Source organism: Jaculus jaculus, chromosome X (genome assembly GCF_020740685.1).
Source record: "Jaculus jaculus isolate mJacJac1 chromosome X, mJacJac1.mat.Y.cur, whole genome shotgun sequence".
Classification (NCBI taxonomy): domain Eukaryota; kingdom Metazoa; phylum Chordata; class Mammalia; order Rodentia; family Dipodidae; genus Jaculus; species Jaculus jaculus.
This window is the reverse complement of record NC_059125.1, coordinates 55836348-55943784: the sequence shown is the minus strand read 5'-3', so window position 1 is coordinate 55943784 and position 107437 is coordinate 55836348. Positions and strand designations below refer to the sequence as shown.

General features: G+C 44.2%; 3 protein-coding genes and 1 pseudogene across 3 annotated transcripts; 2 read left to right on the top strand and 2 right to left on the bottom strand.

Annotated features, from left to right (window-relative positions):
* Positions 1 to 18989: 18989 nt before the first annotated feature.
* On the bottom strand, positions 18990 to 79684 carry Smc1a (structural maintenance of chromosomes 1A). Its single transcript, XM_045140242.1, has 25 exons — positions 79495 to 79684; positions 65412 to 65600; positions 65191 to 65303; positions 63012 to 63215; positions 62679 to 62917; positions 59209 to 59467; positions 58975 to 59115; positions 57585 to 57667; positions 57229 to 57436; positions 53429 to 53614; positions 53167 to 53346; positions 52930 to 53076; positions 52703 to 52840; positions 52225 to 52341; positions 52029 to 52135; positions 44596 to 44737; positions 34190 to 34335; positions 33946 to 34099; positions 32742 to 32852; positions 22407 to 22563; positions 21759 to 21913; positions 21524 to 21675; positions 20185 to 20254; positions 19812 to 19922; positions 18990 to 19434 (listed from the first exon to the last, which is right to left on the bottom strand). The coding sequence occupies exons 1-25, from the start codon at positions 79601 to 79603 to the stop codon at positions 19351 to 19353; spliced, it is 3702 nt and encodes a 1233-aa protein (XP_044996177.1). The 5' UTR covers positions 79604 to 79684; the 3' UTR covers positions 18990 to 19350.
* Positions 35166 to 36986, top strand: LOC101609583 (annotated as a pseudogene).
* Ribc1 (RIB43A domain with coiled-coils 1) lies at positions 79506 to 104025 on the top strand. The gene is made up of 7 exons (XM_004670016.2): positions 79506 to 79622; positions 96714 to 96830; positions 99209 to 99290; positions 99465 to 99812; positions 102547 to 102665; positions 103307 to 103701; positions 103817 to 104025. The coding sequence occupies exons 2-7, from the start codon at positions 96714 to 96716 to the stop codon at positions 103896 to 103898; spliced, it is 1143 nt and encodes a 380-aa protein (XP_004670073.2). The 5' UTR covers positions 79506 to 79622; the 3' UTR covers positions 103899 to 104025.
* Positions 104026 to 104200: 175 nt separating this feature from the next.
* On the bottom strand, positions 104201 to 106985 carry Hsd17b10 (hydroxysteroid 17-beta dehydrogenase 10). Its single transcript, XM_004670031.3, has 6 exons — positions 106890 to 106985; positions 106356 to 106520; positions 105172 to 105336; positions 104911 to 105039; positions 104726 to 104834; positions 104201 to 104529 (listed from the first exon to the last, which is right to left on the bottom strand). Exons 1-6 carry the CDS (start codon positions 106914 to 106916, stop codon positions 104339 to 104341), a joined length of 786 nt encoding a protein of 261 aa, XP_004670088.1. The 5' UTR covers positions 106917 to 106985; the 3' UTR covers positions 104201 to 104338.
* Positions 106986 to 107437: the final 452 nt, after the last annotated feature.

The window sequence follows — 107437 nt, the reverse complement described above, 5'->3', positions numbered from 1 at the left end:
CTTACGTGGGTTCTGGAGAATCAAACCTGGGTCCTTTGGCTTTGCAGGCAATCACCTTAACCACTAAACCATCTTTCCAGCCCTAGGTTTTAACTTTTATTCAAGACGGTGGAATGAATGCAAACCAGTTATGGTGGCTCATGCCTTTAATCCCAACACTTCACAGGTTGAAGTAGGAGGATCCCCATGAGTTTAAAGCTAGCCTGGGCTACAGAGTGAATTCCAGGTCAGCCTGGGCTAGAGACCCTGCCTCAAAAAAAAATGGATGTGGCCTGGAAAAATGGCTTAGCAGTTAAAACGCTTGCCTGTAAAACCTAATGACCCAGGTTTGATACTCCAGTGTCTATATAAGCCAGATGCACAAAGTGGCAAATGTGTCTGGAGTTCATTTGCAGTGGCTGGAGGCTCTAGCACAGCATTTCTCTCTATCTGCCTCCCTCTCTCTCTAACTAAACAAATAAAAATATTTTTTAAAATGGACGATCTGGGGCTGGAGAGATGGCTTAGCGGTTAAGCGCTTGCCTGTGAAGCCTAAGGACCCCGGGTCAAGGCTCGGTTCCCCAGGTCCCACGTTAGCCAGATGCACAAGGGGGCACACGCATCTGGAGTTCGTTTGCAGAGGCTGGAAGCCCTGGCGCGCCCATTCTCTCTCTCTCCCTCTATCTGTCTTTCTCTCTATGTCTGTCACTCTCAAATAAATAAATAAAAATTTAAAAAAAGGACGATCTGGAAAAAATCATATGACATGAAATGACTCAAACTTAGAAAGACCAAAATTACATGTTCCCTCTGATATGTGGGTCTCAGCTTGTAATGTCAATAAGTATGTGTATATGGGGGGGAAATATGGATAAAACCTATAAACATAGACCTGTAACCAAAAATGAATATAGGGTTGGAGAGATAGCCCAGCAGTTAAAGGTACTTGCTTTTAAAGCCTGAAGACCCAGGTTCAATTCCTCAGAGCCCATGTAAAGCCAGATGCACAAAGTGGCACATGTATCTGCAATTCATTTGCAGTGGCAATAGGCCCTGGAATATATCTCTCTCTCCTTGCAAATAAGTAACAAATGCAAAAAAACATTAAGTCAATATAATAAGACAAGCTGGGAGGACAGGCAAAAGGAGATTTGTATCATGTAAACAGAAGGAAGAAATATACAGGGGGGCAGGGAATTGGGGAAGAGAGGGGGAGGGGGAGGAGGAAGGATGGGAATCAACAAAAACAAATTGTATTTGAAAATGCCATTAAATGAAAGAAGGAGGGAGGGCTGGAGAGATGGCTTAGCTGTTAAGGCACTTGCCTGCAAAAGTACCAAAGTACCTAGGTTCAATTTCCCAGGACCCATGTAATCCAGATGCACAAGGGGGCACACACATCTGGAGTTTGTTTGCAGTGGCTGGAGGTCCTTGGGCACCCATTCTCTTTCTCTCTCTCTCTCTCTCTCTCTCTCTCTCTCTCTCTCTCTCTCTCTCAAATTACTAAATAAAATATTTTTTTAAAAAACATGGAGTGCAGCCAGGCATGGTGGCGCACACCTTTAATCCCAGAACTAGGGAGGCAGAGGTAGGTGGATCCCCGTGAGTTCAAGGCCACCCTGAGACTACATAGTGAGTTCCAGGTCAGCCTGGACTAGAGTGAGACCCTACCTCGAAAAACAAAACAAAACATAACATGGAGTGCATTTTTTTCTTTAATTTCTGAGACTCCATAAAGTAAGAATAAAAGAATTAAAAATAGACCACAAGCTGAATGTGGTGGTGCACATCTTTAATCCCAGCACTTTTGAGGAAGAGGTAGGAGAACTGCTATGACTTCGAGGCCAACCTGGAACTACAGAGTGAGTTCCAGATCATCCTAGGCTAGAGTGGAACCCTACTTTGAAAAAGCTGAAAAAATTAAATTAAATTTAAAAAATAGACCATTTCTCAGAGTTTTGGCTTAGATCAAGTGTAGAAATCAAGGATAGAAACCCACAGCTCCAAAGAGTTTCCATCAATGGAAGAGAAAATTAAACAAATTCTGGCAAGGAAATGGGGCTGGAGAGGTGGTAACTGAGAACCAGGGAAGAGAAAAACATAAATTTTATCTACACCTGGGCAGGGCAGGGATCCACCAGGGGAGAGCTACCTGTAAAATCCTGAAGAAGGGAAAAAAGTCTCCTCATGTTGGGAGCTGGACACAGATCCCTAAATGGGATTGACTATTTATTGGTTTTTCTTTAAAATTTTCATACACACACACACACACACACACACACACACACACACACACACACATATATATATAGAGAGAGATTGAGCATATGGCCCCTTGCCCATCCCCCACTACTTTCCTTTTCTTGTTCCTTCTCCTTCCTGTTAATCCCTTTGTTTCCCTAGACAATTTCACTTCTACTTTCATTTAATATGTACATACATGATTGTTTGTACTATAGAAAACCCAGGAGCCACAAATAAGTAAAAAAAACAAAACAAAACCATGATATATGTCTTTCTGAGACTGGCTTAATTCACTTAATACAATCATCTCCAGTTTCATCCATTTTCATACAAATAACATAACTTCATTTATTTATTTATTTACATGTGAACATGAGAGAGAGACTGAAAAGAAAGACAGAAAGAGAAACACACACATATGCATGTACCTTTTGCTCTGACTTTTCATGGGAATTGGGAAATTCAATCTGGGCCCACAGTCTTTGCAAGCAAGCACCTTTAACTGCTGAGACATCTCCCCAGACCCATGCTTCTTTATAGATGAAAAATACCTTTTTGTATACAAACCACATTTTTCTTATCCCTTCTGTTGTTGGTCATAGGTTGGCTCCATAACTTAGCTATTATGACTAGTGATGCAGTAAATATTGATGTTGACTTGAAGTCCTTTGCAGAAACAGCCAGGAGTACACTAGCTGGGTCACACAGTAGATCTATGTGTTGGTTTGATTCGGGTTTCTCCATAAACTTAGGTGTTCTGAATGCTAGGTTCCCAGCTGATGGAGTTTTGGGAATTAACACCTCCTAGAGGCAGGGTATTGTTGGGTGTGAGCTTATGGATATTATAGCCAATTTTCCCTTGCCAGTGTTTGACACACTCTCCTGTTGCTGTTGTCCACCTGATGTGGGCCGGAGGGTGATGTCCACCCTCTGCTCATGCCATCGTTTTCCCCTGCCATCATGGAGCTTCTCCTCGAGCCTGTAAGCCAAAATAAACCCTTTTTCCCCACAAGCTGCTCTTGGTCAGGAGATTTCTGCCAGCAATGTGAACCTGACTGCAACAATCAATGTGCATTTTTAAGATTTTTTTGTTTTTTTGAGGTAGGGTCTCACTCTAGCCCAGGCTGACCTGGAATTCACTATGTAGTCTCAGGTTGGCCTTGAACTCATGGAGATCATCCGACCTCCGCCTCCCGAGTGCTGAGATTAAAGGCATGTACCACCATGCCCAGCTTGTTTTCTTTTTCTTTTTTCATTGACAACTTCTATAATTATAGACAATAAACTGTGTTAGTTCACTCCCCACCCCCACCCATTTTCCTCTTCGCAACTCCACTCTCCATCCCCTATACCCCTATGTGCAAAATTTTGAGAACCCTCTATACTGATTTCCATAGAAGTTAGACTAGTTTACATACTCACCAGCATGTCAAAGGGATCCTTTATTATTATTATTTTAGAGACAGAGAGAGAAAGATAGAGAATTGGCGCATCAGGGCCTCAGCGGCTGAAATCAAACTCCAGACTCTTGCACCCCCTAGTGGTCACGTGCGACCTTGCACTTGCCTCACCTTTATGCGTCTGGCTAACATAGAATCTGGAGAGTAGATCATGGGTCCTTAGGCTTCACAGGCACCTTAATCTAAGCAATCTCTCCAGCCCCATATGGTTCCTTTTTGTCCACATCCACATCATTTGTTGCTGTTTGTTTTCTTTCTTAGGTTTATTGTATTTTTTACTTTGAATAGCTTGATATTGCCTTAGAGGAGCCCAGTTCACTAGATCTGTTTTAACTTTTATAAGCCCATTTTACCATATATGTAAAATGGAAATAATAATGCCTACCTAGAATGTTAGTTGAAAGCATTTAATAAAATAATGCTTTGAGAAAGTTTTTCCTTAGGTTAGGATGCATAAAGATTCAGTTTTGGGCTGGAGAGATGGCTTAGCGGTTAAGTGCTTGCCTGTGAAGCCTAAGGACCCCAGTTCGAGGCTCGGTTCCCCAGGTCCCACGTTAGCCAGATGCACAAGGGGGCGCACGCGTCTGGGGTTCGTTTGCAGAGGCTGGAAGCCCTGGCGCGCCCATTCTCTCTCTCCCCCTCTATCTGTCTTTCTCTCTGTGTCTGTCGCTCTCAAATAAATAAATAAAATAAAATAAATAAAATTTAAAAATTTTTTTAAAAAGATTCAGTTTTATCAGCATGGTACTGGCATAAAGACAGACACGTAGATCAATGGAAAAGAATAGAGGACCCAGATATTAATCCAGGCAGCTACAGCCATCTGATTTTTAACAAAAATGCCAAAAATATTCATTGGAGAAAAGACAGCCTCTTCAACAAGTGGTGCTGGGAAAACGGGATATCTATATGTAGAAGGACAAAAATAGATCCTTATCATCCTCCATGCAGAAGAATCAAGTTCCAATGGATTAGATATCTTAATATCAGACCTGAAACTCTGAAACTGCTAGAGAAAAAGTAGGGGAAACCCGTCAACATATTGGAATAGGCAATGACTTTCTGAATATAGTCCCAATTGCTCAGGAAATAAAACCACTAATCAATCACTGGGCTCTCAGGAAATTACAAAGCTTTTGCACAGCAAAGGACACTGTGAACAGAGCAAAGAGACAACCTACAGAATGAGAGAAAATCTTTGCCAGCTATACATCTCACAGAGGATTAATATCCAGAATATACAAAGAACTCAAAAAAACAAAACAATAAGAAATCAAACAACCCAATCAAAAAATGGGCTATGGAACTAAATAGAATTCTCAAAAGAAGAATTATAGGGCTGGAAAGATGGCTTAGCAGTTGAGTCATTTGTCTGGAAAGCCAAAGGACCCATGTTTGATTTCCCAGGACCCACGTTCACATGCACAAGGGGGGACACGTGGCTGGAGTTCGTTTGCAGTAGTGGGCCCTGGTGCACCCATTCTCTCTCTCTCGCTTGTTCGCTTGCTCTCCCATTCGCTCTTGCTATCTCTCCCACTCTTTCTCTATTAAATAAATAAATAAATAAAAATAAAATATTTTTAAAAAGAAGAAGAAATAGATGGCATATAAACATCTAAAAAGGTGTTCTACATATTTAGCCACCAGGGAAATGCAAATTAAAACTACTTTGAGAGTCCATCTCACTCCTGTCTGAATGGCTATCATCAAGAAAACAAATGACAGTAAATGTTGTCGAGGATGCAGAAAAAGCAGAACCCTTCTACACTGTTGATGGGAACATAGTCTGGTACAGTCATTGTGGAAATCAGTGTGGAGGTCCTTGAGACAGCTAAAAATAGATTTACCATATGATCCAGCTATAGCACTCCTAGGCATATATCCTAATGACTGTTCTCACTACCTTAGAGATACTTGCACAACCATGTTTATTTCTTCTCTATTCACAATAGCTAGGAAATGGAACCAGCCTAGATGTCCCCCAACAGATGATTGGATAAGAAAGATGTGGTACATTTACACAATGGAGTTCTACTCAGTGGTAATGAATAATGAAATTTGCAGGGAAATGGGTAGATCTGGAAAGATTATACTAAGTGAGGTAACCCAGACTCAGAAAGCCAAATGCCACATGTTCTCTCTCATATGTGGATCCTAGCTACAAATATTTAGACTTGTGTGCAAACTGGAACCAAAAATTGGTAGCAGAGGCCAGTAAGCCAGAAAAAGGCTATAAGGGAGGGAGGAGAGGGAAGGACTGAAGGGGATGGTATTGTATATATGTAAGTAGAAGAACAGATTACAGGGAGTGGAATGGCCAAAGTGAGGTCAGGGAAAGAGATTGAGTAAAAGAAGGGTGGGGGGGAGGGTCAATCAAAATTCAAGATATTCTAAATAAGAAAATCTTTGTCAGCTATACATCTGATAGAGGATTAATATTTAGGATATACAAAGAACTGAAAAAAGTTAAATAGTAAGAAATCAAATATCCCAATTAAAAATGGGCTATGGAACTAAATAGAGAGTTCTCAAAAGAAGAAATACAGATGGCATATATACATCTAAAAAAATGTTCTACATCCCTAGTCATCAGGGAAATGTAGATTAAAACTATGTTGAGATTCCATCTCACTCCTGTCAGATTGGTTACCATCATGAAAACAAATGATTATAAATGTTGGCGGGGATGTGGAAAAAGAAGAACCCCTTTGGGCTGGAGAGATGGCTTAGCGGTTAAGCGCTTGCCTGTGAAGCCTAAGGACCTCAGTTCGAGGCTCGGTTCTCCAGGTCCCACGTTAGCCAGATGCACAAGGGGGCGCACGCGTCTGGGGTTCGTTTGCAGAGGCTAGAAGCCCTGGCGCACCCATTCTCTCTCTCTCGCTCTATCTGTCTTTCTCTCTGTGTCTGTCGCTCTCAAATAAATAAAAAGTTAAAAAAAAAAAAACAAATAAGAACCCTTCTACACTGCTGGTGGGAATGCAATCTGGTCCAGCCATTGTGGAGACTAGTGTGGAGGTTCCTGAAACAGCTAAAGATTGATCTACCATGTGACCCAGCTATAGCACTCCTAGGCATATATCCTAAGGTCTCGTCTCACTACCTTAGAGATACTTGCTCAAGCATGTTTATTGCCACTCAATTCACAATAGGTAGGAAATGGAACCAGCCTAGATGTCCCTCAACTGATGAATGGATAATGAAGATGTGGCACATTTACGCAATGGAGTTCTACTCTGTGGTAAAGAAAAATGAAGTTATGAAATTTGCAGGAAAATTAATGGATCTGGGAAGTATTATACTTTGTGGGGTGACCCAGGCCCAGAAAGCCAAACGTCATATGTTCTCTCTCACATGTGGATCTTAGATACTTCTATGTGAGCAGGAATAAAACTCAGTAGCAGAGGCCAGTAAGCTAGAAAGGAGATATAAAAGGACTAGAAATGGAGGGAGGGGGACCTAATAGGATGGTATTGTATATATGTAAGTAGAAGAATAGATTAAGGGGGTAAAAAAGCCTAAGTGAGGTCAGGGGAAGAGGTTAAGCAAAGGAAAGGTGGACGTAGGGCTAATAAAAATCTAAGAGGATATAAAATAAGTCATATGGAAACCTACTTATTTTGACAATAGAACACTCAGGAACCATAGATAGTTACTAGAAAATTTTCAGTGCCAGGGATGAGATACCTTCCAGTGAGCTGTTGGCCAGAGAGGTCCCTGATGCCCCCAAAACATTATAGGCCATTGCCGAGGCCCTTGGAATAGATGGTAAGACCCTATTGCTGAAGTCTTCACATACTTTCCACATACTTGGGCTGCAAGGTCACTGAGAAATCTTTCTGGAGCTGAGCTGAAAACCTCCTCCATGTAGACCAGCTGACAGAAAGCTGGAAAAAGCCATTCTGCATGCAGCTCAATGGGGGAGAGAGAAGTTACCAGTGAAGATAAACAACAGTGGACACTGTAAGCCTTAAGTTTGGTCAGCCAGGTGAAATGAGCCAAAGGGTGCAATAGTGGCAAGTCTGTTATGGAGGAAACCAACTGCTCTCCAGTTGGACTGGAGGCCTACTCCATGGGAGGAAACACATCCCTGATACTGAAAGCCTACAACACGGGTAGTCATGAGCCCTAGGGGGGTAACGTCTGCTGGTGTTTGGCTAAACGTATATATTATGGTCATCAAACTGCCAAGTAAGCACTTCTCTTAATGTTCATACCCATATATTAATGCTGTCACTTTTGGTTAGAGAAGCTTCTCTTTTCAGATGGCAGTGACCTTGGGATGACTCAGAAGGCACCATGATGCTGAGAAGTAACAGAGGAGTGCTCAGCACTGAAATATCTCTATCACACCTTCCAAGGCTCAGGGTCCATTGCAGAAGAGGTGGCAGAAAGAATGTAAGAGCCAAAGGAAGGGTAGGACTGCCTACAATGTGCTTCTCCAGACACAAAATGGCCTGGATATCCATGATCTCACAATGCCTAACACTACCTACACAAGACCATCATAATAGGAGGAAAAGATCATGACATCAAAATAAAAGAGAGACTGGGCTGGAGAAATGGCTTAGTATGTAAGGCATTTGCCTTTGAAGCCTAATGACCCAGCTTTGATTCCCCAGTACCCATGTAAGCCAGATGCACAAGGGGGCACATGCATCTGGAGTTTGTTTGCAGTGGCTGGAGGCCCTGGCATGCCCATTCTCTTTCTGTCTCTCTCTATCTTTCTTTCTGCTTGCAAACGAATAATTTTTAATAAAAAATAAAATAAGATAAAAGAGAGACTGATTGAGAGGGGGAGGGGATATGATGGAGAGTGGAGTTTCAAAGAGGAAAATGGGGAGAGGGATGGAATTACCATGGGATGGAGTATATAATTATATAAGTTGCCAATAAAAAAATAAAGTTGCCGGGCGTGGTGGCGCACGCCTTTAATCCCAGCACTCGGGAGGCAGAGGTAGGAGGACTGCCATGAGTTCGAGGCTAACCTGAGACTCCAAAGTGAATTCCAGGTCATTCTGGGCTAGAGTGAGACCCTACCTCGAAAAAAACCAAAAAAATAAAAAATAAAGTTATTCGTGGGCTGGATAGATGACTTAGTTGTTAAAGTGCTTGCCTGTGAAGCCTAAGGACCCATATTTGATTCCCTAGTACCACATAAACCAGATGCACATGGTGGGCATGTGTCTGGAATTCATTTGCAGTGGCTAGAGGCTCTGGTATACCCATTCTCTCTCTCTGCCTATCTGCCTTTCTCCACCCCCCCTCCAATAAATAAAAAATATATATATATTTAAAAATCATTTTTTAGCTGGGCGTGATGGTGCACACCTTTAATCCCAGCACTCAGGAGGCAGACGTAGGAGGATCGCCGTGAGTTCAAGGCCACCCTGAGACTACATAGTGAATTCCAGGTGAGCCTGGGCTCGAGTGAGACCCTACCTCAAAAGAAAAAAATCATTTTTTTTAAAGTTATTCAGGGCTGGAGACAGCTTAGCAGTTAAAGCACTTGACTGCAAAGCCAAAGGACCCAGGTTTGATTCCTCGGGACCCACGTAAACCAGATGCACACACAAAGTGGCACAGCTGAAGGCCCTGACATGCTCATTCTCTCCCCCTCCCTTAAATAATGGGCATGGTAGTGCACGCCTTTAATCCCAGCACTTGGGAGGCCTAGGTAGGAGGACTGCCATGAGTCTGAGGCCTCCCTGAGACTACAGAGTGAATTCCAGGTCAACCTGGGCTCGAGTGAGACCCTACCTCGAAAAACCAAATATCTATTCCTCTGTGTTTGTACATGTATTTTATACATTTTATCCTGTATGTAATCTTACATGTGTGTATGTAACATGAATATTAACCATACTGGAGAGAATAATAAAGGATATTCACCTCTATACAGTTTTCCCTGAATAATTCCTACAGCCTACCTTAGCCTGGGAGAACCATCCAATACTTCGTACATGCTCACTCTGCTTCATCTAGACTGCTAATATGTCACCTGCCATATTCAGGGCACTTATCTGCTTACTTATTTGACTCTCTAATTGGGGATCCAAACTGTGAATTACTAGAGGCCAGAGAGGATATGTTAGACTCAGAATTTAGTACAGGGTCTGACATATAGAAAAGAATTTAACATATGCTTGTTGAGCAAATGAATGGCGCACTGATGTGAACTGGGCTTGGTGGCACATACCTATAATCCCACACTTGGGAGGCTGACATAAGAGGATCACTTGTGAGTTCAAGGCCAGCATGGACTACATAGTTCCAGGTCAGTCTGTGCTAGAGTGAGAACTTATCTCAAAGAAACATCCACAAAAGCCAGGGGTGGTGGTGCACGCACTCAGGAGGCAGAGGTAGGCGGATCGCCATGAGTTCGAGGCCACCCTGAGACTACATAGTTAGTTCCAGGTCAGCCTGGATCAGAGTGAGACCCTACCTCAACACCCCCCCCAAAAAATGCACAAAAGACAAACAAAAGCTGATATGGCAGCGCGTGATGGTGCACGCCTTTAATCCCAGCACTTGAGAGGCCTAGCTCACAGGACTGCTATGAGTTTGAGGCCTCCCTGAGACTACATAGTGAATTCCAGGTCAGCCTGGGCCAGAGTGAGACCCTACTTTGAAAAAAACAAAAAGCGGGGGGGATCTGATATGAGTGAACACAGGAAAAAAAGCAAATGAGTAAATGCTTATATTAATGTATAAATTATGGGCTGGAGAGATGGCTTAGTGGTTAAGCACTTGCCTGTGAAGCCTGAGGACCCTGGTTCAAAGCTCAATTCCCTAGGACCCACGTTAGCCAGATGCACAAGGGGGAGCACGCATCTGAAGTTCATTTGCAGTGGCTGGAGGCCCTGGTGCACCCATTCTCTCTCTCTCTCTGCCTCTATTTCTCTCTGTCTGTCTGTGGCTCTCAAGTAAATAAATAAAAAATAAACAAAAAAGTATGTTAACGTATAAATGAATAAGTGAATCATTGTGTTAGATGAATGAGAAAAATAAACCAATAAGTAAATGGATGAAAAGTACATGTGCTATGCAGGTGTGAGAGAAAGAACCAATTCCCACCTTTATGTTTTGCTTCAAATCCAGCAGGAAGAACTCGCCTGTTCTTCACACATCTAAATTGCACACTAGTACTAACCTCTTTCAGATTACAGGGAACAAAGACACACTCGGGTTAGTGACAAGGATTTTTGAAAGCATTCACGGGGAAATAAGGAATAGAGAACAGCAACCAGGCAGCCTTAGAACAGAAACTTGAAAGCGGCTCAGGATCCAAAGCAGCTCTAGGGCCTGACTTATCTTGTCACCCCCTCAGCTGCAGGCATCTGTTGCTCCCTTCTCTAGCACTTCCTAAAATGGTGACTCAAATACTTTCTGGCTGTATTTATACTCCTCCTACTGCTACTGACTAACTTCTTTCTGTTCCTCTCGTTACAGACATTGGCTTTTGCTACCTCTAAGCTTCTAGGACTTTCAACTGCTGCAGCTTTGTGGCTCTTGAGGCTTCAGCTCCTATTATCCATGATGTCTCTTTGCAACTTCTGCTTGTCTTATAGTTCTTACCTCTTCCATTACTGTTGCTTTGTGCCACATGGTTCAAGCTACTTTATGGCTCTTGCAATTTCATCACTTCTGCTGTCTCATGGGTCTTGTCTATTCAAGCCTTTTGCTTCATGGCTCTTACATAATCAGTTTTGTCTCAATAGTTTATGTTCCTCAAGGCTCCAAGTGCTTTATACCTTCTGCATCTTTTGGCCCATTGATGCCTTGCTGGTTCACGGCTTCTGCTATCTTGTGGCCCCATGATCTCAGGATACAAATACCTCCTGACTTACAACTTCTACAGCTTTTCCTCTGCTATTTGGCCACCCCCATTTTAGCCTCACTAAATTCTATTCTTCTGAATACCTCACATTCACCATTGGTGAAAGATCCATTTCATCCACTTGCCATTAGACACACACCACCTCCACAAAGTAGAATCCTTATACTAGTCCATCTAATAGGCTGCTACCCAGCTTAGAGATGGGCTGCCTTGAGTCCAATACTTTCCCAATACAGTGGTCAGGATTGTGAGGTCACATGGTACACAGCATGACAAATTATGCTAAAGAAACCCATTAGAAGGAACTGTGGGCATGGCAAGTTTGCTGACAGATTTTTGTGGTTATTGTTTGAGGTAGGGTCTCACTCTAGCCCAGGCTGACCTGGACTGTGTGGTCTCAAGGCTGGTCTCAAACTCATGGCAGTCCTCCTACCTCTGCCACCCAAGTGCTGGGATTAAAGACGTGCGCCACCATGCCCAGCCTTGCTGACAGTTTTCAGGAGACAGTGTAACTGGCAGGCATCTTGTTTGGCCTGTCCAGCACATTGACCTTCTGGGGTCAAGCTAAGTCCTATCTTCTCCCTTACCGCTTCTGCCAGTCCTGATCTACACACAAGACCAAGGCTATAGAGGTGATGTGGGAAAAGAACTTGGGTTCTAGTTCTGCCTCCAACACTTCCTAGCAGTGGGATCTTTGGGAAGTTAATTCCACTCCAAAGGCCTTAGGAGGGTGTGGGCAGTTTTTAAGTTTCCTTACAGGTTTGACATACTGGGCAACTCCCTACATGTTACAAGATAAGAGTATGCTGTAGCTAGGAAAGCATTCAAATGATATCTCCTGGTAGGACTGAGGAGATGGTTTACTGGTTAAAGGTGCTTGCTTGCAAAGCCTTCCAGCCAGGGTTCAATTTTCCAGCACCCACATAAAGCCAGACACAAGAAAGTGGCACATGTTTCTGGCAATTGTTCAGAGAGGCAGGTATGCACATGCACACACACAATTTATTTTTTGTTTTTACTTGAGATAGACAGAGAGGCAGATAGAGAATGGGTGCGCCAGGGCCTCTGGCCACTGCAAACTCCAGATTCATGCACCACTTTGTGCATGTGGTTTTACATGGATACTGGGGAATCAGACCTGGGTTGTTAGGTTTTACAAGCAAGCACCTTAACTGCTGAGCCATCTTTCCAGTCCTAAATAATTTTTTTAAAAATATTTTTTGTTCATTTTTATTTACTCATTTGAGAGTGTCAGAGAGAGAGGGAGAGAGAGACAGATAGAGAGTGGGAGCGCCAGGGTTTCCAGCCACTGCAAACGAACTCCAGACGCATGTGCCCCCTGGTGCATCTGGCTAACGTGGGTCTTGGGGAATCGAGCCTCAAACTGGGGTCCTTAGGCTTCACAGGCAAGCGCTTAACCGCTAAGCCATCTCTCCAGCCCCGAAATAATTTTTAAATTTTTTATTTATTTACTTTTACTTGAGAGAGAGAGAATGGGCACACCAGGGCCTCTAGCCACTGCAGACGAACTCCAGACACATGTACCACCTTGTGCACCTGGCTTACATGGGACCTGGAGAATCGAACCTGGGTCCTTAGGTTTCTCAGGCAAGCACCTTAACCATTAAGCCATCTCTCCAGCCCCTAAATATTTTATTTTTAAATCTCGCCTGGTGTGGTAGTGCACACCTTTAATCCCAGCACTCAGGAGGCTGAGGTAGGAAGATTGCTGTGAGTTCAAGGCCAGCCTGGGACGTACCAGGTGAGTCTGGTTAGAATTACACCTTACCTAAGGAAAGAAAGAATGAATGAATCTCGGCTGGGCATGGTGCACACCTTTAATCCCAGCACTCAGGAGGCAGAGGTAAGAGGGTCACCGTATGAGGCCACCCTGAGACTACATAGTGAATTCCAGATCAGCTTGGGCTAGAGCGAAACCCTACCTCAAAAAATATATATATATATAATCTCAAGGTAGGAAGAAGGGAGTTAGAGTCTTGGTTTAGAAGAGCCTCACCCACACAGGAGGTACAGCCAAGATTTAAACTGGGTGGATGAACCAATGAGTGGGGTGTGTGTAGGGAAAACTGTACAGTACACATAACACTTAGCTGGACAGAAGAGCTCCCATCCAGGTGCTCAGGAGGCTGGAAAAGGAGTCTGACTCAGATGGATCAGGAAAGAGACTGGGATAGAATAGGAATCTTGGCTATCCATGGATGCTCAGTGCATCCCCAGTCACCTTCCACAGCCAAAGTCAAGTCACCAAGTCCAGTTCATCATCTTAGCAGCTCACACCCCATCACTTACAATCCATTCTTACTGTCCTTGTTCCAGAGCAGTTTAGTCTTTTCAAGTGTTTTGGGTCTATCCTCTTTTCTTTTCTTTCTTTTTTTTTTGAGAGGGGCTTCAAGGTAGGGTCTTGCTCGAGTCCAGGCTGACCTAGAATTCACTATGTAGTTTCAGGCTGGCCTCGAACTCATGGGAGAACCTCCTACTTCTGCCTCTGGGATTAAAGGTGTCATGCACCACCATGGCCGGCCAAGTTTTTTAATTGCTGTTTCCATTCTCTTCCTCATAAATGTGTTCATTTACTCAAAAATGTTATTGGGTTGCCTGATTTGTATAGGCATCATGATTTTTTTTTTTTTTTTGCAGCTGATATATATATACTAGCAAGCAAGATTATCCACAGGTCTATCTCGGTGCTTACATCACATTTCTTGTGTAAAGCCAGTCTGGTTCCCGATTACCTCTACCCTTGCTTGCTGCTCTTGCCCTATCCCGGGGATCTTTATGATTCAGTGTTCCTTAATTGCTGTTTCTTGCCTCCAGGTCTTCATGTTTACCATTACCACTGTCTGGAGTTTCTTTCGACTAGTGAATTCCTACCAGTCTCTCGGGTTCAGGTATCAACCCCCCCCCCCCCCAGTCTGGAGAATGCCCTCCCTGAATCTCTGCCTAAGCTTCCTATGCTTCTGGCAGAGAGCTGGCTTTTGAATTGGCTCCCAACTATACAGTGAGCGCCTCAAAGGCAAGATAAAAACATGACTCATCTTTGTGTTCTTAATGTGGAACATTAAGATTTCCGGAGTGACATGCCCAATTAAAGGAAGATACTATTGTGGAATACTCTTCAATTCCCTACGCCAAAGGCAACTGGGTCAAGTATAAGGGAGTCAGCCTAGTTCCTTCCAGAAGAGATATGGATCCACTTGGATTCAGCTTGCTTAGAAACACACCATGGGGGTCCATCTCCAAACACAGCCTTCACTGACATGTGTCGCTTTCCAATGACAGTAGGGCATCCAAGTGGAAGTCTAGATTCCATCACTAAACCACTGGAATCTCACCTCCCCTGATCCTAAGTCACTAAAGCTTTGTAGCATTTGTGTTCTGACATGCCAGAGCTTTTTTCTTCTTTCTTTCTTTCTTTTTTTTTTTTTTTTGTTTGTTTTATGAGGTAGGGTTTCACTGTAGCCCAGGCTGAGCTGGAATTCACTCTGTAGTCTAAGGGTGGCCTCGAACCCATGGCGAGCCTCCTACCTCTGCCTCCCTAGTGCTGGGATTAAGGGCATGTGCCACCACACCCAACATGCCAGAGCTTTTGCCCAAGACATCTCATGTAATCCTTTCCATCCCATGAGGTGAGGTGGAGGTCGTTTTCTGGGTCATTATCCACACCTTCTGAATCATATTTCCAGAGGCAGGACCAGAACAATTTACTTTTAAAGAGCTCTACATCCTTTGCATGTGTGGGTACAGCAGAGAACTGCTGCTTTTCATAAGCCCTTCTGCACTATTTTAATTTTCACCTATGTATATATTACTTTGGTCTTTAAAAAGGAGAAAGAAAAAGCTTCCCAAATAATTCTGATACATAGCCAAAGTTGTTTGCCACCTTTAAAATGGAAAACGCACTACAATACATGAAATCGGTGGCCTCACTTTTCTCATCTTTAAAGCAGAAAATAGCAGTTGCTACCTTTAAAAAGCTAGGATGATATCGATATGCCCCAAATTTTTTAAAAGAATATTTTATTTATTTGCAAGCAAGAGTGAGACAGAGAGAGAGAGAGAGAATAGGTGTGCCAGGGCCTCCAGCCATGGAAAACGAGCTTCAAATATATGTGCCACTCTGTGCATCTGGCTTTACATGGGTACTGAAAAATCAAATCCATATCATTAGGCTTTGCAGGCAAAGACCTTAACCACTGAGCCATCCATCTCTCCAGCCCCCAAACTACTTTAAGTGCATTTAGCAGTATCTTTCTGTCACTGCTGCCACACTGTTTTGTAAAATAAGGAAACTGAGGGTTATAAATGAAGTCCAAGTTTCTATGACTAAGCTTAGAACCAAGTTTGACCCCCCCCCAACTGTTCCAGCATCTATCAACTGATGGTAAATCTGACATTGTGGCTATGTCTTCTTTCATTGAACACAGACAAATTTCCCAGGTTAGTCATGCCTTTTAATACATATTAGAAAAACATATAATCAGCACAGCAAACTCATGATTTCATAGATATCACTAATTAGGATAAAACATGTAGACAGCTGAATCTCCTATCGTCTGAAGAAAAATACTGAGTAAGTAGTGGTGGAAAGCCATTTCAAAATATCTATTAGAAACAAATATATAAATATCCTATGCCTGCAATTCCACTCCAAGAAATCAACACAAAGTAAACTTTAACATACAAAACTTCCACACATGGGGATATACCTATGTACTATTTTGTAATAATAAAAACTGAAAACAAGCCGGGTATGGTGGCGCACGTCCTTAATCCCAGCACTTGGGAGGATCACCATGAGTTCAAGGCTACCCTGAGACTACATCGTGAATTCATGGGTAATATGCAATTGTCATATGATGGCAATCTATACAGCAATTAAGCATGAACTGATCTATACTTAACAACATGCACAACACTGAAAAGCACTGTTAAAGAAAGAAAGCAAATTGGAAAATTCCAAAGCACTACTTGCATCAGACAAAATTCTTTCAGTGAACACATGTGTATCAAATATGAAAACGAAGGCTAGGTGGAAGTCCAATACACATAATAGCAGTTAAAAGGGGAAGGAGCAGGAGAGGTAAGTGGTTTGTAGTCAAATGAGATGAACTTTTCAACAATCTAATTTCTTAAAAAGAAAATGGATCCATGCATGACTTGTGAAATTAGAACTTTAGGGGTTACACTAGGAATAAAATTCATGGTGTTCCACATGATTGATCACTAAGCAACATCTCTTTTCCTTTTTCTTCTTTGGCTTTTTCAGGTAAGGTTTCACTCTAGCTCAGGCTGACCTGGATTTCAGTACGGAGTCTCAGGGTGGCCTCGAACTAACAGTGATCCTCCTACCTCTGCCTGGGATGTGCTGGGATGAAAGGCGTGAGCCATCATGTCTGGCCTAAGCAACATCTCTGGACCTGACTTTACTTTCTTTGAGACAGTTTCAGTATGTATCCCAGACCAACCTTCTTCTGTCTCAACCTCCCCAGTTCTGGAATTACAGGTATGCACCGAGCCCAACCTAATTTCTTTTGAGGCAGGCTCTCACTGTAGTTCAAGCTGACCTGGAGGTCACTCTGTAGCCTAGGCTGGCCTTAAACTCAGTGATCTTCCTACCTCAGCCTCCTGAGGGATAGGATTAAAGACGTGAGCCACTATACCTGGCCTGATTTAACTTTTATTTGTTTTTAAATATTTTTATTCTTATCTATTTATTTGAGAGAGGGAAAGAGAGAGAGAGAATGGGCATGCCAGAGCTGCCAGCCACTGCAAACAAACTCCAGATGCATGAACCACCTTGTGCATCTGGCTTATGTGGGTCCTGGGGAACCAAACCGAGGTCCTTTGGCTTTGCAAGCAAGCACCCTAACTGCTAAGCCATCTCTCCAGGCTGATTTAATTATTTTTAATTTATTTGAGAGCGACAGACAGAGAAAAAGGCAGAGAGAGAGAGAATGTCAGGGCCTCCAGCCAGTACAAATGAACTACACATGCATGTGCCACCTTGTGCATCTGGCTTACGTGGGGGTTCTGGGGAATCAAGCCTCGAACCACAGTCCTTAGGCTTCACAGGCAAGTGCTTAACAACTAAGCCACCTCTCCAGCCCCCTGATTTAATTTGAAAAAACAAAACAGCAATATACAGATGAAGAAAGTCCTATGTGAATGAAAAAAGGCTGATCCCATATACCAGGCTTTATGGCCTCTGAACAGTTCTTCAAGCTAATAACAATTTTATTCCCAAGAGGAACCTCATATTAGGTTGAGATGTGGCCCAGGCTACCAACCTCTCTAGTTCCTGACAACCCAGATCAGGGCCCAGGAATAGTTATTATCATACATGATTGAAAATATAGGCTTCCTCAGGCCCTCCATCTAACAAATAAGCCCTATTCATGTCCTAGAACTCTCCCAGCTACCAGGGCATTTAGCACCTCCCAGGTTTGGAGGTTCCTTCTGTCTCTTACAGCAAGGGTCAGTAGTTCTCATGGGTCCAGACACAATAAGACTTATATTTGGAGGGGCTGGCACTTCGTGATACCCCACACATGGATAAGGTTTCCAGTGAGGAGCTTGACATCATTAAATCCCATGAGGTAGGTAATATTTTAGCCCCATTTTACAGATAAGGGAACTGAGACACAGAAGGGTCAAATGATTTGCCCAGCAACAAACTAATGAGCATTTTTTAAAAGTAGGATCAGAACTTTTAACCCCAGAGCCCATGTTCTGCTCCTACGTACCTAAGCTTGCTACCTTGTTAAGGTCTGGCTCAAATGTGACTTCCAGGAAGCCTGGAGGTGACAGCCCTCTTTTCAAAGTACTTATTACATTTGGCTAACCACAGTTAATTATGAACCCACCACATCTCCTTGTCAGGAAACAACTGGTATTTGATTCAATTCAGTATTTTAAGCATGGAGCCAGACAAACAAAAAGGTGTTCGGTACGTGTCTGATGAATGCACAAAAGAATGGCCACATAAATAGATTGAGGCAATTTAGTGACTGTCTAAATAAAACTCCCATGAGGGCCTGGGTACTTTTGCTCATACTTGGGGCACTGTCATCATATGCTGTCATGGAATCAAATTCAGTCTAGGCTCCTTCTAAAACAGGTCTCCAGTATTTTTTTGTTTGTTTTTCGAGATAGGGTCATGCTCTAGCAGCCCAGACTGACCTGGAATTCACTATGTAGTCTCAGGCTGGCCTCACAGCGATCCTCCTACTTCTGCTGCCCGAATGCTGAGATGCAAGGTGTCTGCCACCACACCCAGCAGAGAAAGAGGGGGAAAGAGAGAGAGGGAGAGAGAGAGAGGGAACAACATCAGAGTCTCTAGCTGCTGCAAACAAATTTCAGATGCATGCACCACTTTGTGCATCTGGCTTGGACATGAGTACTAGGGAATTGAACTCGGGTTGCTAGGCTTTATGGGCAAGTGCCTTAACTGATGAGCCATCTCTCCAGTATCTTTTATTTGCCAACATACCCACATACACACAGGTGAACATATATACATACATATGAAACCACACACATGGGGGCAAAGACCCATGATTATCAGTGATGAGAGATCCAGGAGGGGGTACAGACAGATGACCCTATTCAGCTCAGATCAGCATCTCCTTCCAGAGGCCTGGAGGAATTTTTGCTTCAGATCTAACATCTCTTCTGTTCTTCATGTTTGATAGCAGTGTCTAAATTTCATGACTACATCAAACAGGGCCAGGAGGCAGAGGAAGGATGGGAGCCAAATATCCGGGAGGAGGAGAGGGGCATTTTAGGGATGCAGACAGGGCAGAACTACTGCTACTGTTCATTGGGGTTGGGGTTGGCATCTGGGTACTTCGTGAGATCGAAGGTCAGTACTTTGCTGATCACACAGTCCCCTTGCTGAAGGAGGGAGAAAAAGAAAAATAAAGTGTAAGGAGGGAATCAAAAGGGGTCTCACATCTCAGGGGCTACAAACCCCCCTCCCTGCACACCTGCCCAAAGCCCAGGCAACAGTTCTTTCTAAATGTGAGGATGTGATATCCTATGTGCTTTCTCTCCCTGCCTACCTCTGCACTTTTCCTTTCTCTACTGTCTGGCCACCTCTGCTCAAATGGGCTGGCCAAGTCTTTGGGGCAAGGCTCCAACAAGCCCAGATGGCAGCTCAGGACCTGATTCCTTATACTTTCCTGCCCCCTGCCTCTCCACTGCTGCCTTCCCTTCCTGCCCTGGAGAGTCAGGCAGGGAAAGAACTGGCTCCTAAGCCAGGGCCACCCTACCTCGGGATAGACTCCAATAAGGCTCTCAGCCTTGGTGTAGAATTCCTCCTTGAGAGAGATGACGATGGCTTGGAAGTTGCAAGTGGACTGCTCTTTGATGTAATTTGCCACCTGTAGGAAAGGCCACCAGGCACTTAGCAGGGCTCAGGGCCTAACACTCACCGTGTTTTCCAGTTTCATCCAGCAGGCAAAGGGGGATGGGGCAAGAGACAAAGAGCCTGGCAGAAGGCTACTGACTTACCCCAGCACGAATGACCCTGGGCCCACCGCCTGGGCCCAGAGAATAAGGACCCAGAATGGTTAGGGTGCAATCAGAAACTGTCCCCTGAAACCCAGTTCTGACCTCCCTCCTGGGCCCCACTTCTGCACTGACCTTGCCAATGTTGGTGTTATCCAAGGCAGCATCAATCTCATCCAGGACGAAGAAGGGTGCTGGCTTGTAGCTGGGAGGGAACCAGTAGCTGAGTTGATACCGAGAGTAGGAGGGGTGGCAGGGCAAGGCGGGAAAGCCCCAGGACCCACCAAACAGGCCAGTTTCCCCCTCCAATTCATCAGAGAATGAAAACCTCAGGTCTTAAAATTGCCTGGGACCCTCAAAGTCAAAGCGCCAATCAAGCCTCCTCTTTACTGGCTCTGTGGTCTAGTGTCCTGCAGAACCATGAAAAACATGGTCTTTGCAGGCACTTCCAGGTTGGCTGGGAAAACAGCTGTCCTCAGTTCTCGCCTTACCGAGTAAGCTATCCCGAAGTCTACCCCATCCCACATACCACACCCTGTCACACCTCTACAAATGCAGCCTGCCGAGAATGCTGCCGGGCCTCCTGGTAGACTTCTTTCTACTCATGCTTTATCTTCCTGCCATTCACTTGCCCATAAAGGCCTTCCTCAGGGCTGGAGAGATGGCTTAGCGGTTAAGCGCTCGCCTGTGAAGCCTAAGGACCCCGGTTCGAGGCTCGGTTCCCCAGGTCCCACGTTAGACAGATGCACAAGGGGGCGCACGTGTCTGGAGTTCGTTTGCAGAGGCTGGAAGCCCTGGCACACCCATTCTCTCTCTCTTCTTCTATCTGTCTTTCTCTCTGTCTCTGTCACTCTCAAATAAATAAATAAATAATATTAAAAAAAAAAGCCTTCCTCAGACCACCCACACCATCCCCAAGCCTGGGTTAAATGACCCTCCTCTGTGCATCCACATCAACCAAGTTGACTCAGTTATAATACTTAGCACAGTATCTGTTTATGTGGCTACCTTCCACTAGTCTGTAGGCTCTTTTAGGCCAGGGACCATGTCTGACTCATTTGTCCCCAGTCAGGGTCTGGTACAGAGAAGCACTCAAGAAATGGTCATGAGAGCTGGGCGTGGTGGCACATGTCTTTAACCCTAATATTCAGAAGGCAGAGGTAGGAGGGTCACTGTGAGTCCGAGGCCAGCCTGAGACTACATAGTGAATTCCAGGTCAGCCTGGGCTAGAGCAAGGCCTTACCTCGACAAACAATAAATACATGCAGCAAGGACATACTGAGTGGATGAGGTGGGTGGTCAGAGAACATAAGTCCAGGAAAACCAAGGTTTAAGTTGTAGTATAGGGAAACAGGGCTGCAACCCGCCAGAACACCTTTCACCTTGGCAGATCTCTGCACATCCTAGGGCCCCAGAGCCACTGGTTGCCTCAGTTCCGTTTTTTACCAATTGCCCTGTAGGAGCAGAGCCTTACCTGTGGATGGCAAAAAGCAAAGCCAGAGCTGCCACTGTCTTCTCCCCGCCTGACAGGTTGTCCATAGGCCGGAAACGTTTTCCGGGGGCCACACAATTGTAGTTGATGCCATCCAAGTAGGGCTCTTCAGGGTTCTCAGGGCCCAGGAACGCCTGTGGGAAGGCAAAGGGGATGAGAATCTGGATGTGGGTGTAGATGGGCATGGAGGTGGGAAGCCCAAGGGGATCTAACCTACCTGGGCACTGCTGTTGCGGGACAGAGCCTTATAGATTTCATCAATGTTGGTAGCCACAGATTCAAAACAAGCATTGAATCGGTCAAAGCGCTCCTTCTTAATCTGTTCAAAAGCCTGCTTGGCCTTCTTCGCTCGCTTTCGTGCTGCCTCAAACTCTGTCAGAAGGAAGGACAGATGATCCCTCAGTGCCCTGAGCTTGGCCAGGGTTAAAGATAACAACATGGGGATAATCTTCAAATGACAATTCAAGCAGTGACATCCCACAGAGGGAGAGGAATGGCTGAAGAAGGGCCCACAAGGATCTCTATTTAGTGGGCTGTGTGTGTGGGGGGAGGGGGTTTCTTCAACCTTTTCACGTGGTTATATGCCACCTACAAATGTGTTGGGCGGAATTCCTAGTTATCCTGGGACACATATGCAGCTTGTGGGCCACAGGTTGGATGTGCCCAGGACTCTAGAGGAAGCATGGGCCTGGAGCCACATAAACACGGATCACTGACCCCCATCCCACACCCTGTTAGGGAACCTGGGAATTTTTAAGTACAAAAGTATGTAAAAACGGGAGCTGTTGTGATAGAACAGCATACCCTTGGCATACCTTCAGTCTTTTGCCCTCATCTAAAGCCCCAGGACAAGTGCAAATTTTACCATCCGAGGTCTCCTGGAACTTGTCTCGGACGCTCTCCAGCTTTTCCATGGCCTTCATGTTGGGAGCAGCAATGCGCTGAAGCACGCTCTGCTGCTCATTCAGCTTCTGCTGCAGTGTGTTCATCTCCTGCTTGATCTCCTCCTCAGCTTGTGCATCCTGTAACCCCGGCCCAGCAACCATCAGGACCTGGCCCTTGGCCTCAACTCTCTCAGAGATGACTGAGTGGGGCCTGGGTAGCTGCTCCCATGTGCAAGTCAAGAGCTTTTCCAGCTTGGCTTCCTCCACAAAATCTAGCCTATAGTAACTGTCTAATCATCACTGGAAATTATTGGCTAACGTTGCTTTCCCATCTTTAGCCCTTCCTCTATGCCTTGCCAACTTCTTTGTCTCTGGAGGACCAGCTGGTGGTACCCCTCTCTGGCTTTCAGCCCAGGCCATGAGCCAGCACCATCCCAGGGTGACCTAAAGTCCCACACAGAATGCTCTGAATTCCTCTTACAGTTCAGCAATAACTAAGGCAACTCTTGCTTTGTTTAGATCATTATGTCTGAGCAAATCATAACTGATCCTTGGTTTTTGTTTGGTTTTTCAAGGTACGGTCTTGCGCTAGCCCAGGCTGACCTGGAATTCACTATGTAGTCTCGGGCTGGCCTCGAACCCTTAGCAATCCTCCTACCTCTGCCTCCAGAGTGCTGAGATTAAAGGTGTGTGCCACCACGCCCAGCGGATTCTGGTTTTAAGTCTTACAGCTATAGCAATTGGTGCCTGAGCTTGTGCTTCTCTGCTACTTTTACTCAGTAACTACTTACTGAACATTTACCAAGTGCTTGATACTGGGGCTGTCATGCCCTGTGACCTATAGTTCCTATGTTCACAGAGTTCAGGGAGCCACCAAAGAAACAGCTAAGTAAACAATCGGAATACTATAGGATGAATATGAAGACAACGATAAATGTGTGGCGTCAGTACACAAGAAAGATATCTAACTCAGTCTCTGGGGCCAGGGAAAGCTCATGAGCATGTGTAGAACTAAAGCCTACAGAATGAACAGGTGACAGGTGAAGAAAACAAACAGATACAGCTGAAAGCATAGCAACAAGCCAGTCGAGTTTCCTCATGGCTAATTCATGGAATTAAAACCAATTCAGGGGCTGCAGTGATGGCTTAGCAGTTAAGGTGTTTTCCTGCAAAGCCAAAGGACCCCAGTTCGATTCCCCAGGACCCACATAAGCCAGATGCACAAGGTGGCACATGCATCTGGAGTTCGTTTGCAATGGCTGGAGGCCCTGGCATGCCCACTTTTCTCTAATAAATAAATTATATTTTAAAAAAATTCAGTAGTAATCAACTTTTAAAACTTTTTAATTTTATTTATTTGCAAGCAGAAAAGGGGGGAGAGAGGATGGGCACATCAGGACCTCTTCCTACTGCAAATGAACTCCACTTTGTGCATCTGGCTTCAAACATAAGCCATGAGGCTTTGCGAGAAAGCACCTTTAACCACTGAGCCATTTCTCCAGGCCAACTTTAATACATTTGAAAAGCCAAGGGGGAAAAATCCAATATGGCACTACTAGGAATTATGTGTATGTAAACATGAGCATGTTCAAGCACTCATATAACTGTGTTGGGGGGGGGGGTACCAGAAAAGAAGAGAGGCTGAACAGGCAAGTAGAAGTCAGGTTATGAAATGCCTTTTAAGGGTAGAACTATCTCAAAGGAGACCACAGTGAGTGAAAGAGCAAGGAGAACATGAATATATTTATCTTTTATTTATTTATTTATTCATTTATTTTTGAGGCAAGACCAACAGACTGGCCTATTATTATGAGAAGGAGAGAGAGGGGAGGAGGGGAAAGGGAGAGAGAATTGGCACATCAGGACCTCTGGCCACTACACTCCAGATGTGTGTGCCCCCTTGTGCGCATGTGAGACATTGCATGCTTGTATCACTGTATCAGGCTTATGTGGGACCTGGAGAGTCAAACATGAGTCCTTAGGTTTTTCAGGCAAATGCCTTGACCACTAAGCAATATCTCCAGCCCTTTTATTTTTATTTTATTGTTCTATGTTTATCTTTTATTTTTCATTTATTTTATTTTATTGAGAGAATGAGAGAAAGAGAGAGAATGGGTGCACCAGAGCCTTCAGCCACTGCAAACAAACTCCTGACCTTGTGCATCTGGCTTACATGGGTCCTGGGGAATCGAGCCTGGGTCCTTTGGCTTCGCAGGCAAGTGCCTTAATGACTAAGCCATCTCTCCAGCCCTATATTTACCTTTTAGAAAGACCTTTTGTAGTCAGGCATGGTGGGTCACACTTTTTATCCCAGAACTCAGGAGGCTGAGGTAGAAAGATCACTGTGAGTTTGAGGCCAACCTAGGCTAGACTGAGAACTTGCTACTAAGTCAGATGTGGTGCTGCATGACTTTAATCCCATCACTTGGGATGCAGAGGTAGGAGGATTACTGAGTTCAAGGCCAGCCCGAGAGTACTTAGTGAATTCCAGGTCAGCCTGGACTAGAGTGAAACTCTACATTGAAAAAAAAAGTTACTTGGGGGCTGGAGAGATGGCTTAGTGGTTAAGCGCTTGCCTGTGAAGCCTAAGGACACCGGTTCGAGGCTCAATTCCCCAGGACCCACATTAGCCAGATGCACAAGGGGGCGCACGCGTCTGGAGTTCGTTTGCAGAGGCTGGAAGCCCTGGCACGACCGTTCTCCCCTCCCCCCTCTCTTTTTCTCTCTCTGTCACTCTCCAATAAATAAAGAACAAAAAAAATTTTTTTTTAAAGTGACTTGGGGGCTGGAGAGATGGCTTAGCGGTTAAGCGCTTGCCTGTGAAGCCTAAGGACCCCGGTTCGAGGCTCGGTTCCCCAGGTCCCACGTTAGCCAGATGCACAAGGGGGCGCACGCGTCTGGAGTTCGTTTGCAGAGGCTGGAAGCCCTGGCGCGCCCATTCTCTCTCTCTCCCTCTATCTGTCTTTCTGTGTCTGTCGCTCTCAAATAAATAAATAAATAATTAAAAAAAAGTGACTTGGACAAAAGCACTATGATATCACAAGTGACTAATGTGGAACAGTAGCATATAGCGTGGATACAGTGAAAAAAACAATGAATGACTCATGCCCCCAAGGGACTTACTGGAGGAGATAAGATATTCTGTTATCCTAGTCAGAATAGTGTACAAATTATACCTTTTTAATTATTGTTCTGGCATGTGTGTATGGTGTATGCACACGTATGTGCAAATACGCCCATGTGCGTATAAGCAGATGCCTGGAGAATGTGGGGTGTCTCTTCCTCTATCACACATCCATGTGTTTCCTTGAAGAGTCTCTCACTCAATCAAGAGCTGCTATTTTTGGTAAGCAAGTCCCAGCAATTCTCTGGTTTCTACACTCTACAGGATTGGGGCTACAGATGTGTGTGGCCACACACAGCTATTTATGTGGGTGCTGGGGAATTTGTCTCAGGATTTTATGCTTGCAGAGCAAGCCCTCTCGCTCAATGAACTATCTCCTTAGCCCTACCTTTTAAAATTGATTTGGAAATGTTCCATTATATATATTTTTGTTTGTTTGTTTTATTTTTCAAGGTAGGTTCTCGCTCTAACCCAGGCTGACATGGAATTCACTATGTAGTCTCAGGGTGGCCTCAAACTTACAGCAATCCTCCTACCTCTGCCTCCTGAGTGCTGGGATCAAAGGCATGCACCACCACAACTGGCTGTATTTTATATATTTAAGCCACAGTTGAAAGCCAGACATAGTGGCTTCTGCCAGCACTAGTCAGGAGTCAGAGGTAAGAGGACTGCTGTAAGTTCGAAGGCAGCTTGTACTACAGAGTGAATTTCAGGTCAGCCTATGTTAGAGTGAAACCCTGCCTCTAAATAAATAAATAAATAAATAAATAAATAAATAGACAAACAGGCCACAGTTGACTATAAGTAAATAAACGTTCTAAGAGAAAACCATATGAGAGTATTACTGTATTTTAAAAAACAAAATAGTTGGGCTGGAGAGATGGCTTAGCGGTTAAGCGCTTGCCTGTGAAGCCTAAGGACCCCGGTTCGAGGCTCGGTTCCCCAGGTCCCACGTTAGCCAGATGCACAAGGGGGCACATGCATCTGGAGTTTGTTTGCAGAGGCTGGAAGCCCTGGCGCACCCATTCTCTCTCTCTCCCTCTACCTGTCTTTCTCTCTGTGTCTGTCGCTCTCAAATAAATAAAAATTAAAAAAAAATAGTTGATGTGAGAAAGTTTTCAATAATAGGGCTAGAGAGATGGCTTAGCAGTTAAGGCGCTTGGCCTGTGAAGCCTAAGGACCCCGGTTCAAGGCTCGACTCCCCAGTACCCACGTAAGCCAGATGCACAAGGTGGTGTACGCGTCTGGAGTTCATTTGCAGTGTCTGGAGGCCCTAGTGCACCCATTCTCTCTCTCCCTTTATCTATATGCCTCATTCTCTCTCTAAGTAAAAAAATAAAATATTTTTAAAAAATAGAATACTCAATAATAAAGGGAACATTGAAACAAGTAGAAAATGACCCTTTTAGAGCTCTTAACAAATCTAGGCAGATTGTTAATAGCTGCTGAAATCAATTCATAAAAGGCCAACAAAGAATATCATAAAAATGGATCACCTGAACCTACTTTTTTTATAGCAACAGAAACTTTTGTTCACTTATTTATTTATTTATTTGAGAGCGAAAGACACAGAGAGAAAGACAGATACAGAGAGAGAGAGAGAGAATGGGCACCCCAGGGCTTCCAGCCACTGCAAACGAACTCCAGACGCGTGCGCCCCCTTGTGCATCTGGCTAACAGGGGTCCTGGGGTATCGAGCCTTGAACTGGGGTACTTAGGCTTCACAGGCAAGCGCTTAACCGCTAAGCCATCTCTCCAGCCCTGAACCTACTTTTTAATCTGTACTATGAAAATTTCAGACATAGATAAACCCTCATTAACTATTACTTAGCTCCAAGAATTACCAATTCAGTGCTCAATACTCTTCAACTCTAAAACAACTTTCTATTTTGAAGTAAATTCAAAACATATATATGTATAGGACAACATATCCACAAATACTTCAATATACTAAAGCAGGGTTTCTGAACCTCAGGCCTACTGACAATTTAGTTTGGGGGATTCATTATTATGAAGTGGTCCTACACAGCATAGAATATTCAGCATCATCCTTGGTGTCTACACATTAGATGCCAGTAAGAACCCCCACCCCAGTTGTAACAAGTGGGTGTGACAAGAGTCGGTTATATGGCAATTTCCTCTGATTTGAAACATTCACTCCTAGAAGGAGGAAGGAAGCTCTGGAGACTCAGGAAGTCAACAGTCTGGGAAAAAGGTTACAAGACCCCACCCTCAAGATATATAAAGGGTAAACAAGTGCTTGGGGGGAAACTCCAACCAGCAGCACTGCCTGCAGGTTGTTAGGGAGCTCCAAAGACAGTTCCCATGAGTCTTTACCTATGCTTTCTGGTGATGCAACTGCCGTTGAGTCACCCAGGCTCCTGTAAGCAACCCCTCATCCTGCTCTGTAAGTAACCCCATTAAACTCACTGGTTCACCAAAACTGGTTTTGGTACAAACGTGGTTTGGTCTGTGGTTTGAGCCATAGATGGGGTGAATACATGTGTATTCTACTGTCTCCCCAGGGAAAAGTTTCTGGTGACAAGTCATATTAGCAAATGGCCCTTAAAGGGCAAAATATTCACCCTCCTATTGAGAACCAATGCTCTATAAATAGTAAGGATTAAAAATAAGGCCACCAGGTCAGCCTGGACCAGACTGTGACCCTACCTTGAAAAACCAAAATAAATAAATAAATAAATAAATAAATAAATAAATAAAATAAAGCCACATAAAATACTCATGCCTAAAAATATGAACAGCTTTTTGTTTTGTTTTGTTTTTCAAGGTAGGGTCTCACGCTGGCCCAGGCTGACCTGGAATTCACTCTGTAGTCTTAGGTAGCCTCGAACTCACAGTGATCCTCCTACTCTGCCTCCCAAATGGTGGGGTTAAAGGCGTGCACCCCCACTCCCAGATACAGTCAGCAATTCTAACACCAAAACATATCTGGCCAGTATTGAAATTCTCATGTTATAAATTCTTTCTTTACAGGTTAAAGCTGAATCCACATAAGGTGTAATTGCCTAATATTTCTCTCTCCATTTCTCTACAGGGAGTCCAAGTGAGGCATATGCATTGCGAAGTGTTGGTTGGTCTCAGGTTATAGCAGCTCCTCCTTTCCTCTTTAACTTCCCATTTATGAGAAAAAAAAATCAAGTTTTTGCTCATTTCTTTGCTGTGCTGTGGATTGAATCCAGGGCCTTGCATGCCAGGCAAGCAATGTGCCATTAAATGACACGCCCAGCTCTCTTCCATTTAAAGTTTCCCATATGTAGTCCCAATTATTCAGGAAGATTGAGGCAGGAAGGCTGTTTTTGCCCAGGAGTTTGAGGCCAGCCTGGGCAAAACAGCAAGAATCTGTCTTAAATAAATAAATCAACAGAGCCTGAATTTAGCCAACTATAGTCCCTGTGGTTTTACTTCACTGGATCTTCAGCACCAATGTTTCTATACAATCAGCTCTCAGTATCTGTGGTTTCAAGCAAGGGTGGATTGAAAATATTATTTTTTTGGCTTTTTGTGGGGGGGTGTCCCAACCAAGGGGGGTTTTCAGGGTAGGGTCTCACTCTAGCCCAAACTGACCTGAAATTCACTATGGAGTCTCAGGGTGGCCTTGAACTCTCAGCAATCCTCCTACATATGCCTCCTGGGTGCTGGGATTAAAGGCGTGCCCCACCATGCCTGGCTGTTTTTTTTTTTTTTTTTTTTGTTCATTTTTATTTATTTATTTTTTTTAATTTTTTTTTTTATTTATTTGAGAGTGACAGACACAGAGAGAAAGACAGTTAGAGGGAGAGAGAGAGAATGGGCGCGCCAGGGCTTCCAGCCTCTGCAAACAAACTCCAGATGCAGGCGCCCACTTGTGCATCTGGCTAACGTGGGTCCTGGGGAATTGAGACTCGAACAGGGGTCATTAGACTTCACAGGCAAGCGCTTAACTGCTAAGCCATCTCTCCAGCCCTGTTTTTTTGGAGTTCACTATGTAGGCTCAGGCTGGCCTTGAACGCACACTGATCCTCCTAAAAGTGTGAGCCACTTACTATTGGTACTTTAGAATAAAGTTTAAGGTTCGTAATAATACCTTACATCTTAAGACTGATGGTCAGATTTGGGAGAACTTCTGTTTTGTTTCTTTCACATATGATTTCAGAGCATTTCAATCTTTTTGTTGTTGTTTTTCAAGGTAGATCTTGCCCTAGCCCAGGGTGACCTGGAATTCATTATGTAGTCTCAGGCTGGCCTTGAACTCATAGTCTCTGGAATGCTGGAATTAAAGGCATGCACCACCACACCCAGCGAAAATATTTCTTTTTAATTAGCAGGTAACAGAACTTGTTACACAAGCATGGACCTGAGTTCAATCCCCAGATTCTACTTAAAAAGTTGGGCATGGTTATGGCTGTGTTTGCCTACAACCTGTGTTGAGGGTGAGTAGAAACAGGAGAATCCCTGGAGCTTGCTGGTAGCAACGGTGAGATCCAGATTCAGTGAGAAATTATTTCTCAGGGAAATAAGATGAAAGAGCTAGAGAAGACACCTGTCGTTCCCTTCTGGCCTCTACACGCATGTGTACAAGGCTGTGTGCATCCACATCCACACACACCACACTCACAGTACATACACAACAGACACACACCAAAATAAACAATTAAATCTGTAACAAACATGTACAGACTTGTCATTATTTTCTAAACACAGTAGAATGACACCGAACTAGGCATTATAAGAATGTACCTAGATTTTATGTAAAAACTATAGCACTTTATAGATTTTGGTATTGTGGAAGAGGGATTCCTAGAAACAATACAAAAGAAAAAGAGAGAAAAAAAAAAGCAAAAGAACATACATTTAACTGGGTAATGAAATCAAATTGCTGAAATTACACAGTACACTCCTGTTATAACATGTCTCATTGTCAAAAGAAAGAACCCAGATGAAATCAAACTGGGCTAGGAGATTGCTCGGTGGCTAAAGACACATGCTTATAAAGCCTGACAGCCTGAGTTTGATTCCCCAGGAGCACATAAAAACAGATGCACAAAGTGATGCATATGTCTGGAGTCCGTTTGCAGTGTCAAGAGACCCTGGCATACCCATTCATTTACTCTCTCTCTCTCTCTCCTTACAAATAAATAACTAAAAAAAAATTAAGAAAATACTACAGGACCAATGACCCAGTTTCTTCCATAAACGAATAGAAGAAAAGATTAATAAAAGAATAGGAAGCCAGGCGTGGTGGCACATGCCTTTAATCCCAGCACTTGGGAGGCAGAGGTAGGAGGATTGCCGTGAGTTCGAGGCCACCCTGAGACTCCATAGTGAATTCCAGGTCAGCCTGGGCTAGAATGAGACCCTACCTCGAAAAAAAAAAAAGAAGAGAATAGGAAAATATTAGACTAGCAGAGAGCAAATTAACATGTGGACCTCACTTGAATCCTGATTTGAACACAAAAACTGCATAAACAAAGTGGGGCGAAACAACTTGTAGAAACTTAAACACTTCCTGAATATTAGATAGGACAGAGAATTACTTCATACTGGGGGCTGGAAGGTTGGCTCGGCTGGTAAAGACTTACAGTGCAAGCGTAAGGAGCAGAGTTTGTATCTCCAACACCAACATGAATGCCGGGCAGGCGTGGTGGCCATCTGTAGTCCCAGTGTGTGGGAGGCACTCATGGAATCCCTGGGGCAGGCTGGCTAATTAAGACTACTGAAGACCAGGCGTGGTGGTGCACACCTTTAATCCCGGCACTCGGGAGGCAGAGGTAGGAAGATCGCCATGAGTTCAAGGCCACCCTGAGACTACATAGTGAATTCCAGGTCAGCCTAGGCTAGAGTGAGACTCACTTCAAAAAAAACAAACAACAAAAAAAAATTATCAAAATCAGCAAGCTCTGTGCTCAAGAGAGAAAGCCTGCCTCAGTAATAAAGAATGACTGAGAAGATAGGTAACTGACCTTGGCCTCTGACCTACACACACACACACACACACACGCATGCACACCACACACACACATGCCCAAAAAGGGTTCTCATACTCCTTATTCTAAAGATACAAATTGAGGGCTGGAGAGATGGCTTAGCGGTTAAGCGCTTGTCTGTGAAGCCTAAGGACCCCGGTTCGAGGCTCGGTTCCCCAGGTCCCACGTTAGCCAGATGCACAAGGGGGCGCACGCGTCTGGAGTTCATTTGCAGAGGCTGGAAGCCCTGGCATGCCTATTCTCTCTCTCTCCCTCTATCTGTCTTTCTCTCTGTGTCTGTCGCTCTCAAATAAATAAATAAAAATTTAAAAAAAAAAAAAATAAAAAATAAAGATACAAATTGAGGTATTTATGGATGCAACAATCTTTGGAATTCATTTTGAAATGGGTCCATTGTGGTACTGACTGGAGTTATAAAAAATAAGACTGACTATATGTTAATAATTATTGAAGATGGGTGATGGGTGTCTGGTGTTCATTTTATCATATTCCTTCTATATGTTTAAAAATTTCCATAAAATTAAAGAAAAACAAGCAAGTCTCTGAATACTGAATACAATGATCAGCAATAGACTGAAAAGCAGAAAATATTTTGAAGGTTATTTCCTAAAGAGGCCTATGTGAAATGAAATGGCCTACACTAGAGAGAGAGAGAGCACAGTAACAGCAAGGAAGGGGAGGAGAAAATGAATGCTAAACATATTTAGGAATCAGAATCAACAGGACTTAGTAATTAATTGACTGAAAAAATATAAAGAGTCAAGAAAGAGGCTCAGATTTCTGGTTGAGCATGTGGGAGGCACTGAGGAGAAGCAGTCCTGAGGAGGAAAACTAGAGTTAGAGGTGACCCGTGGGACCAAACAGACATGGTGGCGGAGGTGAAGGGAGTCAAGGTAGATAACCAGAGGAGGGAATGGCACAGGAGGAGGAGGGTAACCGAGATCGAGCCCAAGAAGCACCGGAGCAGTCTAAAACTTCGGGGCACAGCAGCTGTTTCTCTGTGTCTCTGGGCTTGGACTTGGTCATACACCAAGGAGAGGCAGGGACAGGGCGACAGGCTGCAGGGGAGACCTCAGCTCCCAGCTTAGTCCTCTCTCTATTGCCCAGCCTCTCTTTCAAGGCCTCCATAGACATCCATATAGGCTGCCTGTCTCAGGGCACTTGGAAAGACGCCAGTACCCCCTTCCCACCCCCATGGTGAGCCTCACCTTCAGATCCTCACACAGGTCGCCATAGTCAATCTCGATGAGGGCCTCTCGTGCATAGATACTGGATGTTCTCTGGGAACCGCTCACTGAATCCTCCCCCTGGGAGCTACCCTGTAAGGGCCAGATGGAGCAGAATGGACATTAGTGCCCCCCTAGAGACTAAGGGCTCCTCTGCAGCTTTCAATACTTTGGGCAAGTACCTTGCTACATAAGAGGCACTGGTTTGTAATAAGGCTGCACCTCTTTCTTTCTCTTTTTCTTGTTGATTTTTTCAAGGTAAGGTCTCACTCTTGCCCAGGCTGACCTGGAACTCACGCTGTAGTCCCAGGCTGGCCTCAAACTCACAGCGATCCTCCTACCTCTGCCTCCGGAGCACTGGGATTAAAGGCGTGCGCCAACACGTCCGGCAGGCTCTAGCTCTTTCTAATGGTGTGACCCTAAACAAGTCATGCATTCTGATCCTGAGTTTCTTCATCTGTAACATGCTGACAATACCTACCTGGCAGAGATGTAGTTAGGATTAGGGGTGATTATATCATGGGCTACCACGGTGCCTGGAACATTTCTAGTGTTCAAATCATTTTACTGAATTAAACTGAAAAGGTATTTGGAAAGAGGGAGAAAGACCTGTGGGACTGAGACACATGACCAGGTTTAAGGCAAGATCTACACAAAGTTTCTATCACAGCCCTTCAAGATCTCACCACTCTTGGCTTCCAATGGATAAAATGCCTTGGCACCTCTATCAGCTAACGCTGCTCCTTTTTCTCCATCTAAGCTTCTTTGCCCCTGCACTGCTGATGGCCCTAAACCAACCCTCTCTGACCAACCTCCCTCACCGCAGCTAAGCTGTCATCCCTCAGGACTTCCAGCTTCCCAACTTCCTCTGTTCTTAGCAGATGTCCATTAATCCCCACTGCTACCAATGTCCATCATCTGGTAGACCTAACATCCTTTACTTAAGTCCTTAAGATTAGTGAATTACTTCATTGTATCCTAGCTCAACTCTGACTTACAGCTCTACTCTCAAGTCAACATCCCTCCCACACCAAGGCCATTTCTCTACTTCTTCCGTTTTCCCTACCTCTACCTTCTCTCATCTCTAATGCACTCCTCTGACCACCATTCCATCTGTTGTCTGCTCTTTCTGACCACTGGTTAATGTTGTTCAGTGCCTATTCCAACCACCCACCAGAATACTCACCTCTTCCTGACTAATATCATCCATGGTGCCCTTTGACAGTGGCAACTTGATGTCCTGCATCTTGCAGGCCTGTAGCAAGTTGTGGCGGTCACTGCGCTTCTGTTCAAGCTTGGTCTCAATAGCCGTCACCTCCTTCTGCAAATGGGTCATTTCCCTGAAAAGGTCCAGAAGCTACATGACGCCCAAATCTGGAAGGTTACCTGCTCTACCTACTTCTTCCCATCCCGGGAGGGAATCTACTCACTTGTTGGCACCCCCAAGTTTCTTGCGAATCTCCTCCATCTCATGATTCTTGTCATTCACTTCTGACTTCTTGGCCAGGTGCTGGTTCTTCAGGTCTTGTAGCTGAGCCATGGTCTCATCGATTATCTTCATGTGTCTTTGCTCCTCCTGGTCTCAGCAGAGGGAACGGGACAAGAAATGAGGGCTTTCCCATCTCACCTTGCAATCTTCTTTTACGCTACCTTTCCCAACAAGCAGATTGTTGGAGTGCTTGTCAAATGAGCTCTGCTTTCATACCCCTCCCATTAACTCTTAGCTTCCTTTTATCTCTTTCTAAATCCTTTGGTTGGGTGGGTGGGGGAATGGTTCAATGGTTAAAGGGGCTTGCTCCCAAAGCCTGATGGCCCAGGGTTGATTCCGAAGTACCCACATAAAACCAAATGCACAAAGTGATGCAGACGTGTAGAATTCATTTGCAGTAGCAAGAGGCCCTGGTGTGCCATTGTTTCTCTCTCTCCCCTTGCAAACAAATAATTAAAAATACTTTAAAAATAAATCCAACCACACATGGTGGCACACGCCTTTAATTTTTTTAATGTTTTTTTTAACTTAATTAATTTGACAGAGAGAGAATGGGTGCCCCAGGGCCTCCCGCCACTGCAAATGAACTCCAGATGCATGCGCCACCTTGTGCATCTGGCTTATGTGGGTCCTAGGGAATGGAACCGAGGTCCTTTGGCTTTGCAGGCAAGCACCTTTAATCCCAGCACTCAGGAGGCAGAGGTAGGAGGTTCTGTTTTGAGCACTTTCGCCCAAATCAAATGTCATATATGGTAGAACATTTATATTGTGTATTTTTAAAAATCCACACAAGGCCTTCCGCCACGGCCGCCACACAGTGGGCAGGGCTTATCAAGGCAGCGGCGCCATGCCATCCTTCCCTGGCTGCGCTCACTCATCCCTCGCTGCCAGGCCGGCTGGCATTTGATTCTTTGACCATGCCTGGGTCATTTCCTTTTTTTAAAATTGTATTTATTTATTTATTTAAGAGAGAGAGAGAGAGAGAGAGAGAGAGAGAATGGGCACACACTTCCTTTGAACACAGAATCCAGGCGGCCAAAAGATGTAGAGTCCTTGCCCTTGAGATCTACTTTCCTTCTCATTATGTTGATCAAACTGGTGTGGAAAAATACGATGGTGTAGATGCTGGAAAGTACACCATTGGCTTAGGTCAAGCCAGGATGGGCTTCTGCATAGATTGAGAGCATATCAACTCTCGTTGCCTGTAGTTCAGAATCTGAGGGAGAGAAATAGCCTTTCCTATGATTACACTGGGCAGCTAGAAGTTGGACCGAAGACAATCATTGACAAGTCAAAATCAATCAAGTCGAACTTGATGCAGCTCTTTGAAGAGTCTGGGAATACTGATATAGAAGGAATAGAAACAACCAGTGCGTGCTGTGGGGGCACAGCTGCTGTCTTCAATGCCAACTGGATTGTGTCCAGCTCTTGGGATGGACAGACAGTATGCTCTGGTAGTTGTAGGAAACATTGCTATATATGCCACAGGTAATGCCAAACCTACAGGTGGAGTTGGAGCTGTGGTTCTGCTCATTGGGCAAAATGCTCCTTTAATTTTTGACCAAGGGCTCCAGGGGACACACATGCAGCATGTCTACCACTTCTACAAGCCCAACATGCTTTCTGAGTACCCTGTAGTGGATGGAAGACTCTCCATACGCTGCTACCTGACTGCACTAGACGGCTGCTACTCCATCAACCACCCAAAAAAAAAAAAAAAATCGTGCCCAGTGGCAGAAAGAGGGATGTGATAAAGATTTCACCCTGAATGATTTTGGCATCATGATCTTTCACTCACCATGTTGCAAAGTGGTTCAGAAATCTCTAACTCAGATGAGATGTTCCTGAATGACTTCAATAATGATCAGAACAGATACAAAAACAGTATCTATAGTGGCCTGGAAGCCTTTGGGGATATTAAATTAGAAGATACTTACTTTGACAGAGATGTAGAAAAGGCATTTATGAAGGCTAGTTCTGAACTATTTAACCAGAAGACAAAGGCTTCTTTGCTTGTATCAAATCAAAATGAAAATACGTGTACATCTGCTGTATCTGGTTCCCTTGCTTCTCTTCTAGCCCAGCGCTCACCTCAATGGTTGGCAGGGACGAGGACTGGAGTGTTCTCTTATGGCTCTGGTTTGGCTGCCACTCTGTACTCTCTTAAAAGTTACACAAAGCCGGGCGTGGTGGCGCACGCCTTTAATCCCAGCACTCGGGAGGCAGAGGTAGGAGGATCGCCGTGAGTTCAAGGCTACCCTGAGACTCTGTAGTGAATTCCAGGTCAGCCTGGGCTAGAGTGAGACCCTACCTCGAAAAACTAAAAAAAAAAAAAAAAAAAGTTACACAAGATGCCATGCCAGGGTCTGCTCTTGACCAACTCACAGCAAGTTTATGTGATCTTAAATCAAGGTTTGATTCAAGAATTTCTCTAACACCAGATGTCTCTGTGGAAAGCATGAAGCTCAGAGAGGACACGCACCACTTAGCCAATTATATTCCTCAGTGTTCAATTGATTCACTCTTTGAAGGAACATGGTATATGTGCGAGTGGATGAAAAGTACAGAAGAACGCCTGCTGCCCCTCTCCAAATGACCACGCTTTGGATGAAGGAGAAGGACTCGTGCATTCAAACTATATATCAACAGAGCATATTCCATGCCTGCTAAAAATGGCCAAGACTCCCAGAAACAACAGCCGAACCAGAAGCCGCCTCATTAGTAATGGCGAGCACTAAGATCCTCTGAGGCGTGAGAGTTCACAGTGGTCTGGGGCTGGGTTGGGAATATGTGTATGACTGGAAAAATGGGCTGTCTGGGGACAATTTTAAAGGATTAAATGTTGCTTCAGTTTTTATGTGACTGACACAGAACCCAGAAAACTGCCGTGTTTGGAAAAGTCTCTGCTCGACTTGGTAATGTGCTTCCTGTTGTGGTCGGCCAACGCTAAATGTACTCAATGACGTTAAGGGCTCCATAAAACTTTATACCTCTCTGGTCCTTTGTATGCATGCAGTTTAGTTTGTAAACATGGTATGAACTGAGTGCTTTTGTGAGAAGCAGCAGGGGTATTGTCTCTAATTTACAAGAAAATTTTTTACATGTATGTAAGAATTTTATACTTTGGACAAATAAGAAAGTACCTGTGGCTTTTAAGAAACTTTTCTAGCTTGGGGAATATGGACATAACATGTAAAATGCACAAATCCAGCTTGAAATTGGCAAGGCAAACATATTTTTAAAGATCTATAAACCATGCAGAGGCAGAAAAGCAGACAGGCATACTGGTTCTGGGATCTGTAACTGTAGGCCAGCAGTGACAAGTGATTCATCCCCTCTTCAGAGAGATGCCAGCATTGAGCAGTCTTGGGAAACAAGGTTCATCTGGGGTTTCTGATCAGTTCATGGTGAACTGTGCTAAGCAACACCAACATGTTACTGGTATGTGAGGAAGCATGCTGCAATCCTTATTCTAAAGGATGAAGGAAACCTTTGGTTGCTTCCTTTATAAAATTTAAACTAGGAAGGATGGCGTGGGGCATTACTAGGTTACATATGCTTCAGTATTATAAATTCACTTTCATAGACTGACAGCATAATGAAATTCATGGAATAAAAGTTATTTTCCTTTGTGGTTGTGTGTACTTTTTTGTGTATCTAATCAGTGAATATAGGAAGATACAACTCAAGTTTTTACATAGGCTAAGTAGCTAAAAAGAATATTCCACCCTAAGATCTGGAAATAGAATTTATAACATTTTCCTTAGACTTACACCGTAAAAGAACAAATAGAAAATATATGGGATGAATAAGATTGCTTAGAAAGTTTTGTAGGTGTTTTTGGTGCTGAACTATATCAACATGATTAGATTGTAAAAGAGAGATCATTGGAACTAATGTACAGAAATAATTTTTAAACTTTATTTGCTGTTAAATTCTATAAAGTTTCAGTTATCTAAAAATACACACAAACATATAATGTTTTAGATTTCAAGGTGGTATATAATATAGTGTTTGTAAAATATTCTTGTCTAATATGAACTAGTATTTTGATTGTACATTTATAATTTGTAAAAATGATTTCATTTTAACATCTACTGATATAGATTAATAATAATTTAAGTTCAGATTTAAAGAATGGTGGGGAAAAGGTAGATGTAATGCTTTGGCAAATATTTGGGGTTCTGTATGCTCTGAAAGAGTCATTTAGTATTGGTGCCAAGATCTGGGTTTTGTCAAAGTCTATTGCCAGTAGTGGGCAAGCTTGATAAAGCTGGCACAGAACAGTAAATGCACACCTTACTATTACTGAGGTGAATAACTTGGAAATAAAAGTATAGACAAATTTCAGATAAAAAAAAATCCACACAAGCCTGACACTACCTACACAAGACCATCATAAGAGGAGGAAAAGATCATGAAATCAAAATAAAAGAGAGACTGTTTGAGATGAGTAAGAGATATGATGGAGAATGGAATTTTAAAGGGGAAAGTGGGGGGGGGACGGTATTACCATGGGGTACTTTTTATAATCATGGAAAATGTTAATAAAAATTGAGGGAAAAAAAATCAAAAAAATCCACACAAACAAAACTGTGCATTTTCTGAATGTGTACACATTCACACACTCAAACGTGCTTAGGTAAATATCTAAAAGATTCAAAGAATGGACACTAACCTGGGTAAGATTACCTCTAGAAAGAACAAGGAAGTAGGAATCAGAGAAGCCAATAAAGGGGAATTATAGCCTTATAATGGTCTGATTTTTAATTTTTTTCTGTTTTGGCCTTAAAAAGATAACAAGAGAGACATGTTAGCTGGGCGTGGTGCCGCATGCCTTTAATTACAGCACTCGGGAGGCAGAGGTAGGAGGATCGCTGTGAGTTCGAGGCCACCCTGAGACTACATAGTGAATTCCAGGTCAGCCTGAGCTAGAGTGAGACCCTAACTCGAAAAACCAAAAAGAAAAAAAAAGAGAGAGAGAGAGAGAGATCAGGTTGGAGTTGTAGCTCATTTGGTAGATGGCCTGGCATGTACAAAGCCCTAGGTTCAATCCCCAGCACCACATAAAACCCAGTGTGGCCAGGTGTGGTACACGCCTTTAATCCCAGCACTCGGGAGGCAGAGGTAGGAGGATTGCCACAAGTTCAAGGCCACCCTGAGACTACAGAGTTAATTCCAGGTCAGCCTGGACCAGAGTGAGACCCTACCTTGAAAAAAAAACAAAAAAACTAAGTGAGATGGGCATGGTAGATCATACCTTTAATCCCAGCATTTGGGAGTCTGAAATAAGAGGACAGCTGTGAATCTGAGGCCAACTGGGCTACAAAATAAGTGCCAGGTTATCCTGGAATGGAGAGAGACCCTGCTGGGGAAGCAGAAGAAGCAGTAGCAACAGTAGCCTCACCATCACCACCATCATTATCATTACCATAATCATCCGGGGCTCAAGAGTTGGCTCACTGGTTAAAGATGTTTGCTTGCAAAGCATGCCAGCCTGGGTTCAATTCCCCAGCACCCATGTAAAACCAGATGCAAAGTGGTGCATGTTTCTGTTATTCATTGTCAACAGCAAGAGAACCTGGGCATGGCTATATATACAAACAACACACACAAATAGATAAAATTGAATGCTAAGGCAAAATGTGGAAGCAGTGAGTACTGATAAATCTTCATGAGGAAGGGATATACTTTGACTGTCAGCCTTCAGTACCCACAGGTTTTCTTTTTCTTTTCTCTTTTTTCAAGGTAGGGTCACTAGCCCAGACTGACCTGGAATTCACTATGTATTGTCAGGCTGGCCTTGAACTCAATGTACTCCTCCTACCTCTGCCTCTCAAATGCTAGGATTAAAGGTGTGTGCCACCACACCCAGTCCCATGGGTTTTCCATCTGTGCATTCAACCAAATATCAAAAATAGTTGAAGCCGGGCGTGGTGGCGCACGCCTTTAATCCCAGCACTCGGGAGGCAGAGGTAGGAGGATTGCCACGAGTTCAAGGCCACCCTGAGATGACAGAGTTAATTCCAGGTCAGCCTGGACCAGAGTGAGACCCTACCTCGAAAAAAAAAAAAAATACAAAAACAAAAACAAAAAAAAAAATAGTTGAGAGCTGGGCATGGTGGTGCACTCAGGAGGCAGAGGATCACTGTACGTTTGATGCCAGCCCAGGAGTGCAGAGCGAGTTCCGGGTCAGCCTGGGCTAGAGTGAGACCCTACCTCAAACAAACAAAAAAAAAAAAAAAGAAAGAAAGAAAAAAAAGAGAAAGAAAATTGACAAAATTGTTTACCCTGAATGTACACAGATATTTTTCTTGTCATTCTTTCCTAAACAATAAAGTAAAACTATTTACATAGTATGTACATTGTGTTAGATATTATAAGTAATATAGAGATGATTCCATGTATATAAAGTAGCTGGGGAGATGACTCGGTGGTTAAAGGAGCTTGCTTGGAAATCCTACAGGCCTGGATTTGATTCGCCAGTACCCACATAAATCCAGATGCACAGAGTGGCACATGCATATGGAGTTCATCTGTAGTGGAATGAGGCCCTGGTACACCCATCCCTGGTGCACCCATTGTCTCTTCTTCTCTCTCTAGCATGTGCAAATAAATAAATACTTAATATATATTAAGAGTATGAATATATGTTACTTACAAATACCTCATTTTATACAAGGGACTAGGATTTTGGTATTGGTAGGGCATCCCTAGAACCAATCCCCGGTGGGTATCAAAAGAAGGATGTACTATTCTTGCAACTGTCATTACATTTTTTAAAAAGTCACATAAATGAATTCTCCTGGATCACTCAGATGTAAATTCAATTTTGCCTCAGGATTTTACTACCTAATCTGCAATTACACTTAAGATTACAGTAATATCAAACAGGACTTCTTTAACCATAAGATGTTAGAAGAGAGCCAGACATGGTGGCACAAACCTTTAATCCCAGCCTGCGGGAGGCAGAGGTAGGAGGATCACGGAGAGTTTGAGGCCAACCTGAGACTACACAGTAAATTCCAGGTCAGCCTAGGCTAGAACGAGACCCTGCCTCAAAAAAAAAAAAAAAAAAAGAAAAAAAGAAAAAAAGAAAAAAAATAGGTTAGAAGAAATACACAAAAAAAGGAACAAATACAGGCAAAATCAAAAATCAAATAAGCTGGGCATGGTGGCGCATGCCTTTAATCCCAGCACTTGGGAGGCAGAAGTAGGAGGATCATCATGAGTTAAAGGCCACGTTGAGACTACATACTGAGTTCCAGATCAGCCTGGGATACAGTGAAGTCCTACCTCGAAAAACAAAACAAAACAAAACAAAAAATCAAATGAGGGGCTGAAAAGATGGCTTAGCAGTTAAGGCATTTGCCAGCAAAGCCAAAGGACAGATGCACAAGGTAGAGCATGCATTTCGAGTTCGTTGGCAGTGGCTAGAGGCCCTAACACACCTATGTTCTCTCTCAAATAAATAAATAATTTTTTCTTAAATCAAATGAAGCTGGGCGTAGTGGTGCACATTTTCAATCTTAGCACTTGGGACGCAGAGGTAGGAGGACTGCCATGAGTTCGAGGTCACCTCGGGAAAAAAAAAATCAAAGGAAGCTGGGTGTAGTGGCACACACCTTTAATCTCAGCATTTGGGAGGTAGAGGCAGGAGAATTGCTATGAGTGGCCACCCTGACACTACAGTGAATTCCAGGTCAGCCTGGGCTAGAGTGAGACCTCACCTCAAAAAAACAAACAAAAAAAAAAAATCAAGTGATATATTCAAAACAAGAAAACCAAATTTCCCTCAGAATAGAATGTTATACGGAACAACTGTTTCACAGTAATTTAAAGAATGGTATAAGGAAAGAGTCGTCATACAAAACAGCAACATAGGCATGCTAAACAGGCATGCTTGCAGCTGACACTAACAGTCACACCATGAAATGGCTGACTTCCAGCAAAACATCATCTGTTGCACTGAAGTTATTTGGCTAATCTGAATTTGGGGTTAGAATGCTAGGTCTACTTCTTCCTGCTCCTCATCTTTTTTGTAGGTTTGCAGAAATCCTTAAAATCCTATGACATGTTTCAGGCTAAGTTTGAGAAAGCTGCTATGTGTTATACATGTCAAGACCAAGCCAGCAGATGGTAAGATGCTATTCATCTACGGCCACTACAAAGGATTGTGAGCAACATAAACACAGAACAACTCAGGATGTTGGACCTCAAACTCAAGGCCAAGTGGAAACAAGCTGAAAATACTCAGGGGGGGAAAAGAAAACATTAATGCTTACGCTGACGAAGCAGAGGAGCTAAAGGAAAAATATGAATATTAAAATGCTGGATCTTTTTCCAAACAGTGTCTCATGTAGGCCAGGCTGTCCTCAGAACTTGAACTTCCAATCCTCCTTCCTCCACATTCTGACTGCTGGGATTACAGGCATGCACTACCACACCTGATTGAAGCCATTCTGGGGATCCAGCCCAGGGCTTTGTGCATGCTAAGTAAGCACGCTACCAAATAAGCTACATCCCCAAGACACTGGATTTGGTTGCCAGGCATGCATTTACCCTAGAATTATCCAATGTCTTATTTTTTTTGTTTTTTCCAAATAGTGATATAATGAAAATAATCAAATAAAATAACCAGTTAGCAGGGTGTAGTGATGCATGCCTTTAATCCCCGCACTCAGGAGGCAGAGGTAGGAGGATCGCCATGAGTTCGAGGCCACCCTGAGACTACATAGTAAAATCCAGGTCAGCCTGAGCTAGAGTGAGACCTTACCTCAAAAAAACAAAATAAATAAATAAATAACCAGTTAACTCCAATATTTTTAGAACATGACTCCAACAGATTAAGGGCTAAAACAATTGCTGATCCTTTAAGTATTTTTTTTTTTTGTTTGTTTGTTTCTGGAGGTAGGGTCTTACACAAGCTGACCTAGAATTTACTATGTAGTCTTAGGCTCACCTTGAACTCACAGCAATCCTCTTACCTATCTCCCAAATGCTGAGATTAAAGGCATGCACCACCATGCCTGGCAGAGAGAGAGAGAGAGAGAGAGAGAGAGAGAGAGAGAGAGAGAGAGAGGGAGAGAGAGAGAGAGAGAGAGAATGGGCACACCAGGGATCTAGCTGCCACTTTGTGCATCAGGCTTTATGTGGGTACTGGGGAATCAAACTTGGGTCATTAGGCTTTGCAGGCAATCACTTTAACTACTGATCAATCTCTCCAACCCTCTCTAAGTAATTGTTAATCTGAGTTCTATTTAATATACAAGTTACCTTTTTGAAAAAGTGAATTTTCTTCCTTTTGCTAGTATTTAATTTTAAGATTGTCTTGACTTTTGGTTAAGTATATACTTCTATATATTTAAGTTACATCAGGATTTAAGCAACATTGGCAATCTCAGAAAGTAGTTTCACCTTTTTTTTTTTTTTTTGGCTTTTGGAGGTAGGGTTTCACTCTAGTCCAGGCTGACCTGGAATTCACTATGTAGTCTCAACCTGGCCTCAAACTCGATGTGATCCTCCTACCTGTGCCTCCTGAGTGTTGGGATTAAAGGGATGCACCACCATGTCTGGCTAGTTTTACTTTAAATGGGATCTTTATATTACCAAAGTTTAAAGACCACTAAACTACACAAATACATGAATGTAGCATAATTTTCTAAATTCCTTCTTTCCAAAGGGTATTGGGTAGATTTCAGTTTGGAACTATAAATAATGCTGTAACAAATATCAACATGTTTGCACAAAGCTTTTGCCTGCACTTTCGATCACCTGCTCAGGTATATCAGAGGGTACAAATGCATTATGAAGCTTCTTGATGGATGCTGTCATATAACACAAAAAACTGGTCACCTCTGGCTGGAGGGATAGCTTAGCAGTTAAGACATTCGCCTGCAAAGCCAAAGGATCCCGGTTTGACTCTCCAGGACCCATGTAAGCCAGATGAACAAGGAGGCCCATGAGCCTGGAGTTCATTTGCAGTAGCTGGATGCCCTGGCATGCCCATTCTCTCTCTCCCTCTCCCACTTTCTCTATCAAATAAATAAAATATATTTTTAAAAACTGATCTCCTGTATCACAGAAAGTCATGAACACTGTCTTGTTTTTATTTTGAAATACTGGACAATCTAATAGAAAATAAATTATCTCCAATGGTTGCTTTAGCTTGATTTTCTTTGATAAAGCTAAATTACTTGTGTTGGTGGGATATTTGGAGCTTTTGAACTATTTATACCACTTACCTCATCACCCCCCAATTTAGGTCTTGATGTTTTTCTTATTGACTCACATAAGAAATTTGGGGTATGTCACATCTATTCAATTTTTAACTTTCTCCTTCCTTACCTTCTTGAGCTTTTCTATCTCATTTTCATCCTTTTTCACTGTCTGTTCCCACATGTGTACTTTATCCTGGTCTTCCTTCAGTTGGTTCTTTTCAAAATCCAACTGGATGCCCAAACGAGTCTTCTGATTCTCAAACTCCAAACTGTAGAAAGAAAGGGGAACTAGGCCTAGAGCTCAAGGCCTTCAAGTTACTGCTGAATATCAATCACCATCACCTCAACCCACATGCACACAAAACTATACCCAAAAGCTAAACGAAAACTTGCGTAAAACAAAGGCGACTGGGCCAGGTCCCATTTATTCCCTCTAAACACTGGAGACTCTAGCATCTCCCCCATGTCCTAGGAAGCATAAAAAGATCTGAATCTACTGGCTATGGGGTGTGTGTGTGTGTGAAGTTTGTGTATGGTGTGTGATATGAAGTGATGTGTGGAATCTGTGCACATCTGTGCAGATGTGTATGTTTGTGTGCACAGGCTAAGAACATCAGGTGTTCAACTCAACAGCCTGTTTTCTTGAAACAGTCTCTCACTCAACCCAGAGCTAACATTTTCACTGGTTTTGCTGTTTGTTTGGATTTGCCAGTGAACTCTAGTAAATGTGTGATAAGTGCCCCCTGCAGGAGTGGGGTTACAGATGTGCATGACCATGCCCAGCTGTTTACATGGCTGCTGGAGGATCAAACTCAGGGGGTCTCAGGCCCTTACACCTGTGCAGGAAGTGCTTGTGATCACTGAGCAATCTCCCCAGTTCTGCTTTTATTTTACATACAATATCTCTCTTCTTCTCATCAACAGCCCTACAAGGCATTACCCTAATTTACACAGGAAACTTAGGCTAAGAAGTTAAAGAGCTGGCACAAGGCCACACAGCCAGTAGACAGCACATATGAAATTGCCACCCAAATTTACCATCAAAACCCAGGCTTGCCAGGTGTGGTGGCATGTGCCTTTTAATCTCAGCTCAGGCTGAGATAGCAGGATCACTGTGAGTTTAAGGCAAGACGAGGCTACAGACTGAGTTCCAGGTCAGCTTTTGCAAGACTAAGACCCTGCCTCAAAAACAATAATAGCAACAACACTCTTTTCTATATGTCTTCACCCACAGTGTAATAGAGGGTTAACAGGGCTGGTATCCCAATTGTGCCCATTAGTACTAGTGTGAACTCAGGCAATTAGATTTTTTTTTTTTTTTTTTTTGAGAGCGACAGACTCAGAGAGAAAGACAGATAGAGGGAGATAGAGGGCACGTCAGGGCTTCCAGCCTCTGCAAACGAACTCCAGATGCATGCGTCCCTTGTATATCTGGCTAACGTGGGACCTGGGGATCCGAGCCTCGAACCGGGGTCCTTAGGCTTCACAGGCAAGTGCTTAACCGCTAAGCCATCTCTCCAGCCCTAGATTTTTTTTTTTTTTGAAGGGGGAGGTTTCCAGGTAGGGTCTCACTCTAGCCCAGACTGACCTAGAATTCACTACGTACTCTCAGGTTGGACTCAAACTCACAGGGATCCTCCTACCCCGGCCTCCCTAGTGCCGCCACACGCAGCTAATTGGATTTTTAAAACCCTAAATTCCTCATCTGTGAAAATAATCTCAGTTGGGGAAGTTTCTTTCTTTTCTTTTTCTTTCTTTTTTTTGTTTTTTTGCTTGTTTGTTTGTTTTTTAAGGTAAAGTCTTACTCTACACCAGGCTGACCTAGATGGAATTCACTATGTAATTATATAGTCTCAGGGTGGCCTCAAACTCACAGCAATCTTCCTACCTCTGCTTCCTGAGTACTGGGATTATAGGCATGCACCATCATGCCCGGCTCGGGGAAGTTTCTTAATCAGTTAATATTTATAAAGTGGTTAGAACCATGCATGGCTGATACATAGTTACTACTTATAAATCTCAGTATCATCCTCCCTGCCAGGAATATTGGCTATAATCATCTCTATCCCAAGATTTTAGAACCAAGATCATAGAGAAAATACTCCAGTCCTTGATATGGTCCTCTCCCCCTACTTCTTCAGAAACTCAGAGTACATAATGAGCACAAATATTCTAGCAGGGGGCTAGAGAGGGCTTAGCGATTAAGGCATTTGCCTGTGAAGCCTAAGGACCCAGGTTCAATTTCCCAGTACCCTAAGCCAGATGCACAAGAAGGCGCATGCGTCTAGAGTTCCTTTGCAGTGGCTAGAGGCCCATTCTCTCTCCATCTGCACTCCCCCTCTCAAATAAATAAATTAAAAAAAAAAAAGATTCTAGCAGGCCAGGCGGGATGAGCTTCCAGCTGCCCCTCCAGCACCCAATGTGGTGTGACACATGTTGTTAGATTTCATGCCAGCAGCTTAAACCTCAGTCACTATAATCCAAATGGAATGTAATTAACTCTATAATTTTGAGCTTTGTAATGTTAAGTCCAATTTCCTAAGCATGACTCATAAAGCTCTCTGTGATCTGGCCCCTGCTGACCTATCCACATCCTCTGACTGTTTCTATGCTCCAAGCATTCAAAACTACTTACTCTCCAGAACAAGGCATGCTTTGTCACACCTCCAGCCAAGCATGTCATTCTCACTGTCAAGAACTCCCTTCTGTCACTGCTTGGCTGGCTAAATCTACTTACTCTTCAGGTCTCTAGTTCATTACTCCTTGTTCTTGGGTTTTTGTTTTTGGGTTTTTTCCACTTATTTATTTGAGAGAGGAGAGAGAAAAAGGCAGATAGAGAATGGCACATCAGGGCCTCCAGCCATTGCACACTCACTCCAGATGCATGCACCCCCTTGTGCACCTGGCTTACGTGGGTCTTAGGGAGTTGAACATGGGTCCTTTGGCTTTGCAGGAAAGTACCTTAACTGCTAAGCCATCTCTCCAGCCCCCACTCCTTATTCTTTAATGTATTTCTTGGGAGTTCAGACCAGGTTCTTAGTTTTGCAACACTTCATTGGTTCCTTCTTTTTTGGATTTCAGGTGCAAAGTTAAGCTGAGCAAATGCCTTAATCCATAATGCACATGCCATTGCTATTTATGCATGACTTTCCCCTTACCTCCTTTAATTCAACCTATAATTTCTACAGTCATCACCTTTGCTTTCTATGAATGCATACCTCAAAGGGACATACACATCACACACCCTTAAAACGTGTACTTGTATGCCAATTTCAAAATTTGCATATGCTAGGCATGGTGGTACATGCCTTTAATCCCAGTGCTTGGGAGGCACAGGTAGGAGGATCACCATGAGTTTACGGCTTACCTGAGACTACATAGTGAATTCCAGGTCAGCCTGAGCTAGAGTGGGACCCTACCTTGAAAAACAAAACAAAACGAAACAAACAAACAAAAAAACCACCATCATAATCGGAGGAAAAGATAATGACATCAAAATAAAAGAGAGACTGATTGAGAGGGGGAGGGGATATGATGGAGAGTGGAGGTTCAAAGGGGAAAGTGGGAGGGAATTACCATGGGCTATTGTTTATAATCATGGAAGTTGTTAATTATAAAAAAATTAAAAAAAGAAAGGAAAAAGAAATCTCAAATTTTTCCAGTAAATACTAAGTTTATAATTTATCCATGCTATTGCCTATAAACTGACTCTTGCTTTGAGTTGCTCTGTAGTGTTCCACAGTCTGTATATTGACCATATTTAATTTAACACTTTCTTTCCATGGATGACCACCTCATTGCTACCAACATTGCACTAACACAGATTATGCCAAAATGAACAACCTCTAAATGTGCCTCTTTCTGATGCCATGGCAAGACTCTCTGGAACACATACCCAGAGGAAGAGAGAGAAAATCTCCTTATACTAAAGGAGACCTATGTAGACAATTTTAGCAAATATGACTAGGTTGTTTTGGCTTATATCCCTTTAACTAAGAAATTGAGGGCTGCAGAGATGGCTCAGCAGTTAAGCTCTTGCCTATGAAGCCTAAGGACCCCGGTTCGAGGCTCGATTCCCCAGGACCCACATTAGCCAGATGCACAAGGGGGTGCATGTGTCTGGAATTTGTTTGCAGTGGCTGGAGGCCCTGGCATGCCCATTCTCTCTCTCTCTCTATCCGCCTCTTTCTCTCTCTGTCTGTCGCTCTCAAATAAATGTTTTTAAAGTTGAAAAAAAAAAAGAAAAAGAAATTGAGTATATGCATCTGGGCATGGTGGCACATGCCTTTAATCCCAGCACTCGGGAGGCAGAGGTAGGAGGATTGCCTAAGTTCAAGGCTACCCTGAGACTACATAGTGAATTCCAGGTCAGCTTGAGCTAGAGCGAGAGCCTACCTTGGAAAACCAAAAAAAAAAAAAAAAGAAAAGAAAAGAAAAGAAAGAAAGAAAGAAAGAAAGAAAAGAAATCGAGGGCTAAACCAGGCATGGCATATGCCTTTAATCCCAGCACTCGGGAGGCAGAGGTAGGAGGATCACCATGAGTTCAAGGCCACCCTGAAACTACATAGTGAATTCCAGGTCAGCCTGAGCTAGAGTGAGACCCTACCTCAAAAAATCAAAAGATAATAATTAAAAAGAAATTGAGGGCTAACTAGTGCAATAGTGGCATGTTTGTTATGGGGAAAATCAACCACTCTATAATTGGACTGGAGGCCCACTCCACAGGAGGGAATACATGCCTAGTGCTAAAAAAAAAAAAAAAAACAGTCAAAAGCTTGCGGCAGGAGAAGTCATGAAGCTCTAGGAGTTTAATGTCTGCTGTTGTATGGCTAAATGCATATATTATGCTCACCAAACTGCCCTCTAAGCACTTTTCATAATCATGTATTAATGCTACTCTCATTTTGGTTAGAGAAGCTTCTCTTTTCAGATGCCAGTGACCACTGAACCACTGAGATGACTCAAAAGGCACTATAGTGCTGAGAAGTGATAGAGAAGTGTTCAGCACTGAGACATCTCTATCATAGCTTCCAAGGCTCAGGGACCATTGCAGAAGAGGTGGCAGAAAGAATATAAAAGCCAAAAGAAGGGTAGGACTCCTTACAATGCAATCTTCTAGACAAATATCCATGACCTTGCAGTGCCTGGTACTACCTACGCAAGACCCACATAATAGAAGGAAAAGATGATGACATCAAAATAAAAGACTAGCTGGGCATGGTGGCATACACCTTTAATCCCAGCACTCAGAAGGCAGAGGTAGGAGGATCACCATGAGTTCGAGGCCACCCTGAGACTACATAGTGAATTCCAGGTCAGCCTGGGCTAGAGCGAGACCCTACCTTGAAAAACCAAACAACAACAACAACAACAACAAAAAGAATAAAAACACAACTCAAAAAAAGAAAGAAATTAAGAAATTGAGGGCTGGAGAGATGGCTCAGGAGTGGGGGCACCTGCCTGAAAAGCTTAAGGACCAGAGTTTGATTCCCCAATACTCACATAAAGCCAGATGCACAGGGTGGTGCTACATGTGTCTGGAGTCCATTTGCAGTGGCTGGTGGTCCTAGTACTCCCATTCTCTCTTTCTGTCTGCCTCTTTCTCTCTCTCAAATAAATAAAAAAAAATTAAAAAAAAAAAGAAATTGAATACTGGGCTGGAGAGATGGCTCATGTAAAAAGGCATGTAAAGCATAATGGCCCAGGGTTCAATGCTCCAGTACCCAGAGTTTGATTCCCCAATACTCACATAAAGCCAGACACACAAAGTGGGGCATGCATCTGGAATTCGTTTGCAGTGACAGGAGGCCCATACTTTCTCTATCTTTCTCAAATAAATATATAGACAGACAGAATGAACATCAATTCCTACAACTGTCAGCCATTCAAATTTCTCTATGAAATATCAACTATAAAAAAAAGAAATACCAACTATATCTTCTGAGCATTTTTCTGCCTGGTTTCTTGATTTTTAATCTTGAAAATATCTTTGTATTTTGTAGTTACCTCAATGACACCACCAATTATACCATCCTAAAATTGTTCATCTACCTATTCTCCCAAGTATCCATTGTATTCCTACCCCAAGCCAGGCTCAAGGGATATAGAACTGAATCCAAGGCCTGGCTTGGGGTAGGAATACAATGGATATCTACTATAATCATGAACAATTAAATGACTTTTTCATTTGCTTGTTTGTATTTTGTTCTGGCTGAGACAGCATCACACTCTGTTGTCCAGGCTGGCCTCAAATATGTAACAATCCTCCTGCCTCAGATTCACAAGTGCTGGGATTAAAGAAGTTAACCACTACACTCTAATTTTTTGGGGAGTGGGCAGTAGATTGAACACAGGTCTTCAGATATATTAGACAAATACTCTACCAATGAAGTAGTTTCAGCTCCCACCTGCTTTTTATTGTATTTTGAAACAGAGTCTTGGTACACTGTAAGGCTGACCTTGAACTTGGAATCCTCTTGAATATCTAGGATTACAGGAGTGTGCCTCCACATCTGGCTGTAGATGAACTGTTAACTGAGACCCAGGATACAGGTGGTGATCTTCAATGACATGTCATATTCATCTCTTTCTTACCTCCATCTCCCTCAGGCCTTCTAATATCTAGCATAAGACAGCCTGGTACAAGGTTGATGTTAAGAAAAAACAAACTCATTAAAGGGCTGGAATGATGGCTTAGTGGTTAAGGCACTTGCCTGTAAAGCCTAAGAACCCAGTTTCGATTCCCCAGTACCTATGTAAGTCAGATGCACAAGGTGGAACATGTGTTAATGGTATTTGCTTGTGCAAAGCCTGCCAGACTAGGTTCGATTGCCCAATACCCACATAAATAAAGCCAGATGCACAAAGTGGCACATGTGTCTGGACTCTATTTATAGTGGCAAGAGGCCCTGGTGTACCCAGTCTCTGTCTCTCTCTGCTTGCAAATAATTTTAAAAAATAGCTAACGTTTATTATTCTTTGTTGGCACTTAGTATTATGCTGACTAGTTCACAAGGATAATTTCATATGGCCCTGCCTACAATGACACAAACTAGGTATCATTATTGCCTTATTTTAGAGAAATTCTGGCTTAGAAAAAGTCAAATCATTATCCAAGATAAGTTGTAGAGCTGAGATTTTAATGCAGGTAAAACAAATTTAAAGCTGGCACTCTTCCCACTATCCTTTCATGCCGGCTCATACACTTCCCTGTTTCAGGCATACCTAAAATAAATTACTATGGTTCTAAGAGGCATGTAACTGTTTTTTAGATAGAGGAAAGGAGCAACATTAGCTGATAGAGGAATCAAGGAATTTACCCTTTGGAAGTAAAGGATGTCAGGCTAGAGGCACGAGGATTATTGAGGTACCTTCTAACAGTATTTTGTTTGTTTGTTTGTTTTTCAAGGTAGGGTCTCACTCTAGGCCTGGCTGACCTGGCATTCACTCTGTAGTCTCAGGCTGGCATGGAACTCACAGCGATCCTCCTACCTCCGCCTCCCAAAGCTGGGATTAAAGACGTGCGCACCATGCCCGGCTTCTAACAGTACGCTCACCTACCGTTTCTTGGCGATTTCATTCTGGCGCTTCACCTTCTCTTCCTCAAATTCCCGAATGTTGCGCACACCAATCTCTCGACAAAACTCTTCAAAAACCTCATCTTCTACCTGAGGGAAGAAGTGAAGAGGGCAAAGGTATTCTTGGTCCCAGTCACGCCTCCCTCCCCAGTCTTGCCTTTGTCCTATCCCCAACCAACCTGGTTCATCTTCTCCTTTAAGTCTTTCATTTCCCTCTCTCGGCTCTGGATGATTCTCTTGATATCATTAATGCGAGGCCCAAAGTTGGCCAGTTCACTCTCCAGCTTCGACTTTTCCTATAGCCAGTGGATTAAATAAGAAACCAGGCTCTGTGGAGGAAAAAGAGCTACCCTGGCAGTACCAGCCCCATGGTCAGGAAGGGCTAGCTCTCCCGAGAAAACCTCACTCAGCACTGTCAGTCATGTTTCTAAAATATCTTTGTGGAAACATCACATAGCTGGTATCCTCAGTCTCCATTTCAGCCAGCATTAACTCACAGGGTTGTGCACACAGTAAACATCATTAGTATATGTCCAAAATCCTTTACCTGTAGCCCCTGGGCCAAATATGTTTTAGAAGTAATACTGTTTTTCAGAAGAAGGTAAAACTACATATTATATTACTTCCAGAGTAAACTGGGGAAGTGCCAAGCTCTACCTGGAGGTTCAGGGCAAGATGTCTTGTCTTGGTCTGTTCTAGGTCACTCTGAGAGTACTTGAGCCGCATCTGCAGTCCATGGGCCTGAGACTGCACTTGACGCAGCTCTGCCTCTTTGCGCTTTGCCTTCATCTGTTCCTAAAGAGGACAAGGGGCATGTGTTCAGAAAGTGACCAACCTGTGCTCAGGATCCCCACTCGCAAGGATCAGTGTGGCCTGTGGCTTACTTTGAGCTCCTCTGTCAGCCTTTCTTTCTTCTCTTTCAGCTTGTCTACTGCTTTCTCGTCCCAGCGCCGCGCCTTGGCCTTCAGATCACTAGCCCCACCAGAGATAACTCCTGACTTCTGGAACAGGGTTCCATCTAGTGCCACCGTCTATACAGAGTAGGGAGAAGAGAAAATGTGAACACAGTAATCTGTGGTACTGAGCCTGTCCAGCTCCAACCTGGGCAAAGGGGTCCATACTTTGTGGCGCTGGTGACCTCCAAAGGCAATGCGTCGAGCATCCTCCACATTGTCACAGACAAGGGCATTGCCACAAGCATACTGCAGAGCCTTCTTGATGTGAGGTGGCTCATAGCGAATCACGTCAATCACGAGCTTGGCCCCCTTCAGCTCCCGGAGCTTCTCATCTGTAGGTTTCACCTATGTGGAGAAGCCTGTGAAGCAGCTGAAGAACATGGAAGGCCAAGGGAAGAAACCCTCATCCCATCCCTACAAGCCTCACCTCCAGGTAGTCAAGAGGCAAGAAGGTCTCAGGCTCCCCACGTTGCTCCTTGATGTACTGAATACAATCCCGGCCCGTCTTCTCTGAGTCTACAATAATGGCATCCATGTTTTTGCCCAAAACCTTGGTCACGGCAATCTGATACTTCTTTTGTGTAGGCTGGCATAGGTCAATGAGACGGCCATACTGAGTAAAAGAGGAAGAGAAAACTAAAGCATGAAGAGGCTGTGAAGAACTGGCTTAGGAATCGCAGTTACAGCTCACAAAGAACAAGCTACAATCTGTCTCAAGAACAATGAATGCATCTCTGCTGCCTTGTAGTCAAGCTAGCTCTCTATTTCTGTACCAGCATAATCCTACCTTAAGTGAATGAGAATAGATTGAGGGGTGGCACTTGCTAAGCTAATATTGCTACCTGCAATTTAGACCAGCATGATGGCCGATCTTAATATTCTTTCCAAAAGTGGAAAAGTTTGGATAAGAAGAGAGTTAAGGAATGAAGAAATGGGTTACATAAGGGAAAATCCAGTTAATGTATTAATACCTCAAAACAGGCTCAGAAGCCAGGCATGGTGGTGCACGCCTTTAATCCCAGAATTCAGGAGGCAGAGGTAGGAGGATCACTGAGTTCAAGGGCAGCCTGGGACTACAGAGTAAATTACAGGTCATCTTGGGCTATAGACCCTACCTCAAAACAAACAAACAAACAAAATATAAGCTCAGAGAAATAGATTACACTGTCTCTTAACTCAATTTTAACAGAGTGAAGCTATAGGTTTTCTAATAATCCTACTTTTAGAACCTGGCAAGACTGAGCTAGGCATGTTAGCACACACTTTTAACCCCAGAGTTCAGGAGGCTGATGTGGGAGGATCACAGTGAGTTCCAGGCCAGCCAGCCTCAAAAAAATAAATAAATAAAAGGTAGGAAGATTGCTGTGAGTTTGAGGCCACCCTGAGACTACACAGTGAATTCCAAGTCACCTGAACTAGAGTGAGACCCTACCTCAAGAAAAACAAAAAAAAGACTGAATGCTGAATGGAGGTAACAAGCCAGAAGACTGCTTTTTTTTAAAGTTATTTTTATTAGATATGGACATATTTAGTATGTTATCAACCCATGTTGGTAACATCCTTTCTCTCTTCCCTGCCCCTCTTCTGAAGAGGGCTTCCTCATTGGGGATACAGGTCAACCCCATAGGGATTGGGGGTCATGCATGAAAACTTTCTTAAAAAATAATTTTGTGGGCTGGAGAGATAGCTTAGCACTTAAGGCCTTTGCCTGAAAAGCCAAAGGAACCAGGTTTGATTCCCCAGATAAGCCAGAAGCACAAGGTGGTGCATGCATCTGGAGTTTATTTGCAGCAGCTGGAAGCCATGGTGTACCCATTTTCATACGCTCGCTCACTCTCTCCCTCCCCCCAAATAAATAAATTAAAATAAAATATTTTTTACAAATACTTTTCTTGGGGCTGGAGAGATGGCTTAGCAGTTAAGGCACTTGCCTACAAAGCCTAAGGACCCAACTTTGACTCTCCAGATCCCACATAAACCAGACGCATGAAGGTAAGGCAAGTGCAAGGTCGCACATGCCCACTAGGTGATACAAGTGTGTGAAATTCAATATCAGTGGCTGAGGCCCTGGTGAGCCAATTCTCTCTCTCACTCTCTCTAAAATAATTAAAAATAATCTGGGTGTGGTGGGGCATGCCTTTAATCCTAGCACTCAGAAGGCAGAAGTAGGAAGACTGCTGTGAGTTCAAGGCCATCCTAAGACTACATAGTGAATTCCAGATCAGCCTGGATCAGAGTAAAATAGAAAATAAAAAATAATTTTATGGGATGGAGAGATGGTTTAGTGGTTAGGGTGGTTGCCTGCAAAGCCAAAGCACTCAAGTTCGATTCCCCAAGACCCACGTAAGCCAGATGCACAAGGTGGCACATGCATCTGGAGTTCATTTGCAATGGCTAGAGGCCCTGGTGTGCCCATTCTTTCTCTCTCATTCTTGCTTTCAAATAAATAAATAAATAATACTTTTAGCTGGGCGTGGTGGCACACACCTTTAATCCCTGAACTCAGGAGGCAGAGGTAGGAGGATCACCGAGAGTTCGAGGCCACCCTGAGACTACACAGTGAATTCCAGGTCAGCCTGAGCTAGCTTGAGACTACCTCAGAAAACCAAAAAAAAAAAAAAAAAAAATTTTTTATTTTTTTAATTTATTTATTTGAGAGCAACAGATACAGAGAGAAAGACAGATAGAGGGAGAGAGAGAATGGGCGCGCCAGGGCTTCCAGCCACTGCAAACGAACTCCAGACGCGCGCGCCCCCTTGTGCATCTGGCTAACGTGGGACCTGGGGAACCGAGCCTCGAACCGGGGTCCTTAGGCTTCACAGGCAAGCGCTTAACCGCTAAGCCATCTCTCCAGCCCTTGTTTTTTATTTTTTTGAGGTAGGATCTTACTCTAACCCAGGCTGACCTGGAACTCACTCCAGTTCCAGGCTGGCCTCAAACTAAGTGATCCTCCTACTCTGCCTTTCAAGTGCTGGGATTAAAGGCATATGCCACCATGGCCAGCTTTTAAAAAATACTTTTATTTGGAGGTTATCAATTATTCATACACACACACACATATACATATGTATATAATTTATTCATGTTTGTGTGTATGAGCACATCAGGGTCTCTTGCCAATGCAAATGAACTCTGGGTTCTTATACCATGTTTTGCATCTGGCTTTACGTAGATGCAGGGGAATTTATCCCAGGACAGCAGGCTTTGCAAATAAGTACTTTTAATCACTTAACCGTCTCCTCAGACCAAGACATTTTTATTTCTTTTAAAAATATTATTGACAGGCATGGTGGTGCACACCTTTAATCCCAGCACTTGGGAGGCAGAGGTAGGAGGATCACCATGATTTTGAGGCCACCCTGAGACTGCATAGTGAATTCCAGGTCAGCTTGAGCTAGAGTAAGACCCTACCTTGAAAAGCCCCCCAAAAAAAATTCATAATGAGCTAACTGATCACTGGCCACTCCTATGTAGCTTTAAGCAAGTGCCTTTAACCAATGTGCCACCTTCCTAGGCCCACTTTCTAAATTATTTGTGTGTGTGTGTGTGTGTGTGTGTGTGTGTGTGTGTGTGTGTGTACACATGTGCATATAGGAATGCAGTATCCCTTGCCGCTGCTCACAAATGCTTGTCTGGCTTTACGTGCATGGCTGGGAATAAAACACAGGCTGGAAGGCTTTGCAAGCAAGCGCCTTTAACCCGAACCAACTCCCCAGAGATCTAGGTAGCTTTAAGATAACAGCTAGTCAAAGGTAAGATTAGAAAATTGGGACTTCCATATCCCCCGCATTCCTCAAGGAAGAGAACCGAGAGGTTGCATAGTTGATCAACAATTGCCAATGATTTCATGGTTCCATTTTCATCTACCATACCTATATACTGGTGCCTATATAAAAACCCAAAAGCTCTGTGTTCAGGGAGCTTCTGGAAACCTCAACAAAAGGAAGTGCCTAGAGGATACCTGTGGAGGAAGCACAGAAACACCATGCCCCTTCACCCATGCTTTATCCTGGGCATCATTTCCATCTAGTAATTCATGTGTATCCTTTATAATATCCTTTAGAATAAAATGGTAATTTTGCCTGGGCATGGTAGCATATACCTATAATCACAGCAGTCAAGAGATAGGGGCAGGAGAGTCAGAAGTTCAAGGCCAGCCTGGACTACATTATACCCTCACAGACACAAAAATGTAAATGTGTGCTCAGGAAATGTTTCAAATCTTACCACAGAGCCAGGGTAAAGGCGCTTGATGCTTTCCATTATCTCTGCCTTTCGCTGCTGGCGGCTGCTTTCCTGACGGTCAATGCGGGCATCCCCCAACTGCTCCATCACCTGGTTCAGCTCTTTATTGATCTCATCAATACGCCGCTTGGCCATCTCCACCTCCTCTGTGAGCTCTCCCTCCAGCTTCTTCTGCTCCTCTAGGGACTGCCTACAATGTAAGATAACACAGGAGTTAGCCTGGCCGATGAGTTAATAATCATGGCTGAAGGACTCTGGTAGTCCTACCAGAAGAGGGACAGGACAAATCATGGAAAAACAGGCATGCAAGGAAAAGGGAAGACCACAGAGCCACGTACTTGCTAGTAGTAATATATTCCTCCAGCTTCTCAATCCGTTTCTGATTCTCTTCAATCTCCCGTAGCTTTTGCTTGATCTTGGCCTGCGTAACAAATATAGTTCACCAGTGGCTCAGCCAGTTAACCCAAAACAATGGGGCCGTGCTTATACCCCTTATATGCCCACTTATACAAAAACCCAACATTCTGGCACAATCTAGCATTAATGTAAGAATCCTACCAAAAATAAGACATATGTATATATAGTGTCCAGTCTGCTAATGGATAGGGAAGTCCCAGGACTCCAGAATCTGTCATAGGTATTTTGCCCAGTCAAGGCTTCCTCACCAATCTCAGAGGCTCAAACTTAAGCAAAGGCTTCACAGCCTTCTCTTAACCTATCTTTTCATCTGTAATTTCTATATCACAGAATACACATAAATACTTAATACAAGGCAGCTACAACATTAATGCCTTTCACAGTTTTTAAATATTTAAGTGTTTGGCTGAATACCTGGAACACACTGTAAGCTCATTCAGGGCTGGAGAGGTGGCTCAGCAGTTAAGGTACTTGCCTGTAAAGCCTAAGGACCAAAGTTCGATTCCCCATTACCCACATAAGCCAGATGCACAAGGTGACACATGCATCTGGAGTTCACTTGCAGTGTGCTTAGAGGCCCTGGCATGCCCATTCTCTCCCTCCTTCCCTTCCTCCCCTCCCTCCCTCTCTCCCCTCCCTCTCTCCCTCTTTCTCTAAAATAAATAAATAAAATATTTTTAAAAAACAACAAAAAAATCTTTCTATAGAGCCGGGTGTGGTGGCACATGGCTTTAATCCCAGCAATCGAGAGGCAGAGGTAGGAAGATCACTGTGAGTTTGAGGCCACCCTGAGACTACATAGTGAATTCCAGGTCAGCCTGAGTTAGAGCGAAACCCCACCTGGGGGGGTGGGGAAACAATACAACTTTCTATCATGATTACAATTTTGAGGAGGTAGTAAATGTACTTGGTAACAGTGTGTTTTAAAGCCAGACTGCCCAGGTTCATATCCTGGTTCTGCTGCTGAGTATTTCTGTGATTTTGGACAAAATACTTCACCTCTGTGTTATAGTTTCCCCATTTGGAAATGGAGAATATCAGTAGCCACCCCATAAAGGTAATAATAAATGAAGAATTAAATGTGTGAATATATGTTAACGAACAGTGATTAGCACACAGGAACAAGCAGAAAGATGTAAACTTCTGTCACTGGTTAAGACTGTCATCATATACTTTGCTATGGATTATCATCCCTTGATCATTTTTCTTGTTTTTTGGTGCTGCAGATTGAACCCAGGGCCTTGAGTAGGTGAAGCACAAACTGTGACACTGAGCTCCAGCCTCAGGCCACACCTTTAAGCTCATGCCTACCTCGGTCTCTACTTTCTTCCGCTCTTCCAGATCCAGACGGTCCTGGTCAGCTTTCTGGTCACGATTAAACTTCTCCAGCTCCTGGGCCAAAGTGGCTGCTCTCTTGCTGGCTTCTTCTTTCAACCGGTGATATTTCTTTACCTGTGTTAGGGACAGGGAAAGAGGATAGGAATAACTAAATCATCCCATACCAGACCACTAAACTCTTCCCTAATAACCCCTCCCAGGGCTCACTTGATTCTCCTCCAGGGTCAAGTCTCTGCCCTGACTCTGACTCTCCTCCTCCATCCGTTCTTCAAATTCCTGTCGGGCCTTCTCCACAGACAGCATCTCCTTCTCCAGCTCATCCATGTCACCTTTGCGCTTTTTATAGTGCTTCTGAGCATTCTGCAGAGACTTCTTGGCTGCTTCAAGCTTCTTGATTTTGTGAGAGGTATTTTCCTTGGCTTTGATGTACTGTGGCCGCTTCTGATTCAGTTCTGAGTCCTTTTCCCTTTTGCCAGAGGGAAAAGGGACAACTAGTTAGCCCTGAGAAAGGCAGAGGACCCAAGCTTTTTACCCAACAAAAAGAGGAACCTAAGGCTAGAGAGATGGCTTAGCAGTTAAGGCGTTTGCTGTGAAGCCTAAGGACCGAGGTTCAATTCTCCAGATCCCATGTAAGCCAGATGCACATGGTGGCACATGCATCTGGAGTTCGTTTGCAGTGGCTAGAAACCCTGGTGCACCCATTCTCACTCACTCTCTATCTCTCTCTCCCTCTTCCTGCCTCTAATAAATAAATAAATAAAAATAAAATACAAAATATCTTAAAAAAAAGAAAAAAGAGGAACCTAGTCAGATGTGGTGTCTTTAATGCCAGCATTCAGGAGGCCAAGGTAGGAGGATCACTGTGAGTTTGAGGCTAGCCTGAGGGGACAGAGGGTGCTCTATTTAGGTCAGCCTGGGTTAGACAGAGACCCTACCTCAGGAGAAAAAAAAGCACCTTTCCCTCCCCCAGCCAGCATGAAGGAAATGCCTAAAATAAAGGCCTAATACTCCACAGCATCCCAAAAAAAAGAGCAGTCTGACTACTTAAGAACCCATAGCATCAGCCTGGCATTCCAGTCACTCCCTAAGACAAAGCTATTATCCCTGCTAGGGCAGGCCCCTCAATTAAAAACTCCTAGCCAGGTATGCTGGTGCATGCCTTTAATCCCAGCACTCAGGAGGCAGAGGTAGGAGGATCACCATGAGTTTAAGGCCACCCTGAGATCACATAGTGAATTCCAGGGACCCCATCTGAAAAACAAAACATAACAACAACAACAACAAAAACTCAGGGAGCTGGAGAGATGGCTCAGATGTTAAGGTGTTTGCCTGCAAAGCCCAAGGATCTCAGTTTGATTCTCCAGGCCAGATGCACAAGGGGGCACATGTATCTGAAGTTTGTTTGCAATGGCTAGAGGCCCTGGTGTGCCCATTCTCTCCCTCTCTCTGTCTCTCTCCCTCTCCCTCCCTCTCTCTCTCTCTCAAATAATAAGTAAAGAAAAAATATTTTTTAAAAAACTTTCCAACAAATAAGCCAACAGGTGCAATTGTGGCATGTCTGTCATGGTGAAAACCAACTGCCAATTGGACTGGAGGCCTGCTCCATGGGAGAGAATACATCCTGATACTGAAAACCTACAACAGGGGTAGTCATGAGCCCTAGGGGTGTAATATCTGCTGCTGTCTGGCTAAATGTATATACTATGCCCACCAAACTGCCCAGTAAACACTTCTCTTAATGTTGATACCCATATATTAACGCTACTCTCACTTTTGGTAGAGAACCTTCTCTTTTCAGATGGCAGTGACCTTGGGATGACTCAGAAGGCATCATAGTGCTGGAAAGAAGTGACAGGAGTGCTCAGCACTGGAATATCTCAATCATACCTTCCAAGGCTCAGGGTCCATTATGGAAGAGGTGGTGGAAAGAATGTAATAGCCAAAGGATATAAGAGCCAAAGGAGGGGCTGGAGAGATGGCTTAGCAGTTAAGGCGTTTGCCTGCAAAGCCAAAGGATACCGGTTCAATTCTCCAGGACCCATGTAAGCCAGATGCACAAGGGGCACACGCATCTGGAGTTTGTTTGCAGTGACTGGAGGCCCTAGCATACCCATTCTTTCTGTCTTTGTCTCTGTCTCTCTCTCTCTCTAAAATAAATAAATAAAAATTAAAGTTTTAAGCCGGGCGTGATGGTGTACACCTTTAATCCCAGCACTCGGGAGGCAGAGGTAGGAGGACCGCTGTGAGTTCAAGGCCACCCTGAGACTACATAGTGAATTCCAGGTCAGCCTGGACCAGAGACCCTACCTCGAAAAACCAAAAAAAAAAAAAAAAAGAGCCAAAGGAAGGGTAGCACACTCCTTTCAATGTGCTTCTTCAGACACAAAATGGCCTGGATATCCATGACCTCACAGTACCTGACACCACCTACACAAGACTATCATAAAAGGAGGAAAAGATCATGACATCAAAATAAGAGAGTGATTTGAGAGGGGAAGGGGATATAATGGAGAATGGAGTTTCAAAGGGGAAAGTGGCATTACCATGAGATATTGTTTATAATCATGGAAATTGTTAATAAAAATAATAAATTAAAAAATAACTAAATAGGATATGGAGGCTGGAGAGAAGTCTCAGCAGCTGAGGCACTTGCTTACAAAGTCTGGTAACCTGGGCTTGATTCCATAGTACTCATGTAAAGCCAGATACACTAAGTGGTGCATGTACCTGGAGTCTGTTTGCAGTGGCAAGAGGCTCTATGGTGCATCCATTCTCTCAATCTCTCTCTCTCCTTGCAAATAATGAATAAAAATATTTTTTAAAAAATAAGGACCGTGGGCTGGAGAAATGGCTTAGCAGTTAAGCACTTGCCTGTGAAGCCTAAGGACCCCGGTTCAAGGCTCGATTCTCCAGGACCCACGTTAGCCAGATGCACAAGGGGGTGCATGCATCTGGAGTTCGTTTGCAGGGGCTGGAGGCCCTGGCATGCCCATTCTCTCTCTCTCTCCTTCTTTCTCTCTCTGTCGCTCTCAAATAAATAAATAAAAATTAACCAAAAATATTTTTAAAAAATAAGGGCCTGGATAAATAAAATAACATGAACTTAAAAAAAATAAAAAACAACTCCCCAAACTGGGCATCATGGCTCACACCTTTTAATCCCAGCACTCCAGAAGCTAAAGAAGGATGATCACCATGAGTTCAAGGCCAGCCAGAGCTAGAGTGAGTTCCATATCATTCTAGGCTATAGCTAGACTCTGCCTTAAACAAACAAACAAACAAACAAACCACTTACTTGAAATAGCCTATATTTACTAAGTTGTCTTTCATCTGATCTAATCATTTCAAATTCTGGCCCTTTAAGCTTCTACAAATATTTCTCTTCTAATACTGACCCTTTTCGCCACTCTAATAGGTAGACCTCCCATTTCTTCTCTATAACTTGGCCAAACCCTTTCAAATTCACCCTCCTCTGAGTACCTGTCTACCCAGAGCCCAAGTTCTTAAATATTCTATTTGTATTACAAGTCAAGAAATGTGCGTGCTTCTGGCCAAAGCAAGTCAAAGGGGAGATAAAGAAATCAGTACAAGCACTAGACTCTATCCTTAGAGGACCCCTAGGAAATAGCACAACTTCTCAGTTTCCCATAAATTGCAGGTGCAAGCCAGCTTCTTACTTGATCTCCTTCTCAATCTGCTGCTGCTCCCGCATCATTTTGCCCAGCTCTTTCTTCTTCTCCTTCAGCTCATCCTCTACCTTGTCCATACGCTTCTTGTCCTTCTCAATCTCCTTGTTCTTAGAGGCCAGTTCCTTGTTGAGCTTCTCAATTTCCACTTCATTGTGGTAAAGCTTGAAGAGCTGCAACTGTACTTGAGCTCGCACCACCTCATCTTTTAGGCGCTGATAGCGGTCCGCCTAGGCAAATGGGAATGGAGATAAGGGGGCATCAGTAAGGTACTGCTTTTCTAACCTGGTCCCTCAGATCCAACAGGTAGCCTGGCCCCAGCACCTCTTCTTTCTCTTGTTTGGCCTCCTTCCGTTCAGCTGCGATATTTTTCTTGCGATGGTAATTAAACTGTGTGTCTTCTTCAGCCTTCACCATTTCCTTCTTTCGCTTGTCATACTCCTGTGCTAGTTCCCCAGAGCGACTGATTTCTTCAAATAGAGCTGTCCTCTCTTTGGGATTCTTCATGGCAATGGACTCCACAGCGCCCTGATAAAAGGTCAAAACACCCTCCCATTTAGATCACTGCTAGCTCAAATTGCCCTGCCTACTTCTACTTCATTCAAAAACATTTGAGGGACCGGGCGTGGTGGCACACACCTTTAATCCCAGCACTTGGGAGACAGAGGTAGGAGGATCGCCCAGAGGTCGAGGCCACTCTGAGACTACATAGTGAATTCTAGGTCAGCCTGGGCTAGCACGAGACCCTATCTCTGAATAAAGAAAGTTTGAAGGCTAGAGAGATGGCTAAGTGGTTAAGGCACGTGCTTGCAAAGCCTAACGACCAGGGTTTGATTTCCCAGTATCCATGTAAATCCCGATATACAAAGTGGCACATGCACCTGAAGTTCATTTGTAGTGGCTAAAGGCCCTGGCACGCCCATATCCTCCCTCCCTCCCTCTCTCTCTCTCTCTGTGCAAATAAACAACTTTTTTTTTTTTTTGGTTTTTCGAGGTAGGGTCTCACTGTAGCCCAGGCTGATCTGGAATTTACTATGGAGTTTCAGGGTGGCCTCGAACTCACAGCAATCCTCCCACCTCTGCCTCCCGAGTGCTGGGATTAAAGGCGTGAGCCACCAGCCCCGCTTAAAATATTTTTTTTTAAAAAAAGATGATTGATAGCTGTGTGTGGTGTTGCATGTTTTTAATCCCAGCACTCGGGAGGCAGAGGTAAGAGGATCTCTGTGAGTTCAAAGCTAGCCTGGAACTACAGAGTGAGCTCCAAGTCAGCCTGGGCTATTGCAGAACCCTATCTTGGAAAAAAAAAAAAAGTTTGATGACCTTCCTCCCAACTGTTATCACATTTTAGAATTTCTTTATCCCCAAAGGAGAGTAGTAAGGATTCAAGTTAGGCAAGTTCTATCACAGAGCTACATCCTCTGCCTTTTTTCACTGTCTTTATTTTGACACAAGGTCTTACTAAGTTGCCTAGGCTGGAATTGAACTCCCTAAACTGGCGATCCTCCTGCCTTACCTTCCTAAGTAGCTGAGATTACAGACCTGTACCACCAGGCCTAACCATGCTGGGATTTAAGGGCACATTTTGTGCACATGAGGAACACAGAGAGCCCAAGAGACAAACACAGAGGTAACTATGTGTTGTGTGCCATGACAGAGCAACACAGAAAACTGAAGCTTGGGGTGTATACAGGGATGTCCATTTGGGAAGGCTGTCCACAGGTAACATCTAAACTGACTTTGGAAAATGGGGAAAAAGTAACCAAAAAGAGCCGGGTGTGGTGGCGCATGCCTTTAATCCCAGCACTCAGGAGGCAGAGGTAGGAGGATCGTCATGAGTTCAAGGCCACCCTGAGACTACAGCCTGGACCAGAGTGAGACCCTACCTCAAAAAAACAAAGAAAAAAAGAAAACAGACTGGTGATACAAGCTCAGTGATAGGCACAAGGTTTGACCCTTATCACCTCAAAAAAAAAAGAAGAAAAAAAAAATGAAGAATTCCATAATTTCATGTCCAAGAAAACTAACAAGCAGAGGCCTGAAAGCCAGAGATACACAGTGAATTTGGAGAACTGCAAGTGAATCAGGCTGGAGTGCAAGACTACTAACAAATGAGACTAGTAATGTGGGCAAAAACCAGATGATGAGCTGGGTGTGGTAGCACACGCCTTTAACCCCAACACTAGGGAGACACAGGTAGGGGGATTGTGGTGAGTTCCCTAAGACTACATAGTAACTCACAGGTCAGCCTGGGCTAGAGAGAGAAAAAGAGGGCTGGAGAGATGGCTCAGTAGTTAAGATGCTTGCTTACAAAGCCTAATGACCCAGGTTTAATTCCCCAGAACCCACGTAAGCCAGATGCACAAGGGAGGTCCATGCATCTGGAGTTCATTTGCAGTAACTGGAGGCCCTGGCACACCCATTCTCTCTCTCCCTCTTTCTCTTTCTCTCTCTCAAATAAATAAATAAAATTAAAAATAAAATAAAAATAGTTTTAAAGGCCCACCTGGAAGACGAGGAAGTTACGAGCTTTGATGAGAATGCCCAACTTCTCTAATTCCTCACTATATTCATGTAGCTGGACCACTTTGTTGTTGATCTTGTACTCAGAAGAACCTCCTACAAGACAATGAATAAGTCAGTGAGGATGAGGCATCCCTCCATCCTAGCAACTAATCTAACCACTCCCTGGGACCCAAGGAGGGCCTTTTGACCAGCTATACCCACCTACAATGACACGGGCAAAGGTGCGGTCCTCAGCACCTTCCTCAGAGTAGACCATGCTGACAAAGGCTCGGTTGGCCGCCGGTTTGCCCACAGGAGCTCCATGTATCAAGTCCCTCAGGGTCTTTACCCGCAGGTTGCTTGTTTTTTCACCAAGCACAAAGCTGATGGCATCCATGAGATTGGACTTACCTAAAGAAGGGACAAAGCAGAGGTGGATACACCAGGAAGAGAAGGGAAAAAGAAATGGAATAAGATACTGAGAACAGAAATGGTCTCTAATCATTTACTGTTCAGACTAATGGGAAGAGAGACTCTCTCTGCTCCCAGGAAAACTGGGCCCAACCAAACCTCTGAGTCAGTGACTTAGAAAAAACAGTCCTCTTGCAGTTACTACTTTTAGTACCCAGAAAATAGAGCCCCATATAAGGAAACAATACATTCAGAGGATGGGTTGCAGTGTTCTACAACCTTTAATACCAAGGAAAAATAACCAAAATAGATAAAACAAACAAAACAAAATTCTGTAGCTTTATCTCAATCATGTGAAAAAAAAGCAAAACAAATAAAAAAATGTTGTAGAAGGGAAAATTAGTTTTTTTAATGTGGGTAGTAGGGATTGAACTCAAGCCCCTCAAGCTTGCAAGATAAGCACCTTACCAGCCCCAAGAGGTGTATATGTATGTATGTGTTTGTGTGTGTGTGTATAAATATAAGTATATATATAGATATCTATCTATCTATATATATATACTTATGTACATATATATTTATATTTATTTGAGAGAGGGAGAGAGAATGAACATGTCAGGGCCTCTTGTCACTGCAAATAAACTACAGACACATGCAGCACTTTGTGTATCTGGCTTTATGTGTGTACTGAGGAACCTGGGCCAGCAAGCAAGCTCCTTTTAACCACTGAATTTCAGTGTTTGCTTGTAGGACAAAAAGAAATTTGCTAGAACAGACATGGGAGCTTCTAGAGAATGCTATGTAGACTCTTAGAGATTTGTCATCAAAACTTACATAGGCCAAGTGTGGTGGTGCACGCCTTTAATCCCAGCACTCAAGAGGCAGAGGCAGAGGCAGGAGAATTGCCGTAAGTTTAAGACCACCCTGAGACTACACAGTGAATTGCAGATCAGCCTGAGCTAGAGCGAGACCCTATCTCAAGAGAAACATAACAAAGAAAAAAGAAAAGAAATTATGTGAATGAGTTGGAGCTGGGACTATAGTTTAGCAATGAAAGGTTTGCCTGTCATGAATGAGGACCTGGATTTTATCCTCAACACCAAAAAGGCAGGGGTGGCTCGAGAAATGGCTTAGTGATTAAGGTACTTTCCTGTGAAGCCTATGGACCCAAGTCTGATTCCCTAGTACCCATGTAAGCCATGAAGGCATATGCATCTGGAGTTTGTTCACTGTGGCTGGAGGCCCTGGCATGTCCATCTAGTCATATTCTCTCTCTCACATACATAAATAAACATAAAAATATATTTTAAAAATACAGCTGGGCGTGGTGGCACATGACTTTAATCTCAGGACTCAGGAGGCAGAAGTAGGAAGGTTGCTGTGAGTTTGAGGCCACCGTAAGAGTACATAGCAAATTCTAGGTCAGCCTGAGCTAGAGTGAAACCCTACCTCAAAAAACACATATTTGGGCTGGAGAGATGGCTTAGCGGTTAAGCGCTTGCCTGTGAAGCCTAAGGACCCCGGTTCAAGGCTCGGTTCCCCAGGTCCCATGTTAGCCAGATGCACAAGGGGGCGCACACATCTGGAGTTCGTTTGCAGTGGCTGGAAGCCCTGGCGCGCCCATTCTCTCTCTCTCCCTCTATCTGTCTTTCTCCCTGTGTCTGTCGCTTTCAAATAAATAAATAAAAAATGAACAAAAATAATTTTAAAAAAACACATATTTAATCAGTAGTGGGGAACCAAATTACTTCCTGATTGAAGTTGAGGTTTGTTCCACAGGAGGCAATTCACATCTAGCACTGTAAATCTGGTTGAAAACCCATGTAGGGGGCTGGAGAGATGGCTTAGTGGTTAAGGCATTTGCCTGTGAAGCCATAGGACCCAGTTTTGATACGCCAGGACCCACCTAAGCCAGATGCACAAGGGGCATGTGCGTCTGGAGTTCATTTGAAGTGGCTACAGGCCCTGGTGTACCCACTCTCTGTCTCTCTTCTCCCCCCCCCTCCTTACAAATAAACAAATAATTAAAAAAAAAAAACATTAGGGTGGGACACATGACCTAGTAAGGAAGCTACTGCTATTGTTTTGCTAAATGACATTTTATACCCATAAAATTACTCTCTAAATAATTGTTTTAAATATATTTTATTTGAGAGAGAAGGGGAGAGAGAGAGAAAAAAAAATAGGCAAGCCAGGGCCTCCAACCACTGCCAATGAACTCCAGATGCATATGCCCCTTTGCACATCTGGCTTACGTGGGTCCTGGAGAATCAAACCGGGGTCCTTTGGCTTTGCAGGCAAACGCCTAAACTGCTAAGCCATCTCTCCAGCCCTCTAAATAATTTTTTAAACACTTTTACACTGTGCATGGAGGCACATTGCTTTATCCCCACCACTTGGGAGACAGAGGTAGGAGAATCACTATGAGTTCAAGGCCACCCTGAGACTACATAGTGAATTCCAAGTTAGTCTGAGCTAGAGCAAGACCCTACCTAGATAATAATAATAAAATAATATACATATTATTTTATTTGCAAGGAGAGAGAGAGAAAGAGGGTGGTGGCAGGAGCCGCCCGGCCGCGGTGAGCCGTAACTGCGGCTCATGCAGCTGGACAAGCCCATTGGTTACAAGAACAGCAAATCGCCCCATAGCCGCTGGAGACATTTCCACCTTTCAGTCCTTTGTCTTTCTTGGGGAACAGTTGACCTTGGCCCTGGGTGTTCTTCTGTGTCTGAACTACTACAGTATAGCTCTGGGAGCACCATCCTTACTTCTTGTCATGAAAAAAATCACATTTTGGCCTCAGTTAGCCTTGGATTTACACGCTAGACATCCACAGACCTGAGGACTGCTGGGATACATTCACCTCTAACCGAATAGGAATACTCATGTTTTTAGGAATTGTGCTTGGGAATTTGTAAAAAGAAAAGACAGATAAAACCGGGAAGGGGGGGGTGAAGATAGTAGAACAGAAAGTTAGCAGATAAGACAGGCATGATGGTACACACTTTAACCACAGCAGTTAGGAGGCAGTGGTAGGAGAATCATGAATTCAAGACCAGCCTAACAACCTGTCAAAAACAGGGGGGTCAGGAGGCGGTATAATTAAATCAGTTTTTACATAGAGTTATGAAACCACAGTTTTATAAAGCCTTAAGATGACCTTGAACTCACTTGTGATCCTCCTACCTCAGCCTCCCAAGTGCTAGGATTAAAGGTGTGTGCCACCATGCCAGCTACTGTTAGTTAGGATTTTAATTCATCTATTTCCTAGCAAAGTCACCAAAACAAGGGACTCCTGGATTTGAGTTGACCTTGAGTATTTAAGTTAATACATTCTTCTGTCTATTATAATTCTCATGTGAAGTTTGGGGAGTCATAAGACTTTTAGCACTTTAAAGAAACTTGATGTGTATCTCATCTAAATGAATGTCATTTTAGGAAACAACAAAAAAATCTAAGAGGGAGGAAAAGATCATGACATCAAAATAAAAGACAGACTGATTGAGATGGGGAGGGGATATAATGGAGAATGGAGTCCCAAAGGGGAAAATAGGGGGAGGGAGAGTATTACCATGGGATATATTTTTTATAATCATGGACGTTGTTAATAAAAAAAATTGAAAAGAAAAAAAAAATATATATATATACATATAAGAGGCAGGCATGGTGGCACACGTCTTTAATCCTAGCACTTGGGAGGCAGAGGTAAGAGGATTGCTGTATGAGGCCACCCTGAGACTACATAGTGAATTCCAGGTCAGCCTGGTCCAGAGTGAGGCCCTACCTCAAAAAACTAAACAAAACAGGGCTGGAGAGAAAGCTTAGCAGTTAAGCACTTGCCTGTGAAGCCTAAAGACCCTGATTCGAGACTCGACTTCCCAGGACCTATGTTAGTCAGATGCACAAGGGGGTGCAGTGCATGCATCTGGAGTTCATTTGCAGTGGCTGGAGTGCCTGGTGTGCCCATTCTCACTCTCTCTCTGTCTCAAATAAATATATTAAAATCTTTTAATATATTATGTATATATATTTATATTCATATTTGAGAGGGACAAGAGAGTACGGACATGCCAGGGACTCTTGCCACTGTAAAGTAACTCCAGACACATGAGCCACTTTGTGCACCTGGCTTTACCTGCATAATGGGGAATCAAACCCAGGCCAGCCAGCTTTGTAAGCTTTTAACAGATAAAACACCTCCCCAGCCCCAAATAATTATTTTTATGCCCAAAGACTATTACTGCCATCAGCTACGGTCAGAGAAGCTCCTTTCTTATTTTATTTATTTGATGGGCCTTTTGCAACTACAAACGAACCTCAGATGCATGTGCTACTTCGTGCAGCTGGCTTTATGTGGGACTGGGGAATTGAACCCAGGTTGTTAGGCTTTGCAAGAATGAACCTTAACCTCTGAACAAAGAAAAGCTCCTTTTTATAAGTAGGAGCAGTAACTGCAGAGACTACTAATGGGTCAAATTCCTGAGAATAAAGAACTGTACAATGCTCAGCTGTAAATGGCACATATCCATTTCCTCCCCTCCAAAGCTCAGGAAACATGATGAAAAGCAGGAAGGAAGAATAGAACAGCGAGAGGAGGAAGTGAAGGGCTTTTGTTTTAAGACATTTTTCTGAGCAATGAGTAAAGCTTGATAATTGATAACATGAGGAAATTAATTTTCTTAATTGTGATAATGGAACAGTGTTAACAGAAGAATTTTAGATGAATGCTAAAGCACTTAAAAGTGAAAGATCACTAAGTGCAATTTACTTGCAAATGATTAAAAAACAACAAACATTAATGGGGGCTGGAGCGATGGCTCAGCAATTAAAAGCACTTGCTTGCAGACTGCTGGCCAGAGTTTGATTCCCCCAATACCCACATAAAACCAGATGCACCAAGTGTCAAAGGTATCTGGAGTTCATTTTCAGTGATAAGAGGCACTGGTGCATATACACACCTCTCTCTCATTCATTCTTTCTCTCCCCCCTCCTTGTAAATAAATAAAACTATTTTTAAAAGCCAAGCCAGCCGAGCGTGGTGGCGCACGCCTTTAATCCCAGCACTCGGGAGGCAGAGGAAAGAGGATCGCCGTGAGTTCAAGGCCACCCTGAGACTACAGAGTTAATTCCAGGTCAGCCTGGACCAGAGTGAGACCCTACCTCGAAAAACCAAAAAAAAAAAAAAAAAAAAAAAGCCAAGCCAGACGTGGTAGCACACACCTTTAATCCCAGCACTCAGGAGGCAGAAGTAGGAGGATTGCTGTAGGCCAGCCTGAGACTACATCGTGAATTCCAGGTCAACCTGGGTTAGAGAGACTCTATCACGGGGGTGGAGGGGGGAATGCATGTTTGCAAATGCAGGTAATGAAAACTTGGGGAAATGTACAAAAGAGCCCAGACATGGTGACACAAGCCTTTAATCCCAGCACTCTGGAAGCAGAGGTAGGATTATCACTGTGCGTTCAAGGCCACACTGAAACTACACAATGAACTCCAGGTTAGCCTTGGCTAGAATGAGACCCTACCTCAAAAAAAAGAAAGAAACAGTATGAAAGTGTTTGCTCCTGAGAAGAAAATGAGGTTGCTGAGGCAGTGAGAACCCTTTTTATAGTACTTCCTTAAGATTTTTCTGAATTTTATGTTGTATACTCACTATACAAATAAATAAAATTTTTAACATAAGGAGTGATTATATTAGCTGGATGTGGTGGTGCACGCCTTTAATCCCAGCACTCAGGAGTCTGAGGTAGGAGGATCACTGTGAGTTCAAGGCCAGCCTTGGCTAGAATGAGTTCCAGGAGAGCCCAGCCTAGAGACCCTACCAAAAAAAGAAGTGGTTATCTTAGCTAGGCATGGTACTTCACACCTCTAATCCTGGCACTTGCAAAGTAGAGGCACATGCCTTCAGTCCTAGCACTGGGGAGGCAGAGGTAGGAGGATCACCATGAGTTTGAGGACTGCCTCAGGGTACAAAGTGGAATTCCAGGTCAGTCTGGGCTAAGTAAAACCTTACCTCAAAAAACCAAAAAAGTAAAATAAAATAAAATGGAGAACTTGATGTGCTCTTTAGCCTGTTCAGGCAAGACTGGCATGATTAAAACACAGAGCTGGAAAAGATTTTATTTAGAGGAGGGGATTGAAGGGATTTAATCAGGGTTTCACTCTATCCCAATCTGACCAGCAACTCACTCTATAGCCCAGACTGGCCTTGAACCAATGATCATCATCTGACCTCAGGTTCCCAAATGCTGGAATTAAAGGTGCATGAGCCACCACATCTGGCTAGAAAATACTTTGTTAAAAAAATATTTTTATTTATTTATTTGACAGAAAAAGAGAGAGAACGGGCGCACCAGGACCTCCAACCACTGCAAATGAACTCCAGATGCATGCGACCCTTTGTGCATCTGGCTAACGTGGGTCCTGGGGAATCAAACCTGGGTCCTTTGGTTTTGAAGGCAAAGGCTTTAACTGCTAAGCCATACCTCCAACCCTAGAAAATACTTTTTTTTAAATATTTTATTTTTATTTATGTATTTGACAGAGAAAGAGGGAGAGAGAGAATGGGTGCACCAAGGCTTCCAGCCACTGTAGATGAACTCCAGACATGTGCACCCCATTGTGCATCTGGCTAATGTGTGTCCTGGGGAATCGAACCAGGGTCCTTTAGCTTTGTAGGCAAATGCCTTAACTGCTAAGCTATCCCTCCAGGCCTAGAAAATACTTTTTGAAATCACCATTTAGTCTCCTGATCAAATAAGGGAGAAACTTGCCAAAACAAAGAAAACAACATACATACTTGCAGGGGCTGGAGAGATGACTTAGTGGTTAAGGTGTATGACTGCAAAGCCTAAGGACTCAGGTTCGATTCCCCAGGTCACACGTAAGCCAGATGCATAAGGTGGCGTGGGAGTCTGGAGTTCATTTGCAGTGGCTGGAGGCCCTAGCGTACCCATTCTCACTCTTTCTTATCTGTCTCTCTCCCTCTCTCTGTCTCAAATAAATAAATAAAACAAGATAAATAAAATGTTAAAAAAAAATAAAACATACTTGAGCCATACCAAAACCAGAACTAGGTTTTTGCTTTTAAAGACAAAGTTCTGCTACAAACCCTGGTACTCACTATCCAGCCCATGTTGGCCTCAAACTCATAGCAATCTTCCTACCTTAGTCTCTGGGGTGCTAGCAATATATTACAGGCATATGCCACTGTGCCCATACCATAAGGTTCTAGATCCTAAATTTTTCAAAATTGTATTTACTAGAAATATATCATTAATATAGCATTTTTGGTTTTTGTTTTGTTTTGTTTTTCCGAGGTAGGGTCTCACTGTAGCTCAGACTGACCTGGAATTTACTGTGTAGTCTCAGGGTGGCCTCGAACTCACGGCAATCCTCCTACCTCTGCCACCCAAGTGCTGGGATTAAAGGCGTGTACCACCATGCCTGGCTACTATAGCATTTTTAATTTACATGGTTTCTTTTCTTTGTTTGTTTTTCAAGGTAGGGTCTCCCTATTAAAGGTATGTGACACTGGCCTGGCTACATTGTTTCTTTTGAATATTCACTTTTTAAAATATTTTTATTTATTTATTTGCAGGCAGAGAGAGAGAGAGAGAGAGAGGAGGGAGGAAAGAGAGAGCCACCAGGACATCTGGCCATTGCAAACAAACTCCAGATGCATGCACCACTTTGTGTACCTGGCTTTATATGGGTACTAGGTAATTGAACCCAAGCCATTAGGCTTTGCAAGCAAGTGCCCTTAATGGCTGAGTCATTTCTTCAGCCCTAAATACCCTTTTTTTGTTATTGTTTTAATTCAAGGTAGGGTCTTGCTCTAGCCCAAGTTAACTTGGAACTCACTTTGTAGTTCCAGGCTTGCCTCTAACTTACAGCAATACTTCTCCTTCTGCCTCCAGAGTGCTGGGACTAAATGTATGTGCTACCATGCCTGGTCTAAATACCTATTTTTTTTAAATAATTTATCATATAGCTGGTCATGGTGGCGCAGACACCTTTGATCCAAGCACTCAGGAGGCAGAGATAGGAGGATCACCATGAGTTCAAGGCCACCCTGAGACTACATAGTGAATTCAGTTCAGCTTGAGCTAAAGTGAGACCCTATCTAAAATACATACATACATACATAAACACATACACACACGTAATTTTTATTTATTTATTTATTTATTTGAGAGAGAGAAGAGGCATATAGAGAATGGGCACACCAGGGCTTCTAGCCACTGCAAACAAACTCCAGACACATGTGCCACCTTCTGCATCTGGCTTACGTGGGTACAAAGGCAAGTGCCTTAACCGCTAAGCCATACTGGAATTCACTATGTAGTCTCAGAGTGGCCTAAAACTCATGGTGATCTCCTCCCTCTGGCCTCCCAAGTGCTAGGATTCAAGGCATGCGCAACCCTGAAACTACATAGTACATGTTTCTAGAGTTCATTTGCAGTGGCTAGAGGCCCTGGCGTACACATTCTCTCTACATCTGCCTCTTTCTGTCTCATATAAGATAAACAAAAATAGTCAGGCATGGTGGCACATACTTTGAATCCCAGCACTCAGGAGGCAGAGGTAGGAGGACTGCCGTGAGTTTGAGAACACCCTGAGACTACACAGTGAATTCCAGGTCAGCCTGGGCCAGAGTGAGACCCTACCTTGAAAAAAACAAAACAAAACAAAAAAGTAATAAAAATAATAAAATCTTGTAGAAAATGCCAATGCAGCTGAGCATGGTGGTACACTCCTTTAATCCCAGCATTTGGGAGGTGTGCACAGGTAGGACTATCACCTTGAGTTTGAGGCCACCCTTAGACTGACTACATAGTAAATTCCAGTCAGCCTGAGCTAAGCTAGAGTGAGACTCTACCTCAGAAAAAAAAGAAAAAAAAAAAAAACACCAAGAAAAGAAAAAAAAATGCCAATGCATTAGCAGGGAATTTTGTTTGTTTGGTTGGTTGGTTGGTTGGTTCAGGGTGGCCTTGCACTCACAGCAATCCTCCTACCTCTACCTCTCGAGTGCTGGGATTAAAGGCGGGTGCCACCACACTCAGCTCATTAGCAGTTTTTAGCAGTTGTTAAAGAATAATACTACATCACATGATTCAAGCAAGTTTACAATGCACTTTCACATTAATTACCCAAGTCAGCCTAACCAGAAGTCTTAAGAAACAGTTATTTCCTCCTGGGAGGTAGAGGGGTCAAGAAGGAAAGGCTGTTAAAGAGAAGTAGATGTCCTAGAGCTGCTCCAGCACCCTTGGTTTCTGATTTTTTTCTTCTAAATAATTGAATATGGGTTAGAAGAAAAGTCAGGCAACACTTGACTGAAAAGTGTTTATAAACAAAGAGCCTAGCCTTTTACATTTTGGTATAAAGCTGTGAACTTCATAACTTTGTAAAGCAAGATATAAAGCAGGGCTGGAGAGATGGCTTAGTGGTTAAGCGCTTGCCTGTGAAGCCTAAGGACCCCAGTTCGAGGCTCGATTCCCCAGGACCCACGTTAGCCAGATGCACAAGGGGGCGCATGTGTCTGGAGTTTGTTTGCAGTGGCTGGAGGCCCTAGCGTGCCCATTCTCTCTCTCTCTCTCTATCTGCCTCTTTCTCTCTATGCCTGTCACTCCCAAATAAATAAATAAAAATAAACAAAAAAAATTTAAAAAAGATATAAAGCAAATACAAGAGGAAAATAAAGTACTTTTAATAAAAAAAAAAAGACGACAGAAAGAAACCTAGTCATTCATTAAGTACAAATTAAACTAGGGTTGAGGGGCTGGAGAGATGGCTCAGTAGTTAAGGCATTTGCCTGCAAAGCCTAACAACCCATGTTCAATTCCCCAGTACCCACATAAAGGCAGATGCACAAAGTGGTGCGTGCATTTGGAGTTCATTTGCAGTGACTGGAGGCCCTAGCATGCCCATTCTCTCTATCTTCTCTCTTTGCTTGCAAATAAATATTTAAAACTAAATAAAAAAAGAAAGAAAGAAAATAGAGCCAGGGGTGGTGGCGCATGGCATGCCTTTAGTATTAGCATGTAGGAAGCAGAAGGAGGATCACCATGAGTTCAAGGATACCCTAAGACTACCAAGTGAATTCCAGGTCAGCCTGGGCTAGAGTGAGACCCTACCTTGGAAAACCAATAATAGGCTGGGCATGGTGGCGCAAGCCTTTGACCCCAGCACTCGGGAGGCAGAGGTAGGAAGATTGCCATGAGTTTGAGGCCACCCTGAAACTACATAGTAAATTCCAGATCAGCCTGAGCTCAAGCAAGACCCTACTTCAAAAAACCAAAATTTAAAAAAAAGTTAAAAAGCCAGGCATGATTGCACATGCCTTTAATTTCAGCACTTGGAAGACAGAGATAGGTAGATCACCATGAATTCATGGCCACCCTGAGACTACATAGTGAGTTCCAGGTCAGCCTGGGCAGGAGTGAAACCCTACATCGAAAAGCCAAAAAATAAAAAAATATATATATTTTTAAGTTTAAAAAAAAAAGAAATATTGGGGCTGGAGAGATGGTTTAGCATTTAAAGAAGTTGCCTGCACAGCCTAAGGATCTGGGTTTGATTTCCCAGTGCCCGCATAAGCCAGATGCACAAGGTGGTGTGTACAACTGGAGTTTGTTTGCCGTGGCTAGAGGCCCTAGCATGACCATTCTCTTTCTCTCTCTCTCCCTCACTCTCTCTCATAAATAGACAAATAAAATATTCTAATAAAAAAGAAATATTTAAATACATCCCTGATACTGAAAACTTAAAACAGGGGCAGTCTTGAGCCCTAGGGGTGTAACATCTGCTGATGTCTGGAAAAATGTATATACTATGCTTATCAAACTGCCCAGTAAGCACTTCTCTTAATTTTCATACCCTTATATTAATGCTACTCTCACTTTGGGTAGAGAATCTTCTCTTTTCAGATGGCAGTGACCTTTGGATGACTCAGAAGGTATCATAGTGCTGGAAAGAAGTGACTAGAGTACTGAGTAACATCTCGATCACACCTTCCAAGGCTCAGGGTCTAATGCAGAAGAGGTGGTGGAAAGAATATGAGAGCCAAAGGAAGGGTAGGACTCCTTACAATGTGCTCCCTCCAGACATAAAATGGCCTGGATATCCATGACCTCATAGTGCCTGACACTACCTACACAAGACCATCATAATAGGAGGAAAAGACTATGACATCAAAATAAAAGAGAGACTGATTGAGATGGGGAGGGGATATGATGGAACATGGAATTTCAAAGGAGAAAGTGGGGGGAAGGGTATTACCATGGGATACTTTTTATAATCATGGAAAATGTTAATAAAAATTGAGGAAAAGGGCTGGAGAGATGGCTTAGCGGTTAAGCGCTTGCCTGTGAAGCCTAAGGACCCCGGTTCGAGGCTGGATTCCCCAGGACCCACGTTAGCCAGATGCACAAGGGGGCGCACACATCTGGAGTGCGTTTGCAGTGGCTGGAGGCCCTGGCACGCCCATTCTCTCTCTCTCTCTGTCACTCTCAAATACATAAAAATTTTTAAAAAATTGAGAAAAAAATAAAAAAGAAAAAGAAAATAGAAATATTTATTTGCACATGTATGTGTGCACGCATCAAGGTCTCTTATCAGTGCAAATGAATGTCAGGTGCTTGGGCCACTTCTTGCATCTGGCTTCACGTGGGTACTGGAGATTTGAACTCGGGCTGTCAGGCTTACACAACAAGCACTTTACCCAGTGAGACATCTCCCCAGCACCTGAAAACATTTCTGTTGCTCACATCTGGGGAATGGAGGTGGAGTGGATAGAAGCCAGGGATGCTGCCAAACATCCTTATTGCACAGGACTAACTCCACAACAAAGTACTTCGCTTAAGTGCCAAGGCTGAGAAACCTTGCTCTAAGCAGAGGGCAGAACATTCTGACATGCAGGAGCACAAGAAGATTTCCAATGCACCATTTCTGGGGGCAAGGGAGAGGAATCCACAGGGTGTCAATTATAGATATGAAGTTAAGATATGAAATATATAAAGTGGGGCCTGGTGACACTACTTGGGAGGCTGAGGTAGGAGAATCACTGTTAAATTCAAGCCAGCCTGGGCAACATAGTTCCAGGTCAGTTTGAGCTAGTAAGGTCTGACAAAAGCTGGGCGTAGTGGTGTACACCTTTAATCCCAGCACTTGGGAGGCAGAGGTAGGAGAATCGCTGTGAGTTAGAGGCTGAGACTCTAACTGAGACACCCTGAGACTACATAGTGAATTCCAAGTCAGCTTGGGCTAGAGGGAGAGCCTACCTTGAAAAAAACAAACAAAAATGCCACAAGCCAGGCCTGGTTGCACATGCCTGTAATCCCAACACAGAAATAGAAAGACCCTGTGACTTCCAGGCCATCTTGAGGCTACAGTGAGACTCTACCTCCAAAAAAAAAAAAAGCAACAAAAAAGTGTTGGGGGATATCTCAGCGCTTTTTTTAAAATATTTTTTGTTCATTATTTATTTATTTGAGAACGACAGACATAGAGAGAAAGACAGATAGAGGGAGAGAGAGAATGGGCGCGCCAGGACTTCCAGCCACTGCAAACGAACTCCAGACGCATGCGCCCCCTTGTGCATCTGGCTAATGTGGGACCTGGGGAACGGAGCCTCGAACTGGGGTCCTTAGGCTTCATAGGCAAGTGCTTAACCGCTAAGCCATCTCTCCAGCCCTATCTCAGCGCTTTTTAAGAACCTGCCTACAAAACCTGAAGCTCTAAGTTCAATTCCTCAGCACCCATGTAAAGTTGGATGCACCAAAGTGACACATGCATTTGTTTGCAGTGGCAAGAGACCCTGATGTGCCCATACATACAGTTACACACATGGACACTAGCTTGCAAAATAGTTTTCTTTTTAAAAGGATAGAGGTGGGGCTGTAGATATGGCTCAGTGGTTAAGGTGCTTGCCTGCAAAGCCTAATGATCCGGGTTCAATATTCCAGTACCCACTTAAAGTCAGATGCACAAGGTGGCACATGCATCTGCTAGAAGCCATGGGGCTCCCCTTCTTCTCCCCTACTTATAAATGAATAAAAGCATTAAAAGGATAGAGGCCTTACCACTTTCCAAAGACACCACCCAAGTAAGTCACTATTTATCATATCAATCTCATTTCCTGCACATTTATGATGACCTAAAATTGTATTACTTTCCCCTGTATCTTCTTCCCTCTTGTAAGTTTCCTAAAGATCAGGGACTCAAGTTTATTCTATTCTCCGTAGCTGCCACAATAACTTGAACAACTCCTGATAAACATCAGAGCACTCAAGATGTGGCAAGCGAACGAGTTTGGCTTATAACGGTTTCCGTGGTAGGAAAGGGACAAGTCCGAAGCAACCATCTCAGAGATCGGGGTCGGAACTCCGTCAGGAGCGCTGGATCAAATTCAAAACTGCCGCCGCCAAAGAACAAAAAAGGGAAGAAATTGGAGCGTTAACAATGCGAGGCAAAGGAGGGAGCGAGGCTGAAGCAAAGTGTGCCATTTGGGACAGGAAGCCAAGGCAGTTACCTGCCGCCCCGTATTTTCCGGAGAGGTCAAGCTAGATCTAGGACCGGGAGAGCAGAGAGAGCCGCGGGCGGGGCAGCTGGCTCGGGACGCACCTCTTTTGGCGGGAGGGGTTGTGGGCGAGGCTAGGCACAGTTCGGCCAAAACCATTCGGGCTGAAGCGGGGGGCGCAAAAAAAAAACTTGGGCAACTGACATCTGGGGAGGCTCGAGTCTGAGAATGCCATCGGGGAGAGCAGGCAGGAGTCAGGTTCCCTCAGAGGGGGCAAGGAAAGGTTTATAATGTTTCAGATTGTATAGGGTGGGTTGTACCATCCTGGTGCCAGGTAGGGGGTCCGAGCCAGGGCCGGACGTTTATCTCACCAGAGCCATTGGGTCCAATGATGGCGGTGAACCTCTGAAATGGTCCGATAATCTGTCGACCCTTGTACGATTTAAAATTCTCGATCTCAATCAATTTCAGGAAACCCATGACGGGGACGCTCGCGTAGGTAAGGCCCTGCCTTACGCCCGAGAACCGAGGTTACCACGCGCGGGAAACACCGCAGTGCAAGCCGGGGGGGGGGGGGGGGGGGTGTTGTATGGTAAATCTCGCGATAATAAAACCAGGCCAAACGGGATTTCCGGCTTTTCACGTCAGCGGCGAGCGAGGGTGGGGTCGTCGATTTGTAGTGACGATTTTGTTGATCAGTTGCCAGGGATCAAGCATGTGACCGGCGTTGGGTCTCCGCCCCCTTTCTTGTAGCTTGGCAACAAGAGTCAACTCTAAAGCCTTATGAGTTGTAAAGGAGTTAGTGCTAGGAGGACTTCGTACTACTCTTGGGATCTGGGAAGGAGCGGAGTCTAAGCCCTGGCTGAGACAAGTCAGAAGTCACAGCCAGGTTATACCCGCTCCCCTTAGGGCCAGTGGGAGACGGAAACTCTACAGTGCCTTTTTTTGTTTGTTTTTTGTGGTTTTTTGTTGTTTTTCGGTTTTGGTGGTTTTTTGGTTTTGGTTTTTTTTTGGGGGGGGGGTTCGCGGTAGGGTCTCGCTTTAGCTCAGGCTGACCTGAAATTCACGATGTAGTCTCAGGGTGGCCTTAAACTCACGGGGATCTTCCTACCTCTGTCTCCCAAGTGTTGGGATTAATGGCGTGCGCCTTTTAGTTTGACCTGCCTGAAGGTTCGGTAGAGGAACTGTAAAGCCTTCTTACCCCCAGGAAAGAATGGAGGGTTGGACTGGAAAGAAAGGAGACCGGTGGGAGGATTCAGAGTTAGGAGATGGGAAATTGGAGGCAGAATGGAGTGTGAAAGGGGAGGGAGTACTCTTAAACAATGTTAGAAACTGGGGAAGGCTGTGCCCTGAAATGCTACCGTTATCTTCTGCCTACCTAGCAGAACTGAGCGACTGCTGCTATAAACCAAGAGCTGACTTGGACCCGAGTCCAACCTAGAAGCTTCAAAATTGGGACTCCTTACAAGGAAAGGTATCTGCGTGAACCCTCAGGAGTCAAGGTCCCTAAGCCAATGCTCCAGCTCCATCCTTTTTTCCCTTCTCCCTCTCCATTCATGTTTCTTTCCCCTATCCCATTCCAACTGCCACATGCCCCTGATACCTTCCCCGTCTTTTCCTCTTCCTCCCTCTCCGTTCACTTTTGTCCGCTTCCCAGAGCCCTTGTTGCCCTTCTTTTTCTCCTATACCCTATGCTTCCGTTCCTCATTTTCAGTCCTTCACCATCTTTTCATCCTCCTACTATCATCGTATATCCGCTCATACTTAGTAGTCCCGGATGTGTACTGAATCTTCAGTGACCTTATGCCAGATGATATAATAGGTGGCCTGGGGTTGGTGCCATTCTCAGACTTACATATGGAAAGGATCTGCTGGCCTCCATAGTAACTATTTTTAGATGGTATCCAAAGGCTCAGTCTAACAAACTCAGAAAGTTTACTTGATATAATGCGATAAGGAAACCGGAAATGAAGTTCAGTTGGGAGAAACGGTCACAATCAGGATGTGAGATGACCAAAGAATAACAATCTCATGTAATTTATAGAAAGCTACGGTACTACTTGAAAAATTAAGACGAAACTTGGAAAGGGGGAGTTAAACTGGAATGCTATCTCACAACATACACATACTACAGTTTAAAATGGATTAAATAAAAATGAGATGGGCATGGAACATGAAGCATTGGAGGTGAAGGATGAGTATAATGAAGTGCTCAGCCTGTAAAGATGGCTAACATCTTTTTTAAAAATCACTTATTGGTTTTTCTATCCCAGGCTGACCTGGAATTCACTATGTAGTCTCAGGGTGGCCAGGAACTCACACCGATCCTCCTACCTCTGCCTCCTGAATGCTGAGATTGAAGGCATGTGCCACCATGCCTGGTTTCTTCTTCTTTTAAATAATAATAAAGTTTGAGGGGCTGGGTAAATGACTCATCAGTTAAAGGTGCCTGTTTGCAAAGCATACTGACCCAGGTTCAGTTCTCCAGTACCCACATAAGGCCAGATGCACATGGTGCTGGGAAGAAGTGACCGGAGTTCTCAGTACTGCAATATCTCTATCACACCTTCCAAGGCTCAGGGTCTAATGCGGAAGAGGTGGCGGAAAGAATGTAAGAGCCAAAGGATGGGTAGGACTCCTTACAACGTGCTCCCCCCAGACACAAAATGGCCTGGATATCCATGATGTCACAGTGCCTGACACTACCTACACAAGACCATCATAATAGGATCATGACATCAAAATAAAAGAGAGACTGATTGAGATGGGGAGAATGGAGTTTCAAAGGGGAAAGTGGGGACAGGGAAGGTATTACGATGGGATAATTTTTATAAACATGGAAATTGTTAATAAAAAAATTTAATTACAATCAATAAAATTTTTAAAATAAAAATAAAAAATTTAAAAAACCAGATGCACAAAGTGGCAGAGGGTTCTGGAGTTCTTTTGTAACAGCAAGAGGCCCTGGTACACCATTTGGTACTGCTTTTTTATTTTTATCAAGTTAGGCTTTGCAAACAAGTGCCTTTAACTGCTGAGCTGTCTCTCCAGTCCTTATTACTTATTTGTGTGTGTGTGTGTGTGTGTGTGTGTGTGTGTGTGTGTACATGCACCAGACGCCGGTGCCACTCTTCATGCCCAGATCACATGGGCAGCTGGAGAATTAATTGAACTTGGGTCAGCAGACTCCACAAGCAAGTGCCTCAGTCTCTGAGCCATCTTCCCACCGCCATCTTCTCTGATTTTTTTCCAAAGTAGGGTCTCATTGTAGCTCAGGCTGACCTAGAATTCACTCTACAGGTTCAAACTCATGGAGATCTTCCTACTTCTGCCTCCTGGGTGCTGAGATTAAGGGCATGCACCACCACACCTGGCCCCATCTTCCTGTTTTAAATTTAATTTATGTATTTATTTTAGAAAGAGAGAGAGAAAAAAAATGGGTGGTCCAGGACCTCCAGCCACTGCAAACTCCAGATGCACGTGGCATCTGGTGCATCTGGCTTACATGGGTATTACGGAATAGAGCCCGGGTCTTTAGGCTTCAAGGCAAGTACCTTATTCTAGCCCAGGCTGACCTGGAATTCACTATGTAGTCTCAGAGTGGCCTTAAACTCACAGTGATCCTACTACTCTGCCTCCCAAGTGCTGGGATTAAAGGTGTGCACCACCACACCCACTGTCTCCTTTTTGTAATGGGCCTTTAGCTTCTGATTTGAAGTCATTCCTTTTTTTTTTTTTTTAAGTTTTTCCAGGTAGTCTCAGAGTGGCCTCGAACTCACAGCGATCCTCCTACCTCTGCCTCCCGAGTGCTGGTATTAAAGGCATGTGCCACCGTGCCTGGTGCAAATATTTAAAATAAAAAAGAATGACTTTAGCAGGGCATAGTGGCAAACTAGAGGAAGCTAAGTATGTTAAATCTTGGAGGGGGGGTATATTAGTTAGTTACTTTTGTGTCGCTGTGACCAGATACCTAATGAAAACAAGAGATTTACTTTGGCTCACAGTTTCAGAGGTTCAGCCATCACAGTGGTGGGGGCATAGCATTGCAGAGAGATTCATGTCATGGTGGACCCAGAAGCAGAGAAGGGCACACCTACTCCCACTAGAACGTAATCTCCACAAGAATTCAGATATTTTACATTATATTTAACAAGATATAAATGACATACAACTATATTTAATGTAAGACATTATAGTATATTTTGCTTTGACCCATATAGGCTTGTTTGAATGTTTGACCCTCAAATTGTGGCACTATTTGAAGAGATAATTAAGGTGTTAGAAGGTTCAGGTTTATTGGTCAGTGTGACTAGGGGCATGTCTTGAAAGACTAAAACTGATTCCCAGGTTCTTTATGAGTACTCTCTTCATGACAGAAGGACACTTCATTGCCACACTATCTTGCCACTAGGATGTCCTAGCCCTGGCCTTAAGGTCAAATTACCATTGCTGGGCTGGAGAGATGGCTTAGTGGTTAAGCGCTTGCCTGTGAAGCCTAAGGACCCCGGTTCGAGGCTCGGTTCCCCAGGTCCCACGTTAGCCAGATGCACAAGGGGGCGCACGCGTCTGGAGTTCGTTTGCAGAGGCTGGAAGCCCTGGCGCGCCCATTCTCTCTCTCACTGTCTATCTGCCTCTTTCTCTCTCTGTCACTCTCAAATAATCAAATAAATAAATAAATAAAAATATTTTAAAAAATACCACTGCTGAAACCACCTGAAAACGTGATCTGAAACAAGTACTTCCACCCTTGGGTTTTTTCTGTTAAATATTTCATCATAGTGACACAAAGATAACTAACATAGTAAATTCTCTCCATGTGTCATTTGTGTGGGGGGGACTGCAATTAGAAAGCAGACATCCAGGGCTGGAGAGATGGCTTAGCTGTTAAGCGCTTGCCTGTGAAGCCTAAGGACCCTGGTTCGAGACTCGGTTCCCCAGGTCCCACGTTAGCCAGATGCACAAGGGAGCGCACGCGTCTGGAGTTCGTTGCAGTGGCTGGAAGCCCTGGCGCGCCCATTCTCTCTCTCCCTCTATCTGTCTTTCTGTGTCTGTCGCTCTCAAATAAATAAATAAATAAAAATATATATTAAAAAAAAAAGAAAGCAGACATCCAGGCATGGTAGTATACATCTTTAATCCCAGCACTCGGGTGAATTCGAGGCCACCTTGAGACTACAGAGAGTGAATTCCAGGTCAACCTGAGCCAGAGTGAGACCCTACCTCAAAAACCCAAAAGAAAGAAAGTAGACATATAAGCTATCACTGAGAATACCTCCACCTTTAGTCACTCTGGTTTTTCTAGATACAAATTTAACAATTCCTTTTAAAAACTAACATCAGTCGGGCATGGTAACACACGCCTTTAATCCCAGCACTCCTGAGGCAGAGGTAGGAGGATCACCATGAGTACGGGGCCACCTTGAGACTACATAGTGAATTCCAGGTCAGCCTGGACTAGAATGAAACCTTAACTCAAAAAAAAAAAAAAAAAAAACCTTAACATCAAACATACATATTACTAACCTCTCAAATTCCTAATATCTAAACATTTCAATGATTTCAATGTTACTTTTGTTGTAGATTTTTTTTTTTTTTTTTTTTTGGTTTTTCGAGGTAGAGTCTCACTGTACTCCAGGCTGACCTGGAATTCACTCTGTATTCTCAGGGTGGCCTCGAATTCACAGTGATCTTCCTACCTCTGCCTCCTGAGTGCTGCAATTAAAGGCATGTGCCACCACGCCTGGCTGTTGTAGGTTTTTAAAAATATATTTTATTTTAAAAACATATGTTTGTGCTGGAGAGATGGCACTTGCCTGTGAAGCCTAAGGACCCTGGTTTGAGGCTCTATTCCCCAGGACCTATGTTAGCCAGATGCACAAGGGGGCGCATGCATCTGAAGTTCTTTTGCAGTGGCTGGAGGCCCTGGCATGCCCATTCTCTCTCTCTCCGTCTCTTTCTACATTTTTTTTAAATTTTTTATTTATTTATTTGAGAGCGACAGACACAGAGAGAAAGACAGATAGAGGGAGAGAGAGAGAATGGGCGCGCCAGGGCTTCCAGCTTCTGCAAACGAACTCCAGACGCTTGCGCCCCCTTGTGCATCTGGCTAACATGGGACCTGGGGAACCGAGCCTCGAACCGGGATCCTTAGGCTTCACAGGCAAGCGCTTAACCGCTAAGCCATCTCTCCCCGTCTCTTTCTATGCCTGTTGCTCTCAAATAAATAAGTAAAAATAAACAAACAAAAAAGCCATATGTTTGTTTGTTTGTTTATTTAAGAGAGGGGGACAGAATGGGCATGCCAGGGCCTCCAGCCACTGCAAAGGAACTCCAGATGCATGTGCCCCCTTGTGCATCTGGCTTATGTGGGTCCTGGAGAATCAAACTGGGATCCTTTGGCTTTTCAGGCAAAGGCCTTAACCATTAAGCCATCTCACCAGCCACTGTAGTCAAACACCAAACACATGTGTCATCTTACGCACATGTGCAGCCTTGCATCACCTTGTGTTTCTGGCTTATGTGTGACCAGGAGAGTCAAACATGGGTCCTTAGGCTTCACAGGCAAGTGCCTTAACTGCTAAGCCATCTCTCCTATTGTAATTGTTTTTGAGATAGGGTCTCACTCTATCTCAGGATGACTTGGAACTCACTTTAGTCTGTACAGACTGGCCATGAACTCATAGCACTACTACCTCAGCCTCTGGAGTGCTGGGATTAAAGACACGCACCACCACACCAGCTTCCCAATGTTATTTTTAAATCTTTTCCTTTGTGTATGTACATGTATATGCAGGTGAACACACCTATGTGAGCATAAGCAGAGGTTAGAGGATGTCGGGTATCTTCCTCTGCCACTCTCCACCCTCATCCCTTATTTCCTTGAGACAGGGTTTCTCACCAAACCTAAAACTAGCTGATCTTTGGCTAGGCTAGGTGACTAGCAAGTCCCAGCAATCCTCCTATCTCCACCACATTGATCACTGGGGTCTCAGGCATGTGCAGCCAACCCTTGCCTTATTATTATTATTATTATTATTATTATTATTTTGGTTTTTCGAGGTAGGGTCTCACTCTAGCCCAGGCTGACCTGGAAGTCACTATGGAGTCTCAGGGTGGCCTCAAACTCACAGCAATCCTCCTACCTCTGCCTCCCGAGTACTGAGATTAAAGACATGCGCCATCACGCCCAGCAACCCTGGCCTTTTTTACACCATTAGGGAGGTGGAAACAGGAGGACCAGAAGTTGAAGGTCATCTTCAGCCACATATTGAGTTTGAGGCCAGCCTGGACTACATGAGACACTTTCACAAAAAAATCCATAGCAAAAAACTGAATCTGATCTGATTCTCAGTGCAATCAGGAATCAGCGGGATTTCCAAGCAGGTGACAGACGGGATCAGATTTCTTTTTTTCTTTTTTTTTTTGTTTTTTGAGGTAGGGTTTCACTCTAGCTCAGGCTGACCTGGATTTCACTCTGTAGTCCCAGGGTGGCCTCAAACTCATGGTGATCCTCTAACCTCTGTCTCCAGAGTGCTGGGATTAAAGGTGTACACCACCACACCCGGCCTAGGTATTTTTTTTTTTTTTGAGGGAGGTGAAGGCTTGTGTGCTCAAAGTGCACTTCCCCAAATATGAAGGAACACAGGCCAATTTAAGCCATCTAGCCTTTCATCTAACTAGTAAATAATAAAAGAAAGTGGGAAATTGTATTTCATGAAAACAAGCTTCTGGTCTGTGTACTGGGTAGGCTAAAGGAAATACTAGTGGAAACTGGAAGGCCTATGTGGAGACCACTGCAGTCATCCAGGAAGATGAGGAAGTAGCCATGACCAGGGCTGTTGTGAAAGGAGTAAGGGAATGGCCGGCTTAAAGACCACCTCCTGGGTTTTTGCCAGAGTAACATGGTGACTGGTGCTGCCACTTAACTGAAGTGAGGACAGCTGAGTAGAGCATAATGAGAAAGAGCAAATATAAACCTCTGAAGCTTAGAAAGGAAAGCAGGGGTCAGATCATGAAGAATAGTAGAAATCTGACAAAAAGGGGGGGGCGCTTGGATCTTGTCTTGTAAACACTGAGGAGCCAATTGTTTTAAAGCTGCTTTCTGGGACTGGGTAAATGTCAGTGGACAAAGCCAAAGGATCTGGGTTCATGTAAAAGCCTGGGGCACTGTGGCAGGCATCTGTAATCTCAGTGCACCTTTCACAAGAAAGGGAGTCGGAGGAGACAAGAGGATTTCCCAGAAGCTCAAGGGCAAGGGAGCCTGACAAATGCAGAGGTGAAAATGAGACCCTGTCTCAAAGGAGGAGGAAAGCAAGAACTGACATGCAGTCTTCTGGTCTCCACACACATGCCATGACTGCACTCACACATCTAAGCATTCGCATCTAAGCATGCACACACGCACTGGTAGTTTGCTTGTAAATGTGCCCCCACCCCCTAGCCTCAGGTCTTTTTTTTGTTTGTTTGTTTCAAGCAGAGACACATAGAAGAAAGAATGGGCACACCAGGACCTCCAGCCACTGCAAATGAACTCCAAATCTATGCATCACTGCATCTGGCTTTCCATGGGAAATCAAACCCAGGTCATTAGGCATTGCAGCAAGCAAGCACTTTAACCACAGAGCCATCTCTCCAGCCTGCCTCAGATACAAATGTTTGGTTTTTCAAGGTAGGGTCTAGCTGTAGCCCAGGCTGATCTGAAAATCACTATAGAGTCTCAGGGTGACAGTGAACTCACTGCAATTCTCCTACTTCTGCCTCACCACCATACCCACCTTCAGATAGTTTTGATTAAGCTTCCTACTTAGTCTCCAGCAGGTGAGGTGTATCACTGAGGGCAGTTCTTGTATCCAGCCCTAAGGTATGTTTTGAGCCAACGTGAGTTCTGGCTGTTAATTCTTTCTCTGTGTTATGTATGTATGATGAATTGAACCAGCTTCTTCCACCACAATAAAGACTCCACTGGAAACCTGAAATAAACTCTTTCCTCCCACTGCTGCTTCTAGTCAGGTGTTTGTCCCAACAGCTAACTACAACACACACAAAGCTGCTTTCCCAAGTTTTCCTTTCCTTCTTTATTATTTTTATTTTTTTACTTTTTTGGTTATTTGAGGAAGGGTCTCACTCTGGCCCAGGCTGACCTGAAATTAATTATGTAGTCTCAGGGTGGCCTCGAACTCATGGAGATCCTCCTACCTCTGCTTCCTGCGTGCTGGGATTAAAGGTATGCACCACCATGCCCAGCCTTTTTTTTTTTAATTTTTCATTTATTTAAGAGAGAAAGAGGGAAACAGATTGTAGCAGACAGCTTCAGGTTTGCTGAAATGAACTTCAAGATCAGGCACAGTTATGGAGGAAGGGATATTTATTGAAGCCTGCAGATCCAGGAGAAGTTCCATAATGGCAGAAGAAGCTGGCCTGTCTTCACAGGACCAAGCAGAGAGAGAGAGAAGTACAAGCCTAAAGGTCAAAAGCCACAGCACACTTCAGGAACTCCAGCTAGGCACACTTTGCATATCTTTAGATTGAAATCTGAAACCCACCATCACACCTTAAGATCCACCCAGTGATACTTCCTCCAGCCAGGTGGCTACAGATGCAAACTACAAACAAATAAACAACTGCATATATTGGGGGCCATCTATTCTATTCAAACCACCACATTCCGTCCCTGGCTCCTAAAAGATTTATAACCATCACACGTTGTAAATTGTACTCAGTTCAATTTCAAAGGTCCCCACAGTCAACCAATTTAAGATATTAAAACCTGTAAAAATCAAACAAGTTAAACATTTCTAACATATAAAGACACAGAGTAAACATTTTCAACTGGTATAAGGAATAGCAAGGAGAGACTAAAACAATGCAAACTCAACCACCATCAAACAAACATCAAACTTCTGCAGTTCAAGTCCAATACAACCAGAGACTGACAGTCTCCAGATTTTCCAATTCTGCCCCTCCAGCTGGGCAGAGTAGCCAGGGAACACTTCCATCTCAGGCCAACAATGTGCTCTATGGTAGCACTTGCATAGTCCTGGTATATCCAAAACATCTTGAGGTCTTCATGCAAACCATGGTCCATCTTCCAAAGGCTCTTTCAGCCTATCTAGGGAATCAAGCCCTGCCTCATGCTGCATCTCAGCAGAAGCTCCTGGAACCATGTGCAATTCATGACCACTCCTCATATCTTCCATGCTTCTGAATCCAATACCAAGTGTACAGGACACAGCCATACTCTTAATTCAGTGACAAAATGAATCCTAACCAGGAAAAGCAGATTTCTTCTCCAATCAACTCTTTCCAAAAGAGTTTACATTCTATGATAGTCTTTCCTCAGGCATAGTTTTCATTGTTTTAATGTAAAGCAATTGGACCATCTTCCTTAAGATTGCTTATGTGTTGACAATAGCAGCTTTAGTAATCTAAAGCCAGTCTCTGCCAGTAAATTTAACTTGCTTAAAATTTTCCAGCTTAAAATCTTAAATTTCTCAGTCCAATATCTCTAGCCAAGCATATGAGTCCATAACAAATGTAACCTTGATCAAACTCTCTGGGCCTCAGCAGCAGAATACACCCAGCCCTTATGTCAGTAGACCAGTTCCAACAAAGTCCTCTGTAGTCTTTCCTTCCCCTTAGAAAGCTCATAAGTTAAGCCTCAAAGTTCAATGCTGTCTGCACTTAGCATTCTCAAACTCTGATCAGAATAGCCCATAAAACATGGCTTACCACTCCAGAAGGCATCTTCAGTTGTAAGCACCATATCCATGCCCATTCCTCCAAAACAAAGGTTCCAAAAGATCAACATCCACATGGTCAGGTTCATCTCAGTCCACTCCTCGGTACCAAGTTCTATAGCAGACAGCTTCAGGTTCACTGAGATGAACTTCCAGACCAGGCACAGTTATGGAGGAAGGGATATTTATTGAAGCCTATAGATCCAGGGGAAGTTCTTAAATGGCAGAAGAAGCTGGCCTGCCTTCACAGGACCAAGCAGAGAGAGAGAGAGAGAGAGAGAGAGAAAAAGAAGTACAAGCCTAAAGGTCAAAAGCCACAGCACACTTCAGGAACTCCTGCTAGGCACACTTTACATATCTTTAGATTGAAACCTAAAACCCACCATCACACCTTAAGATCCACCCAGTGACACTGCCTCCAGCCAGGTGACTGCAGATGCAAACTACAAACAAATAAACAATTGAATATATTTGGGGCCATCCATTCAAACCACCACACAGATAATGGCTGCATCAGGGCCTCCTGCCACTGCAAAGGAACTCCAGACACGTGCACCACTTTGTGCACCTGGCTTTACATAGGTACTGGGAAATTTAGCCCAGGCTATCAAGCTTTACAAGCAAGTATCTTTAACTGCTGAGCTATCTTGCCAGCCCCAAAGTTGTTCTTTCTATCTATCTTTCTTTCTTTTTTTGAGTAGGGTTTCACTCTAGCCCAGGCTGACCTGGAACTCACTATGTAGTCTCCAAGTGGCCTCAAACTCACAGTGATCCTTCTACCTCTGCCTCCTGAATGCTGGGATTAAAGGTGTGCACCACCACTCCCGGCTTATTTTTACTTTTGTCTCCAGAAAAAGGAAGGTGGAAGGAGGGGCTGGCTCAATGATTAAAGGCGCTTGCTTGCAAAACCTGCTAGCATGGGTTTAATTCCCCAGTACGCACATAAGGCTAAACTGGCATTTGTTTGCAGTGGCAAGAGACCCTGACATGAATACACTTGCATACACACACACACACACACATACACACACACACACACACACACACACTAGCTGGGTGTGGTATTGCATGCCTTCACCCTGCACACAGGAAGCAGAGGTAGGATTGCTGTGTGTTTGAGGCTACTCTAAGACTACATGATGAATTCTAGGTCAGCTTGGGCTAGAGCAAGGCCCTAACACAATAAATAAATAAGAAGTGGAAGAAAAGCTGGATATGGTAGTTCATACCTATAATACTGGCACTGGGAGACTGAAGTAGGAGAATCACCATGAGTCTGAGACCAGCACAAGGATGCAGGTTAGCCTGGGCTAGTGTGAGACCCTGGCTCAAGAAAAAAATGAGGGACTAATGCCCTGAGCTTGACTTCTGACCTTCACATGTGCACCCATATACACATATACACACAAATAAAAATGTTAACAAAGAACTTGAAAAATACAATTAAAAGAAAACCATCCAGGCATGGTGGCACATACCTTTAATTTCAACACTTGGGATGCAGAGGTAGCAGGATTGCTGTGAATTCCAGGTCAGCCTGGGCTAGAGTGCAAGCCTACCTCAAAAAAAGAAAGAAAGAAAGATAGATAGAAAGAAAAACTCTGATGTAATGAGGGGTCTACTTCAGGTAGACTCAGATTTAGAAAACGCCAAGCAATCAACCTTTCAACCATTTAAAACACTATTTTTATTTATCTATTAATTTGAGAGAGAAAGAGGGAGGGTGAGAGAGAGAATGGATGCTCTAGGACCTCTAGCCACTGTAAACAAACACACGAGCCACCTTGTGCATCGGGCTTACGTGTGTTCTAGGGAATCAAACCTGAGTCCTTAGGCTTCACAGGCAAGTGCCTTAACAGCTAAGCCATCTATCCAGCCCCATTTATTATTTTTAAATATTTTTAAAGTTTTTTTTTAAAATTATTTACCTATTGGCAAGCAGAGAGAGATAGAAGACAGACAGAGAGCTAGAATGGGCACACTAGGGCCTCCAGCCACTGCAAATGAACTCCAGGTGCATGCACCACCTTGTGCATCTGGCCATATGTGGGTACTGAGAAATCGAACCCAGGTTGTTAGGCTTTGCAGGCAAGCACCTTAACCACTAAGCCACCGCTCCAGTCCAGCACTATTTTATATATAACTTCAATTTCCTTAAGTTTGTGGTTGTATTACATTTCTTTGAAGAGACTATAACCCAGGTTAAATCCAGCTCTTCACAGACTAAGTATCTATACTTGTGCAATTAAAGTCATGGAAAGGGCTAGGTAACCCCAGCACTTGGAAGGCAGCTGTGCTCACCACTATACTACCAATGCCTAGCACTTGGGAGGTAGAGGTAAGAAGATCGCCATGAGTTTTTGGTTAGCCCGAGACTACACAGTGAATTCCAGGTCAGTCTAGGCTAGAGTGAGGCCCTACCTTGACAAAACAAAAATAATAAAGTCATGGAAAAAAAAACACAAACAAGCTGGACAGTCATTCCTCCTGAAAGTCCATAATCATAAATGATATTGAGATAGAAGACTAATACCTAGATTGTTAATGGAAATAAGATGCTTAACATAGAACAATTGGAAGTCTTAGATAGCCTGTCTTTGGAATTAGTCATAGCAAACTTTTAAAAAGTGAATCCAGCCGGGCATGTTGGCGTACGCCTTTAATCCCAGCACTTGAGAGACAGAAGTAGGAAGACTGCTGTGAGTTCAAGGCCACCCTGAGACTATGTAGTGAATTCCAGCTCAGCCTGGGCTAGGACAAGACCCTGCCTCAAAAATAAAGTGAATGCACGACTGGAGAAATGGCCCAGTGGTTAAGGTGCTTGCTTGCGAAGCCTAATGACCTGGGTTCAATTCCCCAGTACCCACATAAAGGCAGATGCACAAAGTGGTGCATGATTCTGGAGTTTGTTTTCAATGGCTGGAAGCTCTGGAGCACCCATTCATTCTTTCTCTTCTTGCAAATAAATATATTTTTAAGTGAATACAAGCTGGGTATGGTGGTGCACACCTTTAATTCTAGCACTTGTGAGGCAGAGGTAGGAGGATCACTGTGAATTCAAGGCCATCCTGAGACTATGTAGTGAATTCCAGGTCAGTCTGTGCTAGAGTGAAACCCTACCTTGAAAAAAAAAAAGTGAATCCAGGGCTGGAGAGATGGCTTAGTGGTTAAGGCATGTGCCAACAAAGCCAAAAGACCCAGGTTCAACTCCCCAGGACCCACATAAACCAGATGCACAAGGTAGCACATGTGTCTGGAGTTCATTTGCAGCAGCTGGAGGCCCTGATGTGCCCATTCTCTATCTGTTTCTTTGTCCCTCTCTTTCTCGAATGAATAAAAATATTTTTTTAAGTGAATCCAAAGCTGGGCATGGTGGTGCATGCCTTTAATCCCAGCACATAGGAGGCAGAGGTAGGTAGACTGCGTGAGTTTGAGACCTCCCTGAGACTACAAAGTGAATTCTTCCAAGTCAGCTTGGGCTAGAGAACAAGACCCTATCTCAAAAAAAAAAAAAAAAAAAAAAAAAAAGATAAAGTGAATCCAAAGTACAGTTCTTTGCAAACTTCTACATTTCCAAGAGTCTTGTTGCAGATGCCTCCCTGCTTCTGGAACTTAGGCACGAAGCACTGTGAAACAGGCTGAGTTCATTTGGGCACATGGGAGCCAAAGGACATCAGAACAATGAGGAAAAGACCTTGTAGGGCTTTGTGAGAAATGTGAGAACAGTTTAGCTACTGACCTCAGGCAAAACCTCATGGAGCAAATTTATGGAACACACACACACATACATAGACTTTTGCCAAATCTTTTTTTGTTTGTTTTTTCGAGGTACAGTTTCACTGTAGCCAAGGCTGACCTGGAATTCACTATGTAGTCTCAGGGTGGCCTCGAACTCTCTGTGATCCTCCTACTTTTGTCCCGTGAGTGCTGGAATTAAAGGCATGCACCTCGATACCAAGCTAAAATCTTGTTTTTGTTTTTCTAAATATTCTTTTTATTTATTTATTTGAGAGAGGGAAAGAGGCTGAGAGAGAATGGGCCCACCAGGGCTTCCAGCTACTGCAAACAAACACCAGATGAGTGTGCCACCTTGTGCATCTGGCTTACGTGGGTCCTGGGGAATTGAACCTAGGTCCTTTGGCTTTGCAGGCAAGCACCTTAACCGCTGAGCCATCTCTCCAGCCCTAAATCTTGTTTGTAATTCCTGCTATTTTTACTAGAACTGTAGGTAGCATTTAATGTTAATGCATTAATTTTTACCTCAAGTAAGATTGAATCATTAGCACACATTAAATAAATGTGCACATGTATACCTCGCTCCTTGAATCTGTTATTTTTTGTTGTTGTTGATTTGTCTCACTCTAGCCCAGGCTGATCTGGAATTCACTATGTAGTCTCAGGGTGGCTTCGAACTCACAGCGATCCTCCTACCAATGCCTCCTGAGTGTTGGGAATAAAGGCCTGCGCCACCACACCCGCTCACTCCTTTTTTGTTGTTGTTGTTGTTTTAATTTTTTTCATTAACAACTTCCATGATTGTAAACAATATCCCATGGTAATGTTCTCCCTCCCCCCACTTTCCCCTTTGAAACTCCATTCTCCATCATATTTCCTCCTCCTCTCAATCAGTCTCTTTTATTTTTTTTAATGTTTTTAAATTTTTATTTATTTATTTGAGAGCGACAGACACAGAGAGAAAGACAGAGAGAGGGAGAGAGAGAGAATGGGCGCACCAGGGCTTCCAGCCTCTGCAAACGAACTCCAGACGCTTGCGCCCCCTTGTGCATCTGGCTAACGTGGGACCTGGGGAACCGAGCCTCGAACCGGGGTCCTTAGGCTTCACAGGCAAGCGCTTAACTGCTAAGGCATCTCTCCAGCCCCAGTCTCTTTTATTTTGATGTCATCATCTTTTCCTCCTATTATGATGGTCTTGTGTAGGTAGTGTCAGGCACTATGAGGTCATGGATATCCAGGCCATTTTGTGTCTGGAGGAGGACATTGTAAGGAGTCCTACCCTTCCTTTGGCTCACATTCTTTCTGTCACCTCTTCCGCAATGGACCTGAGCCTTGGAAGGTGTGATAGAGATACTGCAGTGCTGAGCACTCCTCTGTTCCTTTATTCTTTTTTTTAATTTTTATTAGCATTTTCCATGATTATAAAAAGTTCCTTTAGTCTTAAGTTTGACATCCAGTTTGGGCATATAAAAATGCTGACTAATATGCTCCTAAGAAATATATGGGCTACTGGCATCTATTTAAAACAAATACTGAAGCGAGGGTAGAGTCCTGGGAGATGCAAGAGACATCCAGGCCTGTGAACCTACACTTCAAGTCTGTCAAGTTAATTGAAAACATGGAATCAGAGAAGGGTAAATGATGAATTATGAGATTAATTTTAGGGAGTTATGGTCCAGAAGGCAGGCAAGAGGGGGAGGGGAGACAGAGAAAAATCTCTCTCACATAAGGTTCTGGGCACACACACGTGGAAAGCAAAGCTGGACAGCCCAAGCCAAAAGATCTGCCTTGCATTGGGGTCAGAGTCTGAGAGAATACGAGGCTGAGCTTAAAGAGAAAGGCACCCTTGTAGCAAAATATGAGAGCATCTAGACAAAAAGAAATCCTCCCCCTTTCCAGTCTGGCCAGAAGACTGAGATCAACCTCACATATGGAGTCAAGCCAGAGGGTTAAAGGAGCCAAGAGCTTACAAAAGGGGCCAAGAGGGCTGGAGAGATGGCTTAGTGGTTAAGGCATTTGTCTGCAAAGCCAAAGGACCCAAGTTTGATTATCCAGGACCTACGTTAGCCAGATACACAAGGGGGCACGTGCATCTGGAATTTGCAGTGTCTGGAGGCCCTGGCACGCCCATTCTCTCTCTCTCTGGCAAATAAATAAATAATTTAGGAGCCAGGCGTGGTGGCACACACCTTTAATCCCAGCACTTGGGAGGCAGAGGTAGGAGGATTGCCATGAGTTTGAGGCCACCCTGAGACTCCATAGTGAATTCCAGGTCAACCTGGGCTAGAGTGAGATCCTACCTTGAAAAACCAAATAATAATAATAATAATAATAATAATAATAATAATAATAATAATAATAAATTAAACTAAAACAAAATATTTAAGAACAAAAAGGGGCGCAAGAGGGCCAAGGGCAAAGACTTCTTTTTGAGACAGGATTTAGTTTTGCCAGTGTGTGCACCAGTCTAGCTAGCCCATGAGCTTCCAGATTCTTCTGGCTTCCCACTGACATAGACACAGGTACCTCAGGATCACAGATGAATGTACCACTTTGACCAGCTTGATGTAGATGCTGGGGAATTGAACTCTGGCTGGCAGACTTGCAAGTGTGCGCTTTAACTGCTGAGCTATCCGCCCCCTCCCCCAGCCCTTTAAATATTTGGTTTTTTTGAGGCAGGGTTTCACTCTAGTCCAGGCTGACCTGGAATTCACTATGGAGTCTCAGGGTGGCCTCGAACTCATGGCAATCCTATTACCTCTGCCTCCCAAGTGCCGGGATTAAAGGTGTGAGCCACTGTGCCTGGCCCTTAAAACAAGGTTTTAAGCTGAAGAGTGCCATGGTTCAATTTGCTGTCAACAAGAACCCTGTGGTAGCCAGGACAGGGTAGAGAGGGTAACAGTGGAAGAGTGGAAGCTGGGAAGATTGCCTGGCATTAGAATGTGAGGCCTGGTTTAGGGTGGTGGCAAAAGAACTGGAGGACTGATATGAAACATCTCAGGAAGTAAAATGAGAAGTTGTAACTAGAGAGGTCCTTAAGGAAAAAAAGAATGGAGGTAGGTTACAGTGAAGGACAGTGGTCAGTACTGATGGGCTATTCCATATTCTCCTTGCTCCAGATGTATAGGGCAGACATTTTGTCAGATCCCAAGGAGATGACAGCCACTGAAGCTAGAAGAAATCGAGAAAGAAATAGACAAAGCCGATTCTTCAGTGTGTGGAAGAGAGCCATGGGGGTAAGTAGGTAATAGGAGCTATTTTACAGGACTGGGGCCACTTCACTCTTGTGCCTAGAAAGGAATGTAGCAATGCCCATCATAGCCTTTGCCCTGATCCAGACAGGCCCTAGGGCTGGAAAAGAAGGGGCTGGGGAACCTACCTCACAGGTCTGAGCAGGGCTTGGGAAATAAGATAAAATAAAACACAGGAGAGGGAATGAGATGAAAGGTGGCTCTTCTCCGGTCACCTCCAGGCCATGTGGTCTGGTTCTTGAGACAGGCAACGTGGAGGCACAGAAAAGTATTAGAAATATTTGGGACATTGCATATACTGAAGGGATTTATGTAAGGCTAAATGTGATACTCTTGTATTAGTACTTTTTAATTTTTGTATATTTTGTTTGTTTTTTCAAGGTAGGGTCCAGGCTGACCTGGAATTCACTATGTAGTCTCAGGGTGGCCTCAAACCCATAGCAATCCTCCTACCTCTGCACCCCCCCACCCCCAAGTGCTGGGATTAAAGACATGTATCACCACGCCTGGCTTATATTTGGTTTATAAAGCAGGTTCTTGCTCTAGTCCAGGCTGACCTGGAATTCACGATGTAGTTTCAGGCTGGCCTTGAATGCACAACAATCCTCACACCTCAGCTTCCCAGTCCTGGGATTAAAGGCGTGTGCCACCATGCCTGGCAGAGAGAATGGGCACTCCGGGGACTCTAGCCACTGAAAATGAACTCCAGAAGCATGTGCCACCTTGTGCATCTGGTTTCACGTGGGTACTGGGGAATTGAAACTGTAACAGGGTACTAAGGGGACAGGAAAGTTCTTGCACCCCAAATCCTAGGTTCATTTGTAATTTTAATCAAAGAATTGAATAAAAAAACTGAGAACAATAATTATACTTATTGAGGGAAGTAGAGCCAAGGAAAGGCACCCATGTGGCTAGAGATCCCACATGGAGGGCCTGGGAAAAAAAGCATGGAAAGAAAATTCAAGGAGCTCCTGCCATGTGGGGAGCTGGAGAGGATAAAGAACCCATGTGGAAAGTAGGGGCTAGGGCCTGGGCCGAGCCAGCCCAGGCCCAGCCAAAGGAAAAACTCACCCACAGCTGGAAGTTCCCAAGTGATCAGTTTGCCTTCCCCTTGCAAAGGTATTTATGACCTTATGGGGGTGGGCTGTCTTCTGGCTCAGGTGAATCGGAGGGCCAGCTGGTTGATTAGGGCTAGGAGCTATCTCAGGAAGAAGTTAGAGACTGAACTTGACCAACCACAATGTTTAAATCTTGTGAAAGACCTCCCTCCCAGAAAGGTCCTGGTTGTTTGTGGAAAAACAGGTCTAGAAGAGATAAGGTAGGCAAGAGATAAGAAGTCAGAACATCTTGGATTTCTAGCAAGTACAAACTTTCCTGCCCTTTTCACCTTCAAGGGTCCAGTCAACCCCTCCTCAAATCTGGGTCCTTTGACTTTGCAGGCAAGCACCTTAACTGCTCAGTCTTGAACACCTTTGCTTCCTAAATTCTGGGATTAAAGGGTGGGGTCCTGGACTGTATAAAAAAGAAAAGAAAATTGCAAGGCATGGTGGTGCACACCTTTAATCCCAGAACTCAAGAGGCAGAGGTAGAAGGTTGGCCATGAGTTCAAGGCCACCCTGAGACTACACAGTGTATTCCAGGCCAGCCTGGACCTCCCACCTCAGTTTTTTGACTCAATGTCAAAGTCTCTCACATACATTCCCAGAGGACAAGCCTAGTTCCTATCACGTTTACAATACTAACCATCACAACTGTTAACTAGGCTGAGGAACCGACTGAAGGGACACTTACCCTTACTAAAAACTATTTCCTTTTGTACAGCTTGAAATGTTTTAAGTGAATTATAATGAAAAAGAAAATATTAATAGTTTAAGAAATAAAAGTCGGGTGTGGTGGTACATGCCTTTAATCCCAGCATTTGGGAGACTGAGGTAGGAGGATCAACTTTAGTTCAAGGCCAGCCTGAGACTACATAGTGATTTCCAGGTTAACCTGGATTAGAATGAGACCCTAACTCATCCCCCCAAAAAATAAAAAAATAAAAATTTTTAAAGGGAGGAAAGATTGTTTCAAAGGGAGGGAATAGTTTGAGCATAGGATATGGGTTCAAAACAGCCAAAGATGTAGGAGGAGCTGAAAGCACAACTCTCAAGGCTGAGAGTGGAGAGAGGATAAAGAGATAAAGGCAGAAGAGACAGAGGCTAGACCACAGAGGTACTTATAAGCAATGTTCAGAGATTGCAACTTTATTCAGTAGGTCCTAGAGAGCTGTAGAATTTGGAAAATTTTAAGTACTGATTAAGAGCACTCCTCACCCTATGCTGAGCCCCTTCCCTGATTTAGCTCCTGTCTTTGAGATCCAGGTGGATGTTGAAGCCCTCAACTGTCAGGTGGAAGAGCGAAAGCATCAAGAGGCAATGGAACCAAGAAAGGATATGGTTTATGGTAAACACTCAAGGCCAGGGACCAAACAGAGGGTAAACCAGAGATTGGACTGAGGTAGGGCAGTTCTGCCTCTGAGTGGGTCCTGAGGTCCTGGGATGAAGACAAACTAGAGAGCCCTTGGGAGATATATCCCTCCTGTGGTGCTTTCAACATGGTCCTGCCCTTCACCCACAGGTGCCAAGAATGTGCGCTATGACCCGGTAGCACCGATGGTAGAGAAGAAAGAGGCAGACCAGACATATCAGTTTCCCAAGAGAGCACAGGATTTGCTGCAGCAGCAGCAGCACAGATTGTTCAATAATCAACCTGAATCCAACCTTTGGAATCCAGGAAAATTCCAGGAGTTTCCAACCCCTCTCAGTAACAGTGGTCTATGCAATGGCCCATCCAGAAGGCAATGCTTCCTTGGGAAGGACCAGAACAGGGCCTCACACATGACAGTGCAAAAGGAGCACTTACCGTCTAACCTGGAGAAGCAGCTACAGGAGCAAAAGGAAATCATAGAAGAAGAGATACGTGCAGGTAAGTAGCTGGGCCCTCTGGACTGAGACCCAAGGCCTAGCAGAGAGCTCACCTGATCTGGGGACAGCACCTAGGAGACCATTACCTGTGTGGTGGGGTAGTTACACATACGGCTAAAGTTGAAAGGTTACATAGACTTTACAGGCCCTAACTTCCTTCTACAACTGTCAGTGAAGCCATCATTCATGCCTATCCTGGTATTGTTACCTGGGGCAGCATAGCATATACACACCCCTAATAGTTCTGCTGCTTACTAACTGCTTTGTTCCTTTTCTTTTCTCTTTCTTTTGGTGTTAGGGTTTGACTCTAGCCCAGGCTGACCTGGAATTCACACTGTAGTTTTAGGGTGGCCTCGAACTCGCAGTTTTCCTATCTCTGCCTTGAGAGTGCTGGGATTAAAAGCATGCCACCACACCCAGCCAGTTTCTTTTTCTTCCTCCGTTTCCTCCTCCTTTCTTCTTCCTCTTTGTAGTCTTCCTTCTTTACTTTTGGTTTTCCGTGGTAGGGTCTCAATCTAGCCCAGACTGACCTGGAATTCACTACGTAGTGTCAGGCTGGCCTTAGACGCAGAGATCCTCACCACACCTGGCTGCTCTTTTTTGTATTTAGACAGGGTCTTGTTGTGTAGCCCAGGTTGGCCTTGAGCTCAATAATACTCCTGAATGCTGAGGTTATAGGCATGTGCCACCATACCAGCTCAGTTTTTAACTCTTTAAAATAGCGATTAAGGCCAGGCGTGGTGGTGCACGCCTTTAATCTCAGCACTTGGGAGGCAGAGGTAGGAGGATTGCCGTGAGTTTGAGGTCACCCTGAGACTACATAGTGAATTCCAGGTCAGCCTACAGTGAGACCCTACCTCAAAAAAAAAAGTAGTGATTAGGGGCTGGAAAGATGGCTGAGCAGTTAAACGTGCATGCCTGCAAAGCCTGATGACTGAGGTTCAATTCCCCAGTACCTATATAACCCTAGATGCACAGTGACCAATGCATCTGGAGTTTGTTTAGTGGTGAGAGGCCCTGCCATGTCTGTGTCCATGCTTACATGCTCTCCGCTTGCAAATAAATAAATATTTTTAAGATACAGATTAATTCCATATCATATGAGGCAGCTATGATTAATATGATACTGTCTGGCCATGTCCTTCTTTTCCATTAGAGAAACCTTTCCAAGGCAAGAACTTACAGTTTACCCTTGAAATCACCTGTGTCTGACAGGTCCTAAGAACAGCATGATCAGTGTGAGGCTAGATTGGGGAAAAAAAAAGTTAGTAAATTTGCTTGTGCTATGCCCTAAGCTGACGTCCCATTTTGCTCTTTATCTCTGTATATAAAATATACTTCAGGGAGCACCTCCTCCTAGAAGCCTTCTCACCCACCAGGTATTTTTTTTTTGTTTGTTTGTTGTTTGTTTTTGGTGTTTGGGATAGAACTCAGAGCCTCATACATGCTCTGTCACTGAACTACACCCTCAACCTGCAAAGCCTTTAGTATGCTTTTTTCAAAAAAAAAAAATGTTTATTTTTATTTATTTATTTGAGAGCCACAGATAGATGGAGAGAGAATAGGCATGCCAGGGCCTCCAGCCTCTGCAAACGAACTTCAGATGCATGTGCCACCTTGTGCATCTGGCTTACGTGGGTCCTAGGGAATCGAGCCTAGAACCTGGGTCCTTAGGCTTCACAGGCAAGTGCTTTACCACTAAGCCATCTCTCCAGCCCTTTGTCTGTTTTTCTGAGGGATGGTCTCGCTCTAGTCCAAGGTGACCTGGAATCACTATGTAGTCTCAGGCAGGTTTTGGACTCACAGCAATCCTACCTCTGCCTCCCGAGTGCTGGGATTAAAAGTGTGCACCACCATGGCCGGCACCTTAAAAAAAATGGGCTGGAGAGATGGCTCAGTGGTTAAGGCATTTCCCTGCAAAGCCGAAGGACCCCGGTTTGATTCTACAGGATCCACATAAGCCAGATGCACAAGGGGGACACATGTACCTGGAGTTTGTTTGCAGTGGCCGAAGGCCCTGGTGCACCCATTTTCTCTTTCCCTCTCTCTCTGCCTCTTTCTCCCTCAAGTAAACAAATTAAAATTTTAAAAAATTGAGGTAGGTTTTTATGTAGCCCAGGCTGGCCTCAAAGCTTGCTATTTGGCCAAAATAACCTTAAACTCTTGATCCTACTTGCCTCCACATCCCACATGCTATAATTAGTGGTGTGCACTAACTACCACAACTAGCTAGACAGGGAGTTCACTGAGACAGGAACTAATTCTGTGGTGGCTTTTGAGGCTAACACATGACTCTTAGATTGATGTTTAAAGATAAAATTATTTATCCAAAACCACACATCTCAAAGATGACAAAAGCTCCATTGTGACCCAAGCTGCTGCACTTAGGCTATCCTTAGCCCAAAAAGTAGTTCCTTCCACATCACTGGAACTTCAACATTAGCCCCCTCTCAAACATAAACAAATATATACAAAATGTTTTAAGCAAATGGCTAATAAGTGAGTCAAGAATGAGGATTAAGTGTGGCGGTGCATGCCTTTAATCCCAGCACTTGGGAGGTAAAGGTAGGAGGATCACTGTGAGCTCAAGGCCACCCTGAGACTACATAATGAATTCCAGATCAGCCTGAGCTAGAGTGAGACCCTACCTTGAAAAACCAAAAAAAAAAAAAAAAAAAAAAGATCGAGGATTGGAGCAGGTCAGTACAGTGTCCTGGTCATATTTCTCTGTATAGATTTGCTCAGTGAACAGCTACGCCTAGCCGCAGACACACGGGCCGCTGAGCTGGCCAGATTGGAGGAGTCTTGTCGTGCAGCCCTGAGAACTGCCATGGCCAATGCCAACAGAGCCCAGGTACACCCTAAAACACACAATTCACTGAGCCCTCCCCAATTCCATAAATAAAGCCCAGGGGAACTTTAGCCACTCTCCTCATACCCCTTTTCAAATCAACATTAGAATTTTCAGCTACCTGGGGACTCCCACCTGAGATCCTTCTTAGGGCACAAGTCATCCCTCTCCTCATCTCCTGATACAGGATGGCTTAAGAAATAGAACACTGCCCTTTCATGCCCAGCCTCAGGCCTCCCTGAATGCAGAGAAATTCCCTGTAATTCTTTTTAAATTTTTTTGTTTTATGTTTATTTACTTATTTGAAAGTGACAGACAGAGGCGGAGAAAGAATGGGCACGCCAGGGCCTCCAGCCACTGCAAATGAACTCCAGACTCATGCGTCCCCTTGTGCATCTGGCTAATGTGGGTCCTGGGGAATCGAGCCTCGAACCAGGGTCCTCAGGCTTCACAGGCAAGCGCTTAACCGCTAAGCCATCTCTTCAGCTCCAATTTCCCTGTAATTCTACTCCTCTCTTCCACACTCCTTTATATCCTTAGTGCCATTAAGAGGCCATGCAGTGTCTCCTCTGTATTTTCCATATTTCTGCAACTGAGTTCCCAAGGTTGGGCACCCAAATACTTACATTTGGGGACCCCACTAGGCAGCTAAGCAGGCTCAGAACAAGCATCGTCAACGTCAGCACCGAGACAATGTCAACCTCACGGAGATCAAGAAAAAACTCACCAGGGAGCTAGTGACTGAAAATTCCCAGGCTGCCCAACACCCCCAAGCTTCCAACCGGGTCCTGCCCTATTGCTGGAAAGGGATGACTTCAGAGCAGCGAGCAGCCATCAGGAAAACCCAGGAAGCACAACGCCAAGAAAAGAAGGAACAGCACCAAGCTGAAAAAGAATTGGATGCTGAGTGGGAAAACCAAACCGTAAAATTAGCTGAAGCAGCCCTGGAGCTAGAAGCACAGGAGAGGGAATTGGGTGCAGAATTTCGAAGGGGGCTAGGCTCCTTCAAACAGGAGCTGGCTAAGGAGCAACAGGCCCAGTGAGTTCTATGGGGTAGCAGTGGGGATGAAGGCCAAGGGAAGAGGGTGGGAAGGAATGGCAAGGGCTAGGGAGAGAGGGAAAGCACATCAGCTGAGGCCTCTGTACTTTCATAGGCACAACTATCTGAATTCGATCATCTACACCAATCAATCTATAGCCCCCTACTACCGACAATTCAACACCACCAGCCGCTGAGCTCAGGATAGACATCTCTCCCTTCTATGAAGCTCACAGATAGCTAGGAGTCAAAGAGAAGAATGCTGTCTACCTCCACCTCTAATCAATCCCCAGTGGGAGAGAGCTAAGCCAATACTCCTACTTTCTATCCTAGGTAATAAAGCTATTTACTAAAATCAAGGCTACGTGTGCAAATATAGCTCAAATAATGTAACGTACTCTCTTCTCCACTCCATCTTTTGGCTCTGAATATCTAACCCTCTCAGCGCCTTCACCTTTCTTCCCCATGTCAGTTCCCCAGGCACATGACACTGCTCACATCCTGTGAGAAAGAGACTTTATTAGGCACAGAGGGTGACTGGTAAGAGTTACAAATGGCTATTAGGTCGACCGCAAGCTGAGAGTAGTTCCCTAGAGAAAAGTGTTGCACAGGTCCCTGTGTTTTCCGGGTTCTCATTTTAAGGCTGCATTCGAATGGCCCCATCCAGCCGGATGACCTCTCCATTGAGGAATGGATTCTCGATTATAGTCTGTACCAGATGAGCATACTCAGCAGGATCACCCAGTCGGCTGGGGAAGGGTACCTGGCTAGCCAAGAAGTTGCGCACCTTCTCTGGGAGGGTGGTCAGCAGTGGGGTGCCAAACAGACCTAGACAAGATAGCCAAAGTCAAAGAGTCACACATGTTTTCATATTTACTTGGTTCATCCTCACCTTAGCCCTACTTCTTTGGTGCTTCTCTGGGGCCCAGAGATGGAGACCTGCTCTTGCTTAGGGGTAGGTACCCCCCACCTCAAAAATGTCCACAGATCCCACCCAATCCCAAGTGTGGCAGGATATGTCTACCTGGAGCAATGGTCATCACACGGATGCCTGTGGGAGCTAGATCCCGAGCAATGGGCAATGTCATGGCCACAATACCCCCTTTGGATGCAGAGTATGCAGCTTGTCCAACCTGGAGAAAGAGTGGAGGTCATAAGTGGGAGAGTCCCATAACTCCTTGAGACATGAGCCCTGTCCCCTCCACACACCTGACCCTCAAAGGCAGCCACACTGGCAGTATTGATGATAACTCCACGTTGGCCCCCCTGGTCTGGTTCATTCTGGCTCATTTCACCAGCAACTAGACGGATCACATTAAAGGTGCCTATGAGATTCACCTGAAGGATGAGTAGACACACAATATAGGTCAGAATTTAAGGGAGAAGCCACCTTTTGTTCCCCCAAAGCTTTGAAAGCACCCTCAGCCAGACACCTCTTATTCCTACCCCTAAGATCATCCAAGTCCTTACATTGAGAACTCGCTGGAAGTCCTCCAAGGTATGAGCCTGTTTCTTCTTTACATTGTATGTTTTAATGGCCACTGCAATACCTGCACAATTGACAGCCACATCCACACGGCCAAACTTTTCTTTTGCTAGAGTCAAAGCTGTCTGCACCTCCTTCTCAGAGGTCACCTTCAAAAAGAGAGAGAGAAAAGGTAGTGATTTCACAACACACATTTTCACCATGAAACCGGCAGGAGAGGTGAAAGATCAGTCCTGGGGTGAGAAAAGAATTGTGTGAGCGAGAGAGGCCAAAAGAAAGAGTTGTGATAAGACTTAGATAGTGGGATGAAGGAGAAAATGTTAGGTATTACACAGCAGTGTTGCAAAATATTTTTCTTTTTTTAAAAAGCTTACAAATTTTAGTATAGATAGAACTTAAGAGAAAGAAGACAGTTCATGCCCAACAGAGGGCATGAAAGCCCAGAACTTAAGGAACAACTGACTTGTAATTCACTCTGTAGTCTAAAGATGACCTCGAACTCACAGCAATCCTCTTACCTTGGCCTCCCAACTGCTGGGATTAAAAGTGTGCATGACCACATCCAGCCTTGAATTTTATTTTATTAATTTATTTGCAAGTGGGGTGGGGGTGGGAAGAATACAGACAGAAATAGAGAGAATGGGCACACCAGGGCCTCTAGCTGCTACAAATCAACTCCAGATACATGTGCCGGTTTGTGCATCTGGCTTTAAATGGGTACTAGGGAATCGAACCCAGGTTGTTAGGCTTTGCAGTCAAGTGTGTTAACCACTAAGCCATCTCTCCAGCCCCTGGAGGCCAGTTTTAGAGTGCATATTGCAGGTGCTCCATAGTGCTGGAACGTTCAGGTCAAAAAGGACAAGGAGAGCCAGGCATGGTGGTGCACACCTTTAATCCCAGCACGAGGGAGGCAGAGGTAGGAGGATCATTGTGAGTTCAAGTTCAAGGCCAGCCTGGAAGTACAGTGAGTTCCAGGTCAGCCTGGGCTAGAATGAGGCCTTACCTAGAAAGAAAGAAAAAAATAAATAAAATGGAAAGGAAAGGACAAGGAGATGGGTTTATTGCCCTGACAGATAACACCCTTATGGGAGGGCCCCTCTCACAGGTTAGGTTCCCACTTGGTGGGTGGTGGTCTCATGTTCATGCTAGGAGAGGTGACTCTACTTACATTGGCCGGTGCAAACATACAGCTGTCTCCTAACCTCTTGGCCTGGGCCTCTCCCCCCGAGTTAGGGAGGTCCATAAGCACAGCCGTGGCCCCCTGACCCACCAGTCGTTCCGCCGTGGCCAGACCAAGGCCCGAGGCTCCTCCAGTTATTACTGCGACCAGGCCCTGTGAAGAGGGGGATGGCGGGGAGAGACGCGGTCAGTCGGTACGGTCCGGACCCCTCCCACCTTTTCACGTGCCCAATCTCCGGGCTTCGGCGAGGCAGCGGCGGCCGGTGACCCAGAGGTGCTTCCTCTCCTCACTGATGAAACTTCCAAGCGAAATGCGAGTGTCAGTCCCAGGGGTCCCTTCCCGTAACCCCACGCGCACATGAAGTGAAGTGTTGACTCTGACTTAGAAAACACAACCGCCGCAAGTCTAGACCCAGAGAAGGGGGAGTCTTTCTCCCGACACCGAGCTTTCCTCCCTAGTTCCGCATGATCCCAGACCGCAGAGAGGGGAACGCGGCACCTAAGAGTCCAAAAAGAAGTCTACCTGCACGCTCCTCCACGCTGCAGCCATTTTGCCCCCACCTCGCCGCTAGAGGGTTGAGGTTCCTGTTTTTTTCCATCCGCGCTCGCTGATTGGCTAAGACGCGAGCCGCTAGTCCTCGCCCACCGGGCGGGACGTCAGGCGCGCCAGGCGTGGGACGTGACCCGCTTGGCTGGGATGCAAAGTGTAGTACAGCGTGACTGGAGACTTTTCACCTAGCGGAAGGGTACAGTGGCAATTGCTCGGGGTCACCACACCCCCTGCGGCCTGCTCTCCAGCTAGTCATTTGGCAGGCAGCCAGCTCCACGGAGGAAAGGAAGGTGAAGATGGAAACTTAAATCCCTTTCTCCTCAGTAAAAGTGTTCAAATGTAAGTGATAATGATTCCTATATGCCACATTCTACACACTGCTGAGGGTACCCAGAGGAATTAGTTAGCTAGTGGAGAGAAAGTATGGCATGCCAGGGCCTCCTGCCCCCTCAAATGAACTGCACATACATGCACCACTTTGTGCATCTGGCTTTATGTGGGTACTGGGGAATTGAACCAAG

Excerpts from the sequence above, each read along its gene's own strand:
- Smc1a (XM_045140242.1), bottom strand. The coding sequence starts at position 79,603 with ATGGGTTTCCTGAAATTGATTGAGATCGAGAATTTTAAATCGTACAAG. Across the intron at positions 57,668-58,974 it reads GGAAGAAAGTAGAGACCGAG|GCCAAGATCAAGCAAAAGCT; the intron begins GTAGGCATGAGC and ends TTTGTTACGCAG. Across the intron at positions 53,615-57,228 it reads GCCTTTACCCTGGCTCTGTG|TATGGCCGTCTCATTGACCT; the intron begins GTAAGATTTGAA and ends TCTTTTACTCAG.
- Ribc1 (XM_004670016.2), top strand. The coding sequence starts at position 96,714 with ATGTATAGGGCAGACATTTTGTCAGATCCCAAGGAGATGACAGCCACT. Across the intron at positions 99,813-102,546 it reads AGAAGAAGAGATACGTGCAG|ATTTGCTCAGTGAACAGCTA; the intron begins GTAAGTAGCTGG and ends TTCTCTGTATAG. Across the intron at positions 103,702-103,816 it reads GCTAAGGAGCAACAGGCCCA|GCACAACTATCTGAATTCGA; the intron begins GTGAGTTCTATG and ends GTACTTTCATAG.
- Hsd17b10 (XM_004670031.3), bottom strand. The coding sequence starts at position 106,916 with ATGGCTGCAGCGTGGAGGAGCGTGCAG. Across the intron at positions 105,337-106,355 it reads GTATGTTTGCACCGGCCAAT|GTGACCTCTGAGAAGGAGGT; the intron begins GTAAGTAGAGTC and ends CTCTTTTTGAAG. Across the intron at positions 104,835-104,910 it reads TGGCTGCCTTTGAGGGTCAG|GTTGGACAAGCTGCATACTC; the intron begins GTGTGTGGAGGG and ends CTCTTTCTCCAG.